The sequence below is a fragment of the Macrosteles quadrilineatus genome, unplaced genomic scaffold (assembly GCF_028750875.1).
Source record: "Macrosteles quadrilineatus isolate MER2022 unplaced genomic scaffold, UCM_ALF_1.0 Scaffold_4__1_contigs__length_99947679, whole genome shotgun sequence".
NCBI lineage: Eukaryota > Metazoa > Arthropoda > Insecta > Hemiptera > Cicadellidae > Macrosteles > Macrosteles quadrilineatus.
This window is the reverse complement of record NW_026542597.1, coordinates 72,014,228-72,158,406: the sequence shown is the minus strand read 5'-3', so window position 1 is coordinate 72,158,406 and position 144,179 is coordinate 72,014,228. Positions and strand designations below refer to the sequence as shown.

The 144,179-nt window shown below is 34.9% G+C and overlaps 6 protein-coding genes across 9 annotated transcripts; 4 read left to right on the top strand and 2 right to left on the bottom strand.

Moving 5' to 3' along the window:
* Window positions 1-38,244: 38,244 nt before the first annotated feature.
* LOC128992199 (toll-like receptor 3) lies at window positions 38,245-47,543 on the top strand. 3 transcript variants are annotated; one of them, XM_054415663.1, is made up of 6 exons: window positions 38,245-38,343; window positions 39,435-39,644; window positions 41,625-41,842; window positions 42,856-43,070; window positions 44,008-44,231; window positions 46,669-47,542. In XM_054415663.1, exons 2-6 carry the CDS (start codon window positions 39,435-39,437, stop codon window positions 46,942-46,944), a joined length of 1,143 nt encoding a protein of 380 aa, XP_054271638.1. In that variant the 5' UTR covers window positions 38,245-38,343; the 3' UTR covers window positions 46,945-47,542. The 3 variants fall into 3 exon arrangements, with proteins under 3 accessions (XP_054271638.1, XP_054271640.1, XP_054271639.1); XM_054415665.1 differs by having other exon boundaries at window positions 38,277-38,286; window positions 46,669-47,543; XM_054415664.1 differs by having other exon boundaries at window positions 38,282-38,300; window positions 46,669-47,543.
* Window positions 47,544-51,153: 3,610 nt separating this feature from the next.
* LOC128993449 (guanine nucleotide-binding protein subunit gamma-1-like) lies at window positions 51,154-53,269 on the bottom strand. Its single transcript, XM_054417351.1, has one exon. The coding sequence runs from the start codon at window positions 52,949-52,951 to the stop codon at window positions 52,739-52,741; it is 213 nt and encodes a 70-aa protein (XP_054273326.1). The 5' UTR covers window positions 52,952-53,269; the 3' UTR covers window positions 51,154-52,738.
* Window positions 53,270-56,052: 2,783 nt separating this feature from the next.
* On the top strand, window positions 56,053-67,321 carry LOC128992088 (sugar transporter SWEET1-like). 2 transcript variants are annotated; one of them, XM_054415495.1, is made up of 8 exons: window positions 56,053-56,208; window positions 58,506-58,600; window positions 59,815-59,920; window positions 61,032-61,109; window positions 61,625-61,748; window positions 62,976-63,134; window positions 64,384-64,503; window positions 65,578-67,321. In XM_054415495.1, exons 2-8 carry the CDS (start codon window positions 58,567-58,569, stop codon window positions 65,647-65,649), a joined length of 693 nt encoding a protein of 230 aa, XP_054271470.1. In that variant the 5' UTR covers window positions 56,053-56,208; window positions 58,506-58,566; the 3' UTR covers window positions 65,650-67,321. The 2 variants fall into 2 exon arrangements, with proteins under 2 accessions (XP_054271470.1, XP_054271471.1); XM_054415496.1 differs by having other exon boundaries at window positions 56,053-56,236.
* A 12,305-nt stretch (window positions 67,322-79,626) lies between these two features.
* LOC128993045 (trafficking protein particle complex subunit 10-like) lies at window positions 79,627-100,218 on the top strand. Its single transcript, XM_054416798.1, has 22 exons — window positions 79,627-79,843; window positions 80,282-80,493; window positions 80,973-81,166; window positions 81,782-81,977; window positions 82,556-82,667; window positions 83,189-83,376; window positions 83,634-83,747; window positions 84,436-84,528; window positions 84,647-84,820; window positions 85,813-86,045; window positions 86,195-86,301; window positions 86,742-86,979; window positions 87,391-87,519; window positions 88,201-88,327; window positions 88,943-89,155; window positions 91,179-91,361; window positions 94,575-94,805; window positions 95,338-95,505; window positions 96,429-96,606; window positions 97,485-97,622; window positions 98,428-98,541; window positions 99,120-100,218. The coding sequence occupies exons 1-21, from the start codon at window positions 79,627-79,629 to the stop codon at window positions 98,532-98,534; spliced, it is 3,552 nt and encodes a 1,183-aa protein (XP_054272773.1). The 3' UTR covers window positions 98,535-98,541; window positions 99,120-100,218.
* Window positions 100,219-111,142: 10,924 nt separating this feature from the next.
* LOC128992356 (CD9 antigen-like) lies at window positions 111,143-120,093 on the bottom strand. The gene is made up of 5 exons (XM_054415898.1): window positions 119,725-120,093; window positions 115,295-115,489; window positions 113,353-113,526; window positions 112,527-112,733; window positions 111,143-111,506 (listed from the first exon to the last, which is right to left on the bottom strand). The coding sequence occupies exons 1-5, from the start codon at window positions 119,788-119,790 to the stop codon at window positions 111,354-111,356; spliced, it is 795 nt and encodes a 264-aa protein (XP_054271873.1). The 5' UTR covers window positions 119,791-120,093; the 3' UTR covers window positions 111,143-111,353.
* A 2,410-nt stretch (window positions 120,094-122,503) lies between these two features.
* Window positions 122,504-142,000, top strand: LOC128992673 (TIMELESS-interacting protein-like). The gene is made up of 5 exons (XM_054416373.1): window positions 122,504-122,769; window positions 130,916-131,018; window positions 131,857-132,058; window positions 138,720-138,947; window positions 141,715-142,000. Exons 1-5 carry the CDS (start codon window positions 122,691-122,693, stop codon window positions 141,850-141,852), a joined length of 750 nt encoding a protein of 249 aa, XP_054272348.1. The 5' UTR covers window positions 122,504-122,690; the 3' UTR covers window positions 141,853-142,000.
* Window positions 142,001-144,179: the final 2,179 nt, after the last annotated feature.

The following is a 144,179-nucleotide window of genomic DNA, read 5'->3' as shown; positions in this document are numbered from 1 at the left end:
ATGATCAGAGTGTAATTATTTAACAAAGCAGATATGTAAAAGCGCATGCCGTTATTACTATTGTTGTCTTCTCCTTGTGGTGCCAGAGGCGTTAGAATAGTTTATAGTCTAACATAGTTGGCAGTTCATTGCTGTTTTTAACTTTTACAACAAACACGTGCGTATATAGATGCAGTATATCGTTTGATCAGTTTGGATGGTGATAACTATTTTATTAAAGCTAAGGTATGTTTAACTTTAATTGTTATACATTTACAATTATTTTAAGCTTCAAATAATTGTTCTATTTTGCTTTGTTTTGGGCTGTTTTGAAATGGACTTAAATTGCAGTGAACCTGGTTAGGCCTACTCAACAAATACTAGCTGTTAAGTAATTTAAAATTGGTCTAAATAGATTAAACACATGGTATGGTTAAACACTCAAAAAGAGTTACGAGTACTAAGAGTTTCTGTTGCAAATAAGAAACTAAAACTATTAATGTGTTTCATGATTTTTTTAAACTTGTTGTAAGGTAAATGAACTTCAATAGGTGATGTTAGGGTTAAAGTACTTTCCAACGGTTTGTTTCGTGACAGAACGGGAAGATAGAAGAAACAGTCTTTGTGATTGACATGATTGTGTTTCCATGGCAACGCTAGAGAACCTTTGACTTTTGTCTGTGTCAATGCTTGCATTAGGCCGGGGCCACACGACGCGGATCATCCGCGCGGTCGGTCCGCGCGGATGATCCGCGTGGTACGACAACACATTGAATCAAATGAGAGTGGCCACACGGGGCGATCCTAAGCCGCCTGGGCGGATTGTCCGCGCCATGTCGCGGATCGTCCGCGCGATCATAAGCCGCGTTGGAGGGGATGACACACGTAGTCTTATGAGAGTGGCCACACGATACGGATTGTCCGCGCGGTTGGAGCTCATTTTCAAGCATTTGTAGTTGTTTTTAGCGAATTTCCCATATAGGGAATAAGCTATTACCGTAGTACTCATGGTAAGACCTGGACCCTGGACCGATTTTATTTTTCGTTTTGAGGTCCCTAGAGGCCAAAAACACCATCCGTTCAAATTCATATATATATGTGTCCGTTAGCGCGATAACTCAAGCAAAAATGATCCGATTTTGATGAAATTTGGTACAAACGTGTAAACCTACGTGTCGTTTATTCGAACGAGTTCGCGAACCAGCATTCGTGCTTGTTCGTTTTGGTTTATAGGTGTAAAATGTTCGATACAGACAAATACATAGAACTTGTTAATACAAACCATGTCTGTGGGAATTCTCATGTTGTATTTCATGTTGTATATTTCTCATTAGAGTATCTTCCTTTTAGTTATATGCGGTCAAAGCAATTGAAGTAGCTCATCAAACGATGATATTTACATGCAATAGTAAAAAAAAGCTCCGAACTATGGTTTCGCATGTGCTCGTAAAAGGTTTGGGACACAAATGGTTTATCGGTTGTGAAAGGATGAACCCAATGATTTCGGTTAACCTTAGGCTCTAGCTCATCACACACTTCTAATTCACAAACTAACATAAGTGTTTCGTCCATGACTACAACAAGAACGAGTGAACTAAACAATGTTCTAATCTTACAGTACGTAGGCTGGGAAACCTCAACCGGAAGCGGTTCATCCGCCCCGTGTGGCCGGGACACCTTTGCGCGGCTTATGATCGCGCGATCATAAGCCACGCGGACGATCCGCCACGTGTGGCCCCGGCCTTAAAAGTCAGATAATGCTCAATCGACACGTATGATCACGTCGTAATATTGCTCAATGTATGTTGCAATGTCATGCCATAAAATGGTGTTGGGCATTCCCAAAATGTCCTATGGTGGGGGAATGTTATATTTCCTTGAGCTTAAACGGTTTTCCAATATAACGTTGGCAGATTTGACAAGCTGTTAACCCTGATATTTACATATCACGGGGTAAGCGTTCCTTCAATATTACTTCCTGTCCAACGAAAAAGTTGTCGTACCTTTATCACGACGGTTGGTAGATTACCATTACCTGCCGCTTAATGGTACAAGGTTGAAATAGGTGAATACCCCGTCACAGCAAACCTGCAAATTGAGTGAGTTGCTGGCTGTTTTATTGGGTTAAAGAAAATTAAACTATTTTCATAGTAAATGAATTTTTAAAGACATAACCTCATATTGGTCGTAAAATTTGCATGAAAAATAATTGCTCTACGGGAAACTAATCATTATTGCAATTTAATATTTATCCAAATTTTTTGGAAATATCCACAAGGATTAATTATTTTGTCGTCTATTGAGAAGGATTATCTATATATGTTTTGCTTAGATGAACATGGGAGATACCATCACTCATTTATTTACCACAGTAATACAGTTTCCATAACTAAACCTTGTGGAGTATACCTTTGTGTCAATAAGTTGATAATTATTTTACAAACTCAACGTGTATATTGAGTTAATCACAAGATTATGAATTTATTGGATTGGGTTTCTTTGTTTGATAAAATATATGAATCCTACATCAAAATTCGTCTCTACAAACAACCGCACAAACAACAATAGATATAATGTATAATGTATGATAAAATACTCGTTGAACTTATTGTACGAGTAGTTCTTTAATTTAAAATAGCCTTTAACATTTTACGAAGACAAAAAGGTTCGTCTTATAGTTAAGAATACAACACTGTTGCGGCAAGCAAAATAGTTTGTAGCAAGCGTACTTGGCAGCATTCGAGTTGTAACGCTAACGATTTTTAGAAGCCCCGGGGGACTTTGCAGCTCTGAAGTTGCGGTTTGTAAAAAGCTTTTACAACCAATAAGATTTTCATTAAACACGTATCTTTTTCTTGTCTAAAACCTTCATGAAATGTTTAGAATCGCAAAACTATTAATGTTAACCATGTATGTTTTATAATTAGTACATAGCTTATTAGCGTAACACGTTTAGCGTGGCAAATTCTCCTGGACATAGAAAGTTCTCCAATCATAGAAGTATTTATTTTTGTTTTGTATATTAAATAGACTGTGAAGAACCTAAAGAGGTTGGCTAAATATTATTTTCATGAAACATTAGCCTAAAAAAGGGTGTTTTTTATATTTTATTGTAATACCAGAAGACAAACAAAGTTTTACAAATAAGTAATTATTTTGTGGTAGCTATGATTTGAAAAATAGAAATATAAGGAGAATACATCCACGCAATTAACCCTATTACATAAATACAAAATACACATAAATATTTCCTTAAAATTGCCTTCAGCTTATCAATAATGACAAAAATATATAGGATTTTTTTATCCATGATAAAATTTTATCTATGGCTTTACGATTTACACAGGGTTCTTTAGAACATATTTCTCATTAAATTAGACCAGCCAAACCTGTTTATTTATAATCTGTGGCTATAGTAACACGTATAATGCTAGAACGTTAATTTCGTAACAAAAGGGGTTGTATAAATCATTCAAATAATGTGGACCCATAAAAAATATCACCAAAACTGATAACTTTCAGGTTAAAAATTTATGATGTTTACTGCACAATTAACTTATTAACATTTTTTGCTTGTTTGTTCCCCAAGTTTTTAAAGAACTAAACTTTGCTAAGTTTGGGTAAGTTTTAAAAGCTATAGTTCAAATAGCTAATTATTTCCTCGTCATACAAATACGGTAAAAGAATATAGTTTTCATTTAAACTCTGTTCTCCTTTAATTGGCATGATATTTGTATTAATATATATTAGTGAACAAGTTCCAAAGTATGTACAAGTACAACCCTACATGACAACATATGAGTGTATATAATTTATGAAAAAATTGTGTAACATAGAGTTTAATTCTTGGCTGAGGCAGATCTGAATAGCCTACTGACCTATATATTCAAGCTTGCTAATTACATCGTAGTCTGTATCCTAATACATTAACCCAAGGGGTTGCGTTTGTGGAATTAACTAGTTTGGATCCCGGGGTGCATAACTTTGACTAGTAAAATGTTTAGCTTGGCTAAAATAATGTCTAGTGAAACGATACATATTAAATCTTAAAGCTTAACTCGAAAACTGTTGGGTAAAACCATCATGGAAAGAAATTCTAGTTGTTTCAAAGGTTTATTTAAAAATTGAACAGAAATGAAGTTTATTCGTCTTGTATTTTAGGACGGTTTAAGGTATGGCATCAAAGATGTGAAAGCAAGAATATATTTTTGAAATATATACACACAAAACGCAAAAGTTAATGTATTGAAAAACATAATGGTTCTTTTTACAGAAATATTTGTAGGTGACTCATTAAAAACTAAGATCTTGTTTATTATGAATATTTAACTTATGTCTGAAATTTATAAGATATTAATTTATACATATTTATAAGAAAAGCATGTGAATGGAGTATCTCCTTTGTAGTAGTGTACAGTGGAAGACTTACGTTAAAAGTTGCATCAAGTTTTACAGAGCCCGAAATTACACCTTTGAACCTTTGAAATACCCATCACGGGAAAAGCATTTTATTTGAGCTAAACCCAATATTTAATCAACATACTGAATTGTTAGCCAACGTGCTAACTCAATTTCCCAAATAAACAATAACTTAAGGGACATTAAGATGTTAATTCAATTCTGGAAATTGATATTCTAAGCGTAAGATTTATAGACCATCACATTTCTTAATAACCCATTCCGAGATTTTCAATTTTCTCAAACTCCTATAAGCCTATAAAAAAGAGATAAAACATTTAAATTTTTCTTAGTTACCAAATCTTTATTTTCCAGGTTATAAATGCTACGAAACCTTTTTTATAAACTATTAGTAAATGATATATTGTTTAGTTAAGGTGTATAATAACAAAATAATAGTCTAAGAATATAAATTTATAAATTTAAATGAATTAGTTACTTGTCTAATTGATCTACAAAACAATCTTTGTAGCAGGTATTCGATCAATAAATACCTTCAATTTAACTTTTAACTATTGGAATAATGCACTGATCGAATAAACAAGTTTTCGGAGATTTCCCCAGCTAGGATCGACTTTGAAACTCTAATTGAATTAGTTGTATTGAGTCCTAACTAACATTTGCAAACTTTATTCTTGGGAGCAAAGTTACTTCGGTCGGTCAAATAAACTTGTAAACTGAACCTTTTAATTAACCAGAGCCTAGATAGTTTCGTGGATGGATTCCACTCAAACATTTTCATTTGATTAAATATATGACAACTATTGTTCATGTTGTTTGTTTTAAGGCATTTTCAACTATGGTTTTTTTATAGTTAACTGTCCTAAACATTTTTGTAATGTAAACAGGTATTTGTTTTATCTCGAAAAAATTGTTATAACTCTATTAAAATGCAAAATTCGCGCAACCTCGTAGTATTTATACTATCTATGAATTTGATTTGTAAGTCAGATTTTTTAAAAGGGAAGTTAGTAGGTAAAACGGTTGTTCCAGATAATTTGGATCTTACATGAAACATAGTTATAGAGAAAATATAAATACCCTCACCTCAGCAAACCTGCAGACTAACCGAATTTACATTTACCTGGCTGGATTTCTATTAAAATATTCCCCAAAAAATGACAGATGTATTTCCTATTTAATTAACATTTATTTTAGTGAGTACTTAGGTTTGCTGCTATAGGGAAGAAATTGAGTGTGTTTTTTTTTATTGCAATGTCGATAGCTTAGTATAAATAAACAAAATTTCCAAATTTGGTTTAAATATATCCATAAACAAGCAAACTACAACAATTTATTTATTCTCCATAAGAATAACATGGGGATTTTTAATTTACAATTTTTTTAATTATCTCCGTAACCGTTTTGCATACAACAACGCTTCAATATACAAAATTATTTCTTTTTTAAATCTCTAAGAAATCGTTTGGAGAGAAATTATGAAATGTTGTGTTTTTAGGGTCAAAAATGGGAAAAATCAAATTTTACCCCTTAAAACCCCCCATAAACCCCCGTTCCCATAGTCCGATTATGCTGGTTCGTGAACTCATTCGAATAAATGTAGGTTTACACGTTTGTACCAAATTTCATCAAAATCTGATCATTGTTTTGAGGTATCGCGTTCACGGATATATATGAGTTAGAAAGGATGGTGTTTTTGGCCTCTGGGGACCTTAAAACGAAAAAGTAAATCGGTCCCGGGTCTAGGTCTTACCATGAGACCTGCGGTAATAGGTTATTCCCTATATGAGAAATTCGCTAAAAATAACCAAATACAAATTCTATAAGTTTCTTCACGTAATTCTTGAACTTAACCCTTTGCAATCCTTCAGCCAGTTACATTTTCAAGAAAACCACAAATTAAATTACTTTTAAAATTGATTCAATTTAATTCATAGTTTACTAAATCAAATTCAATTATCTCAGAATCACTGGGGAGGACGTGCGGATCTTGGAACAGCGTCTCTCCCATGACAACTGTTTGTGGACCGTTAATTAAATTTCAGAACTGCTCTCAGATGATTTCACTGTGAAAAAACTACTGAACGAACAGCATAAAAATTATGTAAAATCTCTAATCTGACATTCGTTTTATTGGAACTGATTATTTATTATTACTTATGAATTTAGTTATAAAGTTTTCAATTTGTATTATTTTAGTTAAAAATTCTTCATGTTAAAACAGTAGCTACAGTTTCGTTAAATATGTGGAGTTTTTATTACTCTGTATTTATTTCATTTAACTATATATTTGAAAAGAAGATGAGATGGTTAAGTGGTTTAATCGCAACATCTCTGTCCTGGAGTTACGTGTTCAATCCCTCCTATTCTCAAATGTCTGCTCGCAATATGATAATACTGGGACTCAGTGGGTTATGTGATCGTTGGGTTAAGCCCATGTTAAGGTATAAGTCCACCTGTGTATGAAACAAATATATTACACAGTAGTTATATTGATTGAACTATCTCTTTCTATGTAGTAAAAAAACTCCCTCTGTTACAAATTGTATTTTAAGTAATTTATTTGGTTCCTAAAACATTCATTTAATTGTTTTTAACGATTAACAATATAAGACTCAAAGAACTTTTTTCACAGAAAATTTGTTTTAGTTCATTCCCATTTATTATGCATATATGCTACTATTTTGTTGAGATATAAATTTCCATTGGCCCTTTATTACTCTGTTTCCACATATGGGTTTTTTATATTTTTACTCTTGGTTGTTTATCCTTAGTATTGTTGGCTCAATCAATTTTATGTGTTTCAAGTTAAACTGTCTCTGATATGGTGCTGAAAGTTTTTCTTCTATATGTTAATCAAATTTTCATCTTATTTTTTGTATAGGTATTAAGGATTGAAAAATAACCTAACAAAATGAAAAGTGGTATAAATTAGCACAATCCACCAAATAATTTTGTAAATATCCTCAATATGAAATAACTTAAAATTTGACTTGTCACGTCAAGAAACAACGTTTTTGAGTCAATGAAACACATTTTGCGACCAAACACATAAGTTACACATAAGGTGTACTAGACGACCAAGGCATATTGCCAAGTCTGCAAAAGAACCATTAAGTTATTTCGATACGCAATCGCCTGGCAGAGGTCTAACCGGAAAATAAACTTAGACATTGTCAAAGACTCTTTGTCTTGGAACTTAATAGCTCACTGTGTGTTTTAGAAAATTAAAATAAACGTGCTTAATACGCACGTGTTGCGTAAATTTGTTTTCCTACCACTGCATGGAAATTATCACATTGCCACAGCTGTAAACAGTACGCAAAATAGTTTATTTACGCTCTAGAGCATAATCAGCTGATTTCATAGTTTAGTGTTTCTATACCAACTACAGTCGCGTTTCCGGTGACTGGTACGTTAACAACCAGTAAGTAAATAACATAACCTACAAAAGGAAACATAACCTAAATGACATTTTATATAGAGTTAAAAAGTTAATGTGTGTATATAGTTAATTATGGTGGTAGGAAAACGCTTGTGTGTATTACGAGCACAACCAGTAAATTAGTATCAGTTTAGAAATACTCTCATGAGTAAGACTAATTGTAATGATTTAACAATTTTGATGAGAAACATAGAGGTGTTAACAAATAAAGCTGGCCTGAATTAACTGTGAACCACGAAAAGGCAAACGACGATTTTAATAAAAATTTCTTTGTAGGTAAACAGAAGAAAGTAAACGTTTACTGTATAGACGAAGAAAGAAATAATTTTTATTAACCTCAGAGCACTATATCCAAGAATATCTTATACAAAAATTGTCATTTTCTCTACAGTCAAATAAAAAGTGTTTACATAATTCGTAAAAAATTAAAAAAATATATTATTTCATCCCTCACAGTGAATAGTTTTGTGAGTGAGAATTGTTATTACAACGAGAATACAGCGAGTTGAGCTCCGGAAAACCCGTTTAAGTAAACAATGATGGATTCTATAAAAACCATTTAATGTCTTCGTTTATATATTTTATATAGCTTTTTGGTTGGGTCAGTTTTAGTGGTTATTAAAAATTCACAACTACCATGTTGACGTACTATAAGACTTACTTTATAAGACATTATAGCTACTTTAGTATATTGATCAGTCTTAGACTGTATTTTAATACAGTTAACATTATTTGAATGATGTTTTGGCGTTGTAAGGTGCTACATGCAGACATAGCTCAATGGAAATGACAGACGATATGCCATGCAGCTGTGGTGTGAAGTGTCAGATATGAATCACATGGGCATTGATTACCTCTGTCACGGAACTTCCTACAACACAAGGTCATTGTGCTTTGCCATTATGTTAATGTTATAAAAATGTCAATTATTATATATTATCTCAACGTTATTGAATTAGTCATTTCGTAATTTCAATGCAGACACTACTTCGAAAGGAATAAACACCACCCTAAAACTGATTGGATTACACAAAACTTTACGTCAACCTCCGGTGTAAATGTGGTTTTTACAAGATCGCTGTAAATCTATGTTTACAGTTCCTAGGGGAAACCATAATTTCCGTTGAAACTCTGATAAGCCGTTTAGATCGTTTTAATAACAATCGTGTTCCTAGTTAGAAACTTTTGTTTGAAAATTATATATTGGAAACTCTGGTGGAAACACGGATTTATGAGTCAAAATAATTTAGGCTTGTTTAAAACTTAAGTTAATTGGCAATAAAATTATAAAAGAGGATGCAGGTAAAACTTGATGAGACTGATGAGTACTGTATTTCATACTTGTACAAGTAATAATGGCATACAATATTATTATGGATTTATTACAGTTTAATAACTTTCACAGCTTGCCTTCTTAAAAGTTACACTTGCCATTTAATTGACTTTCAACTCCACAAACTAAAAATTGCACCAATGAACACCAAGACTGTACGTCAGAAACTACTTGTGCATAATCAGGATCAATTTTACCGGATAGCCAACTCAATTTGGCAACGATACCGTGAAGATGGCACAAAAACCAATCCGTCGTATAATGTAGAGTAGAAAAGATTTTAAATCAGCATGCATCTAAGGACATATGAAACAGTTTGTTTCTACAGTTACCTGACAAGGCACTTTATTGCACTGATTATAACACGCAAAGTAGCTGATTCCTGCATTTATACTTACTTTCCCGCACTCATTTCCTGTTGTCACACTCATTTTAATTTTCCGCACTCCACTCCAGCATTTCAACCAAACTACACAAAATAGTGTGCTTGTATTAGGCACGTAATACGGATATGCTTGAAAACATGCTGGCAACACTGCTAAATCGATCAGCTGATGCAGTGTTTCTTGTCATTCCATTAGGCCATTGATACAACGACTTAACCTATTATAACCTGTTGTTGCGTGTTAGCTGAGATTTTGATTTATTATTTTTGTGAAATTTAACTCAGATTTCTTTAGCTTATTTGTGAAACAATTTCATTTAGGTTTGAATATGTTAATTTGAGAAATCTATATGTAAAGCCAAAAGTACCCATGAACTTTTGAGAAAACTACAAGTCATACCCCCATAAACCATATACTTAAAATGTTCGTCATGACGAGAAACCTTGCGCAAAACTATCCATTATTTCATAAATTGCCCTTTAAGGTCGTAATTCCTTTTTAAAGGGAACTTTCCATATACCTAATGTTAAAAATACCTCAGCTGTACTTATTTGTTTGTTATTCTTTCAATGTTACCTTAATTAAATCAGGTGTGATTATTTGTTTCTTTTACTGTATATTGTTTACTAGCTGTAACCCGCGGGCTTTGCCCCGTTTAACTTCTTAATTTTCAAGATTATCTCGTTAACATGGCTCAATCACGTCCTGGTTGAAGTTTGTTCGCTACGCTCACTCACCTTTAGGTTGGAGCTCGTTCGCTGCGCTCACTTGCCTTCAGGTTAGCTCGTTCGCTACGCTAACTCGCCTCCAGGTTGAAGTTCGTTCGCTACGCTCACTCACCTTTTTGTTGCAAATTAGCTGTTGTCATAAATGTAAAAGAAATAATAGTGCTGCACCCTGTTGGTAATTTTTGTAACTTTAATGCTATTGAACATCACAGAACAGAACCAACTTGTTTAATTGAAACAGCTGTTAAGATTCAATAATTTCATTTCTCATAAGGTTAACATGGGAAACTCCAGAGCCACTGGGGCGGAGCCCGAAAGGATTTTTGAAATAAGAATATGCCTATATGTTAATCGGGAATGTGAGCTATCATCATGCCAAATTTCAGCCCAATCCGACCAGTATTTTTCGCGTTCACTTGTCACAAACATACATCCATACATCCATACATCCAAACTTTCTCATTTATAATATTAGTAGGATTTCGGGTTAACTTAACAAATCAATAGTTTTATTAATACTTATGAAGTCAAACGGGGTGAAGCCCGTGGGTAACAGCTAGTTATACAGTAAAAGTTAATCTGTAGGACAAGTTTCATACATACAATTATCCATTATTTATGCTTTATAGAAACTGTTAAATATTATCTATTTAAATCAAAAAGCCTCAAAAAGTTCAGCTTTTACCTAATAAATTTAAAACTTATTCAATCTCGTAAACCCCGATGAATAAATACATTTTAAATCAAACACGTACTATATAATACGTTTAAAGAAAGTAAACTCATACTAGGCAAACGCAGCTGCTCTTGTTGGTAGGGAGGGAGTGATATCAAAGGCGTACTAAGGACACTCTACTGTTGTAAGGATCGATTTTCAAGTAGCTAACTCAGCTAATGTTAAGTTCTCACGGCATTATCAGTTGACCTATCCTTTAAGTTACACAAGAGTGCGGTCGTGTCTTATCTTAAGATTCTTGTCGCTTACTCTCCGCGCTAACGCGGTAAGCACCAGAGTAAAGAACCTAACAATATATTTTATTAGAAATAAGTTGTATGGCTTTCCAACGGAACCATCTGAGCTGAAATAGCACAAAAAGATAACTCAAAGATTACAGTAACCCTAATCCGGTTTCGATATTGGCCTATAGAGCTCGACCTCTGAGCTATGTTTTGGGGTGCATTTCTTGGAAATAAATATTAACTTGGAGACATGGCCACAAAAAATTGAAGTATTTACAATTAATTTCGCCATTCCAGTTTAATTCCATATTTTACTTTTCACGTGCAGAACATTCCATTCCCGTGACGCCAGTTGTAGAACGAAAATGCACGTATTGAATGATCCACTGACAGACAATTCTTAGTTTTTAACCAAGCTGATAGAACAGCTCTTGTAAGCTACAGTGTCATTATTTATGATTTATTAATTTATCAAAGCATTAACAAAAATGTAAAACAAGAAGACCCGTGCGCAAATTGGGCATTTTCATTAATTCAAAACTTGTTTTCAAATTAAAACGAATAATGCAATACCCAGAACCTAACATAACCTAACCTAACCATTGAAAAAATATGTTCGTTAAGACAGTTTATTAGTTGAACAAAACTACTTATTAACAATAAATTAAATTTGTTATTTGTGGATATACACCATGAAGAGTGATTAAACAGTTGAATATCCGTTTAAAAAACAAATAAATCAAGTACAGGTTTTCATACACAACCATACAGAGTAAGCTCACTGCTTACTCTGTATGGTAAACTTTGAACACTTCTAAAATAAGTAAAGACAATATCTGATTTCTTTTCCCGTTGACAATTTATAGCAGTCATGTATGCCAATAATAAATCCAAATAGGTTAAAGACCTATTGTATTTCAGGTAGCTGTTATTAGAGTTGTTTTTAGACTTGAACTGCACGATAAATCTTCGTTTGGATGAGGCTCTACCGTTCTTCTCCAGATTATCTTGAAGTTATAAACCTTATGAAGGGGACAAAGTCATATATATATATATATATATATATATATATATATTTGACATAGTATAAACACGCGGTGTCACAAAACCTAGACGTAAAATGATTTCTTTTAAGATGCAATTCAAAGATTCGTGTTAACACAAAATAAGCTCAAGATGAAACCTTAAAACTAGGTTTAAAATCTTCTATTTACCCATAGAAATGTATTAGAGTTGTAATATTTTAACAGCAAAAGGTCTACCACTTTATGGGAAAATAATGTCTACCTAATGGTGTATTTGTAGTCGATGCTATTGGTCTTGTTGGAGACATATTATGTTTCACAAACAGTAACCTACTTAGCTTTCGATCCTGTTAATGGTTATTTCAATTACATATACTAAAATCTAGATTAGTTATTATTTATTAAAAAGAATATTTTAAAAATCAAACTGTATACTTACTCATAATTAGAAATGATAACTCCACAACAATCACAAACACACTAACACCAAATTAAAACCGTTTGCCGATTTCACTAGAACTACCCGTTAAAAAACAAGTATTCGGTGTCCAAAACCATTATGAAGTTTACTACACGTTTATTGCAATATACATTGGTTTTCCTAAATGAATTACAAAGTAGCACGCCATTTATAACTGTTTATTTTAATGAAACCGATCGCGGAATCAATTTTTCCAATTTCATAGACCTTTGAAGATGAAGTGACCACGTTGTTTTGGGATGAAACGCCGCTCGTGTGGTCCCGACGAGATATGCCTGACGACTGGCACGATTCCCTCATTGTAGAGCCATTGTAGAGGCCAACGACTGTACTACTTTTTTATCGGTAGGCTATTTATTATTTAAAACGTGCAAAGTAACCCTGTAAATACGTTTTACCTTATTTTAAAGTTATATTGAAGAATGTGATGACAAACGTATCAATGTGTTTGAAACTAAGAAATGGCAAAGGTGTTTGGGTACGATAAACTCATGATAACATTCTTTAAAGAATTTTACAAGAATTTTCTGGTTTCAGTACAAGAAATTTATAAGGTTTTGGCTAAATGTAGTATTAAAACATTATACTCAGTATTACCATAGCTTAAACATACTCCCTTGTAGATTTGTTATTCATACATAGGCTACTGTGTGAAAATAGTCATTAAATAATATTATTATGTTGATTGCCGTTGAACTCATTACAGGCAATTGGCAAGCGTCAAACACAATACAAAATCAACATGTTACTTAGTTTTCTTTAAAACACAAATACACCCTTAACACTCTAAAAACAACTACAAATTATTAAAAGAACTCTTAAATTTACGATAGTCCATTTCATTCAAGAGATTATTTGGGAGGGCATTTAAAAAATGACAGTATTGCAAAACATCCAATTTAAAAAATATGAAGATTTGTACCTAGGAATGTTCAAAATACTCGTATTAGATCTCGTTTAATATTTTGAATTTGGTACAAGATGCTGATAAGTTGTTTCTGCAAAGTATAAAGTATGTTTCTCTTCAGCAAAAATAGGCAAAAGTATATTTGTTTACTGTTTATTTGCTATTAGTGCTTGTCCTCTGTTAATATTAAAGGTTATAATAAATATCAAAGTGCGCATTTTAATCGTGTCTGGACCTCTACTAAGCTTGCACTGCTTTTGGCACGAGTTAATGTTTTTATCCGTGTGCATTCTGGCAGAACAGTTTTCTTGTTTACTAACAAATTTTATTCTCTTGTGAACCTTAAATGCTCATAAACCATAAGTTAGCCCATAAAACTGCAAATAGACCATGATCGAACTAAAATAAAATTTTAAAATTTTACATTTTTTCAACTTGTTCGAATAAACACAGGTTTTCCAGTTTATACCAAACTAGCTGTACCTGCGGGCTTTGCCCCGCTTAACTTCATAAGTTAGTAACTTATTAATAAAACTATTGATTGCCGTACCGGGTTGGGTGGTATTTCGAGTGGCTTTTCGTGGTTACTTGAAAGAACAGCATTGGACTTAATTAGCTGTCAGGGAGTATTTGGGCCCTAGGAGAGTATTAAATAAAAATTGACTATCTCCACTAAGCCTGTGGTTATATTGGCTCTATTCATGAAAAAAATTTTCTCAATTGGTCAAGTCGTCGTCCTGTCCTAATGTGGTTTTATGTCGATGCTCGTTAATTTTCAAGATGAGCTCGTTCTCATGGCTCAATCACGTCCTGAATGAAGTTCGTTTGCTACGCTTACTCACCTTTAGGTTGGAGCTCGTTCGCTGCGCTTACTTGCCTTCAGGTTAGCTCGTTCGCTACGCTCACTCACCTTTTGGTTGCAAATTAGGTGTTGTCATAAATTAAAAAAAAAATAATAGTGCTGCACCCTGTTGGTAATCCTTGTAACTTTAATGCTATTGAGCATCATAGAACAGAACCAACTTGTTTAATTGAAACAGCTGTTAAGATTCATTAATTCCTTTTAAATATAAAATACCCCCGCCGCAGCAAACCTGCAGACTAAGCGAATTTCCATTTCCCTGAATAGATTTACACTAAAATGTCTCCTTAAAAATATCACATTTATTCCCTATTTAAATAGAATCAGTTTCACACATAGGTTTGCTGCAACAGGGAGGGTAAACGTGTTTTTTATGTAAAATGTTAATAGTTAGTAAGAAATAAAAACATTTTCCAATTTTGGGCAAAATATGTTTATAAACATGCAAACTACAACAGTTTACTTATTCTCCATAAGAATAGCATGGGAATTTTAAATTTACAATTTTTTGGAATTTTCTCCGTAACCATTAGGCACATTATAACGCTTCAATATACTAAATGATTTGTTTTTTTTAAGCTCTACAAAATAGTTTAGAAAGAAATTGCAAAATTTTATGTTTTTTAGGTCAAAAATGGGAAAACCCCATTTTTACCCCATAAAAGCCCCCATAAACCCCCGATCCAATGGTCCGATCATGCTGGTTTGCGAACTCGTTCGAATAAACGTAGGTTTACACGTTTGTACCAAATTTCGTCAAAATCGGATCAATTTTGCTCGAGTTATCGCGCTAACGGACACACATATATATATATATATATATATATATATATATATATATATATATATATATATATATATATATATATATGAATTTGAACGGATGCTATTTTTGGCCTCTAGGGACCTCAAAACGAAAAAAAGTCGGTCCCGGGTCCAGGTCTTACCGTGAGTACTACGGTAATAGCTTATTCCCTATATGGGAAATTCGCTAAAATCATAAGGTTAACATGGGCAACTCCAGAGCCACTTGGACGGAGCCCGAAAGCCCGATCAGAATAAAAACTACTTCGTTTTCCTATTTAATGCCCGAAGAATCGGTGTACCGAATTTAAGCCTCCTAGGTAAATGGGAAGTGGGAGAATTAGTGATGAGTGAGTGAGTGAGTGAGTGAGTGAGTCAGTGAGGGCTTTGTCTATTTCATCAAACTCAGATGATTATTGCTCGAGCTATCATGCTAACGGAAATCTCTGCTTGTTACATTTTTAGCATTGCCATGAAGAGTATACACATTTTTAATTTTAGAAGTATTAAAGTATGAATTAGTGGTCCTAGACTTTTCAATAATTCCATGGAATTATACAAAATATACTATATGTTTATGATTTCTTAGTTATTAGTCACTACTGTATGGAAAAATATGAACCTTCGGAAATTTTAGTGATACCGAAAAACGTAGTGTCTAAATTATTGCTCATCAAAACAAAATTAGTTGTAACTTTGTTACATAAAGGAAAATTTCAATATTTCAAAAAGGAAATAACTAAAATTGACGTTAGTAAATGACAGCAATTCTTCAGTGGTAAAATATATTTCCTGTTTCTGTTTTCATTGACAGTTCATTTATTACTGTTGAAATAGTTTCATAAAATAAATTGTTTTACAATGTTTATTGTGTGATTTGACCTATGCTTACTATTGCTAAAAATAAAATAGATATTTTTGAAAACAGTTAAGATATCATAAGCTATAGGTCATAATGTTTTGAGTAAGATTTTGTAGGTTAAAATCAGATCTAGCTACATACATTTATTTTTTATTTTTACGTGGGAGTAAATAGACAATACTGTACACTATTGGCTTATTTACAATAAAATAAGACTAACAGGTTATTCAATGTACATTTATTACGATACCTTAAAAGAAATCATAGTAAATTAATTGACTATTAAAAATCAAATTAAATAAATGTCACCCTGCATTAAGTTTTAAAATATTGTGGTTTAAAATGATAATTGTTCTTAAACAAGACTATTTATTATACTGCGGTGACGTAGCTTTTCATAGCCACGTTTTAAATATAACAACAATTATTTTATTGTTTTTAGATTCCAAAATATTCTGTTTTAAATATTCGTCTTTAAAATATTAAGAGATGTTTTATTAGACGCCTTCTCAAGTGCTCGCTGCAAGGGGTTGTTGTAGCGTCATTTCAACCACATTCCAACAGTAATAACATTCTACACTTCACTCCGCATTCTAACTTCTGAGTGAGAAATTGCATTGAAATATTCAGACATTTCGAATTAAATAAGACACCTTTTTGTGTATAGCACTATAATAATTATTACATATCCCCAAAAAATATACAAAAATGAGTCGCCATAATGTAGTATGCAGGTTGCTAGTCTATATATATACTGTATATATATATCTATATACAGGGTTAGTAACCCCTGTTATTTTTTTAACGGCCCATACTAGAAAAACTAAACTCGGCACACCTTTATGGCATGTTATGAAGTACTTTTTGGGCATAACCGTCACTTGGTGTACATCCCCAAAATGGGGGATTTTGGGGGAAACTCAAAAATTTCAAACACAAAGACCTATCGAGTGACCCCTCATTTTGAAGGTCATGGTAAAAGAAAACCAAAAACGCAAACTAGAGGTCTTTATCTCAATCCAGTAAAAAGTGGCAGCCAATTGAAATTCTCAGAAGTTGAATTTAACTTGCAGCTTTCCAAGTCTGGAAACCCCCTGTAAATTTTGTAGCGGCTCACACTAGGAAAACTAAACTCTACACACCTTTTTGGCATGTTATGAAGTACTTTTTAAGCCTAATAGCCACTTGCTTACCAAACCCAAAATGGGGGATTTTGTGGGAAACTCAAAAGATTTTAATGATAAGCCCCATCAAGTGACCCCTCATTTTGAAGGTCCTGGTAAAAGAAAACTAACAACGCAAACTAGAGGTTTCTATCTCAATCCAGTAAAAAATGGAAGGTGATTGAAATCTTTAAAATCGGAAATAACTTGCAATTTTATATTGAATTGGCTGCCATATTTTACTGTGTTAAGATAGAGACCTATAATTTGTGTTGTTAGTTTTCTTTTATTATGACCTTCAAAATGAGGGGTCACTCGACGGGGCTTATCATTAAAAGTTTTGAGTTTCCCCCAAAATCCCCCATTTTGGGTTTGGGAACTTATGAGAATTTCAATTGGCTGCCATTTTGTACTGAACTGAGATAGAGACCTTTAGTTTGCGTTGTTGGTTTTCTTTTACCAGGACCTTCAAAATGAGGGGTCACTCGATGGGTCTTATTTGAAATTTTTTAGTTTCCCCCAAAATCCCCCATTTTGGGGATGAACACCAAGTGGCGGTTATGTCCAAAAAGTACTTCATAACATGCCATAATGGTGTGCCGAGTTTAGTTTTTCTAGTATGGGCCGTTAAAAAAATAACAGGGGGTCTCCACACTTTTTACTAACCCTGTATATATAATCCAATGTATGTTTTTTTGTATGTTTGTCCTTTATGGACTCCGAAACCGCTCGACAGATTGTAATGAAGATTTCAGGCATTATTAAGCATTATTCAAGGATGGTTTGTGTGAAGTTTGGTGCAGATCCGTCAAAAGGGCTCCGCCCCAGTGGCTCTGGAGTTTCCCATGTTAACCTTATGAGTACTCATATTGAAATGGAATTAAAGAATCTTAACAGCTGGTTCAACTAATTAATTTGATTCTGTGATGTTCAATAGCATTAAAAAGTTAATAGGTTTACCAACAGGGTGCAGCAGACTTTTTTTATTTATGACAACAGCTAATTTGCAACCAAAAGATGAGTGAGCGTAGCGAACGATCTGCAACCTTCAACCTGGAGGCGAGGTAGCGTAGCGAACGAGCTCGAACCTAAAGGTGAGTGACGTTCAACCAGTACGTCATTGAGCCATTCAAACGAGCTCATCTTGAAAATGAATGAGCATTTGACGTAAAACCACATTAGGAAAGGACGGAGTCTGTCAGGCCAGCTAGTAAATTTATAATACTCAGTTGTGTTTATTCAAATTAAAAATGTCATATGGGTATTTTCAAATGTTATAGTTTCTTCTAACATAATTTTAAAGTATTTTGAAAAATATAATTAACATTGATCAGGTAGCAATGCAAACTATTAATTTTGGCCCGTAAAAATTCTTTAATTAATTCGTGAACTAAATATTATCTCAACTATATTGATTTATATTCACGTTTATAACGAAATTACTTGTTTGGTTTGATCGGATTTAGTAGATTTAATCAAGTAACGATATTTCAATACACTAAAATACTTACTTTGTTTCAAATTACAATAGATATTCGGCCAGCTGCCAAACAGCAATAAAGTTCGACATTGTCCGACATTGTTTTCCAGCCAACCTGATGCCAAAAATTGCGAATGCGTATCGAAATAGATTTAATTCACCATGACGTAAGCAGGGCGCTTTCTACCTTGCGCAGTTACTTCTATGGGGTTTTAATGGTCCTGTTTTGCCTGCAGCTATTATTGCAGTGCTTCGTAGTTTTTATTTAATAATGATAAAGATGGTTCAAGGTAGTTTTATCATGGATCTAGAAAAAAAAATTTTGGATGAGTAAGCTTAATTACAATGATCCTGTAATTGTTTGTGATCCAACAGATACGTTTACTTGTATATAATCAATTGTACAAATACTTTACAATACTTTTCAAATACTTGTACAAATAAAATTGTTAAATAAACAACCTACTTTTGATTGGTCAAACAACCGTATATAATCTCCAAATGGTTTAGTTTGGATTATAGTTACTTAGCCTATTCTATCGCAATAAAAATGTTCACCATGAAAGTTGCTTTGATATTAAAGGACTTTCAAAGTAAGTACTATTGGCAGAAATATAACACAAACCCGTTATATCCTAGTATATTCCAAAAGATATCAAATAAATTCAAAATAAATTGTATAATTTCAGTTATGAATTTATTCTATCAAATTCATCTTTGAAAAGAAAATAAAACATTGGATTATTACAAACTATCTGTTGATTACACAACTGCAAGTAGAAAAATTACTTAAATAGAACATTCTATTTACCATGGTTTGTATGATCATTTGTAAATCATAGGTGGCAAAAATGGCTCAGTCATAACTGGCTAGGTATCATATTGGTTATGGATATGCCTAATGCCATAGGCTACTGTGGGTAAGTATTTGTATCAACAGTTTTGTACTAACAGCTTTTAACATTTTATCCATAGTGTGCTTTTTTATTTAAGACCAAGCTGATTTTTATTTCAGAAAACAATTCAATAGTTCACCATTTCTAGCATCACGTTAAAATAAAAATTAAACAGTGGTATCATATTAGCCCTTCAAACTTCTCAAACAAAAACATATCCAACGAACCGCAAATAAATAATTACAATTGTAATAATTACAGTTGTGCTCTTTTGTTCAATCTTACCAACTGAATCTATATATGTTTCTAGTTTTGTATATAAAGTACCAACTATATTTTCAGTAACTCTTTTATCCCTGAATCTGTCTGAGCTTACTTTAGGATTTTGCTTTTCTTTCTACGGTCTCTCTCCATTTAGAACTACTTAAAAAGATTTGTCGTGTAAACTTAGTAAATGTAATACATAGTTTCTTTGTTTCCCGTAATCCCTTGAAGACTTTGACAGCAATTACTTTCAATAATCCTGCTCGAGATTTATATCGGGAAAGAAGCCAGGTATTTAAACTGACGGGGTTGCGTGAGATAGATTTTAGGGCTCTGAATTGTTTTCTTTTAACGTCTTGAAAAGCTAGTTTTGTCCAATTGAGATTTTTAAAATCAATTACTTGTTAAACTAAATATTTTTTGTAAAAACAATATTTTGTAAAACTAACGTCTTGTAAACCAAAACATCGTTGTGAAAACTTGTAAAACCATTACTTTTTGCAAAACTGAAGTCTTCTAAAATTAACATAAAGAAAATATAAACCGGTACTTCACCGTAAAGGCGTAAGGTTTCTTGATGTTTACAATTTGGTTTCTGTATCACTTAATAAACTTATACAATTTTATTTTTATTTTTAGATATTTTTGGTGCTATTTTGTCAATGTATCTTTAGTTTATCATTCTGCACTATTAAAACATGATACTTAAGTATTACGTTGGTTAATAAAGATCCTTACTGGTTTCATACTGTTTTGAAACTATAACACATATTTACAATATTCTGCAAGTTTGCAATATAATTATAGACTTTCAACTTATAAACCTGCAAGTGTATTACGAAGGAGAGCTAAAACAAAAAAAATTATAAAATTTAAAAAAGTAGCTTTAACCTGAATTTGGTAGGCCTAGTTAATCTTTGTTTACTGGTTCAATCTACAAGCGTAATCTGTGTTGTGTTTTAGACAAAAATGGAAACATTACACGATAATGTTTGGTAGCTGATTTGTATTAGACGAACTTTTAACATCGAATCAAGGTCAACCACGGAGAAAAAGGGGTCTAACTGACAGATTATAACACAAAATGTTATATATTTTGATTAAAGTTTCGCCTTTTGACCATGATGCGGGTAAAGAGTGGGCAGGGACGTGATATCGTATGAAGCAGTCGCCAGCTGTTTCCAACATGAATGCTTTAACTTACTGTTATGGCTTTGTCATATTCACTTGGACTGTAACATAAGTTATCTTGATAGTGCTTAAAATTAATTTTCTCTTTCCTCTAACATTTCATATAAATTACCCAACTTTTTTCGATTGTGTCTTTTAGTTTATAGTGTACTACAAATGAAGATTTTCCTAGTTTCAGAATAGGAACTGTATTATAGTATGTAACTTTAATCCTACTTAGTTTCTTAGAGTAACGTATTAGTACATGACTTAAAAGTCAGTTTAATGGCAAATACCAAAGTATTTATTGACGTAATAATTGACATAGCATTAATGTTTGTATATTATACAGTCAGGCAAAACGATGGCTTTGTAAATGGGTTACATCATGAAAATTAAAGCCTGTACACCTTTAAATAATATGGAAATATGCCATATGAAGGTGTGCAGGGTCTAGTTTACTTGGTTTAATTTGGTTCGAACTTAATATTTATCGACTTTTAATGAGGGAAGTAAGATTTCTTATTGCATTGTAAAATCAGAAACCGGGTTGATTGTTTCATGTTGGTGACTTTTGAATGCGCTGATGTCGACTACATTTTCTTCTCTTGTTTTCAGGCTGATTTTCCACCCAATGGGGTTTTTTATAGTACCAGAGGACAGTTAAATACTAATTTATTATCCAAAATATTTTAATAATAGTTAGATAACGAGTTATTTTTTTTACATATTCACTCTGTTGTAAACCAGAAAGTTAAGGCATTAAAACCGTCTCAAGATATTCCTTAAGTATGATTAATGTAAGGAAATCCATAAACATCGTAAAAAATGTAATATGAATAACAAAACTTAGCAAGTTAAAACTATGAGCGAGCTTTGTAAGGCGAAGAACATGAAACTCTATTTTACGCTGGAATAAATTCCATCACGCCTTTTCAAGCTGTATGCAAAGAAACCTCTACAACTAAAGCCAGACGTCGTACTTTATATTATACAACCCCTAGCTCAGCACACATTATCCAAAGCTTATACTTACTAGCTGTTACCCACGAGCTTCACCCCGTTTGACTTCATAAGTATTAATAAAACTATTGGTTGGTTTTAAGCTGAAATAAACCAAACAGAATACAGTAATACAAACAAATAATCACACCTGATTTTAATAAGGTAATTGAAAGAATGACATACAAATAAGTATAGCAATAAGTATAGTATGTAGTATTTTTAACATTAGGTATATGGACAGTTCCATTTAGGAAAGAAATTACGACGTAATAGGGCAATTTATGAAATAATGAATAGTTTTGCGCAAGGTTTCTCGTCATTTTAACTATATTAACGAAAATTTAAAGTATATAGTTTATGGAGGTATGGTGTGACTTGCAGATTTCTCAAAAGCTCATGGGTACTTTGGGCTTAATATATGGATAAAATATTGGGGTCAAACTATTTTTCTATGCCCTGAATTCACTAGAAATAATTGACATTGACCTTGAAGTAGGAACTGGCCTTCCTTGGCTATGGTCTGTTTTGTTAGCTTTTGTAATTTTATAAATACACTAGCTGTGTACCCGTTCTACGCACGGGGATCTTATAATATTCAGTTGAAACCTTCTTATATAAAGAACAGCAGTTGGTTTGCATATTTTAAGATATGCTGGCCAAACTATTATACATAGCTTCATTTTATGTTGTTTTTTGTTGTTCCGGATCGGTATGACAATCAATAAAAGGTTAAATTACCTCTGTGTCTGCCGGTCGATCCTATAACGGTAGGCTTACTTTTATTTTTACTATCTGATCTCGTTTGCATGGCTCAATCACGTCCTGGTTGAAGTTCGTTCGCTACGCTCACTCACCTGTATGTTGGAGCTCGTTCGCTGCGCTCACTTTCCTTCAGGTTAGCTCGTTCGCTACGCTCACTTGCCTTCAGGTTAGCTCGTTCGCTACGCTCACTCGCCTCCAGGTTGCAAATTAGCTGTTGTCATAAATGTAAAAGAAATAATAGTGCTAGTGCTGCACCCTGTTGGTAATCCTTGTAACTTTAATGCTATTGAACATCACAGAACAGAACCAACTTGTTTAATTGAAACAGCTGTTAAGATTCAATAATTTCATTTCTCATAAGGTTAACATGGGCTTCCAGAAATTCCACGTCAAAAATCGACAAAAACTTGATTTTCAAGGGTTTACTGTTAAATATCTAACTGTCTCATATTCGATGAAATACGTCTAAAACCATCTCATATATGTATAGTATTTGGAAAATAAGTTTCAGGCGGGACAGTGCTATAGTTATTGAGGAGTAGTTGTAATAAAGTGCGTATTTTAGCGTTACCAAGAGAATGACAGATAGACAGACAGACAGACAGACAGACAGACAGACAGAAATTGAGATAAGGTTTGATTCGGTTTCTCTGACCTATGAAATGTAAAAATAACCAAAAAGTTCATTATTCTAAGCAATGTACAGACAAAACTCTAATTTTATTTATATAGATTGTTGAAGTTCACAGAACCGTGTGGTACATTCTCACTGTACAATGTCTGATTAAATTGTTGTCACAATTATACGTAATAGTAAAGTTTCGATATACTTAGACTTAGACTACCATGTCCGAAAAGTCTTTTTAAGACTAAGTAAAACACTCAGAAAAATCCCCCCCCCCCCCCAATTCGGAAAGCCAATGTTAAACAAATGCAAGACGAGCACTGTCGTATGCCAACCAGTGTCATAGAAAATGTACAAATTGATGGTTTATTGTAGAAAATGTCGTAGTCGTATTTGTGGTTAAGCATCAAGTCAGCATGACTATGGAACATTTCTTTCATAAGCTAAATAAATATACATTGCGTTAAAATTGTTGTATGGTAAATATTATAACAGAAACGATGTACTATCCAAACACAATATATACCTACAACACACTTTCAATGTAAGAATAAAATAACCTCAGGGTTTGAACCATGTCCTTTTAAAAAGACGTGCACATGCCTACTTCACGTAGTCTAGTATAAATATAGAGAAAAAATATATACAAATAACTTTTCGTGTTGGTTTTTTAACTATAAAACTGTTAGTGTAATCATAGAAGATTTTCTTTTTATCAAAGAGGTCCGAAGAACGTGCATTGTGTGATAAGAAAAGTATAAGACAGTTGTACAGAGCCGGTGAAGCAATAACTAACTCGTACGTGATCACAACTAGCGAGTGGAACAGAAAACGTGACTCTTTAGTAAACACACTAGAATGTAATGCTGTTTTAGTTAGTATTGTTATTTTAGAATAGTTCGTTTACCTTTAGAAGAACATATTTTAATCATTTGCTAATTAAATATTTGTTTATCGTTTATATTTGGGATTGGGAGTTATTTAATCATTATTTAACCAGAATAAGGGAATAGAAAATAGTTTAACTTACCAAATAGCTTTGAAAATTATGCTATATCAATTTGTAAGATAGTGTAAAAGGCAGTTAAAAATGTTAACCAAGTGAAAATAAAAATTCTAACATTCCTACTTTTCTTGAGGAACAAACCAATAAAATAGTTTTCATAAGCTTATGATTGTAATATGAAAGCATTGGGAAAAGGCCTTAATTTTGTTGAGTTCAAGAATAACAAAACTGCATTTCCCGACATGTACAAATTTCCTAAAAGGTTCATAGTGGATGTACGGCAAAGCAATCCATGAAACACATACGTAGGCCTACAGATAGAAAGGAATTCGTTTTATAAATATAAAGCAATGATTATGATTACTAAAAAGTAAAATAAAATAAAATATATGTAGCTAAAAAGAAAATATAAACATAACTCGTAAGATCAAAGTATCTGTAAGCTTTGTTTCAGACTGGTCTTGATCCTTTAACCCTTAACCTTTAACCCAGAGACCATGATTCGTAATTCTCTTTTACGGCCTTATAGAAAACTATTTTTAGATACATTACTTATTTTAACGGGAAATGTTCAATGAAAATCAAGATTTTAATTCCCTTTTCTAATTAAATAGAGAATATGCAAATGATTCTAAGATTATTAGTTTTACGTTATTTATTTACATATTTTGTGTGTTTCACAAGAGATAAAAAATCTACGATGAAACAAACTATGTATTTTAACTAAACCATGTTCTTTGGTGTCTTGCAAGCCTAACTTTTGGAGAGTCTAAAGACAGGTTCCATCATACAGGGTATAGACGTGTATTCATTGGTATAGGTTAATAGCGAGGGATGGCAAACAATTAATTAATTGTTCAAATTCTTGTCTGGTATTACCAACCATTCTAAACCCGAACTTAAAACAATCATATTAAACTGTTTCATAACTTATACATTAATTTATATGAAAATAGATCTTTAGAGTTATTGTTATGGAATTCTTATTTTGTATTCAGAAGGGATGTGGTGTCCATCTGGCTAGGAAGAGCACATAGCGACACAAAGTGTAAAGAATTGCACTATGAGTTGCCGTACATCCCAATATTTGAGCTGAACAAGCCCTTGCACTCAGGTCTGGTTAACAGTTGTTTATCTTTGTTGAGAAACACATCATAAAGTTGAAAATCCGCGGACAGTAGTTAAACTCGAGGTTTTGAGTATACAATGTTGCCTTTAGTTTGCTTTTGGGTAGTATTTACATGTTTAAGTTGATTCTTGAGTAATTTTATAATTGAAAATGTAAGGTTTGTCTTTCATCTAAAAGGTGCTTTTTGTTAATGATCAAAACTGTTATGTTAGTTTTCAGTTTTTGGCAGATAATTTTAATAATTTTTTATTTTAAAAACGTGTCGAGGTAAATTTGGCAAACGCCTTAAATTGGCTTGATACATTTATTTTAGGTAATGAACTATACTTTTATTGCTAAGTATTAATTTGTTATATTTCCTCCTCTTCCAAAAACTATTTTGACCCAATAACACGATTTATTTGTAGAAGTTGACTTCTTGTTTTTAGATGTTATCCAGTGTAAGTTATTTAAAAATGCCCGACAGACTATAAAATGTGTTTAACTTCATGTATAAAACTACATTGTCTTACTTCCCATCTGAGCTAAACCTATCAACAAAAGCTAATATTTATTTTGAGTTGACATTTTCAAAGCTCTTTATCTCTTTGGTGGCAAAACTAACGTTATTGTGGTTTTAAGCTTCAGTGAATTAGTGTCAATTTACATACTGTACGAGGATAACATAACTTTTCCCTGTGCTTATTTTTGTAACAGAATGTAATATTACATTTTTATTATTTTTTGTGACATTGCACCAATCGTTTTCAGTTTGAAAAAATTGTAAAAATACCATTTTGCTGCTGATCAAGCTGTTTAGATAAGTGCACTGTTACCCAACCTATTATGATTAGGTGTTAAAATTTAGTTTCTTAAAAACTTGATAATGTTCTTTTTTCTGGTACCAATTTGACTTTAGCTACAAGTACTGTAAGCTAGACAAGGTAATTTAAAATATCGTTTATTGTTATCAGTACTGCTATCCCACATTTCATTTCGATAAAGCCGCCTCTAATAAATTCATCATGATGAATTAGATTGTTTTAGCAAATACGTATTAGCAATTACTGACTGATGTACTGTTTGTTTTGACTGCTATCTCTTCCCAACAATCGTACATTGTTGTCACTGTGTGTTGTCTTTGTGTGGATTGTGGATCTGTTAAATCAACAAGCAACAATATGCATCGGAATTTGTGTGCTGTGTTGGATAAATATCAGTTTGGTGTCTGACGTTTATCTACACAAAATTAAAAAGGTTAGCAATTATAATAAGATCAATAAATGAGGTTAATAATTGACGTTGGGCGTGGGTGCATTCGTAGACATCGCATATGTCCAGCCTTTTTTTGGTAAAGAGGACAAATTTAAATGAAACCTCGTTTAGTGTGATATTACTGAAGTTCTAAAGTGTTGAAGTGCATTTACGTCATGCTAGAGGTGTAAAGTGCATGTTGTAGTGCTATAGTGTTACCAAGGCCGGACGAAGCCTAATTGAGACGCTTGTCGTTAATTGCCCACTAATTGATGGATGATCGTCCCTACTTCTGAAACTACGCAGTTGTACGACACATGTTGCCTCACATACAACGTCCGACGAACCGTCCGAAATTAAATCTCACTCAAAACAACATTCGCGGCAAATAACGCAATTTAAAATTACTTTTCTTGATGTTGACGTATATTTTTCGCAAGGGTATACCAAATATTTGTTACTACACGTATGTATGCTAAAAAAATATATCCCTTAGCAGCTTTTATAGGAAGATATTAAGGCATTTTTTTTAACTAAGGAAATATTTAAAACTTGAAAATCAACAGGATAGTTAAAAAATAAAAATGCAAAAGAAAATCAACCAACACTTTACGAAGACAGCTTACTTTTTGATTGTATAAATTTATTTTTTTTAATCTGGTTTTATTGTAACAAAATCTAAAATCTTAAACTATATCGTAATTATTCATAAAATATTTCTCATTTATATGCAAAGTTGTACTAAATAAAATAAAGAATATTGACCAATTGCATTGCGATTGAATTTACCGAACAGTAATTTTCATGCCGACCAGTTTGCTCTAGATACCAATACATATAATTGACAATCCATCGGCATCTGTAGTTTGACAGATTCAATCTCCCCCCAAACCCCACCGAAACTGGGCCAGTGCAATGCTTGAAATCGACAGAGTCTCATTCGCAAAATCGTCAACTTTACGGCAGATCGTAAAACGTGTAGTTTATTCAGAACACCAAGATTTCATTTTCTACAAGTTGTTTACTAGGAACTTTCCTCTATCTGTAGATTGAATTCAGTCGATTTTGTTTTGATTTCGATGTTGTGCAAAAGACTGGTTGTTATTTCTTCAAGTGATTGTTTCATTTGAATTTGTATTGTAGCCTAAGCAAGAGTATGATCTATTCAGTTTCTTCAAAAATGTATGGTTTTCCGTTGAGATAGATATAGAGAACTTGAATGGAAACAAATATCTCACGAAAGGGGCTTATTTGTTAACTCCTGATAGGTAGACCTATTAATTGTCTGGGTTTAGAGTATTTGTTTACATTCAACCATAAAAAGAATAACATCCTGTTCTTATTAACATATAAGGTCGACCATTTGTTAGAAAGCTACAACAATCGGTAACCCAAAAACCAATTAATACACCAATGATATGTGGGGCTAGAATGATTTAGTCTCGATCAGGATCAACCCCCTAAAAAAAACGACGGCTTGGAAAGACACTAAAAAAATGATAGAAAACTAGAAAAAGAAAAAATATATTATTGAATCCATTAGATTATGGCGGCATTTGAACCCGGGGCTTCAAGACAAAAGTCCTCTTACCACATGATCAGTAGCATGTACGTGTAAGATGGTTGTGACCGAGTAGAAAACAGTTATACCTATGCCATAAAATGTAATTAACTATGTCAGTGAAGGAACAAACACATTATACTTATTATACGTTAGACTATTATGAACATGGAAGTACATTGTAGTAGTGTTAATGTAACTACACTTCTGCTCTTGACTGTACACCTTAAACGGTTATTTGAGCTCTACGTATTAAAAATATACAAAATTTCGAACTGTTTTAACCAAATAAAATTAGCTATCCGTAAATATATTTTTGTAACATAATAGTAAAAAAAAATATGGTACCGAGTTTGGAAAGGTGTAATGCAATTAATTTATCAAATTTTCATTATTACTACGATACAATTTAATAGGCTAATATTTTTATATGGCATAATATTATTTTACATTAGAATGTGCAGTCAATTTTAAAGGAAACTCTTTGATTTAAATTAGAAAGCAAACAGCCTTACACAGCAGAGATATCCTTATACATCGCCTGAAAACAATTTTAAGTTCATTTATCCTGTATATATTGAGATAATTGTACCTCTTTTGTTTGTTTCTTCTCAGAAATATTATTTAAAAACCTATAAACCATTGGGTTCTCCCTGATAATTGCCAAGGAATAAAGTACGTTCATAAAATTAAGCTTCCAATATGCTTGAAATAATAAGATTCAAACCACAAGCTCACTCAAATGTAACACACAAAGACAAACCAAACCGAACATGAAATGCACATGAACATATGAGAATGGGTTTTAAAGAGGTCTGGTCTACTTGCACTATCTAAAGTCAATGGATATACATACACACACGCACATAATCATGGCCTACCTTTATTAATTATTTAGAATTGTTTTTGTTACAAAAATAACTGCTCACATTAGCTAAATGAAAAGTGAGCAAATATACACATTTTCCATTAATATAACTGCCTCAGAAAATGCTTATAATTATATTCCATGCCATAAACAAATTTAGAAGCACTTGTTTGCACGCCCACCTTTCCTAATGGGACGACATTTAAAGTCCAAACACGATTTCCCTAAACACTTTTCATTTCCAGCTGAGCTTAATAATTACCGTTTCAACCAAATCACACCAAAATTGAGCTTTTTTACGAATTTTAAATTCGTTGAATACACGTCTAGTACTTACTTATTGCTCAAGTCGGTCATAATTTTACTGTTTTTCAACAGGGTTGATTAAATGACTTATATACCATACAAGTATGTTATTTGTGGTGATAATTTATTAACAAAAATTACAAACTTGGAGTAATTTTAATGAAAGGATTTTTCATTTCATTAATCACTTCAACTATCAATTATCAATTAATTGAGATTTGGACGCAACCTAGGTGCGTTTTGTAACCCAAATAGTGAAGAATGAGTGTAAAATGAAGTGTGACGATCTGTGTAGCTTTGAAACTGACTAAGATCAGCTGTTTCATTATCCAGGATCATTTATTTAAAGGCCAATAATCAAGAACAGCTGGGTCCACTTTCGAACCAGCGACCTTTTAGCGAATTTCCCATATGGGGAATAAGCTATTACCGTAGTACGCATGGTAAGATCTGGACCCAGGACCGATTTACTTTTTCGTTTTAAGGTCCCTAGAGACAAAAAACACCATCCGTTCAAATTTATTTATTTATATGTGTCCGTTAGCACGATTACTCGAGCAAAAAAATGATCCGATTTTGATTAAATTTGGTAGGTACTTAAACGTGTAAACCTGCATTTATTCGAACGAGTTCGCGAACCAGCATGAGACTAAGGGAACAGGGGTTTATGGGGTTTTTATGGGGTATAAATTTGTTTTCCCCATTTTTGACCCAAAAAACATAAAATTTAGCATTTTTTCCAAACCATTTTGTAGAGCTTAAAAACAAATATTTTAGTATAATACAGGGTGCGGCAAAAAACCGATCTATTTTCTGCAGAGCACTGTTCAGCGACAGGTCGTCCGAGAATGGTCGGAAATGGCTCGTTGGAAGTTCTACACAATGCAATTTTTTTGTCATAGAGCTGTGGTCACCTGAGCTAGTGTGGTTTAAGGGAGTCGTTTAAAAAAAATAGTGAATTCATTCATTGCTACTCAGCGGCAGTTTCATGCATTCTTTCAATTAGGCGATATGGAGAAGTTCCGACGCGTAGCACAATAACGCGGTGGGTTACTTACATTAGGACAACGGCTTCTGCGTTGAAAAGGAAGCTGACAGGCCTTCCAAAGTCAGATCGGACGCCAGACAACAAACATTCGGTAGAGTTCGTGCTGCTGTGGAAAACAGTCCTCGTAGGCCAGCCCGAAAACAAGCGGCTGCCTTGAAGATGTCTGACCGCTCAGTTTTACGAATTTTGAGGTTAATTTTCATCCCTATGGATTAGAATAATAATCTGTATAATTTGGTAATCATCCATACAGATAATCACGACGGAACCTTTCTATGTCGACATAATTGAATAAAAACACGGAACTGCCGCTGAGTTGCAATGACTAAATAATTACTTTTTAAAAACGACTCGATAACAACCGCACGTAGCTCATATGACCACTGCTCTATGACTACAAAAAATGGCATTGTATAGGCTTTCAAACGAGCCTACTCCCACCACCCTCAGACGAACTGACGCTGAACAGTGCGCTGCAGAAAATGGTTCGGTTTTTTGCCGCACCCTGTATATTGAAGCGTTGTTATGCGCCTAGTGGTTATGGAGAAAAAAAAATTTAATTTAAAATTTCCATGTTGTTTATAATGTTTTAAATACCTGCATTCAGTAATCCAAAATGTTGCTTGTGGCAACTATAGTTTCAATTCACAGGGAATCATCTTCAGGCCGTACAAGGCGTCGTTATTCATCTCCGTATATGAAGGTCGTCATTTAATAAATAAGTACATAGAACACGAACTCATACGAAAACGCACATTGATAGAGGGACATTTAACATTAAAAATACCGAGTACTCGGGGATACGAGACAGGTAACGTGACCGGGTGGAAGTTGTAGCTCGAACTCCATGTTATTCTTATGGAGAATAAGTAAACTGTTGTAGTTTGCTTGTTTATGAATATATTTGGATCAAATTTGGAAAATGCATTAATATCTTACCAAATTATTAAACTTTGACAAAAAACACTTTTTTACCTTCCCTGTTGCAGCAACCCTAAGTTTTCGTTAAACTTATTATATTTTAATAGGAAATAAATGTGATATTTTTAAGGAGATATTTTAGTGTAAATCCAATCGGGCAAATGGAAATTTGCTTAGTCTGCAGGTTTGCTGCGGCAGGCGAGCACTATTATCACTCAGCTACCCAGCTAGTTAATAAGTGCTCCTCTGTGCTTGTGTACATTCTTCCCTTAGTTATTAATATACTAGCTGTAACCCGCGGGCTTTGCCCCGTTTAACTTCTTAATTTTCAAGATTATCTCGTTCGCATGGCTCAATCACGCCCTGGTTGAAGTTTGTTCGCTACGCTCACTCACCTTTAGGTTGGAGCTCGTTCGCTACGCTCACTCACCTTTGGGTTGGAGCTCGTTCGCTGCGCTCACTTGCCTTCAGGTTAGCTCGTTCGCTACGCTAAATCGCCTCCAGGTTTAAGTTCGTTCGCTACGCTCACTCACCTTTTGGTTGCAAATTAGCTGTTGTCATAAATGTAAAAGAAATATAAGTGCTGCACCCTGTTGGTAATCCTTGTAACTTTAATGCTATTGAACATCATAGAACAGAACCAACTTGTTTAATTGAAACAGCTGTTAAGATTCAATAATTCCATTTCTCATAAGGTTAACATGGGAAACTCCAGAGCCACTGGGGCGGAGCCCGAAAGGATTTTTGAAATAAGAATATGCCTATATGTTAATCGGGAATGTGAGCTATCATCATGCCAAATTTCAGCCCAATCCGACCAGTATTTTTCGCGTTCACTTGTCACAAACATACATCCACACATCCATACATCTATACATCCAAACTTTCTCATTTATAATATTAGTAGGATTGCAAAGTCGTTAGAATTGTTTGTTAATCTGTTTGACAGGAAATTTCATATTCATCTACGAAACGGAAATTCATATTTTTAAAATTTTCCAATCCAAACTAATGTTTTTTGAAAAGGTGGAATGATCCAGTTTTCTTTCCTCAGCTTTTTATAGATAAACTGGTGACAACTTATAATTTATATGGATAGCCATAATATTACAAGAGTCTATAAATGTATGACATACAAATTACTAACAAACCATGATTCCTTAAAAACGTGGACAGTACTCAAATGTTTAATTACTCAATAAAAGCCAGCGAATTATAAACAAAACATTTTCAAAAGTCAAAAAAGCAAAAACTCATTGGATATTATCCCTCTTTTAAAAGACTTTATCGGTTTTATTTTGAGAATTTCGTTTTAATGATTTACTATTTTTAAAGTGGTAAAAAGTAAAAAAATATTTAAAAACGTAAAACAAGTAATACCTCTATACAATGTAGTCTAATCCGTTCTAATTGGAAGATTTTTCAAACCAAACCTAAGATTTTTTTGTTCAACACACCATTATGCTATATCGCATTTAATGTCGTCAATAGGACCACCATTCAAAAATTGTCATTAGATATGCTTTGTAATCTTTCTTTATGAATAGTTCTTTTTAGAACAGACTATAAGGAGTTCAAAATATCACATGATGTAGAGATGTGTGGAAGGAAATAGTTCGCAAACTTAAGTGACTTACCAGGTGTGTAACTGATGTACAAAGAAAATCATCCACTTTTAACTAGCTCAACTAAACGTGTAGGGGAAAATATTTTAACGCACAATCTTTTCATACTATTCACCAGTCTAATTGGTAAAAAAAATCGCAAATAAAACTGAGAAAAGCCTTTTTAATGAGGCTAAATGGCCAATTATATTTAATTTAAAATCATTATAATTTTTAAAAATTGTAAATATTGTAACGGGAATTGTATTTACAGAAGCCTCTATTTACGTATCAAATAATTATTACTGTACAACTGTTTATGTTTTTAAATTACGTTTATTACTTTTCAAATCTATAAATCATCCTACTACGCTTGGTAATTTATGCATTAATATACCCGCTTGCATTATTCAATATTTCCCACCAACTTAAATAAAAATACGACTACAATGAAATGTAAGTCTGACTAAACGCGTGGTTTCTATACACGTTATCACGAATACAATTTTTTATAATATTCTTGATACGCTTCGACTCAATAATCTTCCACTTGACTTATATAAATCACATTTTAATTTGTTAATTTCATAAAATATTAGTGATTACAATTAACTACACCTTTCTTTCCTCTGAGATTTGGCGAAGTCATGTTTATGCACGATCTCAAATTGATAAATTTATAATCTGGTACATTTTACAGTTAAATAAAAATATTTAAAAACATATCCACTGTATAAAAAATTGTTAATAATCAATATGAATCTTTTAAACAAAGTGTCCTTAAATGCATCCTTTACTCCTTCAATATTGATGACACTAGGTGTTATACTTTATCATTTACAAACCTTTAAGTCGCTGATTTTTTTGAATATATTAAAAACATGTCAGAAAATTTAAATACCATCAACACCCTAACAACCCCTTACTTCAACAATCGTATGTTTACTCCACGTCGATTATAAAACCACACACGTGGTCAACCAACAATGCCGCCAGCTGTGATTGACAGGTGATGTCATCTGTTTCTGACAATGTGATCAGCTGATTGTCACTTACCATGGGCATGGTGGCGTCCATTGCGATGCATGTCTCGTGTGTATGTATCGCGGCGACCATGTCCCGGCCAACACTGAGTACACGGTGACGTCTTGACGCCGGCGCCGCACCGCCGCGCACACTCCTGCGCCTCCCATTCATCAATACTGTACTGTGTGAGGCGGCTCACGTAGGCCCGCCAAAACCGCCGAACCGCCGCGACGCACGTACTGGCTCTAGGCCACGGTTTGTTGGGGCTGGCTAGGTTATTAGGTTATGTTTGTAATTTTATGGAGATGTTCCCATTTATTAATACTCTACAGTGTGATGAAAAGGGTAGGGAATGTAAGTAAACTGAGATATCCTTTTGGTGGCCGTGCATACTTATGATTTAAAAAAAAATTTAGTGTCCCCCAAAATTGGGGAATTTTGGGGCAGCTCAAAGTTAATAAATAATGTACACCCCCTTCAAGTGACAACTCATTTTGAAGTGTTTACATTTACAAAAACATAAAGAAGAAACCATGTTTACAGGAACCATTTTTGGAGGACACTCAACATTTTCAAAATTATAAAATGGAAATTCCTGCCAAGGCTGCATGAGATGTCTTGACTTTGTATTCACCTGTGTATGAGATGCACAGTATTACCTATTCAAACCCGCTACAACGTAGGCCTACGTGCATGGCAATACTTACTAGATACTTGATACTTGTCTTAAGCGGGCAGCAGATTTTGCGGCCCTAGGGATGTAAAAACCTGCTCGGTCACAAAATAACGATGACAGCTGGCATGGGCAGCAAAACGTAACTTTCAGCCACCAATAAACGTATGTAAAACAGCTAAAAACATAATGGTTTGGTGAAAAAATATTTTGATCTGTTATTGAGTAACGTAACTAATCAAACAATCGTGCTTATGAATCTAGCGATTGCTCAAGCAATCAAATGCCTGCAAAATTTTGATTTTACCCTGGAAAACTTAAGTATGGAAACAAGCACACACATTTTTATACCAGTGAATGACTCTCCAGCTGTAGATAAACCAGGCGGTTGTAGCTCCCATTGGAGCTTATTGCTTATTGATGAGGATAAAAAAAGCTCACAGGAGAAAAAAAGGTTTTGTACCTGGACTCAGTAGGATCATACAATTATATACATACACAGAAGAAATAGAAATATGTGATGTGATAATACCAAGACAATTAAATACCCACGACTGTGGTATTTACATGCAGATATTCACAGAACTTATCATTCAACCAATCGTACAGAATGTGTCTCATGATCAATGGAGACTGACAATCGCTTCAATGATGTTTAAGCCAATAATAAGTCATAGCACAACACATAAAGTCATTGATGTCAACAAACGTTCGTCATCAGTCAGTTGCACTAATGTAAACTCGACCTACCAGAGCAACAAAAATGCGAATGAAAATGATAGTAACCAATGTGGATGGGTTTCTGTTACTATGAGAAGTGGTTTAGCTGCTTCTAAACAACAACAGTCAACAAATAACATCCTAGCCCTGTCAAATAAGTATGAACATTTGCGTCATGTTGTAGAAGATGTAAAAGAATCTCCAATTAACCAATCCACAAAAAGTAATGCTGTAAAAGAAAATTACGTACTAAGAAAAATAAATAACTCACTCGATGGTCAAAATAATACACTCAGTATAACTTTTTGCTCGGACAGCCAAGGAAGAAATGTGCAAGCAAAAATTGAAAGTTTTAAGCAACAACAGGATAAAGGCCTTTGGATATGTCAGACCTAATGTGAGACTACTCTTCCAATAATTAAATCCTCAGTCTTTGAAACACAGAATCCACTTGTTATTATGGGAGGAACAAATAAGTATTTGGACAACAAATTAAATTCTATTCATGAAAGCTTGGAGAGAGTATAAGTTATCTCACGTTATTAAAACAAGACCTACTTTCATCACAATTCTGTTCTCAAACATTTTGATGTACCAATTACGCAAGATGATGCTCAAAGGTTTGCAGCAGTGAATAACCACATCAGGGGCCCATTTCATAATCAACTACAAGTTACAACTTGTAACTTCCATTAGATTTGATCAGCTGATTTACTAATAATATTAGTTTGTACTATATTATGAAATGGGCCCCAGGTCATTGGTAGCAACAACCCAGAATTTACACCTCATAAATCTTGACGGATGTAGAAGACAGCATTTTACCAGACATGAACAATATTGGAAAAAATAAACTCACCCACCTCATTATGCAGTAAATTGTAAATATTTGAGTACAGATCAAAGACAAACCAAATCAGCCTAAGGAAAAGAAAATTAAAATTCAGCTGAGTTGAATCACTTTTTTACTAACTTAAATTTAAACCAGAGAGGAACATTGTTTTCAGTACCAACTGGTGAGCCAATTCAGAATTTCTTAAGACCAGATGGTTGCATTTAGGGTTTTGATGTGGTTTTACTAATTGTGAAGAGCTTTAAGGGTATAGCAGCCTTCAAAATGTTGGTTGTGGTGAGCGGCATGATTAAAGATTGGTATTATTTTGTCTTCATGTACCACATCAAAACGATGGCCTGTCCTGTCATTCGAACTCTTAAAGAGTTTGAAGTCTGGCCAATGTATTCTTTTGGACATTGTGAGTTTCACAAGTTGATCAACCAACTATCGGATGGACCTTGTTTGTAACTTTGCTATCAAATTCAGTTGTACTACTCATAATTTTACAAATACTGTACCACATCAGGGCTTGTGACATGGTTCACAGCCGTGTTTAAAATTGTTTGAAGGCCGGGAATTTTGAATTTTGGGTCTCACCAACATATTTTTTTTATTTTGTGGCATTTTAAAAATAACACGTGGTTCTCTGGAAAAATATATATACAAAACACTTTGATTGACGTCCGTGTCTTTATGAAAGGGTTTATCGAAGCCCTGATATCTAGGGAAAGTTTCTTATCGAGACCTTTCATTCAGGTATGCAGTTAATTATGTGTGGTTACGAATTACAGTTTTCTGTGAAGTTCGTGATCCTTATTATATATGTCTAAAGATGTAATGGGGATACAACAAAACTTGAACAATGTAAGACCAGGTTACTGTCAATACCATTAAGGTCCCAAAACTATGGTCCCGAGGCTTTAAAAATTGTGCCCTTAGGGGTAGCGTGGGTAGGGGGTAGCCCAAAATTATCAAATGGCAAGTATAATCGAGTTTGATATGATTTTACAGGTCTTGATGAAACATAACAATTGACATAAAGAAAACCAAAATCGGACCACTAATAACAAAATAGTAAAATAGTAAAACGTTTCAAATACAAATAACCAATAGCTTATTCCCTATATGAGAAATTCGCTAAAACGAAGAAATTGTATTACGGTAGTTCCGTGATCCGTTAGGATGCAAGACATACTGTTCAGGAATTAATGGCTTGGTTCTCTGTTGTGGCTCTAAGAAGTTTTAGTGCGTGTTAACATAGATAAAACATACTCCCTTAGGTGTTAGTCCATGACACCATGTATCCCTTTTGGTTCTTAAATTATGCACTTCACCTAAGAAATATATAGTTTATTAAATAAAAAGTTGAGTAAATTAAAAATGGCTACACACATTTTGTGTATACATTATTTAAAATAGATCTACATTATTATAATGTCTCTTTGCATTTTACATTCAAACTGAAATATGTATGCAAAGTTTGCATACATATTTCAGTTTAAATGTAAAATGTATGATCTATGATAAGCTTTTATTATAGTTTTTATTTTGGTAAAAATTGCTACACACGTAAAATTTAATCAAAGGGCCAAACTACGAAAAAGCCACGAAATCTTCATTTCATGATCATTGCTTTCGGTCTTTACTTGAAGTTTTATTTTGTTGTCTGCTTTTACTCCTGCATTCTTCAGGGCACATCACCGCACACCTGTTGTTGTGTTCGTGTTGTAATGTTTTGTTTCTTTTTCTTATTGTCATAAGTAGGTGTTGGTGTTGGTGTAATTGTTTATTTTTATTTGGGTGGGGGTTAGTCTGTTAGTCATCAGCCAGTAATTATTAGAGTATAATATTTATTTGGTTAGTATTAATAGATTAAAAACTTAAGATATAATATCCCATTCTTGGTCACTGCAGATTTTTTTAATTAAAAAGTTATTATTAGGCCTATTTCATTTTTTGAGGTTAGAAGTTATAAAAGTTACAATTAGACAAAGCAATGAATAACTTAAACTTAGGCCTTAGGGGTTCGGCCTGATAAAAAAAGTTTTAGGTTTTATATCTTGTCTTTTAGATAGAGTTTTAAGTCAGCTACAATATCTCATGACAAAGGACTACAAACGATTCAGAAAAGAGTTTATGACAGTGTTTAAGCTACATAGAACACTAAGATACTGACCTACTTAAAAAAATCATTAGTCAGGGAATGCTTAGTTTATGATTGTTGGTTCTATTAGAGCCTAGGGAATAATCGTTGGTTTTATTAGGTTTGACCTATTTATTATTAGGCCTACTAATCAATATTTACTGGTGTAGTGATCGAAGATAATTTGAGAAGTGAGAACTTTTTAGTTCAACTAATAACTCCCATTAATGATTAGTTCAACTGAGTTAATAACAAGCTTACTTTACTTAGATTCATTGTTTGATTTTCATAGTTAAATATCTTATTTCTTGTGAAAATGAGATTTTGCTCACCCATTTAAATTCAAAACTATAGATGTGCTTGTAAGTAGCCTCACTTAGGCCAACTTGATTTTTCCATTGAGTCTAATCCTAGATTTATACAGGTAGTCCCTATTTTAGGTGATCCTGATATGGTTCCGCATAGGCCTAAACTTAACCTATATGTAATTCAGTGACACAAAATATATTTTGATCAGCTACATGCTGAGAAAAGTTGCCTATCTCCTTACCCCTGTCACTTGATCATATTCTCTGCTATAACTTAAGTTACTTGGATTCATTCAGCAAAGCGATCACGCAGAATGTATCCATCACGTTGAACGGAGACTCAAGTAGACTTCCGTATCTGTTGTCAAAAACAACCGAATGAAAATCTCGATCGATATATCGAATAATTGTTTAACTTATTCGGTTTTTTTTACAACAGATACGGAAGTGTACCTACAATTGATAAAGTACGGTACTGTATTTATAATATTTTACAGATGATGGACTGGCCAATTTTCAGTATTTTCCTCTATGTCTCTGTCATCCTGCCAGTAAAATCTTTGGTTGTCCCATGTAATGATTCTTTTACATCAAAATGTTTATGTGGTGATATTGACTACATGGGTAAAAGACAGTTTGTAGTGAATTGTACCAACACAAATTTTCAAAATGCATCAGTATTACAGAATCTACCTTCAAAAACACAAGTGAGTATTAGAAGACAGTTTGTAATTATTATGGATGTTTATAGGATTAGATTCACTTTTTTCCCTTTTTCATTTGTTCCCAGGAACGTTTTTCTTCAGCCAAGAAATCAATAGCGATATTATATTTTTAGCATGGGTAATATTAGGCTAAGTGATTCTTGTCCATTTATGTTTAAGGTTATCTGATCTGCTAACAGGTACACTGGTGATTGTATAGACTGAATGAAAATTTACAGTAGCTTTGCACCAAATCATTGGTTGGATTGTGATCCAAGCCTTTAACACGCTATTTTCTGTAAAATCCAGACAAAAGTTTAGATTAGTACTAGGATAGTAAGGGTTGTTATTGCCTATATCTCTGCAGTATGTGTGTACGCCGAAACGAGGCTCATCCCTGCTTGCTTGCATAATCTGTGAACCGTAACACTATTTGCAGCTCTATAGTAGCTGATGTGTACAGTTTGCTGTGTGTTTTTAAAACCATTAAATCTCCTGCTGGGTGAGACGTAAGGTCAGTGATACTTTTTTGATTACAAGAAACATATTCTATGCCGACATTCATCGCCAGATGGCAAAAATTTATGGCCCTAATGCAATGAATGAGAGTAAAGTGTGAAAATGGGTTAATTAGGAGTGTAAAAATGGCTGTGAAAAATCTTTTTCTCTTATGGGCTACTTTGAGTAGTCTGAAAACCCACCAAAAACAAAATTCATTCTGAAATAAATATTTTCACGGCCAATTTAAAACTCCCCAGCCCATTCCACATTTGCAACAACAATAATTGCATAATTTGATACACTATCATTTTATCAACTACTAGCTGGCCCGACAGACGTCGTCCTGTCCTAATGTGGTTTTATGTCAAATGCTCGTTCATTTTCAAGATGAGCTCGTTCGCATGGCTCAATCACGTCCTGGTTGAAGTTCGTTCGCTACGCTCACTCACCTTTAGGTTGGAGCTCGTTTGCTGCGCTCACTTGCCTTCAGGTTAGCTCGTTCGCTACGCTAACTCGCCTCCAGATTGAAGTTTGTTCGCTACGCTCACTCACCTTTTGGTTGCAAATTAGATGTTATTACAAATTTTAAAAAATATTGCTGCGCCCTGTTGGTAAACCTATTAACTGTTTAATGCTATTGAACATCACAGAATCAAATTGTTCAGTTGAACCAGCTGTTAAGATTCTTTAATTCCATTTAAATATGAGTAATCATAAGGTTAACATGGGAAACTCCAGAGCCACTGGGACGGAGCCCTTTTGACGGATCTGCACCAAACTTCACACAAACCATCCTCGAATAATGCTTAATAATGCCTGAAAGTTTCATTACAATCTGTGAAGCAGATTCTGAGTCCATAAAGGACAAACAAACAAACATTCATACATTGGATTTTATATATATAGATCAAATAATTCATTCAGATGTGGCGCCACCTAGGTGCGTATATTTTCCCAAGTATAAGTGAAGCGTGAATGTAGAGTGACGTGAGATGATCTGTGTAGCTTTGTTAGGCCTACGTTCTGACTAAGCATTGCGGCCATAAACTTCAGTCATCTGGCAATGAATGTCAGCATCATATATGAGTTTCTTATCGTCAAAAATGTATCACTGACCTAAGCTCACACACCGTGAGATTTATTATTTTTTTTTTAAAGGAACAGCCAAGTGTAGGCTGCATATCAGCTAGCTAGGGAGCTGTAAATGGTGTCATTCTGTTCACAAAAATGATGCTAGCGGAAAGGTGCCTCGCTGCGGTGTTAATGCGATTCATAGAGCTAATTTGTAAAACTACCCTAAATGATGAAATTTGATATGCTAGACAAACTAGCGTAGGAAACGTCTAATTTATTCTATTTAATAGAATTTACTATTGTGTGAAAACACAATAAGTGCTTAAGACACACTCGACTAAAAGATAGAAACTATTTCAGACTGGCTGTTTATTCAAGATATCAATTATCCAGTAATCTTGTTTGCAGGTTCTGATTTTCACTGGCAACAACATCAACGAGCTTCCAATGAATGTGTTTGGTTCTATGAACAGTTTCTTGGATTTGAAAGTAGTGGACATGTCAAACAACAACATTCAAGACATCCGCGGTAAAACATACCACAGAGTGTCGAATGTCGAGAGACTGATCCTGAACCACAATCAAATATCAATCTCTTCAAAGGAACCGAGCCATCACCATCCACGGTAAACAATGAAATTATATCCTAAATCAGGAAGTCTCCCAAGATTCGGGAAATCACTAACATTTCCTCGTTTACTAACTCAAACCTAGGCCTAAATCTACTTTTGGTGGTGGTAAGTTATATTTTCTTCTAAATATATGCTATAATCTATAAATTCATCATTTAAAAAAAATTTAATGTTAAATTCATATTGAAAATAACTTTGCAAGCTACAAAAGGGTATTAAAGAAGCTTAAGTAGTGAGAATGCTAAAATATTGTACATGTCATTGTGTGTTGCTAAGTTGTACAGCTCGCTGATTTACCTTGCTTGATTACGGTTTGCATTGTTATGCCAATAGATTTATGGGTGCTTGTTTCACCAGTATTTTAGTTAATGTCACAAAATTAATGATTATTGGCATCCATTATTATTATGCTTAAAAATTCTCAAGATTCCCACCTTACCACAGAACTTACCTTCTCCTCCGCTTGAGATTGCGTTGAAATCAGTAGCGTCATAGTTGAAATACTTCTAGATAAATATGTAAAACATAGTATGCATGTACAAGTTTCTCTATGGATGGAAATACTGGTCTAATATATTATTTATTAAGCCTAATCAATTTGTTTAAATTATTTGAATGTAAGCTATGCCTATAGCCTACAGATTTTATTACTGAATTATTAATGTTTTTGTATGTTTTCAAATTTATGCTTGTCAATATTATCCATTGACTAGCATTATCAAGTTATGGCTTTGTTGTTTTTATGTCACATCACCTTCCTGATTTCTTGTTAACTTTCTCTTATCTTTCTTTTTAATTGAAAATCACTGTAAACTGTTGAATCTTTATTCACTTATATTCATTTATATTTGTAACCTACATTTTAGAAATTATACAACTTGTATGTAAAGACGGTTGCTGCCAATAAATAAAATATGGAACACTAATGAAACAAAACAGAACAGTAAACAACAAGTCCAAAATTAGTAATGGTTGCGTTACTTTCTAATCTGTTAAACAACTTTCAGCATTTTTTCCAATTTTGAGAACTTGGTTGAACTCCACTTGACGGATGCATTTGCGGACAACAATCCGGAAGATCTCGCCTCCGATCTGCACGACATTTTCATCAACAGTGAGCTCACTTCTCTGCGCAAACTGCATTTGGAGCAGAACGAGATATCTCAGTTCAAAGACCCAAAAGTCTTCTGTGATCTACCAAACTTACAAGACCTTCATCTGGGTAAGTTAGGAGCTATTATGTTTGTTTATCTTTGTTTTGTCTTAGTAGGTTATAACCAAAATAATTAATGTTTTAAGTAAATATATTTATTTGGCTAATCGTCTTAGTTATAAAACTAGGATTCAATTGGTTGTCGGTTGAAAATATGTTTCATACTCAGTTACTGATATAGGATTTTAAAGCTTCATCGACCATCTCCCTATTCCCCTTGCCACATGGACAAACGAGGCAAACATTTCAAAACAAAAGGCAGGGCAACAAATGCAGCATCAGCAGGCCTACCTTTTTGTTTCAAACTGTTTATTAAGTGTATTTTTGTAAGTTTTCTCCTCAGAATCCTTTTTCTCATCCCAGAAGCTCTTACCGATGGAGCATCCACTGTTTTATAGTCATTCTGCCTCAAACAAACTATTAGGAATATTATACTGACTGTATGGTATTAAAAAGTAATAGATACAGTAGAACCCCTGTTAACCGAAATAAAGGGGGGAAAGCCGTTTCGGATAACGAATTTTTGGGTTAACCCATCATATGCTAAAATAGCCAATGCATCACCACAGTATGTAGGAAAAATGAATTTAAGAGAATGTCTATATAATTCAGTGTTTTATTTCAGCTACAAAAATGTTCCAATGGGATAGAAAATACTTTAAACCAGACAACTGAAGTTATTAAAGCATTTTACAGCCCTATATTCCTATATTATTTTATAGAACCATTTCGATTAACCCAAATTCGGTTAACAGGGGTTCTACTGTACTGCATATGCTAATCACTCAAAACAGAACTTGGTATTTATATAGGGCTGTAGGGACAAGGCTCATCCTCTATAGTGTTTTGAAGTATACAAATTAATTTTGCAAAATTGTTTAGGATTTGTGGGGCTTAACACTAGACATATTTTTTCTCTGTTTGATGGAGATGATTGTTTTTCCAGGTCAAAACCACTTGACGGGTTTACACTTTGACATTGACTGTCTCCCCCACCTGAGGTTCCTGGACCTGGAGTACAACAACATCCGACAGCTGGCTCCGGACGATCGCTCGGCTCTAGACAGCTACACCAAGACTCACACGGACCATGGCCTAACCATCGACCTCTCGGACAACTCCCTCACTGGGGGCTGTAGCAGCCTCTATGCATGGATGCAGGCAACCAAGGTACAGTAATACAGTGGTCTTGATTATCTGTCCTAAACTGGCCACAGCTTAGTCTGGGTAGCCGAGTGGTTATAGTGCTCGCTTTCAAATCTGAAGGTCGCTGGTTCGATCCCAAGCTAGATCGTTTTCAGTCCTAGATGCCATTTGTAATTGGGCTATCAATGATGCTGTCTGTTTGGATTGTTCTCTTAAAAAAATAAACTCCAAAGGCAGATAAACATGAAGAAAATAACAAAGAAGTGTTGTACAACAAATCCATTTAAAAATCAGTTAAGTCTCTATTGTCAACGCTATTTGAGTTAAATTTTGTTTGTTTATCGAAAATTAATTTACACACTGTTTTCAACTTGACTGAGATGTCGGATACAGTAAACCTTCAATAGTTCGACACTCGTTGTAGTGTTGAAGTTTAACACTGGCTGAGCTATTTTGTCAAGTGATATTTAATGGTTACTATTGTGATGTAAGCTGACTTGAACATTAACACGTTCGCTGCTACGGACGTTCCGGAACGTCAAACGGGCCACGGCCCCAGGAGCTAGGAACGTACCGGAACGTCGCCGTTCATTGTTGTTTAACGTTACCATGGATCAGCCAGCTTGTCACGAGCGTCCTATTATTTATTTGCAGCTCGTGGTGACGTACTTTTCTGACAATAAAAAATATTGTTTCCCAAAATCACCACCAGGGTCGTTTAGAACAAGGCTTTGTCCCACCTCTTTCCTGCTAGATAGCGACAGTACTTTACCGACTGCAACCTGGGTAGTGCTGCTACCTATCAGAATCACTTAGTACTATGTCCAAAGCCAGTTTTATTGCAGAACATTGCCATCCAATATAGCTACTGTTGTTTTTACTGTAATTCAGTGTATCGGCAGCAATGTTTACGCAGCGGCGAGCGTTAGTTCAGCTCCTGGCGCCGTCCCGGCATCTAGCGGTCAGCAGCGAACGTGTTAAATTGTCATGTATTGTTGACTTGAGATTTAACTAATGAACAGTGAAATTTTTAGGCTTTTTAGTACCTATTTAATAACTTTTGGTGATTTATATATAAGACTTGTGTTTTTACTTTCCTGTATATTAAACTCCATTTACTTCCTATAGTTCGACATTTCGACATCCCTTAAGTCCACAAAGTGTCGAACTATCGAGATTCTACTGTATCAGAAATGTACAGGGGTGTGACTACGTTAAAAATATATTAATATTAAATTACCAAAATATATTTAAAAAATATTTAGTATGATATTAAAATAAATTCAATGACACAAACATAAAAGTGTTATTGAACTTAGTCCATTTCCATTTTTAGCGTAACAAAACTACTGTAAACGGATATATTATGTACAGTTACAATTTATATATAGTATACAGTATATTAATTTATATAACTTATCGTAAGGGCAGATAAAATTGTTTATTCTAAGTTGAAAAAACAAAACATATTTGTTTATTGTCTCTAAAAAAAGGAAAGTTTGTTTTAAATGCCTTACTACCTGTACTCTAAAAACATTTTCATGACAAAAAATAAAAATTAAAGACTAAATTAATCCCAGCAAAATCCTGGGCACGCCACTGGAGAAGTATGCAGATATGAGGAATTGACAAACTATTTGGTATACAGTAGTGATTTGTCAACAATGAATCTCAAAACTTAGATAACGTTTTTTGTTTTGAATGTATGCTGCATTATCGTATGTAGCTTTTATATTTGCTCAATTACTGTATAAACTGTTCTTGAAAAATCTGTTTTTTTACTAACTTGTACCTAAAAACATAAGTTAAACAAAAATGAACTTCGGCGTTTGGGCTATTTCAAGAAAAATATAATAATTTTTAACTAGGTATTTTCTTTGACCGGTTGTCGAAAATATGCGACATTACAAAAGGTTATCAAAAATATAAAAAAGCAAGAATATATTGTTAAAAAAGTTTAAGTTTAAGTTAAAAAAAAAACACAATTGCAGCCTATAATGCAAACGATTGCTGTTTCACAGGTGTTTCACCAAGTGACACTGGTCTATGTGTAAGATTAAATTGTATACCTCGGTCCGGGGCAATGACGCATATATGCAACGCTCGGTAGCAAACGTGTTAAACAATTAGAAAATCTGTCAAGTTCAGTCAAAAATCTCATCTTCTAGTGACAAGCCAGACACTGCGGGTTCAGAATATTTTTCTACAACTACGGTAACCATTAACCCATTATGTAAACACCACTGACTAACTCGTCAAAACAGTACTTCACTTTTTTCTGACAAACACCATTGCCACTCACATCTCTCAGCTATTCAGACTGACTTTATATTTTATATCGCAGTACAGATCAGATAATAGTTTAGTCAGTTACAGAAATGTCCACCTTCAAATCAGAGGTTTTACTCTTAGATTAAAACCAGCTAGCCTAATATCTCCCTCACTTCTTCTATTTCACCAGGTTGTTGTCCGCAACAAAAACATTCTCCACTGTCATGAGCTCCACCCATCTGATGGCTGTCCAGCATTATTGGCCTCCCAGGTGCCGGCCGCGCCATCCTCTCACACCGGAACGGAGCTATTTCTACTGGTCGCCCTGTGCGCAACCCTCGGGCTGCTGGCCTACACCAACTGGCATCCGATTGAGAAACAGATGCGGCCTTTGGTGGACGCCCTCTCTCACAAAGTTCATTACACCAACATCGGCCGACATGAGGAGCAGGAGATGAACGTGTGAAGAGGATTTTACCGTAGGTTAACTGTAGCCGTCCTGTACAACGGTTAGGTTAGATTCCTACAACTCCTAACCAGTGTCGAAGTACCTAGTCTGTAAATACCTAACGGATATAGAAGAGGTGGATTTATAGTTTTAATGTGATTGGATGTTAAAAAAAGTTAAACGTAGACGTCCTCTGTTTTATCAGAGTAAATAATAGTTTGTGGCACATTCATAGTATGCACCAAAATATTTAGTAAGGTAATGGACATTTTGGCATAATTTATTTTTTGTGAAGATTTTGCAGCTGTGCCTTAGGCTAGGCGCACACGAGCGATTATTTTGAGGCGACTATTTCATCGGCCGATCTGTGCATAATGTATTTGAATGGAAGCGCGCACACAGGCGATCGAGAATTGCGCCGATTTTAAAATCTGGGTTTTGCCACAGATTCGTAGGCGAGGCGATTGTCGCCCGAAAATCTGTAACGTACAGGTTGTTATCAGTCCGCGCACACGGTCGACTAAAAAATCGGCCAGTCGCTTGTTGTTCTCCACAGGAGTCAGTGAACTTCAGTACTTCAGTGTGAGCTGTTTTGTTTTCTTTGCTAAAAAAAGGCCACAGCTGTTATATTAAAAATTGAAACTTTCAACAGACATTCTTAAAGAACTTTTTACTGTCATCACGTAAAGTGTATAGTTTATAAAACTGCCGATTTAAAAGTCTCTGACTTACTATCGGATGAACCCAATATTTAAGTTGTCTTCTTTTTTTCTTTGATCTAATTAGAAGAGCACAAACACAGGTTAATTCAACAAAGTCAACATTTTATTATAGCTTAAACGCACTAAAAAAAATCCATTCCTCGACTAAAAAATCGCCACGTGTGCGCCTAGACATAAATCAAGGACGATTTACTTTTGGCCGATTTTTTTATCGGCCAATCGAAAAATCGAGCGTGTGCGCCAGGCCTTAAATTAACTTAAAAATACCTCTTAGCTTTTGAAGAACAAATTTGACAATTAATTAGGCTACCACAGCAGAAATAAAAGATAACTAGTTTAATTTATTCAATATGTTATCTGCCTCTTCTTAGTATTCCACATCCATTTAGCATTTAGTAACCTAAGAGTATTACAATTTGGTTTTGAAATGTTCTATGTGTAGTATTATTTAGGTTTAAATAATAACTAGACAACTATAAGACTAACCAATTACTGAACAATATGTGATATAGCATTGAATAATGTACTTATTTAAATTTTAAGGACATTATCTCTATTAGCATTCTATACACTGCCTTATTAACAATTTTATATTTAAGTATCATCTTTGACTATTATTACAACGTATCATTCATGCAGTATTGATTATTAAAGTATTATCCTATCTTTACTCTGGTCTTAATATCTATAGTTTAAGACTTATATTGTTTATCAATTAATTTAAAGTTCTTAGAATGACATTGTATTTTATTAGGAATTGAGTATGAACAAAATTATTTTTGAAGGACATAAACAATTAATTTCCATACAAATTTTCTTCCACATTTTAGCACCTAACTTGTTATTTAAATAAAGTCCGTCCTGTTTTGGGATCACCAAGCTATAAACTGATCTCCTGGTTCAAATCCCTACAGTCAGTCATACTTTTAAACTTGCGAGGAAATGCTTTTACTCTGTGATTCGAATCAAAGGAGATACCGTTAGTACTTTTTTACAAATCATGCTTTTAGTACTTGTCTCACTTCATTCTGCACTCATATCAGCAGAAATAAAGAATATATTCATTAATAGATATTAGAAAAGTGCCTTAAAAATTTACAATGTTTTTAAACTAATAAGATCGTCAAAACAATCTTAAATTAGGACATCGCCTTAAAAATGTCAATATTAGTTTGTATGTTTACAAATGTTTTAATACCTAATATTCTAAATTTTTAGATAAAATTGTATTATTTTTATCTTTAAAAGACTTACAGTTATGCTAAGTTGTTGCATTTACACAACTTGATGTCCCCAGACAGTAAAATAAAAATGCTTGTTTATCTATGGTAATAATCTTATTGATTGAATTATAATGATTTTGACTATGAAGTTTTTTATTTCCCCTCTTGATATTGTTACGTTTAGAACAGATGATATCCTGTGATATATGTTCACTGCTTGATACCCATTATTAGTTGGAATAATTTTATCCAAGAACTTTTCAGAACCGTTTGCAGACAAACTGATGATGATGGGAGGCAGCCAGGTTCTGACATTACATGTAGTTATTTGCGTTGTGCTCTATTTAAAACTGTTCAAATTCAACCTAATACAGTTCCAAACTGTCTCTGAACGGTGGGTGAACTTCTCAAAGCACATTAGACCTGACCATGAAGGATTTGAACACTCGTTCTAGGGTGTCTCCCTCCTGGCCAGAGAGACGCCTTAAGACTGCTCGGTCATTGATCATACCCTATAGTCTATCACACTACTAGCATTTGTCAACCAAAAGCATAGGCAGTAGTGCTAAAACTTGACTCCTAAGACACATCAAGCTCAGTATAGAACTGCAACTATGCGAATCAATTGGGATTTAGGACAGTACCACATTCGGACTGTAAACAATTTGGATAATTGGATTTGGACTGAAATTTGGGGTATTTTACAGAAAATAGGGCAAGTTGAGCAGAGCTTTTACTATAGTGATCACAGAATGCGTCAGCCAAGATCGATCGAAAAATTCAAGCTCACGGAGGGGCGATTTTGATTTTCCTTGACCGTAGGAGACGGATGATAATATCTACAAGGCCACGGAAGCTGTGCAAGATTTTTCCGCAGTTTTGAAAATGATGATGATATTTCATTAACCTCAAGAGAAGATGTGATAAGCCAAGAAGACCGCAGGACCGGTTTTGGATTTTGCCGCGATCACAGCTTCTATCATCTTTAATAACCATTCTCGCTAATTATGGTTTTAAGTTTTATGAATTCTCTCTGTAAGCGATTTGGAAAGTTGGAGTTCAGATATTTGATTGTATTTAACTTTTCAGCTGTTTTTGTTTAGTTATATTAAGCATAGATAGTTGGTAGCAGTTAAGTAGTTCTTTCTTGCACCTGAGCTGCTTTGTAACAGTCAGTTGCATCAATAAATAAAAATAGCATAGGCTTGCTCCATGACAAGAAATATACTCTCCCTCTTCTGCTTATAAAATGAACTTACCACTATTCTCGCCAGTGTTGTCTGGAAATTTAATGAATAAGTGGGGTTTTAAAGGCCTTTTTACACCGGCGTACTGGACGTTATGTATGTCCGGTACGATTTGTTTCAAGAAATCACTGCCCATGTTATCAAATGAGCTCTTTCACACCGCGTGTTCAGGACGTCCTGAACGTCCGCGGCTGGTCTTGGGTGAATTGCTCGGAGAGCGATTTTTCTGAAACGTTCACGGCGTCCATGGGCTAGCGCATGCGCAGTACACTTCAAAACCACGTGCTCAGCTGCCGCGTGGTCTTACACTCCAAAACTCTTTCGTTTTTTGTTGTAGGATGAACCCAATTGCTCCTTTTCGTAACCCAGTATAACAAAACTAGATCATCATCACTATTGCTATCACTCTGTTCATTAATCGATGGCACGGAAATCCCAGGCTCACACCAAGGAACTTGCGGATGAGACATACTGTATATGCACAGGTAACAAATGCACTTAACAATAACACTACAAATGAGTGGCATTACTTGTCTGACTGCAAATGAACATGTGGACGCTTTGGAAGTTTCTGTGCGGTTTGAAAGGACCAAGTACTGGACGCCCGTGGACGTCCAGTATGTCGGTGTGAAAAAGCCTTAACATTAAATTAATACTGATAAAGTTAGATTCAAATGAATCCTAATTGTAGTTTTTCATACAGACTGTATAATTTTCTTAGTTAATTGGCCACAAATTCTTAAAAGTTCCCAACTTGATATGGTGTCAATTTTAATTTGACTAAGCTTAACTTAGCTTAGCCGATGCACAATAAGCTTTGGTTGACGTGCTTGGACCATGAGTCCACCCTCTTACAATCATCAATCAAGCTTAGCTTGTATAAATTTCAACCAAGAAATTAGAAAAATCTTACCAAACGGTTTTGTCTTAGTAAATATTCACCCGTGCAGCAACTGAACAAGTTGAAACCAAACCACATAGTCTATTAAGACAGAAAAAAATATTTCAAGTGAGGTCTAATAAAAATCTTTAAGAGTTGTAGAAATATCTTTATTTAACTTACATCGATACATTTATGGTACAGAACACATTTTTAGGTACACAGATCATTATTATTTTTTTAACAATGGAACAGTTAATTTACAATTCAACAAGTTACAAATTAGTGCGCTAATGTACTTTGAAAAAATAGTAGGCCTTATAACAGGTTTTTTGTCATTTAAACAGTTTAATAAAAATAAATATAGTTACCGGTAAGCATATAAACCTCTTAAGCTTAAAAAAATTCTTCAAAAATACTTAATTGTTAGTTAGTAGGCTACAAAGTTTTCACATTAAAATACAGTAGGAGTAAAATGTAAAATCTGGTATCTGTGGTTAGCCTACTGGCATTGTAATGGGATACATTTACTACCCTACACCTTATATACAAACACATTTCATTTTCTATCCTACCGTACATTTGTGATTTGTAATTGTGTTGAATGGATTACTTTTGAACAGTGAAAGATTCACGGTTAAAATTTTGTAAAATAAAATCGGCAATATTAATTGTGGTTTGGTGTTAACTTAGGGCAACATAGCTTAGTTGGTTCTGTGTTAAATACATGAACTAGGTCTACTGCAAGAAAGGAGTTAGATCAAAAAATAACAAGATAGCTAGGTGTGAGTGAATGTGAAGTTGTATCACAATCAATCCACGTCATTCAACTATTAAATTTGGTAAGGTAAAAAATACAACAGTAAGCCATTACCAGAAATTTCAACCTTTTAAAATGTATATGACTTTAAATTGGTCTTAAAAGTTCAATTGGATTTATGACTGGACAGATGGATGCACCTCCTAAGTTTCTATCAAAACATCCAAGAGACAACACATTTGATAATATCCAGATCAAGCTAAGTACAGCTTGTTACACGTAGGCCCTAAGCTGGCAATTGGGCCTAGCGCAGGCAGTGTTGGTGGAAGGGGGGTGGAGGTTTAAGGAAAATACCAGATTCACCTGAGTCGGGAGGAATGTTGACACAACCCAAATGACAGCACATAATGTTTTAGAAGCCTAGTAGGCCTATTGTTCAGGTGCCAGCTTACATGTAACGAGCTGTACCCAGCATAGAAATCTTACTAAATTGCAGCCTTAAATGGAATAGGCTAAGTTATTGACATTCTTAAATTTCAAAATTGGCGTGTCAGTGAAACAAAATAGCCTAATTAAGTTATGTAAGTTAACATGTAAGCTTTTCATAGCTTACCAAGTGTTTCTTTAGCAATCATAATAATACAAAATATCTTAGGGATAATTTTCCTTTACTAAACTTAAACTATGATAAATTTAGCATGGTTTTGTCAGGTTTAAAAGTTTAGTTTACTCCAAGGTTTCAAATCATGCATAGCCTATCATTTCCTGTAGACAACTTTGTAGACAACAAATATGAAATAACACTAGGCTTATAACTTAATGTCGGAAAATCTCAATAAAGTTCTTTGAAATTTTAAAAATCAGGCCTTGTGAATCAAAATCCATAATGTTACCCATATCCTCCAGTAATTTAGTGTATTGGTCCCAAATAAGAGTAATGATAACTAATAAAGATGAAAAATAAAGGATGACAACCACTTCTAGAGTAAATTACAACTACTTTTCTCCCTAAAGGGGTTAGCTTTTTGAGAGCTAAAGCCTACCAGAAGGCAATCTTCTTGCTCATGTTCTGAGATGTATTTTATGATGTCTTGGACTGCTTGAGATACGCTAATGCGCTTAATTGCAGCTTCTCTTCTAAGCTGTTCTGTTACTTGCCTCTGTTGTTGCAAGTTGGAGATCATCATATCCATAACAGCAGTATCTGATAGGCCTATTTTAGGGCGTGGTATGGAACTTGCAGGACGAAATCAAGGCCACAAAAGGCAGAATCACTTATTACAGTAGGTTTCCAACGAAAAACTATCGCTTAACACCAGCAACACAAATCTCTTAGATAAATATTACACAACAAATACCGAAGTGGTTTGTTTTGGTGAATTAAGACGTAATATAAGCTGATAAAGGTTTAGTACGAAGGAAGGAAATTCGGATTCAACAACATTCAACAGTTGGAGTTGAGTTAATGGACCTACTGTTCTATTTCTATCGTTCGTCGTTCCGTGTTCCTCTCGTTCCAGTTGACAGAACAGAACTGACTGAACAACGAATTTGACAGTTGGTGAACCGAGCCGATTAATAGTTGACAATCAGTGTTGCCATACCATTACCATTAGAACAGTTTTCTAACATGGTAAAATTTTGTATTTTCCTTCCACCATATTGTGTATTATCATAGTCATAATACTCAATGGTCATATCAAGAATTTATTGACCATTCAACAATTAGATGCTATCAGTCTCGTCACAAAAAAAAATACAAAATGTTGTAAAAATACAACATAATATATTATATTAATAAAAGTTAAGTAACATACAACAAATAAAAATTATGTCTGCATCATGTATCACATTACCTCTGTTGCGTTATCTAACGACCCCAGGGCTGGCGAGAGCTGTCACGGGTCCCTTATATTCCCGATTTAGTGTCTAGCCACCTCCGTGCTTGTTTTGTTAAACATTTAACAATATATCTAATGTGAGGGATTTTTACCCTTAACGATAAATTTTAATTTCTACAACTTTCACAGATAGTTCAGGGTGTAGGTGTCTAACTATCCAGGGTCTAAAATTAGCCTAAATCTCGATTTCCCAATATATCTCGAGGTTAAAGCTCAGTCCGCGGCAACCAAGTACACCTACAATGGACTCATCATCGCCCACCTCGAGATATCGAATCGAATTTGGACTTTGGCCATATGGCCTTTACTATCGAATTTTCGCGGTAACTAATGTTAACCGTGACCCTACCGACCTATTTGTAGGTTAAGGTAACTATCCGTTACTCTACCTTTTGTGTCGCGACTTATTCGGTTACGAGCTGGCACTTACCTCGTCCCTTAGTCTAAATCCGCTCGAACACAATTCACTATGTGTACCCGGTACCCCCTCCAATCAGCTGAGCTTCGCCGCGAGGTATTCCCTCACGGTAATGTACAATACTTACTTCTTAGCCAACCCGTCGAGTGTTCTGCCCAAGTTATAACGCTTGGGTAGAACTAACTATACTAAGATTGGGTTGCTTAGTATGCCTAACAACCCCGAGCTTATACTTACCGACACTATCCACCTCGGGCCTAAGACTGACTTACTTCAAGAAGAACACTTATATTTGTTTATAAACATGACTTACTACGTCACACTTATGGCTATAGTCGCGGTATATTCAACCACGACGGTGCATACCTTGAGAGCTGTCCTACGTCCAACATCAACTGCCTAGTGCCCCAAATGCTTCTGCTTATATAGGACCTTCCAGTGGCAGGGGGTGTAGGGGTCAGGTATGGGAGGTAGGCTCGGTAGTCCAGATGTGTTGCCGCACGACTTTTAAGCTCGGCCGCTACCTCAATGTTTACTTCTAACTCTACTCTCTCTCTCACTCTCTCTCTCTCCCTAATCCTGACACTATTGTCATTCAAACTATTCAACTACACTTCCATTGTTATATTTGTGTACCAATAATACCAGAATAATTTTAATAAATTAATAATTCTATTTCTAACTAAACAATTGGGCTTATTATGGCCTTAGGAATAATTAAAGACAAGAAACAAAATAAAACGTGTATTCTTTCACAAAATAAATATTACTTCTTACAACTAAAATAAACTGTAAGGGAAAATTAACCCTTACACTAAAATGCATGATAGTTTGATTAATTCTCTTGCTCATAGTTGCAACTTTATTCCACTCAAAAATTACTATGTGACCTGGAAAACCATGCTAAAATGCAAATGCGATATTTTACAAAGAGTGGTTTGCAGTGCTCCACAGGGCCCACCCCGGCAATAGTGCGGATGATATGTGTAATGAGTGACCCCATAAAATATGACCGTATTGCAAATGAGATTGAAACAAGCCAAAATTTGTTGATCTCAGGTACTCTATGCTGATAAGAGGTTCAAAGAATTTTAAATTCATCTTTTTCCTTCTTTTGTTATGTATTCAGGCAACGCTGGTAACCTCTTACTTTTCCAAACACTTTTTCATCAACAGTAAAATAATTTATTTTAATACTAAATTTACTTTAGTACAGTAGTGTTTTTCAATAACAACATGGACAAGGCTGGTAGCACTGAGTTCACTTTGTCTGTCAAGATCAGAAAAAACAGCAGCAGAAGCAGAGCAGAAAAACAGGTATTTACTCAGGGGAGGTATAGAAGAGGCTACGATGACAGCTGTGGGCTTCTTATTAGCTGAGGGAACGCCATTACCGCAACAAAACGATCTGGAGTCATCGGCCTCGGTGGTCTAATGGTTAGCGTGCCAGGCTGATATGCTAATGGTCCCGGGTTCAAATCCCGCTCGTGGCATTAACTTTTTGTCCAAGATTTTTTTATTATCAGCAAGTTTGGTTCGGTTATGACAGTTTAATTGTATTATTAAGTCATTATAGAATTTTAGTAGAGCAATTTCTAGTTTTATTTAATAAACAGAATTATTTTTTCTATTAATAAACTTTTGTTATATTATTTCATTATCAGCAAGTTTGGTTAGTTCGGTTAGGTTATGATAGTTTAATTTTATAATTTTAAAAATGATAAAATTGAATTTGAGGCAATTATAATTTTATTTTATGAACAGAACTATTTTTGCGATTAGTAAACCTTCTTTGCCAAAGTACTCTCTACTACAGCGCTGTTCACGAAGGAATTTTGAACTAATGCCTCATTCGTACCTCCCCTAAGTCAGACCCAGAAAAACAAACGTTGGCTGATCTGATGGCTCTTGGCTGCTAACTCGCTAACTCAACTGTCTGCATAGTGCATAACATAACAACACGACTTTTCTTTTCAGTTAGTTCTGTTCTTGTAGAATGTAGACTAGTTGTTTAAACAAACCTATCGATTTCATAGTGTCATAAGTTAACAGATTTGAATTTTATATTTAATAACTGAATTCAAAGTAGGCTACTTGTTATTTCTCTACTTATGAAAACATGAGAATTCAGGTTGGTTCTAGCCTAAATGGGGTTTCAGGTAAAAATATTGAAATAGGCTATTTCCACCAGTATGCCTAAGTATTATGATGTAGGAGTAGAATAGGCCTAGCCTAGTACTTGTGTGAACCTGGCAATAACTTGGCAATAAGTAGTGCGCGCGCCTTATAAAATCTATTGCTGGACGTTTTGCAGAAAAATACGGCCGCGTTGGTTATTACCGATAGTGACACCTGACAGAGGACACATTGACACATTAAACGGACACGTCAGTATCAATATCATGTACCTGGGGGGTAAGTTGGGGGGGGGGGGTAAAGTCAGCAATAAGTCGATAAAATCTATTGCTGGCCGTTTAGCGGAAAAATACGGCCGAAAAGGTTATTACCGAGAGTGTCAGCTGATAGAGAACACATTAACGGATACGACAGTATCAATATCATGTACCTGGGGGTAAGTTAAGGGGGGTTAAGTTAAGTCAGCAATAAGAAGTGCTTGCGCCCGAAAAAAATCTATTGCTGGCCATTTTACGGAAAAATACGGCCGCGTACGTTAAATTTATTACCGAGAGTGTCACCAGATAGAGGACGGACACGACACTATCAATATCATGTACCGTACCTGGGGGTTAGGTTAGGGGGGGTGAAGTCGGCAAAAAGTAGTGGTCTTGCCTGGAAAAATCTATTGCTAGCCATTTTGCGGTAAAATAAGGCCACATAACATATTACCGAGAGTGTCACCACTCACCAGATAGAGGGCACTTTAACGGACACGACAGTATCAATATAATGTACCTGGGGGGTAAATGCAGCAATAAGTAGTGCGCGACCCTTCAAAAATCTATTGCCAGCCGTTTTGTGGAAATATACGGAAAAATAGGCCTACTTTAATGCTACTGCGATCATCAGAAGTGTGAGTTGTGAGTTATTATTAAAAATTGTAGTTCTTACCATTATTTAAATTGTAAATTTACAGACTAATATATGTTTGTAGACTGATAGTTTTGTTTGAGCAGACCAATGCCTGTTAGTTTTGAATTATTTACTATTTCAATAACATGTTTAGTAGACGAGTAGAGTAGACAACAGAAAGACTAGACCTACTAAGTAAAATACCGTACTTGAAATAGTCTACTGAATTAATAGAATTATTTATACTTTCAGCAAAATATTAGTTAGGCCTATAAGTTATTTTAATATTAACAACACACAGCTGTGATGATTGAAACACGGTTAAAGTGTCCTCTATCAGGTGACACTATCGGTAATAACCTATTCGGCCGTATTTTTCCACAAAACGGCTGGCAATAGATTTTTTAAGGATCGCGCACTTCTTATTGCTGCATTAACCCCCCCTAACTTACCCCCCAGGTACATTATATTGATACTGTCGTGTCCGTTAAAGTATCCTCTATCTGGCGACATTATCGGTAATATGTAATGTGGCCGTATTTTTCCGCAAAATGGCCAGCAATAGATTTTTCTGGGCGCGAGCACTTTTTGCTGACTTAACCCTCTTATCTTACCCACTAACTTACCACCCGGGTACATAATATTAATACTGTCGTGTCCATAAAAGTGTCCTCTATCTGGTGACATTATCGGTAATATATTATGTGGCCGTATTATTCCCCAAAATGGCCACTAAAAGAATGAACTCCAATAAAACTAATGCAAAACTTAAATCCATCCAAGCTGTGCAACGGAACCAGATTGACGATTTAAAAAAAATTACACCAAACTTGATCAAAGCAACAATTATCAGTGGTAAGTTTAGAAGAAATATCCCTTACTGAAGAATACCGTACCAATGATTTCATCGGAATTACCCTTTGAATTCAAGCGACTACAATTTCCTTTGCGACTTGCTTTCGATCGTAATCACCATTATAAGGAACAAGGGCAATCCCTGACTTGCCGGTTTAAATTTAGAAAATGCATGCTTTTCACACGGACAGCTTATATGTTGCGGGCTCAGGTGGTGCTAGGTACGCCTAAAGACTTACCATATTTAATACACCTAATGAAAAAACAAAAACATTGTTTATCCACTGGCAATTAATTAAAATAAATATTTTCTGTTTGTTTTGGTAGGTATACATTTTTATTATTTGTCGTAAAGAACAAATTACCATTTAAAATAATAGTTCTTAGCGCGGCAACGCATGCCGGGTAACCGCTAGTTAATAATATCAGTAGGATATATAGGCTAACTTAGCTTACTAATTTATTCATGTAGGTAGGTACTCATTATTTTACCATAGTTTTAAATTGTACAGCCTCAAATAAGTTACTTGATCAAATTTTCAGTTTGGTGATGATTCCTTGTGCTGATATAAAAGTATTGTGCTGATATATCTGAGTTTGAAGCATGTCTCTGGACTTCATTGATATCCCTGATGCAGGTCAGTTTTAGTGGTAAAAATTACAAAAATATTTGGTAGGCCTCATACTTATTTAGATGTTCACTAGTCTTAAACTATTTCACCGGTTATATAAGTTTAACAAAGGGTTTTATTTTTATGCCTTGGAGGAAGTATTTTGTTGCAGTCTGGTATAAATCAAACACAAAGTTTAGGTAACACTAACACACCATTTTATTAATCTTAACATACCATGATCACATTTCAGACCGGAAACCTCCGTTCCTCGCTCTCAGGTCCACATACCTAGTACCATGATCACATAATAATGTACCATATAAAATTTGAAAGAAGTTTTAATGGCAAATCTATCTGGGTCTTCTTACAAACAATTAACTGTTTAGAAATGCTTTGCTAAAGCCGGGTCTACACGATGTCATTAGGCGAGACAATCGTCAGAAGACAAACTGACTGGTATGAAATTATTAGCTTCGTGTAAACTCTTCATGCCAACTGCCTTGCCAAATACCCTCACAATCGTGGTAAAATTCAGTGGTCTCCAGGGATAGACTGAGGACAACTACCGGTAGCCATCAACAATCATGTGATGACAATTGGCGAAGACAACAGTCTCACCAACTGGTATAGTGTTAACCCGGCTTAAAAGCCTGTTTTTCCGATTGGCACCAACAAACTGGTAACAATTCGAGTGCTAAACAATTATTGAACTAACTTATTACTCCACCTGTTTCTTTGACATAATTCAGGTAAGATATTATTGAAGAGAGCATACATGACATAGTTTGATGTTATCAGTTAACGATTTCTGTTATATACACTAACTTTTAATCAAACCTGAAAAGACAACTTATTGTTAACAATAGTGACTCTAACCTCATATTATCTGTCACAGATTAATTTAATTAGTTGCGCCCGCTATTAGGGCACATCACAGCCGGCAGCCACCATTTTGGTGAAGATTAAGGAAAAATACTGGCTTCACGTCGTGGCCAACGTGCTCCATCTAGGTCTTATGTGATCGTTGTATCTTGGAAATGATCGAGCTCCCGTTCGTGTTGCTCTCGCTAGTCTTTCTACCCTAATACAACTAAAAGAGATCGTACAGTTATGACAATAGCTCAATCACAGTCATCACAGTGGTTCATTTAACTTTAAAAAAATTAAAGTCTAACGGTCAATGCTACTAATAATGTCCCGATGTAAGTAACTAGGCTAACTATTTTTTTCCTTATCAGGTCCTGGTCCAGGGAACTTGAGCCAAGGGTTCCAGTTATCTGATCATAAAGAAATGATTGCAACTACTGCTTCAATCAGCACAATTCTACAGTTCTTGTCTGGCGCGTAAGTTACAATGCTAGCTTGTGATGTGTCAATTCTTGATACTGTACCACCAATACCTGGAAATCGGTATTGAGAATCGATCGTAAAAAATGTATTCCGATACCGATACCCAAAACGTCTGCGAAGATAGGGCAACCTGAAAATTACCGCTATTAGGTACCACAATCATGCAACTAGTTTAAATGCAATTTTATTATGAACAAACATTAAACAATTACAACCTAAAAAATTACAGTTCTGTATTACTCTTGCATATAATTATTTAAATATAAATATGTATTTACAACTAAATAACTGTTTTTTCTGTGTGTATTTACAACACTTGTACTGGGACTAATTTCTTCCAAAACCTATTGAATCATCTTACTGTAATAGGTTTATAACATTGATATCTGTTATCTACCTATTCGCTTATCTGCCAGGCCCGAGGGTCAATAGAGGTTCTACTGTATTGATTTCTCTTTAATCTAACCTCTGATGAAGGCAAAAGGACAAAATATCTGTGTTAGGTCCTTTTTTTGTGTACAGATGAAGAACCTGAGCCCTCATATCTTAGGTACCTAATCGTGTTGAACTATCTTTGCCGCTTTTCCTTAAAATCATACCTATATTTTTCTGTCACATGCCTGATTCATTAACTGATGATTGTTGCATTAACTTTTTCTTTAATTGAAAAACACATTGGCCTACCTTAAAAATACTATATGGGAGGACATAAAGAAATAGTAGTCAAGAATGGAAGGATATTTTAAAAGAAGTAGTATAACTAATCCATTCAGAAAATAAAACTATTTAAAAAAATTGTATTGGTATCAGCCATCACTTATGCCAACCCTTAAAAAAATCGCAGACGGCTTATCATGATTTTGTAAATGTGACCAAGAAGTAATTGTGTGTATTAAATTTTGTTACCTATTACTTTTTGTAACAACCAGTGGATAAATCTGTTGCGCGTTGCGTGGTGTTTTTTTATGATCATTGTTTTAAGTGATTTTTTAAACTGCCAGTTAACTGAAGTGTACTTAGAAGTCTCATTGCTTTGCAATTAATACTCTCAAGATGTTATATCATAAAAAATTAGTATACAGTAATATTGCATTGATTTTTTCAGGTTGGTGTGCAATAAGTTCGTCCAGAAAGGAACAACTAGTGATGTATCTTGTCTGCAATTTGTCGCCGGATTTTTGTCGTACGTACATTTTATTTTTCAGAAAAGATTTCAAAGGTTTTTTTGAAAACGTTAAAAAAAACTTTTTTTTGAAAATTTAAGTTTTTTTTAGGTGGGAAGTTAATAACGAAAACTGAAAATTGTCGTTAAAACTATGTACAAAGTTCATGACAATCGTCAAAAGTCAAAACATTTAAAACTTTTTTTTTAATTTAAAAAATTTGGTCTTTCCAAAAGCAAGATTTTTTTTATTTCACAATATATATAATACTTTTGATTTCATCTAAAAAAAAAAACAATAATTGATAGGGTAAAAATAAAAGCAACACTTTTTCACTTTTTATATAATGAATAATGTAGGTACAAAAATATAGCCTATGTTTGTGTATTATCTTTGACCATTGGTAGACTTCCCTACCCAAACATCAATGCCATAATGCAACCTTAATATTCAAATAAATACTGAATATTACAATTATAGTCCTATGTAACTAATCTAATACCATATCTTTTACAATTGTAATTGTATTGCCTAGGTGTGGCCTCTGGTTAAGTTACGGACTGTTGATTGATGACTCCAGTATTGTCCTAGTCAACAGCGTTGGAACGATACTATTTATGTGCTACATATTTATTTTCTACACCTACACTTTGCGTAAGGTTAGTATGAATTTTAGCATGTATAATTTTTTTAACGCCTATTTTTAATGACAACCTGAACCTGAGCTTACTCTTAACTTCAACGATGGGACCAGTACTCTTGGTTAACTGAGCGTAACAAGTTTATTAAATATAGTGTAGAAATATTAAAATTATTTTCTGTGTAGCTTTTAAGCCGTAAACCTCTTCTCAGAAGTCAGTACTGAGAGGTATTTTGTACAGCTCACAAATGCGTAGTTTAGTTGCAAGCACTAGTCCCTGCGACTTGGATGCTCTCACAGCCTATCTGTATGTTTATATTGAACTGTGGTTACGAGTACTCAGTTTAGATTGCGCTAGTACAGTAGGCTTGCCTGACCTTTAAATAGTAATTGATAATTTTCAATGTGTTTAGTACAGTACAATGGGCTAATTGTAATATTTAGTCAAAAACCAATTTTTTCTACGGATAAAAAATTTCCATTGATTTTACCATAGAGAAAAAAATTAAATTTAGACAGTAGTGCTGCGGTGAGCATATGTTGTAGCGTCCACCGCTAGGAGGGCCATGTAGTTACGGCGCACACCACTGCAGCGTCTGCTGGTTGCATGTGGCGAGGAGCCGACGACGGCAGTGAATCAAACACTGAGCACGCTCTAGCGGCACATCGAGGAACCTTCCTTTGACAGTCTATTTTTATTCTATTTGTCTATAATTTTACTAACATTTATATTTTTATATAATCAAACGAGACTTAAACACTACTTTTGACTAAATTTATCGATTACAGTTTATTAGGGATAAACTATGGTTTTTTAAATGGCTGGTTTGCACCTAAATTGTTATCTGGCCAGGGCTCAGTCCCATGGTGGCCAGATATGAAGGGTTCCACTGTACCCAAACCTGTGACAAAGTTGTTACACAATTGCACAATTCAAACGGCATCGATTTAAGAAATTTTGTTTCAGAACCTTGGTTAAAATTTTTAATTTGTTACATTCAAATGCTTACATTGGTTATTTTTTTCCAGTGCAAATTTGTGAAAGAAAAAGAAACTCATTGTTTGGTCATGATAGGATTAAGCCCGTCCTATTCACACAATAACTCTCATACACTAACCACCAGGCTAGCAACACACCACAAGTTTACAAGTTTTACACAATATGTTGCCGTCTAAGAGTTGTAAACTACAGTAAATATGTTACACATTATAGATGAACAACAGTTGTCATTCTTGTATGTTTCAGAATGCAGTTGTTAAGCAGGTGATGGCAGTGCTGATGGTAATGGTGTCGGTGAGGCTCTATGCCTACTGGGTGTCAGATATAACTGTGGCCAGGACACATCTAGGTCTGGTAGCGTGCAGCACCACCATAATGTTCTTCAGCGCTCCACTCACAAATCTGGTATGAGAATGTAATAACCAACCATTTACAGTTTTGATTTGGGTTTTGAAATCTGATCGTTCTTTGTTCCCTTTACTACGTCAAAAACCCTGTAGCCATGGTAACTTTTTACCCTTTACCCCCTTCCTATAATTTATTACATTTTACACATTGCTTCAGGCTAGATCAGTGGCGTAAGTACATTGAGCAGCACCCCCCCCCCTTTGCAGTACATGTGTATGGTGCACCTCCCCCCATCAAAACTTTACCATTTATGTTTTATTTGTTTATCTCCACAAAAGCCGTGATCACTGCCAAATCCAAAAAATCTCGCAGACGTGTTGATTGCGTCTCCCTTAGTCATGGATAAATCATCATCAAGTTTCATGATCGCGGCATGAACTTTTACATCATCGGCGGTCTTAAAAATATCATCTTCGTCACTGGCGGTAACGGAAACATTGTAATTCTTTCCCCTGATTGCGGCAAAATCATGAACACCTTCTTTGGTCTTGTAGACATCATCTTCGTCTCCCACGGTCACGAAAACAAAGTAATCTTTTTTCTGCGATTGCAGTGAGCGATCACACCTTTTTTCTGCGATTGCAGTGAGCGATCACACCTTTTTTCTGCGATTGCAGTGAGCGATCACAATCGTATCTCAGAGCCCCCTAGTCCTCGGTGCCCCTTCCCCTCACTGCGGGGGTGTTATTTACTGGCCTAAATGGCTTTACTTTAATACTTCCTTATGACATTTCGCCATTGCGACCATACAGGTATTTTAAGCCAGGTATGAATGGAGATGAGATAAGTGTAGGATGAGTGGCGCGATCGTGTAGTCTTGTTAGTGACTAAGGCAAACATGTTCCTTAGACACAGATGTGAATTAATAGCCCATACAGCCAATGGCAACTATGAGACCTACAGTTTATAGTGGAATCCGAACCACATTTTTGCCTAGTAATTAACGAATTGGTCTAATTATCAGGATAGCACTGCGGAACTCGTTGTACATATTAGTGCAGACGTTAATCCACACAAGGGAGTATCACATCTACAGTGCGTGCCTATAAATATCCACAATTCGTGACCTCCTAGTAGCTGGACAACAGGACGACGCCTCCGTCCCAGGCTTGCCATACAGTCAGTAAACTCGACGTAGAAAACCTAAGTGTGAAAGGAGCATAAGGAAGGGCGTAGGCCTGGATTCATCCGACTACTTAAGCCTACTGGTTATGCTGAAGGACTAATGACATTTTTCTGTTACCAGGCATATGTACTGAGGGTTAAAAGCGCTGAGAGTTTACCATTCCCAATGATCTTGATGACTTTCCTCGTTTCTTTTCAATGGTTCCTGTATGGCATTATATTGGAAAATCCGATCATCCAGGTAATTTATTAGTTTTATTTAGCCTACCATTATTTTTCTTGGATCACTGAAAAAAATTTAAGCAAAGTAACTAAAAATGTCATGACATTCATTCGCCTAACGGGTCTCATGATGATTGGAGTGTCTAATCACAATCGATCACCACTACCATGTCTTGTAAGTTAACAGCATAGGCGTAAATAATATAGGTTTGAAGTGTTATTAGACGTATTTTTATTTAATCTCCGTAAATTTAATAACAGGTACTAGTACTATGCTGATCAAGAATTTATTTTTAAAAATGTGTCCTCACACGTTTATTTAAAGAGACAACTGAGTTTAATATTTCCCATTTGCCTGTGTGTGGCAATAAATTGGTACCGTATGTTATTACATAAATTATACATTTCAATCTTTACAATAATATTCCTCTTAATCCCCTTGTTAATAAATGAATTAGCCTACATAAATGACTACTGTTAGACTTGCTAGTTCCAATTGCAATAGTTATCGGGTCTGAAACTATTTAAAGCTAGATTTATCAATTTTCTACAATATAAATATCAAAAAGATTTTTATGATACAGTAATATAAAATGTCTTAATTGATATTGGTTTTGGTTATTTTTGAAACAATTTAGGTATTAAACGTGTGATACAAATTCAAAATTGGTTTGAGTTTGGAATCAATTTAATTTAAACATTGGAATGTCAATACAAACCTAATCTTTTATACAGAAAATATGAAATTTTGTAGGTTAACTTATAGGCCTATCCAAATTTAAAACACAAAGGTTTACTGATGCTTGTGATTCCTAAAATAAATTTAAAATTGTCTTAATGTAGTTAATCCAACTGAAACCATTATTCTATTGTTATTGTTACATTTGTTCCATCGCCTTGACTTTTGGTTATCCTTCATTACTTTATTGTTAGAGGATTTCTCCATTTTACTACGCATAGAGAGAGTTTTAAATTATTCAGTTAAAGAAAAGTCAAAGGTAAGCAAACGAGTCTAACAATAGAGCAAATATTCTCAAACCAAGTGTTTATAGTTATAATCTTCCAAAGATTAACCGTGTTGTGTCATTTTCAGTACCCCAACATCGTAGGCTGTCTGTTGAGCCTGTTTCAGTTGTCGTTGTTTGTCATATACCCGGCTCGGTGACATTAGCACACCTCCACCATCCTCAGGGTGTTCCCTGGACGCGTGTTCAACACTCAAACTAGCCAGAACAGGTTGGAAAAGTGATGTTTGTGTGTTTTTGCCCAAGAGTGTACTATATTATTCTCGTTTTTTAAATTGTGTTAATGGAATCAGGCATGTGACAAAAGTAAAAGTAAGATTTTAAGGGAAAGTGGCATGGCTGATTGAAGATTTTTAAATGAGAGTTAATCTGTACACAAAAAGGTCACACGATGTAACACAGATATTTTGTCCTTTTGCCTTCTTCAGAGTTAGATTTAAGAGAAATCAATATACAGTAGAACCTCTATTGACCCTTGGGACCGGGAGCGTGACGGATAAGCAAATAGACAGATAACAGAAATCCTGTTATAAACCTGAACAGTAAGTTGATTTAATAGGTTTTGATACATGTACAAGTGAATAATACATTAATAGATTTAAATTACTTGTATACAATAGTAATAAAGAACTGTTATTTTGTATGTTGTGCTTGTTTGATGTTCGTACAGTGGAATAAAATCACATTTAAAAATAATCTATGTACTGTAGCGGAGTGACGGATAACAGAGAGTGACGATTAAAAGGGTGACAGTTAATGGAGGTTCTACATACTCATCATGAGATTGATCTATCATAAATCTATTTGAAGAAATACTATTAAATATTATTATATTTTCAGTACATTACTGCAGTTTGTTTCTTGAAAAAATATATAGAGTTTATACTACGGAAACGAACAAAACACTGACTGGCTCGGTGCATTCACTCATTTCCCCACCGGGCGCTGACTGCATGGCCCGAAAAATTGTAAAACATCTGATGTCTCTGTGCTAGTTCAATATTTTAACTAGGAGCGGTTAGGATTTTTTACGTTCGGATTTTCGACGCTTTACTGTACTATTGGTTTTGTTAACCCTGTAATCCCAGGCCCTAAAAGTAAGCCGTTACATAAAAACTGACTGGCATCCCAGGATTGAGACCCATTTGTAATTGAACACAAGTCTCTGCTGTTTTTAGTGGTCGACCTTTTTAAAGCAAAATTTGCTTTAATTTCAATATACATTTAACTTAAGTTGAAGTTCAACATTTTGGATTTGATTAATTTGTTATTTGTGTACCTATTTTAAGCCCTTGTAATGTGATTTCTCAAGTAAGATCACTGAACTGTATTAATTTAGTAAACAATTTCTTAATCAGCCAAGTCTCATCCATAAAGCAAATCAAAAGAATAAATAAGTATTACTAAGTTGTGAAAACAACAGTATTATTTTATAGATTCTTTCACACTATTTGTTTGTGAGGTATACAATAAATAAAAAAAAATCTTTGGTTTATTGAAATGTTAAATTCACTGATTTTTTGAAATGTCCCTATGTTATTATTTTGATTTTCCTTTCGCGTGTATTTTTAGTATTCACCAGTTAGTTTTTGAATAGGTATAAAATATGGTGAATTTTGTTTGATGATTTTAAGCACTGATTTTACGTTATCCAATAATGTTTGTTCATTTACAGGATGTTGCACGTCTTGCATATTTCTTGTGTGTGTGATTATTTTCTGAGTCTACTGTTTTCTATCTTAACAAAAATCCATCCATCACATTTTACAACTATTTTATAACTGTTTTGTCAATTAGTTTATTTTTTTAAGAGTGATGATTGTTATTTAATATTATTCAACTGTTGATCTTTATCTTTGCATTTTTCATATGTTTTACTACGATGCTTATTTTAGAATAAATAATCTGCAGTTATTAGTATGATTTTCTGTTTTTTTCCGAATCTAATATATATTTAAAGGATGGTTGTAGTTTTGTGCATTAATTGTTCAATTAAATATTTTGTTTAGTTAAAGTCAAATAAATACATGCAAGTTTTAAAATCCGTGATAAAATATATTGTGATATTAGTTAATAAAAATTTAGAAACTTTAGGTAGACTGCTAATACGCTGTACAATAACCCCTCTTTAAAATTATATTAATTTTCCTCATATTTTAGGATGTACTCGTAGATTAATTTACTGTGTAAGTGGAAAAAATAAGGATGTTTACTTTCAGCAATAATTTCTAAAAACTGCTTATTCAAAACTAAAATGCATTGTTTAGTTTGTTAAATAGTATTATTATAATGTTAACTGTATATAATAATTGTTAAGATTTGTCTTCCTTTTTTATATTTCAAAGATGTTTTAATAAAATAGCTACCACAATTTGAATATGTGTTTTTATTTAGCAATACTTTTGTTTTTCCCACCCTGAATAACAAAAAAGTGGTTTAGGCAAATCCAGCTTAATCTGGTTTTAATATTTTAGAATGTTCTTGCTGATGTAATTATAGTTTTTCTCATGCGCTGTGTGACTTAAGGGACTTCATCTCCTTGGGGCAAAAAGAACTAACTGGAGTAGAGGAAAAGTATTATTGCATCATGATGAAAACTTTTTTGTGTTTATCTACACACAATATGTTGTATGTCTGGTAATATATACCCCATTATTGAAATATTAAGACAACTCATGAAATGCATAATTGTATTCGTAACCTAACTCCTTTAACAGCATTGGTGGTTTTTAGATTAAATTAAATGTAAAAAACTCTAGTGATAATGTTAAAAACATGTTAGCAGGGTAATAATACATATTCCATCTAAATAAATGTAAGGCTGATTGTATAAAAAAAGGCAAACCATTTTAGGAGCTAGTTTGTAAAGGTTTGCTGCGGTGGGGGTATTTATTTTGTGAACAATTTGGATCGAAGAAAAGTTGCAGTATGACGATAAGTATAGGCCATCAATCACTCAGGCCGAAACAGTTTTTGTCAAGGTCTCAAGACAAGAAAATTAATGTTTGGCAAAAAGTCTGCAGATGTGCTGATGTGTTTTGTCAGTTTCATCATTCAGTTCAGGTACATCGAATATATACAGACAGTCTTGGACGTCTTCTTGGTGTTCTTAATGTGACGTCATCAGAAGGCTTTAATCTTTTCTTGCATGGAGTCTTCTACCCCATTGATGTAGTTTTGGTAGCAAACCTCAGTGAGCTCTTTCCGTACAAGACAGAAATCCATTATATTTGTAAGTTAAAAGTCCTTTTGTCTTTTGTAATCTCGATATGAAGTAGGTTTTTTTCTAAAATTGGTCTATTCCAAGTCTTGAGAAAACCGACAAGGAAATGTAGATTAACCAAGACATTTTAGTGAAGTGAATGATTTTATTAGGGAGTTTAGCTCAGAACAAAAAGCCGTAAATGACGATTCCATGTCGTCAGCACAACTCAGTAGTGGATACTCCGCCAATTTTGTAGATTATTGAATATTTTTTCCTTGTTGCTCTTGTAAAAATATATTATGTATATACTAGTCTACATACAAGTAGACTAGTATGTCTACTGTCTACAACTGTACTACATACAAGTCTATAGCTTGTATGTTATGTTTCTTGACCTTGATCTACCCGGGAATCGGGGCATTTAATTTTGATGTTAAGGGAAGGGAGATGTGATTCAACGGGGACCAAAGGATCCAAAGCCTGAGTAACCTCAACATGCTCCAATGTTGAAAAAAACCATATCCAGTAGAACTGCAGGTCATTGTTTGTGACATTTAATTGCTGAAGTTCAAAAAGGTAAGCTAAATTGAGAATTGGAAGATATGTTGGATCAAACGTAGTTATCAGTGTCAGTACATCTATTATCAGGTAAGTTGGAATCCCCAACCAGAAGAATGTTAGGGTGGGCGTTGGTATGTAAAATTTTTAAGTCCAAAGGTTTATCTATAAAAAAAAAAAAAACACACTTGCACACCTTTATTGGTTTTAACCTTAAGCGCGCGCTCTCGTTTTAAGTAAAAAAAAACTTTTTGATATTTAATCCTTTGAGGTTGAACTTTAGACGTAATATAATACATATATTCATTTTCTCATATTGTTACATAAATTTTATGATCCTACCATATTCTTTAACTGATCTGAAAATATTAGTTTGAACTCTTAATTAATTTATTCATGAGGAAATGTAATAATGGTGTTAAAGAGGGGAAAATCGTAGTTAAACAAGTTTTAATTGCAAACAAATATTATTTTTAACTTTACAAAAGTATAATACTTGTAAAAAACCGTAGAAGCAGTAAAAATATTTCATGAATTAATACATTTCCCGGTTTATAGAAAATACTGTACAAAATATATACAAAAAAACTTTCTTTGATAATGTGTGTTTTTCTTAAAAACATTGTCGTCCAGTGGTTGGTTTAGAAGTCCTTATAAACACATTTCCATTTCACAAATATTTTGCATTTGTCCCTGGATGCTGGGACATTGGTTTTTTTTTTTAAGGTTTTACACTTAAATTTGATCTTGGTGTCTTTTTGTCCAAGGCAGACAGTGCATCACGCCTTTGCACTGTGAGGCTAGATCAGTGCCTTCAGTGGACTCTATATGGTTGGACATTTCCATCCAATTGGTTTACAGATGCTAATTTTTTTTGCAAACTTTCAAAGTTATAATTAAAAAAGTTATAAAGTTATTAAAACTAATTGTAAATAAAACTGAGACACTTTACTGCGAACTGGGGTACACTACAGTACCCCAATCTGTACAACATTTATAAGCATGTAATAAGCATCTTGTCGCATGTATCACAATTAAAACTATTGTAAAAAATGGTGTTTGCCGTAAAAATAAATAAATAAACTAGACCCCCCAATGAACACAGTACTGGTAACACAAGCATGCGCGTGGGGGTATGCCAGACCCAGAGTGGTGATAACAGGTCAATGACTCTATCAAGACTAAAAACCCTGCTAGGCTGCGGCTAGATGATAGCATATAATTATATGCTATTTTAGAGGCAGCTAACTGTTATGCTCCCTAGGGTTGCCACCATACTTGTAAAATTATTACAAAATTATTGTACGCAGGGATATGTCATACCCCCGCGCGCGCGGTTAAGGGTTGAAGATTAACTTATACACAGTATCCAACATGTTCATTGTTTATGAAAATTGAATTTTGAATGAAACCAATAAAGGCATACCTAATAATAAACTATTCTAATAATGGTAATTATTGAATTTGAAACTTTCTAAATATGTTGTTACTATAATCGATAGTTTTACCGTTTTACTATGAAGTAGGCCTAATTATTTATATTTATTTTTTATACTCTATGTGGCACTTAGTTGGATGTTTGTGAAAAAAATGTGATATTTTGTGTTTTTTCATGTTTTTTTCGTGAGACTGTCAAGTGTCAATTCCAAATTTCCGATTGTCTGTCAAGTCAAGTCAGTCGAATTGAAGTGAGTGAATGCGAATTGTGAGGCTGAACAAGAGATAAATAAGTGGTTTGCTGGTTTGTGTACGTAAAGTTATGTGAAAATGCATTGATTTAACGTAATAAAGCTATACCATATCATTTACTTAGGAGATAACAGTGTTTTGTTTGTGATGTAAATATCTTTCTTCGGTTCTGACTTTGGCTGTTATATTATACAAGCTGATAGCTGAGCTTTAGTATGATAATGGGGTGTTTGAGGTTATAGTTAAAGTGTCAATAGACAAATATTCCTTTTACCTTCAGACAGTTGGCCTTAATCATTATGACTCAAAGGACAAGTTTGGTACTAAATGGCTTAACTGAAGAAACTGGAGTGGTTTCAATTATGGACAAAAAGCCCATAGTTACCTGTAAGTATGCAAACAACAGTAGACTAGATTGGAGTGGCTATCCAATAAGTTACCTTCACTATTTCCTTGGCCTACGTCATGGTTAAATTAATATCAAGAATTTATAGTCAATCAATACGGGTACGCGTCTAATTGGCACCGCGTCAGATTGGCACCGCGACAGATTGGCACCGCTCCTAGAGGTGCCAATCAGTCGTAACAGTACACGACAGATTGGAACCTGGAGAAAGGGGTGGTCCCAATCTGTCGTGGTGCCAAGCTGACGGCTGCCGCAGAGGTGCCAATCAGTCGTAACAGTACACGACAGATTGGAACCTCGAGAAATGAGTGGTGCCAATCTGTCGTGGTGACAAGCTGACGGCGACCGCAGAGGTGCCAATCAGTCGTAACAGTACACGACAGATTGGCACCGCTGCCCTCAATAGGCCCACCTTTTCGTTTTACTTACTAGTCTGATGTTTGAAAGCAGAAACGTGTCAATACTTGATGCATGTCAATTAATGTATACACATTGATAATAACATTAACTTTAACAGCACAAACCGCTTCGTAAATGGTCCATCTAATCAAAGTTACAGTTCCTCAAGGCTTTTAATATTATGCCATTAAATTTAAGTTTATAATTTGGAAAACGTCTGATACCTACTAAAGTATTTGGCACAATTGAATGAAACCTTGCAGTCATTTTTCGGAAGGGGGGTGTGCGTTAACCTGGTTAAAAAGGGTTTTTTCATTCAGAAGTTACAGCTTGTCAAAGATATGACAATTTATCATTCAGTTAACTAATATTATTTCAATGAAATGATATTTTTTATGCATTATAGAGTGATAAATTATGTTATATTTGAGATGCTGTAATTTATTACTTAATTTACCTTTTTGTAAACAAGATGCGGTTGCACGCAAGTAGGCCTTCCCTATAAAATAATTACCGGTACTTCCTTCTTGGACCAAAACTCTAAAATCAGGTAATGTATAACTCGAGGTATGGTTAAAGTGAATACTGTATGCAAATCTTCTGAAATGGGGTTATTTAGGCGTGAAATTTACGTGAATTAAAATATATAAAGCTATGGAAATTGAAAGTGGTCGCCATGATGGATTTTCTACCTCATATCAGGACTTTGAGAAAAAAATACTTTTAAACACTTTCTTAGTATGCATCTAGATATAGGCTACATGCCACGATGTCGTGTTAGTTAAGCAGTTTGTAACTCGAGACCGGCTGGATCTTTTTAATGATTTATGATTTGTTGGATTCGTCTTTAACCCGATTAACACATGTATCTTCAGTTCAGTATTTAAATTTAGGGCTAAGCCCCACATATGTATGTTATGCGTATGAAGAAAAATATGATGGATTTTGACCATATGCATACATTAATTTAAATATTTTCGAAACAGCTGATTAAACATTTGACAGGTAATGTAATTGAAAGTCATTTTCAGCTGTTTTATGTTGTCTGTGATTGTTTTTTAAAAGGCTTATAAAGGTGGCCGGTTGATTTGGTTTTTTTTTTACTTTTATGGGGTACAAAGTTCGCCGGGTCATCTATTTTGTAATGTACAGTTCGCTCAATGTTTCTGTACATAACAATAAAATACGTTTTATATTAATCATTTTTCGTGTTAACATTAACAATTTGCATGTGTTTTCCTAGTAGGCCAACGCTTTATTTAAGGAATCTTGATCTTGATCAACAGTAATAACAAAAACTAGTCGAAATCAAAATACTACTGAGCAAGGCTTGGTCCTAACAGTAGGCCTACTTTACAAATATTAGGATTGAGAAACAGATGGTGTGGTGTAGTTAACTGAACTGTCATTAATAAAAAACGACCCCTAAATGCCTCAAGGGTCACAGCATTGACGCTAGTTTTTATTTATGGCCTTGTCCTATTTCAAAAAAGGATCATCTTATAAAAGGTGCTTGAAAAAATATTCGAAACCCTCCCAGCGTGGAGTTTTCCGGCTTCCTCAAATTCTCTGTACGTCCGCTCGTTTGTTAATGTCAACGTTGATGTTGAAGACCAAATTGACAGTTGGAAATGCCACATAACTTGCAGACTCAAATATAGAAATCTCCGTAATTTGAATAGCGTGAGGATGCCAGCAGTCCCTGGTGGTCGCCCGTAACAAAGACACTGTTGTTTGTCAACAAGGAATTAGGATTGCCCGTCTACCTGTTATGGGGGGGAGGACGCCCCGACTTTAAAGCCAGGTTATTGAACCACGAGGAAAATAATAGCTAAGGTAAACCAGGCCAGATTTAGATTAAATTTGCCGCACATATTATGTCAGTAGTGAATTGATATACGGTACTCGTATTAAGTGTACTGTACACTGTACTGTCAATAAAGGGGTTTCAATGATTTTAATTAACTTTAATATGGAAATCATTTTTTTTTGTAAGTAAGACACTGAGTTAATATGAGTAAACATGGTATGGTACATGTAATAATGACTTTTCTAACATTAAATTTGAACATGAGGTTAGGTTTCCCCAATACAGCATATGCAGACTCACGATAATCTGAGCCCCAATTGATCAAGCCTCCGTAGATAACCGAGCTCATCGGAAAAGTATAACAACAATAAAGCTATTAAACCCGTGAAAATTAACGTGAAAAGTGAAGTTTCTTTCTTTTAGTGCAGTAGTAAGTAGCAACCAGGTAGCAGCATTATTCTTACAAACAGTTGTTCGCTCAAGCTGTTGATTATCACAAATAGTACGTTCGTCTTACGCAAAAATCTTTAGTAGCAATTGTTACATATTTTACTGTGGGCCCTGACTGTGATATTTTGTATATTCCACGAAGCACGAAATGGAAGAATCCTTATTCACTAACTAATGCCACATCTGATTCAAACTACAATGCTTAATCAGTTTAAAAAAATCATTCTATAAACATGCTATCTGGTAGCAAAAGCGTAATGAAAAAATCACTCTAAAAGGGCCATTACACATTTGGCGAGTTTCTTGCAGACGTTTGGCGGTTTTTGCACTCAAGAAGTAGTTGTGGTTTCTTCCTTACGAAAAGGGATTTGTTTGAATTTTTACGAGCAGGAATAAAATAGTTTTGCCACCTGTTTCAACTACACAAGTTGTTTCTATGATATTAAATAACATTAAAAAGATATAAGGTTTACCAACAGGGTGCAGTACTATTAATTGTTTAAATTGATGACAACGGCTAATTTTCAAAACTAAACCCAAAAATTTTTAGTTGCCTAGGTTGCAAAAAAAGCCGGTACCTTTAATTAAAATATTTACGATGTAATCGAACTGAAAGAAATTGACTCCTGACTATATCAACGTGAACTAGAAAGTCATGAAAGGTTTTTCATAAAATTGAAACTTCTGAGAAATATATTAGAAAGGTTATTCGCTTGTACGAAGAACATGTGTCATTCGTGTAGACATACAAACTCTTTAGAAAATTAGAATACTTTCATAAACCCATCAACAACAATCCTAGGAAGAACGGAAATGCCATCAGGTCCGTTTCGGAATACCTAGGGTTGAAACTATTTGAACACCTGCTGCCTCCCGGGAAATGTTACATAGTAGGTAAAGAAATTGTAATTCGGTCTTCCAGCATTTCGCGTTGAACTTTTAATTATCATCCATACTGATCATTGAACTGATCATTCAGGTTTATAAAAAAATACACATATTACAGTACATATGACATATTACAATATGCATAAACTTAAACCACATGCATAAGTCCCTAAAGCGCTCAAATGTAAAACAAATTTTTGTAAGAATTATATTTTCTATGTGTCAGAATAAATATCCCTGTACACGATATCTTTTGTGTAAACAAGTTTTTTGTTTATCATCGTTTGCTTCTGTTGACGTTATTTTCAATAAATAATTTATTCACTCCAGAGGTTTAACTCTGTAATGCAGCAAACATATAATTGTTTGTGAATAAATACTGGTTTACTAAGGTAGCTTTGGTGTTTGGTCTTGTGGTTAATGGTCATAAATAGGCTTCGCTGATTAAAATTTTGAAATTGTCTTCGTCAAATATGAAAAGGCAAATGAAGGTGTGTTGAGGTAAGCTCAGTTCTTGGTAAAAACCACTAAACCATCCCGACCCGGTTATTATTTCTAAGTGTATACTCCTTTTGTAAAGGTTTAACAAAATTAGTGTAAACTAAAGGCATCCAATTGACCAAACTTAACCCTAGATTTGTTTCTGATCAACATAAAAAATACAATTAATGTAAGTTTATGTGGTGGTATTCCACCTAAAGGTGCGATTGACCCTATGGACACATATTCTATCAAAATAGGCCTAATAATAGGCTGATTCCTAAATATTTTGCGACTGTCTAGGTTTCCATTAAACAGTTATCGAAACTATTTATTATTAGTTATTTATTCAACTATGCATTTATTTATCGTTACTTTTAGTTTGTTCTTTGTCCATGTTTTTCACATGTATACTTTATTCTTATTATTGTTACAATTGACATTCCTTTCATTGTTATTATATATAGATAGGCTATCTAGTCATAATGAGCAAAAGTCCGTTGGCAAGTAGATAAAATAAAAATAAAATTCAACTACTTATTATACGCTTAAAAATTCGCAAATTTGAAAGGTTTCACAGTAAAATAATTCATTTCAACTTTCTAATATATAACTAAAAAGTCTTAATTATTATAGGTAACGTTATCCCTGGTTTTAAATAGTACTAGCAGTGTACCCGTCCTTCGTACGGGGTTAGCAAATAAGCATAAAGTGCTTATTGCAGTTATCCTCAAGCTTTGCTTTTGTAATAGGGAAGGACACGATTTGGTAAAATTAAATTTGTTTCTTTAAATTTACGCTATGCTATAGTACTTTATAACACATCTACCATAGCCATAATGTTTTACCACTGCACATAAATAATAGAAAAAAAAATCAAATCACACAATATCACAAATGATTTATTAACTTGAAAACATAACCATAACTGTAAACAATCCTACTTTGACAGTTCACATGGAGTAGCACAGCATTTTGTTGCTGCTTAGTTCAAATTAGCTGTTGTCATAAATGCAAAAAAAATATAGTACTGCACCCTGTTGGTAAATGCTATAACTTTTAATGCTTTTGCATATCATAGAAATCTTTTTTTCAAGTTTGATATAAAAACTTTGATATATAAAATGTCAAAGAAAACATGACCAAAAACGTAATGATATTTGTTTTTGTAGATCATAAAAAGTTGCACAAGCTACATATTTATACTGAACATATTAATTATGAGTCAGTATCTCTTGTTTCCGTGGATGTACGTACGCCCCAACAATAGGAGTCGGACCCGGAAAACAAGACGATTAGTGATAATTGACAGACTCTCTGCCTCACTCTGACCGTTCCAAAACTTGAATCAACTTAAAATTTGATTAATGTTTCGGGAAGTCGTAACAGTTTGATACGTCTGCCCTTTGCAGTATTATTAATATGGTTTACACAAGAATCTATAGAATGACTGTTGAAGTGATTGACTTTAAATTAAAGAACTATATTTTAACGTTTAACGTTTTAACGTAATTTATAATGTACGTTATTTAGATGGAAAGTAAATAAAAGAAACGTCTTATAACATTAAAAACATATATTTACGCTTATACTGTTACAAGATGGTAAATACACAAAAAAATATGGTAAATGGTTACCACTTACCATCTTTTTTGTACATTTACCGTCTCTACTTGAATACTGCAAGTAGTTAAATCTCATTCACGAGGAACAGGTGTAGTATTGATTGACTTTAGAGAAGGATTGGATTAATATTCCAGCTCCACTCAATATTGCACGCAGAAAACTGCGTTGAAGAAAGGGGTGGTGCCAATCTGCGTGGTGACAAGCTGACGGCGGCCGCAGAGGTGCCAATCAGTCGTAACAGTACACGACATATTGGAACCTCGAGAAAGGGGTGGTGCCAATCTGTCGCGGTGCCAAGCTGACGGCGGCCGCAGAGGTGCCAATCAGTCGTAACAGTACACGACAGATTGGAACCTCTAGAAAAGGGTGGTGCCAATCTGTCGTGGTGCCAAGCTGACGTGGGGTGATATTTCATGGCCTCATGTCAACGAGGTTCCAATGTGACGCCGGGTGCTAAAACACCATGGTGCCAATCTGTCGTGGTGCCAATCTGACTGCGACTCATCAATACTATCAAGCATACTCCCAGTAATTGTGTAAACTTATAGGTAGGCTTAGGCCTATTTCTTGTTTGCAGTTTCAATGTTCTTAGATTTAAGTTCTAGGCTCAAACTAGGGGTTATTTTGGACAAGAATGTGTTTGTTAGGCCGGCCACACACAGAACCAGGCGGGGCGGGGTGCGACATTGACATAACTGGCACAGTTTAAACATTCCTGGCTGTTCAGTCTGTAAAATAGAAAATTTCAACTCTTACATGACTTTCAACAGTGGGAGTTTTCCTCGCAATACCTACAACCTTTTTTTAGATAGGTTGCCTTACTGCTTGGGGTGAGCTTTGGACCTTTCTCGGACAAAAATCAAGTTTCTTAGGAAAGAAGTGCCAACATCTTCTGCAGTGACAGAAAAATCATAAACATCTGCACATGTATACAAACTTGAACGAATAGTGGTTTTGGCATCTGGGGGAAATCAAAATGAAAAAGTAAACCAGACCCAAGTCTAGATCTCCCCATGCCATCTACAGTAATAACGTCTTACCTATATTAGAAATTTGTTAAAAATAAATATATAAGTTTGTTTACCAGGTTCTCATGACTAAAAGCTCAGGAATAACCGTGACCTCTAAAAAAAAATAAGTTAATTTGTTCAAATCAATTCATTGTCCAAAACATTTTTTTCTTTTAAAATAGGCCTAAGGTAGGCCTACAAGTCAGTATGTTAAAATGAATTGTCGCGAGATAAATACTTAGTAATTATGAAATTCATACCGGTACTCCCAACTTACAATTCCTACCAGAGCAATTTCTTGGTGAAAAATCTCCAAAAAAGCTTAGGTAGGTAGTGAGATAAAACGAGAGTGGATCTTACCTTTGCTCTCAGAACTATCTCATTCTTCCCAGGTTTCAAGGTGACATTTGTAGTTTTCAAGGAATGAGTGTAATCGGCTCTGGCTATGGTGACTATTTTGGTAGGCCTCAGTTGACTGTCTTGCCGCCTGTAAAATTATATTCAGTATTAAAAATATGATTGCAAGAAACAAGTTTTCTATATCAAGCATATTAAGACTGTGTGAAATTTCACCTTTAGCTTATTGAGGGCATTTTACATATAGTAGAGGAAATGCATAATGCATGAACCCAGATGGGACTCGAGTACTAAATCCCATAAAGAGCCATGGGGAACGAGGCTGGAACTTTTATAAGATGACTTAACTTTTATAAAACGTCATGTCTTGTGTCCCAACAAATCACGGTACTTATGATGATATATCACTTCAAAATGTGGTTCACAAAAGCACCCCTTGTCTAGCTTTGAATAAACAGATAAGATGAGTGAAGGACGTATCACACGGCCTAAATAGTATTGTTTAAGCTACTAAAGGTTCAGACAAATCATTTTTAACAGTTTAGATTCAAGGGTCAAGGGTCGAGTCTTGAGGTTTGCAATGAGCCTACTGTAATTGTATTATACTACAAGATTTAAAAAGATGGAAAATGTACTAGTTTCTATTAATGTCCTAGTTTAAATTTTTACCCTCTTTTCCAATATTGGGATTTGTTTTGTCCCACTTCATGGAAATAGTAAGAGTTTCAACTTAACCTGCACTACTTACAATTCTGTGTGTGTAAGCTAGCAACAAACCTTAAACAAGCTGATTTCTGGAAGCGTGTCGTAACATTGGCTGTCCTGCTGCTGTCACACACAGAATGAGGCGTGACACGTCAAGTAAAAAGTTTAGCCCCTTAAACCTGAAAATTAATATAGGATTTTTGATTTCTGAGCCTTGAGCCGATTTAGCAAACTTTTAAATTGGACTTTATACTTGGGAGCAGAATAGAAAACAAAATTCAAACAGCCATACCTCCAGAAGAGTGTTTTTTGAAACCCTTTAGATATGAACGTTGGCCCTGTATTTCCTCAGTTATCAATACCAAGATAAATTATTATTTATCCAACCACTGTAGTAATATCACTACTTCACTACGACTTGTATCTAGTCGTATCAAAGGGTGTGTATAAATTGTTACTGTACAGTCTTATATGTAAATTTTATCGGTTGTAAAATAATCCTTATCAAAATTTGCCCGAAAAGGAATAAATCACATGACCGCGCATGCGCAGAAAGTTCTGCCCGGCATCGACTTGCCTCGGGGCATAATTTTGGAGAGCTTCGCATTTTGCCCTGCGGGCGCCCAGGGGCGTCTTTTTGACTTGCCCTGCCTCGCCCGGTCCTGTGTGTGGTGCTCCATAAGAGCCTGTGCAATTCCCGTCGCACAAGACGCCCTGGGGCAAAATGCCCTGTCGCGCCCCGCCCCACCCGGTTCTGTGTGTAGCCGGCCTTAAGTTATGCCTAATTGTTCCCTCACATGATCTGGTCAATACTGGTTTAATTTGACTAGGTTCTTGAAGAAATCTCAAGAAATTGCTCATATTACTATAGGCCTACTCTTTCAAACAATAATTTAATGTTTGTTTCATTAAGGTTTAATACTTTTGTGGCCTATGTTTAAATGTGCACAAATTATGCTTTAGTTAATAGCCAGCGACTTCATAAGTCGGCAAACGAAGCACACAAATTCACATTCATATCTCAAGACAGATTAAAATCCTTTTCCACCCATTTGTCCTTCTCACATTACCTAACTCTGAGGCCTATAAATTTAAGTGACTAAGAACAGTAGGCTGTCACTCGAGAAATAAATCCATGAGAAATCGTTATCAAAGTATAAGTTAGGTTAAATTTCTCTTTTAGTTTCAGGAGACAAAGATCTATTTAAAAATTTGGAACCACTTCTAACTTCAGCTCTGCCTCAAGAGCCAACTGAATGGAGACGTTCCTATGGTCGGATAATCAAATCTGTACATGTTCCTGCAACATTTGTGCCATTCAGCAAAGATATCCTGCCAAAAGAGGGAGATTATCGTCTTATTCACCAGCCAATCTTCCATACCTATTGGACACAATGTCCTGTAAGTAGCCTAGGCATTAGCATACCGGTATTTTTAAAAATTACTTAGAATGGAAAGTGTAAATCTATGTGTAAAAAACTTAGGTTTGATTAAACAATAGGCCTACCTATTGGTTCAGTAACCAAGTTAAAACAATTCACTTTAAAATTACTGAACCTATGCTTTGTGTATAGTCAATGGCTTAACTAAATAATAAAACTATTTGTTTGAAAACTATTCAGATCTTAAAATTGATTGCTAAGAATATTGTTTTTGATTTGCCGCCATATGGAATTTACATGTATAAAATGTAGGTCCTACCTACTCTCTTCCTACCAAGAACGACCTCTAAAAGATCCACTTTACTGCACCTGTAGATTCTTCAGATCATTGATATCTTGCTAAGATTTTAAAAATAACTCATAAAAGCATTTCCACCCAGAAAAAATAGACCTAGGTCTAATCACTTTAAGTAGGTATTATTATGTTAATTTGTACAGGATGTTGAAACATACAAATCAACTGGCAAGGAGGGCATTGAGTCTTGGATGAAGATACTGAATCAAAATAACATTAGTGATTGGATGATTGTGCTTGTGGAGACTTATGATTTCCGGCGAAGCAATAAACTGATTCCAAGAACTACTGTATTAGACAAGATAAGAAGCGATTTTGGCTCAAAACATGCAGACAGGTGGGAATCACAATTTATAGTATTCTCTTGTTTATTTGTTATCACCTGTTTCCCCTAACTTACCAGAGAGTCGATGATGAAGGCCAATTACTATATGAATTTATCTGGATGCAACGTCCAACCTTCTTCCTTTTTGTCTTGAATCACATAAAAAAACATAAAAACAAATATAAATATAATATGTTTTTAAAACATAAAAATATCGTGGACTACATAATTGACAGGTCCATCAATTTTGTTTGGAAGGTAGGCCTAACAAATTAAATCCCAAAATTACAAAGTGCTCCGGCTGCAAATTTTTTCCTTTTTAAAAATTTTTATTGATAATATTGTAGTAAACCTCTGATCACATCTGAAATAGGTAGGTAATTGACAGCTAAACCATTATACTCGGATGTTTAACTCCCAGGAGAAACATTTTTGTGCTATATATGATCATGCAGACAATTTCTTTTCCATATCAACAAATTTAGTGTTTTAATAAATTTTTAGTGTCCTTGATTCATACAAGTCAAGTTCTGCCAGTTTTAAAACATGTGACAAATCAAACTTGTAATTTGTTGATAGTGAATGAATCAATTTGATGTCTGATTAATTTATAAAACTATGTTGCAGGTGTTTATCAGTAATCAACCCGTTAAAGTCAGAGTCGAGATCCGCAGGGTCATGGAGAGGGTTGCTAGTAAACTTCAGGTTACTCTTGTTGTTTGCGTACGATAGAGCATTGCTGCGGTTTGAAGAGATTGTGCGAGAACAGCGGGAGAAGAGAAACCAACCTGGGTGGAGTTTTTGCCAGTATTTTCTCTTACAGGTATTGGCATAAAAAATTGAAATGCATATTATGACATAACTATTACTGTTTATGAAAGTTTAGACTATTTAGAAAAAAAAAATTACTGCCACTTAAACAATCAACCTTAAGTCGCTGGTGCTGTATTGGCCTCATGTATTAAAATATCAAACAGCACTCTTCCCCCCTCACCTAAGCCTAGACTCTGTTGTATTGTAAATTGTAAATTTGCTCTGTCATGATAGATATTTATATATATTTCATTTTATTTTGTGTTTTTCTGCGCCTGGAGGGCAATTAATTTAAGTTTTCTGAAAGGAAACTGTCTAATCCTTGGTCTTGTTAACTATCTAATGTAAACCTTAAGTTAGAAATAGATAGTCCAATGAAAAGGCATTTGGGTCCAAAATAAGTCTTGCCTGAGATCAAACCAAGACCCTCAGATTTGAAGGTAGATAACGACTCCGCTATCCTGACAATATTATTGGCTGGCTATAAGGGTTTTTCTGACATATTTGAGAACAACATCTACTCTGTAGATTAGTTAGGCCTATTATTAATTTATTCCATAATTAATCAATCATTACATTTCATTACAGGAAGAACTTGCATTTGTGCTGGAGATGCTTGGAGTATATGAAGAAGCTCTTGTTCAATACGATGAGTTGGATGCACTTTTCACTCAGTTTGTTTTAAACTCTAATTTGGGAGGTTCGTATAAAAACTGTAGGCCTACTAATTTTATTTTTGTACGATAGTGTTGTTTTGGAATTTTAATTTTTGAAACCTAGTTTTTACAAAAAAAGAAGGATATATCTACAAAGGCTTAATTGAGTCTACTTTTTGTTGTATTTTAGTCAGATTTGTTTACACAAGCTTATATACATTATTTAAAAGACAAAGATTCTAGCCTAATGCTCAATTATTTGAGAAATCTACTTTAGAGCACGGTACATGATTTAACTTAAATTTAACCTTAAATAATCTAAAATATAAAATATCTGGGAATGCATTTCGCTAGAAGCTTTTAAAATAGGAACCAATTTTTAGTTTTGAATAGTTACTCTTATAAATACCACTTATAAACACACCTTAGATTCCTCCATTTTCTCAAAGCAATGTTTTTTATTGGTCCAATGAAAGGTCAGTCAATTTACTCTCAATATATTTTATCCAACCACAACTTGTTACCATCCTCTAACATTTTAATAACGGAAATGTTATCATCACAGACACACCGAAGTGGCTGAGTGGGTTTCAAGCAGCAATAGACCAATGGCCTGGCCTCAGCTTGTCAAAGACAATAGACGTGGAAGCGAGAAAGAAGATTCAACAGAGCGACATCTCGTTGTTGCAGTTCCGAAGTTATCTTTTCTCTCGGCAGTGCTCAATACTCATGGCTACTTGTAAACCTTGGGAGGCAAGTGTATTACAAATCTGTTTATGTATATTTTAAACACAGCTGACTCTCGATTGTCTTGCACTTAAAGGGGTTTGTTAAATTAGCCTACCAAAAATAATACTAAACTTAGCCTAACCGATAAGCAAAAAATAACTCCTTATTCTGAACTCTTTAACTATTAGGTGTTAAAATTAAACGGTGTGCAAAAACACTCCTTAGTAGCCTATGTGATTTTTTTAAAAGTTTTCTAACACTTAACATTATTTGCATCACAGATAGCCCAGCGATGTTTACCGTTCCTTCACAACTGCATCAACGAGCTACGCATTCTCGAGGTGGATAGTCCAGAGGGCGCCGTCGCCTCTTGGATCTTCCTTTGTTGTCTTGAGGTATTTCAATTCTTACTGAAATATAATGTTATTGTCTACTTAATAGGTTATTTTTACGAGTTGAAACTTTTTACTCTAGACTATACAGTATGATTGTTATACTAGAGAATGTAATAAAAAACATATTCGTTTACCTAAGCTAATTTTCAAATAGCCACATATATCAGCAGATAAAGGTTGTTTAAATAAATGCCTGTTAATGTCTGCCAAAGTGATACATTGCTTTGATTGGTTACATAATTTTAAACTTACAATGACTATGGATTGTTTTGTTCAAGGAAAGGCTTTAGGCCAGTATTTTGAATTATAGAATAATGAAGATTCAGCTAGCTTACATGAAGAAGTGTAGGTAGGCCATAGAGACACTGAACAGACAATATTTTGTCTCTTGGGGGACTTTATCAAGTGTAGAGTAAGTGATAGAGAATTGACCATGTATATTCTATGGCCTACCTACATTTCTCCATGTAAGCTAGCTGCTATCCTCCTTTTCTACAATGACTCAGGTTTGTAAGACTGATTAAATGTTAAATGAGAAAACAGGGAATGTTATCTTTGCTGAGAAACATATTTATTTATATTAGGGAATATATGTTACTGTATATTGTCATCATAGTTTGTTTAATATTCTCTTGTTTACTGTTTATTACCATGAGATTAATATAAGTCAAATATCATTGTAATATAGGTGCTGGATACTTGTGCCAGGTTCAACGACACAAGTCAAGTCGCCGCTTATTCTCTCTTCACAGCCACACTCTGGGCCTACGCTAGGGACAAGGTCAGTATCAGTTTAGTTTTCAAACTTTATCACAATTTCAATACATCAGAGCCTGAACTACTAGCTCCTTTAGTTAAAGAGTTTGTTGTTGATGTAATGTCATTTTTTGTTGTAACAGCTGACAGAGCTGGGTCAGCTGTGTGGACTGATGCCAGGTGTTGAGATCACAGGAGAACACTTGCACACTGTGGTGCTGCTGTCCGCTGGCATCGGGGACACTCCAACCAACACCGCGGCTGCAAGACTACGGCAAGCTCTCTCCTCCAAGGAAGCCTTCAAGAAGCAGTACCTGGTACGAACATTGTGTTATACCATAACAAACATATAACTTATACAATTTAGTAGTAGACTGTTGGTTTGTGGTATCATCCCATAATCTGTGTTATTTGGTTTCCAAGTATAGTATATACAACTTTGATTAACCGTCAAGGTCAATATTGTTGTTCGTTATATAAAAAAATGTGTATATTTCTTTATTTTTACTGTGGGTACATTAATAAGTACATTAATACTGTATATGGAATTATGAATTTTCATATAGGCCTATTGTTTTTCTATTTCAGGCTAAATCTAGTTGTTCAAAGGTTCATTGCGGACATTTTCCATCACGATGGTAAAAAACAATACACAATGTTTCGGGATCTGGTTTTAGTTGTAATGTGTTGGATAAGTTTTTCACCTTAGGACGGGATCAGATTCCAGATCCTGAAACGTTGTGTATTGTATTTACCATCGTGATGGAAAATGTCAGCAATAAACCTTTGAACAACATTAACTCACCATCACCAAAAATGAATTTAAAACAAAGAATAAATCTAGTTGTCATCAGATTTTTATTTTTATTTAAGGCTTGTTGTAAAATAGTAGGCTGAAATATCTCTAAACATATCCTCTTTTACTTAAAATGGTTAACAATACCTGCATATGGTAGCCTAATCCTTTGTTGCTGTTTTGGCAACTAGTTTCAGTTCCTCTGAACCATCATCAGGCCTCAAGGTATTCACTTCAAATATTCTAATGTCGTTAACAGAGTTCAATAAATAAAACATATACGACACAGGATAACATAGAACGGACACTTGTTTACAAAAAACACGAAACACACGAAGGGACATTGACAGAAATTATTGTGACCGGGCTGAAGTAAAGTCTGGACTAACTAACTAATTGCCAAAACAGCAACAAAGTATTACTATATGCAGGTATTGTAAACCACTTTAAGTATAATACAGTAATCCGGAGGCTAAACAACTATTAGAAAATATCCTCTTTTCTGTATTTCAGGAACTATCAGAGCTAGCGATCAGCACATACAAGCTCATTGGTCGGGCCCGTTGTGCCCATGACATCGGTAAAAATCTTTCAAGTTTCTACAAAAAGTTAGGTGACTTGAACTCGGCCTCAATGTTTCTGAGGAACTCTTTACACTGTTATGTTGAGGACGGTTGGCATCAACTGGCTGCTCAAACTAGGATCGAACTGGCTTCCTGCTACCGAGAACTGAAAGACTGTAAAAGGTATTGTTGACATGCTTAAACTTTTGTCCTATTTCATAAATCTAAACTTATGTAAGAGTTAGTGTCCTATGTTAATATCTTATTTTTACTAAGAAAAAAATAATTGGTCAAATATCTCTTTGAGTCTAATAATGTGTAACTTTTTGTAGGTATTGCAAGACATGTGCTTCCATTGCTTCAACGACTCATTTAGATTTAGAAACAAGAATGTTTTATTTTGATGAAATGAAACGGTTATTAGAAGATCACAAGTCAGGTAAATGTGGTATTTAATATCGTACTACAACTAAGGTGAATTGTCTTTAGGAGTACATACTGCCATAACAGCCACAGAGCATGTGCATTTTAAATTAAGAAACACAGTGAATGTTTTTAGATATCAGACTTTATGGAACTTTAGAAGTCGCTACTCATATACTTCTACTAGATGTACCATAAGCCCTGAATCATTGGTTTGTTTACAGAGTTTGTAAAGAACCTAGGGGCATGTGCTAATACTACTAGAGAAACAAAAACGATAACATATCTAAACCTACCTGGACTATACAACCATCCACATCTACATTGTAAATGAAATATTCCCAATATATCCATTTGAATGAATGAATGAATCCTTTATTATTTCATTACTGTACATCAGTTACAATGGTACAAACAACGATTTCTGAAATATTTACAACTGTATTTTTTTCACAGAGCCACAATGGACGTGCAGATTCTCCGAGAGTTTTGCACTGTCGAGCATCAGAGTGCAAGTCCTGGAGATGGAGGATGTGGTGGAGGCGACTGTGGTGTTACGAAGTAACTTACCAGGTGACATCGCCTGTCCGTACATTCAGATAGCCACTGAGCCTTCCAAGAAAGAGCCCAACATTACCAAGAAAACAGCCAAGGAAGATACTGGGGAGAGTAAACCGGATAAACTGGTTTCTTGGTAAACATTTATTTGGATTTTATGTAATGTTTGTTGTTTAAACCCCAAGATTGCTTAATTAACTCTAACTGGGTTTGGTACCCAACGTGGAAACATTGAATCTGGAAACATGAATGGAAAATTTTCAACCATAAAAACACATGGATTTATTTTTAATTTTTGCAGTTTGAGTGTCTCTATCTCCTGCGTTTTGGGACTCTTTCAAAACAATTATGGCCAAACCTTTTAAAAATATCTGTAGCCTTAGTATATTACTAAAATATTGGCCAAACTCCATAAATCCAGTATTGCAAAATGTTTAAACTACTATATAATATTATTAAAAAGATTAAATAGGCCTATCAAAAATAAGTAAGTATATATTTTAATTTTACTATAAAGCTTAAGTAAAAATGTATTCAATCGTTTAAGGGTGGATTTTGAAGAACTTAAGTCGACATCGCAGAAAGCACCCTTGGTGGAGAAATTTGATTACAAGCAAGACAAGAGCTTAGCTCAAGCCAATGTTGCGACACGCTTCCAGAAATCAGCTTGTTTAAGGTTTGTTGCTAGCTTACACACTCAGAAGTTGTAAGTTATGTAGGAATTCTTACTATTTCCATGAACTGTGACAAGAGTTGATACAGTCCCACAAATTCAGCGTAATGCAGACCTCAGAAGAGAGCCGAGTTTGAAAATTCAAATATTGGAAAAGATGGTAAAAAATTAAAACTGAGACCTAAATAGAAACTAGTACATTTTCCATTTCTTTTTCAAATCTTGTAGTACAATAGTAGGCTCATTGCAAACCTCGAGACTCGACCCTCGTCTAAACTGTTAAAAATGATTGTCTTAACCTTTAGTAGCTTAAACAATACTTTTTAGGGAGTGATACGTCCTTCATTCATCCCATCTGATTTATTCAAAGCTAGACAAGGGGTGCTTTTGTGAACCACATTTTGAAGTGATATGTGATCATAAGTACCGTGATTTGTTGGGACACAAGACATGTGGTATTATAAAAGTTAAGTCATCTTATAAATGTTCCAGCCTCTTTCCCCATGGCTCTTTATGGGATTTAGTACTCGAGTCCCATCTGGGTTCAAGCATTATGCATTTCCTCTACTATATGTAAAAAGCCCTCAATAAGCTAAAGGTGAAATTTCACACAATCTTGATATGATTGATATAGAAAACTTGTTTCTTGCAATCATATTTTTAATACTGTATATAATTTAACAGGCGGCAAGACAGTCAACTGAGGCCTACCAAAATAGTCACCATAGCGAGAGCCGATTACACTCATTCCTTGAAAACTACAAGTGTTACCTTGAAACCTGGGAAGAATGAAATAGTTCTGAGAGCAAAGGTAAGATCCACTCTCTTTTTATCTCACCACCTAAGCTTTTTGCTTTTTCACCAAGAAATTGCTCTGGCAGGAATTGTAAGTTGGGAGTATGAATTTTATAATTACTAAGTATTTATCTCGCGGCAATTCATTTTAACATACTGACTTGTACCTTATTTTAAAATAAAAAAATGTTTTGGACAATGAATTGATCTGAACAAATTTACTTATTTTTTTTAGAGGTCACGGTTATTCCTGAGCTTTTAGTTATGAGAACCTGGTAAACAAACTTATATTTTTATTTTTAACAAATTTCTCCTATAGGTAAGAAGTTATTACTGTAGATGGCATGGGGAGATCTAGACTTGGGTCTGGTTTACTTTTTTATTTTGATTTCCCCCAGATGCCAAAACCACTATTCGTTCAAGTTTGTATACATATGCAGATGTTTATGATTTTTCTGTCACTGCAGAAGATGTTGGCACTTCTTTCCTAAGAAACTTGATTTTTGTCCGAGAAAGGTCCACAGCTCACTCCAAGCAGTATGGCAAGCTATCTAAAAAAAGGTTGTAGGTATTGCGAGGAAAACTCCCTCTGTTGAAAGTCATGTAAGAGTTGAAATTTTCTATTTTACAGACTGAACAGCCAGGAATGTTTAAACTGTGCCAGTTATGTGTGGGCTTGCCTGGGTTGGAGTTTTTATCAGATTGCATCAAGCCAAGGTTAAAATACGAGGTAGTCGACATGCCAATAACCACAAGACTGATCAAAGGAGAAAAGGATCTCTTGGCAGGACTTCCTCAAACACTAGTCGTCAACATACACACAGGCAGCAGACACATACCTCATGTAAGTATTAAGGCTTGTAGTTAAAAGTATAGATGAATCCCAAGAATCTGGTGAATTAAATTGAATGAGTGACTTGTTCTGTTCAATTCAAATTGTCTTTAGTCATTGAGTAGGCTTTACATTGAACAGTGTCAAATATAATTCTTGTTTTAAAAGAATCCCTACTGATAGGTACAGTAGACTCTTGATAATTCGAAATTGGTGGGCCAAGCATATAAATTTGAATTATCAAGAGTTTTGAATTATCAAGAGTTCGATTTATCGGGAGAAAAATAAACCATTCGAATTACAGAGAGTTCATTTGTTTAATACATACAAAGGTACAGCACGTTACAACGAATAAAACATCATACCGTATTTTAGTACACTTTTAACAATCAACAGCTTATTTTTCAGTTACTGTAGTTGCAAAGAAATCTGTTATTTAGCGCTATATATTTCGACGTTTGTGCTCAAGGAGATGTCGCGCAATATAGAGATCGGATTGCCAACTTAGAAAAACAAGTCAGCGAACTAACTCTGACTACTGCTCTAACTAAACAAACATCAAAACGTCCAACACTAGCCTACCATGGGAACAGGATGTACTGTACTGTATAGTTTCCTGTTATAACAGGAAGAGATCACTTCGAATTATAGAGTGTTTTGCCGACTAAACTTCGAATTACTGTGTGACTTTGATTTATAGAGTGTTTTTTCGACAAAACTTCAAATTACAGCATGACTTCGAATTATAGAGTGTTAACCGACGAAACTTCGAATTACTGAGTAACTTTGAATTATAGAGTGTTTTTCCGACGAAACTTCGAATTACTGCGTGTTACAAATTGACCTGCCCTCTATTTGGACTTTGAAATACCGAGTGTATCAAAATGCATGGTAAAAATTTGAAATATTGAGAGATTCTCTATGGACTGAGCCTTCATTTTGAATTATCGAAAGTTTTGAATTATCAAGTGTTTGAATTACCAAGAGTGGACTGTATAAACATAAACAACAATACCCCCGCCGCAGCAAACCTGCAGACTAAGCAAATTTCCATTTGCCTGAATTGATATACAATTAAATCTATTTAAATAACATTAAGTTAAACGAGTACCTAGGTTTGTTGCTACAGGGAGGCTAATAAAAAGTGTGTTTTTTAGTAAAATATTAATAGCTTAGTATAAAATAAATAAATTTGCCAAGTTTGATCAAAATAAATCCATAAACAAGCAAAATATAACATTTTACAATATTCTCCATAAGAATAACATGGGAATTTTAAATTTGAAAATTGTTGAATTATTTCCGTAACCAATAACCACACAAAAACACTTCAATATACTAAATTATTTGTCTTTTTAAGCTCTTTAAAATGGTCTAGAGAGAAATTGGGTAATTTTGTGTTTTGATGGTCAAAAATGAGAAAACCCAATTTTTACCCCATAAAACCCCCCGTAAAAACCTGTTACCATCGTCCGATCACGCTAGTTCACGAATTCATTCAAGTTTATCTTGCCTTACCCTTCAAACTAAATTTCATCAAAATCAAACAAAAATTACTCAAGTTCCTCAAGTTGAATGCGATGTTCACAGACACACACATCACTGATCAACAATTAATTATTGTTTTAGCAATTCCCCATTCCTTTACCTTACATCAAAGAACGCTAAGTAAAAATGTAACCATTTATTAGAAAAAGAGGATAGCGTAACTAGCTTAGACTCCTGGGGCTAATTTTTCCCTTATTTGTCTCTCCTTCAACCTACTCTTTAGAGAATTACTATATTAGGACGAATGCTTTGTTTTATGACTTGTTTTGTTATTATGTCTCTATTAGCCCCTGGACTCTTAACTTTCTCAGGTAACCTAACTGAACTTTATCACCTTTAAAAATCCTAATCAGCCACTTGGTTTATCTTTTAAAAAGTAGGCCCTAACAACCTAAGTTAGCACTATATCGGTTGTTATAGGTTTTTTTACTTCGCAAGATAAATTGTTTTCCCCAGGATTTTGTTGATGTTTGCAATGTGTTCGTAGAGCTCCGTTCTTCGTTTGCACACCACGGCAGGCTTGACACTGCAGCTGACAGAGACTGATACGCCAAGTAGACAACTGGACATTGCTTTACCTGCGGCACCTCCGTTCAAGACGCTAGAGTTGCCTATCATAGTTTTTGCTGAGTTGGCGCCGCAGCGGGACAGCTCGCCTATAGACCATGTGGTCAGTATTAAAGTTTTTTGGTTAACCTCCAAGGCTAATTTATAGCCTATCCAACAAATCGCACAGTGGACTAATATTGTGAGTTTTCATACACTGCTCTATGGACCAAGGTCCCAGACATATTGTACTGTAGGAATTTCATATTTTTTAAAATTATTATTTCTGTAAATAGACAGGAGTTTTGATTGCAGATTTGTTGAATTATAGGACGTATGATGTGTAAGATAAATATGTCCAAACTATACTTCATAGGAAGATCTTTGAAGAAAATTCACTAGGGGTCTGCGGTGCACCGAAAAAGTCGGTACGGTACAAGTTTAATTACCGTCATCGGTTCGGTACAGCATTTTACACGGTACAAATTCGGTTCGGTACAGCCTATTATAATAATAAATTACTTTCAGTTTACTATCGTAGTCAACGGCAGTTGGTTCCGAGCACATAAAAGTCTTATCAGATGTTTGTTTACGATCTTCATACTTTATTACTAGCGTGATGATGCAATAAAAAACCCATTAGCAGTCCCAAATCCATTAACATTTTATCACGACAATAATTGTTGTATTGAAGTACTTCCAAGAACTGTTGAGTTTTATCACTTTTATTTCTTTACGACTTTCCCCAATTCTGTTTTATCATAAAAATAATAGTTTTATGATGACTGTGTAATGTTATCTCTAACTTAATCAGTATTTTTGTGAATATTGAATTTGCCGCTGGCCATTGCCTACTGCCATAAAACTGTTTATGGCTACATATTAAACTTGTAACAAATCTACAATCTTATTTTATAAATTAAATATTTGTTATGGATATTTTATCTTTCTATTGACGACCATGGATATATACAAACTTTTGTCGTAATTTTAATTTCAACATCAAAATACAATATTGCACAATCGTGATATTTTAGGCCATTGACCTTTATTATGCATCCGGTATTGCTGATTCAGAAGAGAAGCACGTTGATAAATTATAAATTGATATTCCCGTAGTTAAAAAGAATTATTTTATAAACCTATAAAACAAAATCATAAAATCTTACATAAAGATAACAATAACGGAAATTGTAAAAAGGGTATAAAGATAACAACGTCATTCTTTCTCTTTGTTCTTCTATTTCTTGGGTTTCCCTTCATCACGCATTCAACAAGTTGCCATGGTTACTAATCACCCATGTCGTTATCAGCTTTTGTGACATAGCGCACAGCAGGGGGTAAAACTTGACGAAAATCGGTAAATTTTTACCTATTATTTAATTACCAATGAATGTACGGTACTACTTTATTGGTATTTGGTATTGTATAAATAATCGGTCCAAATGGCAGATTTTTGTCAAATTTTACACCAAATTTATTGAAATTTCAAGGTGAATATTAATAAAACAATTATTACCAAATATTTGTATTCATTTAAAAGATTGATTTGTGGTATTGGGTTCCCCACTGAGTGCAGCCGAGCAGCACTAATGAGGGTCGGACCTTCTTGGGGCTGAACAATAGACGGCTTATCAGACCCTCCCCTCCCCCGTGGTCTGGAGAAAGCATGTAAACAAACTATTGCACAAGCAAGCGTGCGTGACTTGACATTGAGCTGCTTCAACTATAATTTTGTCAAATGAACTGTGATGTTTCAAAATCAAAAACAATAATTTAGGACCATACTGCTTAACAATAATGGACTGCAATTATTGTTGAACATACAATCCATTTTTAACAAACTAAGATTATACGATTCAAATACAATTATAAAAATTATCTTGGTATGTTACTTGGGGTAATGAAGTTATGTAGGCTAGTGTAATTCTCGGTTCATCAAGGTTCTACTGAATTATGTTTGGCAGTGAATAAGTGTGGAATCCAATTTATAAATTCAGGGATACACACCTTTTACACAGTTATAAAGTCTAATTGCCCAACATCAAATCTTACTCTGTGATAATCCAAATTTTAGTTTCAGAAAAAAACTTTGCAAGAATTGTATCCATCTTATAACTTAACTAGTTTTGAAGCTGATAAAAAAAATGGTCTTTGCCATTACTTCATCATAACCTCCAGTTTTTCATTGTCATCTGCTGTGAACAGCTGGCAAAACTACACTGTCTTCTACTGAATGCTTTTATATGTTTTTAAAATAAAAAAAAAACAACTAGACATTGTGTTGGTTGGAAATAATTTATCAGTTTTGTGAAATTATCTTGTCAATAAAATTTGTTTCAAACATGTTTGTTCATAAAAACTCTCATCCTATTTTTAAACTACTTTATCATGGCTATTCAAAGTATCTCAGAGTAAAATAGGTAAAGCCTTTATCTCAACTGTGATTTTTCTTGACACAATCCTCGTAGTAGTAAAAGGTTTTGTTTTAATAATATGTGGTACAGTAATTGTTGTTAGAAAACCATGAATGTAGGATACTATTCATTTTCATAGTAATGTCTATGTATTAAAGTTAAAAATAATGGTTTGGATACAGTTCTGAGAAGAAAACCGCAAAAATACGGGTAGCCGCGTACCGTACCGATTTTGTACCGTGAAACGAACCGTACCGACCTTAAATTTTCTGTACCGCAGACCCCTAAAATTCACCAATTACAGAAAGTTTTTTTTTAATGGGCACCATTCAATAATTTACCTACATAAAATATTTAAACAGGTACTGGTATATAAAATTGATAAAAATCTTCAGTCTTTCCTCTTTATATTATTGCCTTCCCATTTGGACTATGGACAGCAGGTTTATAATATGAATAAGTTCAATCACATATACCGTAAGGCACTTGCTCTAGAAAAGCAACTTAAAAAAAAGTATCTACTGTTCATTGGAAGTTGTCTTTTTATATACCTCCTTTTCTGAAGAGCTAAATCAAGACCATTCAACTGCGCGATCTTCTCATACGTTTTCTGTCTAGCTAGGAGCGCTAGTAACGGAAACCAAAAATGAATGCAACTAAAATTTAATATTGGACCGGCACAACAGGTTGACATAGTTTAGTCGATCTCTATCAATGCAGAGTTTACAGTAGATCAATCTTTATAAAGCTGTACTGTCACTCTGACCGGAGTCATACAGAACCTCTGCCAGTATGGCATGACTCCAATCGGAGTTGTCGGCAGCAAATATTTTAAATATGCATTCTTTATCTGTCTCAACTTGAGCCGTAGTATAAATCAATGCTGATTGTGAAACATTATTTAAATGATTTATTTACAGATCACCCTGAGGTGTCCATGGGTAGAGGATGAGAAACCTCTCCTGCTACAGTTTCAACCTCCGTTCCTCACAGTGTCTAGGCTCCATACTGCCTACCTACACAAGTTCATACACGTGTCTGTGGTGGGGTTGAGTGACCGACTGTTACAACTGTCTCAACCTCAGTTGGTCGCTACTTCCACCTGCCCCGTCCAACTTGTCTCTCACAACCCCACGGAAGGCCAACGGCTGGTAAGTTAAGCACCTGGCTTTGACAAATGTTAGTTTGTAAAATCTCTTAGGATTGAATGGTTTTTTGTTGGTCAAATTGAATCTATAACACAGAACAACAAGAAATTTTGATTATAATAAGTTACACAAATAAAAAAGTTACATCACATAAGGAAATAAGCACAGCATTACCTAAGCAAGGAATGCGCCTGGTCTAAGCGTGTACTCAAATGCCTTCAATATGAGAGGCGCAACTATTCCTATTTTTGAACCCTCTAAACTTAAAAGCTACTAAATCATATATTTTTGACTTTCTTAAATTCACTAGTTTCACTGGGTCCAAAGGATAGTCTCTTTAAAAAATTGAAATAATATTTTCAGACCTAGCGAACTGAAATATAAAATTTTGATTGAGCTTCTAAAGATGATCCATCAAGAGAGGGCCATGAATAAATTATAATTATACAAGTGATATGTACATTTTTATGTAATTTATTAAACCCCAACTTTGGTATTGATCGTAAGTTGTCAGTTTGACTGATTGTTTTGACAGTTTGTTAGCTCTGACAAGCGAGTAGCGTTTATGTGGGAGCTACAGCCTGACGACTCTCCGAGTACTCCTCCGATACGCACTGAGTTTACTGTACAGTACAAACCTCTCACACCTGACAACTCCCCCCACATCACCTACAAGTGCCCTTTTGACATCATTAACTACAAGGTAAGAAAACACATTAACTAAGAAGGAATGGATCTAGATGCACAACTAACTCACCATATAAATTAGTACCAGGCAATTGTTAGCACAGAAAAAGGTCACACAATACAATCTTTTTGTGAGGATGCCACGCTTGCCCAAATGGAAAAGAGTCCAATCTGGCACAAGAGACACACAACTTTACACTGTACACAAACATTAGAACATTGCACTGTCCTGACAGTATTTTCAATCATTATGGGTTTAAGTTGTAGAAAGAATAGTATTCTAATATGAACATATAATTTGATATAAATGGTATAGTATGAATTAGGCCTGAAGACAACTCTACCACTAACTCAAACCTTCCTTAGTTGAAAAGTTGAAATTGAAATTGCTGTCAATATACTAATTTTTTTGTAAAATGTAAAATTTTGCGTTTCTTGTGCCAGATGGATTTACTTTGCCATCCAGGTAAGCTTGTTATTCTGACACAATCGTAATAACCTAGACCCTTGTGTTTTTTGCTAGATCTTTCACAAGACAATTAATTTGATGTTTTCCCTCCAAGAAAAATATGAACAGTCTGACAGGTCTTACAGTCTGAGCGGTAAGTTCAGAAAGAGTTCGTAAAATTTTTAAAACACTTGTTAAAACAAAACAAAATGTATACATTCTACAGTTACTAACCAGCTAGGTGAGTTAGTTACAACGAAAACAAAAACCCAAATATGAACTACTGATTTTCTCTGATAAACCAGCAAAATTATGAGTAAAAGATGAATTATTACTATAACCATTTTAGCTATTATTACCACTCACCAATTTTCAAGCAGGTTCAAACAAAGATAATAGTTTTTTTTTAATTAAAAACAAATCCATAACTCAATACAATATCAGCTCCTATGTTCATAAACTTGGTCAGCAAGCAGTGATGTATTTCGCAGACGCTGTTCATCGTGGAAGCTCGAGTGGAACCGACTAAGGACAGTGAGTTTTGTCGCGCCAGCACCGTCTGTCACCTGCACATCAGTGTACAGAGAGTGTGCGCCAGCAGTGATACTAGTCTGATGTACGAGGTGCTCGCTGACCAGACCATGTGGGCCATCTGCGCCAACACCGCAGGTGTGTACGGCGTCTAGTTAGTGGTATTGACTACGCTAGTGGCATTTCCAAAGGTATGACAAACCCTTAAGGAAACCATTTACTCCATTTAATTTTTTTGGATTTGATTGGGAAGGAACTCCTTTCTTTCGCGTAGAAGTCAGAGACGCTAACTACCAAGTGTCTTCTTAGTATGTTATTGTAAGTAAGTGTTTGATAATTTTGCACCAGTAGGCTAAAAGTGTTGTAAAAATAAATTTGCCCTGATCTACATCACATCAATATTTTATGGTCTGTTTGAACTGGGGACTGGGGGTCAGCTAGATGAACTAATTTGTGGTTTGGGACAGAATACCGTTGCTTGGGCCTAATATAGTGTCGTAAAAGGATAAAGGTGATCTACAAATGCTTGTGTTTTATGGCCACATTGTGTGTAAAGCATCTGTAAAACCGGAATTGGAAATAATTTTTATACCTATTTCTAAAATCTTTCCAATTGCAATAACTCTATGCACAGTTGTTTATTTTTAAAATGTTACCAGAACTTAATCCTATAAGAATTCCTAGCCTCTACTCTCTACACCTGTACACTTGTCCTCCATAATTCTCTAATTTCCTTATTCTCTCTCCTCTATTTTCGCTACAATCCAAGCAAAAGCAGTAGAGCAAAATTTATGCAGCAACAGATAATTTTGATATTTTCTTTAAAACATAGTTCCACATTTTAACAATTTCTCTTGAAGAAGAAGAAGAAAGAAAAACTTGGTGTTCCATCTCAAACCAAGCCATGCATAACCTCTGTTTACCATGATTGAAACACCATCTTAAGCTGCATAGATCGCTATTCAAGCATCGGTCTTTAGTCTTACATAGCTTTATATTTTATATTTCTGTTCCAGGTGTTATCAACGTAGAAGCGGGAGAGAGACAGTCTGTAACGTTGGATGTGATGCCCCTCATCAACGGATACCTCCCCCTCCCCCTGGTGCGGCTCTCCAAGTACATCCCTGCCGATGTCAAACTTTCCTCAGGCAGAGGTAAACTTCTTGTATGTTGAAAGTAGAAAACTAATTAACACCTTCTAAGAACATGCTACAGTGACTTTCTCATAGCATTGTACAGCAAAAAATGTTTAACAGATCGCTGGTTGAAGTACACAATTTTTCATGGAACTCGATGAGAGGAAAAGTAACCGCCTTTTTGGAAGAAGGTTTTTTTACTGTTATGAATTTCTCAATGACACAACATGGGTTCATAACACCCATGTCTTGTTTGCAGGATGAGATTTTCAAATATTATTGTATCAAATATTTTACGTCATTATGGTAAGTATACCTCTGCATGAGATTAAGAAGTAATGCAAGATCACTCCAGATAAAGGACTCAACAATTTCTGTTTGGTGATATACTGATACGAATGACTTAGTCACTCACTAACTGATTGGTGATTATTTACTAAGAAGTTATAGGTGATTTTACTATACTTTCTTCTGAAGAAGCCTCCTTGAAGGGCTGAAATATAAGGTTAATGCTGTTGTACACCTTTGTGCTATAAAGCCTGTGCCTGGAACTCTCATCATGGGCAAGTTATCTACATACCCATTCCTTATTATTTAAGAATAAGGAAGTAACATTGAGCACAAGGGCCTTGATTTTACAGTTTGTTTTAAGGATAGCAGGTTTAACTGAATTGGAAAGACTCCATCTGATGCAAGAAACACAAAGCTTAACACGTAAAAAAATTTCAGGGACACTGATCGCAGTTTCAACCAAGAAAGGTTTGAGTTGCAGAGAGGACACAATATATTGATGTTGAATATTGAGTGATTGTGTTTGTTATAGTGTTACACGCAGACTCGCACCCCAGGTCAGAGCCGTTCTCTCCTGGCCAAGTGTACAACTGCAGTAAGGGTAGTCAGGTCCATGTCATTGCCGCTGCCACCACATAGCAGTCAGGTGGGTGTACTCAGTCAAGTTAATACTACTGTATGCTGTCTTATTCATTTATATACTGTAGCGCACCTATTGTGGCGTAAAATTAGGCTACCAGGAATATTGATAATTGAGGAAATATTGACAAGAAATGTTAAGTCATATCACCCAGAATTTATTAATTCCAGGGAATTTTTTGGTTCACACCAATTATCTGCAATAGGATTAAAATACCCCTTTATACTTTGGTCTAATAAATTTAGGCCTTACTCAATTAATTAATTTGTTCATGTGTAAACTTATAGTTATTGTTATTTGAATTTGCCCTTTGTAATTGTTTATTTTTCAAGTTTTGAATGAATAAAAAGTGAATTATGATTGCTGAAGTCACTGTAATGCTACTGATATTAATATTATTTTTTCATCGATTACAATTAAAAGGGCAACAATGAGTTTACTTATTGCTGGAATTATGTCTCAAATTCAAGGAGTTGTAACTATATCAGAAAAACCACACACTGGCACCAAGTCCAAAACTTTTTAAGGGAACTTGTAGACAACTTAATTTATTTTACATAGTTGACTCTAACTATATGTTACAGAAAAGAAATGAGGAAACAGTTCGGGCAGGGGCAGTGGGGGTGTTGGCAATACTGGCAGTGCTAGTGGCAATGTTGGTAGCTCTGTTACCAGTGGATTCGTCAGTTTCAAGTCCTGGTTCCAACTGTAGCTAACTTCATCTTCTTCCCTCGTACCAACACAATCCAACACCAAGCACAAACTGTCAACGCTGCCTTCCGTTTTCTCATCACTATAGTAATGAAACAGTTGATTTCATACAGCTTTTTACACTTTTATATTCGTATAAAATTCTTGTACAAGCGACTATTATGAAAACCAAAGCAGACTTGAATCTTACAACGAACTTTAATGGTTTGAAATTGTATTTTAAATATATGTCATTGTATTTCAATATGTAGTTTAGGAACGTTCTTACCTTTTGTATGCTTTAACAGCGTTCAAATTATGTTTAAATTATTGAAATTAGTATTTACGTAAAGTTGAGTCTCTAAAATTTAGTTGTACGGTTGAAAATTAGGTTTGTATTATTTAGTCAGCCTTACTACAATGTAAAATAATCCAAAATAAATTTACAAACCTGAATTGTTCAAATTAGTTATGTAATTTTTTTCCAAAACAATAAATGATAGAGAACAGATGCTCCAAAATCAGCAATTTTATATTTTTAGCTTTGGAAATTATGAAGTAACCTGCTCCAACTAAAGGTCATCTAACTCGTTTTTTCACCTAAGCGATATCTAGTTTAGTTTGGGTGACAAAGGGTTAAAAATTACTAAATTTTCATAATCATTTTTAATCTTTATCATAAACTATGAATCACTGAGCTATAAAGCATACACAAGGTAATAAATACAAAAACTTTGTCATATCATAATCTAAACGTTTAACAGACACGCAATATTAGAGCAATCTTAATATTAAGCACCAATTTTTATTAGAACCCATTTGCTCCTGGTCTAGTTAACGGTCCCATGAAATGTAGTTTTTAATTACACATTTTAGATTTTTGTATGGGTTTTAGACAGCTAAGATGCTGGAGCAAATGATATGTGCAAATTTGTGATAAATTGTAAATTTGTAGCAATAATTCAATGTTAACTTGTACACTTGCTTCTGTTCATATTTGATGCATCGGCAGTTTTATAAATAAATAATCCTGTATTTTTTTGTTTGGAGATTATAATGGATTTAGAATCAAAATAATTATCAATTGATTATGAGTTTTAGAATAATGGCAAGCATGTTTTCAACATGTAAGGGAATATATGTACGTCCTTAACTTCATTTGTTAAATAAAAATACCTTTATTCAGCATGTACAAATGCAGTAAAAAAAACTTTATTTTATTGCATGCTTATTTTTTAGTATCAGAATGAGAATGTGTAAACAAAGAGATTAACAAAATTAACCGTAATTAATTTAACAAACTTTTAAGGGTTGAACCAATACAGATTTTAATTTCCCTAAAATTGTTACCAACTTTGGTTTGGTGCTCTTTCTGTCAGAATTAGTGTTTTAGAAATATGTTTTATCAACAACCACTCTTAAAACGTTTAGGACGCATAAAACGTCTTAAAGCATACAATTGCCTATTTGGTCAATCTTTGCCATTTTTACTTTATTTATAGCCTACCTGTAACTCTTGATTGTTTATTTATTATGTTTAGAGGTTAGGTTAAGTCATTATAAATTTAACTAACTAGTCCACATTTATAGGACAGTGCCAAACTGTATTATGTAAATAGTCTAATTTGGGAATCAATTTTAGAGGGCACTTGTTAAGGTGGTCAAAGAAATGTGTTTTAGGTGGTTAAGATATGAGTTTAATTTATCATTTTCTGGTTCGATTTTCCTCAGGAATATTCTTTGTAAAGACAAAATAGACAATTTAATTATATCTCTCTTAGTTTGTTTTTATTAGTTTGGTTTGTTGTAGCACATAAATTATTTTCTCAGGTAAAACAATCACAATAATGTTATGGCTTTGCTTAGTTGCACAATTATTGTCCCATAAAATATAGTAGAATACTATTTCCAATTTTGAAATAATTAACTCGTTTAAAAAGCCAATACTATTAATAATCTTGGTAACAAGTAAAGATGTATCATTCCTATGAGCACAAAACAAATGGGTGCCAAAACTATATTTGCTTACAATATATTGTTCAAAAAACTAATGGCATGCAATCAATGTTTTAATCAAAACCCAAATTGAGTATCTTTGAGTCTTTTGGAATCAGGTTGATGGATGATTTAAAGACTACACAACATTGTTGAATTTTCTGATTCTCAGATAACTTATGATTGCAATATTTCTGTTAATGCTTGAGTGTGTGTGTTATTTCTTTATTGTTATAGGTTATTTTAATACTTTTAAAATTACTTACCATTATGAACGATATATTTATTAATAACTGCTTGTTCTCTGATACCACAGACCAAATGCACCTTATTAAACTTATCGTCATATAAAAGCGGCACATTTACTCATCAATACACTTCACACTCAGGCATTACCCAACGTGAAACCCACTAAACCTAGCTTTAAATTTTACCATGGGACAAGAAGTTAGTACCTATCTAAAGTGGTGTTTCTTTTAATCACAATGTACAGTACTATTTCTTGCTGTAAATGGTTAGTATCTGTTGTAGTATTGTTATTCATTTATAATTATAATTTATTTTAAGTGATTTTATTATACTCTTGAGTTATGTTTATAAAAGTGCTTTATGAATGTTGGCATTTTGCACACGACTGTAAATAACGGAGCAAAGATGACAAATCTCAGTTTGTTTGTATGTACATTTTGTAAACTTGTATATTCTGTTATGTTGTTGACTGTATATAATGTTCACTGCTATGTGTTATTGAATATTTGTTTTGTAGTATTGTTATGATCACAACAATGTTTATCTTTATATGTACTCCAGCCTCTTGCTTAGGTATAGGTGAAATTATTCTAATTATAAAATGAAATTGGTTTGTGTTTGTGGTAGGATGAGGCAGGAAATTATTTGATTTATACCTAATATGGAAAATGGGCTCTACTCAACAAACTTTATTGGTTTTTATTTTACAAGCCCTTTTATATAGCAATGATTTTCAAAGTTTTTCAGGAAATCTCCTAATTTCTTACTAAATTAGTTAATTACAATAACATTTATTTGTTCTATATATTATCAAGTTTTCTCGGTAACTAATACATTTTTTGGCCCTGATTTTTTTTATTTCTTAGACAGATGGCACTAGACATTCAATCCCCATGTGAAAGTAGTTGCCAGTTTTTAAAATTAAATAGAACATTTAGTTTTTTTAAATGTTTAATTTTGTCCCAATCTCACATTCTAGGACGCTAGGTTCTAGCCCAGAATTGTTTTACGCATTACTTCAGGCTAGTCCTGGTATTTGAACCGCCTTAAACACCTAAGTCTAATGCTCATGAAATCAGCTGTGGCTCTACCACTAACAAGTTGGAAGCGAACTGGTCTAGTAGTAGAGCTTGGGGTTTCAGAGCCCGAGTTTATATTCCACCAATTACTAATATTATCTTAAATGATAATGCTGCAACCCTCTATGACTAGCCTGAAGTGACATGTTAAAAGGTTCCATGGTAGAACTAGTGTCCTATAATGTCAAGGTAGGACAAAAAGCACCAACAAAGGCAACGTGTAATTTGTACCTGAGCCTTAATGCAGCATGATTCTTTACAATAATAGAGTGAAAGTTTTACTTAATTCCATATTTGTAAAATATCCTGCATGACCAAAATAGATTGAACTTAACACTGATACCGAAACCCCGGTCTGACAGGCCCACGGGAATTTTCAAAAACGCATGTTGGCAACACTGTTTACTTGGGAGATTCCATTCCCCCCTTTTCCTCCCTACCTATTGATACTGGGTGGCGCATAAAGAACGCATGGATTTGAGTTGAGTGGTGAGAGCAATAAAATCGTCCGTGGAGGGACAGGGCCTGGTTGTTTTGTAGGTTAGGGCGTCCAGTTTTAGTAGCAATGGTGCAATCGACCTGGCGCATCGCGTTTTTGCTGTAGAACATTTATTAAAAATAATGAATCTGATATAACTGTTCAATGGCTTCTCCGTGCACAGTTCAATGGTTCAAAACAAAACCCGATCGCAACACAATACTTTGTTGGGTAGACTCTTTTCGCACAACTGAATCAGTTATGAAGCAGGAGTGGTTTGGTTGTCCTTGCACGGCGCGAACTCCACAAAATGTCGACAGAGTAAGGGCGTCTGTTACACTAGGCGATGCGCTCCAACTGTGTGCTTGTCTTGACGCTCGTTGCAGGGCAACCTGAAAGATGAGTTAAAATTTCATCCTTACAAAATTATGATCGTACAGAAGATTTATGAACGTGATTACGAAAATGGAAACTGTTTTGAGAGAATGGTTGATGTTTTTGCCATTGATGGTGTTTTGTGTATGATGTTAGTGATGGAGCGCAGTTTCATTTGGATAGTTATGTCAATAAGCAAAACTGGCACTATTTGGCAGCAGAAGACCCAAAAGAATTGCATCAAAAACCACTGCACGATTTGAAACTTAACTTTTGGTGTAACTTTTGTTATTTTTGGGCCTTACCGTACTTTTTTCAGGACTCGCGGAACATTGAACTTTGTGCAGAAAAGCCGTTGAACAGTTTTAACAGATTTAATTACTTTTGAATAAATGTTCTACCGCAAAAATGTGATGTACCACGGACCACTGCACCATTGCTACTAAAACTGGACACCCTAACCTACAAAACAACCAGGCCCAGTCCCTCCACTACGCTCCTATCGCTCTCACCACTCAACTCAAATCCATGCGTTCTTTATGCGCCACCCAGTATATTGTTTGTTCATTTTGCATGGGTGCCATGACCTTGACAGGTTGTCTGTTCACAAAATGTCCCAGAAGCCCTGCGTTAGTGTATTTTAAAGCGGGGTCTCACAGGCCGAGGGATTCGGTTTGTGTGTTTCTAAGCGGGGTCCATTATTTTTCAAATGGGGTCTCACAGACCGGGGGTTTCGGTTAACGTCAGCCGGAGTAGGGTTTCGGTATTAGTGTTAAAAGAGTATCTCAAGTGGATGATAGAACACAAAATTAAAGTATTCCCATAATTTACAAACATTTTGTACATTAATAAAAATAATAAATCCTACACATTTAACCAATAATCTATTTTCCTGCCTCAAAGTCATTTAGGTAATGTATTGATTCATCCAATAGTGCTATGTTATGAGAGAACCTAGGGTAGTGTTAGCACATTATATTTTTGTATTTGCTCAATGCCCAGACCAGACAATATTAGTGTAGTCTTGAGCCATTAAGATATGCCTGGTGGAAGCTCTTGAAAATGAGAGATTAATAAAAGGCTGTGAGTCAATTGTTGTATTTCTTCTTACCTTTTGCATAACATTTTATTCATTCAGTGGATTTTTTACACTAAATACATCTAGGTCCACACTAAAGGGGACTAGGGAGCCCAATGACAATTAATTTTCTGTAATATAATTATGAATCAAACAAAGCAATATTGCAATTTATCCAAAAATTTCTGTTAATTTGATATTATATTACAAGGAAATCGGTCTATGTATACATATTTTAACGACAAAATATCAATAATTATCCATCATTGAGATATGAGATGTGAACGTCACCTAGGTGCGCGTATTTTAACCCAAATATGAGTGCAGGATGAGTGTTGTAAAATGGTGTGACTTTTCTAATTGATCAGTGTGTTCTTTTTGGGGATTCTACTTGGAACAAAAATCAGCCGTTTCATTAGCCAGGATCTTTTAGCCATGATAATAAATGGCTGGGCCCAGTTTCGAACCATCAAAAAGCTACCAATTTTCTCAAGATCGAAATGGTGACCTTTTGATTTCTAGGCGAGCATTATAATCATTCGGCTACCCAGCCAGTCATAAAGGACTGGCCGCCGCACCAGTGAACAATATATGGCGGACATGGACCCAACCCTTGGCTTGCCATAACTGTCTACATTAATTATATTTGCAACTTACAGTACATCCCAAAACCAAGTAGGAAGTAATTCTGGTTGGGAAGAAGCTGAGAGTGAGACTTGTTATTTAACTGAGTTATAACATACTTAAGTCTCATGCTCAGCATGGGAAGAGTAAAAAACCAATTAACACACACAACATATATATTTAAACATCTAAATATATACAAAAAGATTGTTAGAAACATAAAAAAAGAAAATAGGCCTAAGATTAAATACATGTCATTACGCATAAGTAAAAAATATATTCTTAGTACAGGCTAAATATTATAAGACAAAAATAAATAATTAGGTTTATGAGAAAAAAAGTCTTACATTAATGAAATAAATATTGGGATTACAAAGTCCCAAGTGAAACTTAAAGATTTTTTGGAAACCCACACAAATAAGATCCAAATATTACCTAGTTATCTAAATCCATTCTACAGGATTTTTCACATGCTAGTTTTTGTTGATAAAGTAAGAATAAAGATTGTATGTATTGATAAGTATACTATACAGTAGATACAATCTAAAGTCTTGCTATATTTGTTACAAAAAAACTAACTGAAAAATGACTGTATTGAATGATCCGTTGCAAGATTAAACTGAATTTATGAATCAGAAACACTTCAAATTTAAATACAAGTATAGAACTATAATAGTAATTTAATTAATGCACAAAGTTTTCATTTACTAATCTTTGGTTCCAAATTCTTATCACCGATTAAACATTTCATTCAATAAAAACTTATTTATTACATTGAATTATTGAAATCTTTTATATTATTATTTTTCAATCAGTTGTAGTCAACATACAACAACTATCCTTATCAAGTTTTTGACAGTCAAAGAATTATTTCCCAACGTTTAATTAAACCATGGCACTTCACTGAGTTTGATTTGAGATTTGAGCCTAATACTGTATGTAATTTAAGTCGTCAAGAACTTTTTTTCTTTTTTATTTATTTGATACAATTTTAGTGGAACTACTGTTTTAACAAAAACTGTTGATAAAAAAAAATAAATTGGTAGATAGATTTTTTAGTGAGAAAGGTTATGAACATTCAAATAATCTTCCACAATATTTGAATTTCACAGATTTAAACTTCAAAATAAATAACATTAGGCTTATATAAAAGTAAATAAAATTTGGCCTACAGTACAGAAAAGGTAATACATTTTTGCAATTTAATGAAGATCTTGCACAAGTGTTTCAAATAAAATCTTCATTAATTCAAGTAAAAAATACATTTGTAGCGATCTGCAGTTTGATTTCATACAGTCAAAATTGGTACCGAAACATGACATGAATGAGAAAGTTTTTGATTCCATTGTGCGTACAAATGTAAGGCACAATGTTCAAACTCATTTTGATAAAACTCTTTGTAAATGTTATAATAAAAGAAGTTTAAAGTATTGTGGCACGGGCGAAGTATATACAAATATATAAATAAGATAATAAAAATATACAGTATAGCATTAAATTGACCATATTAATAATTGGTATAGCCTACTTAACAAACATGAGTTAGGTTAGTTATTATAGAAAACTACAAAAGTCAGTTTTATTGGATAGTTGGTAATTGTATAGATTCAAGAAAAAAGCAGTTGGTTTTTATTTATTTTGTTTGTTGTTTTTGTTTTGTGATGGTTTGACAGCTATTAATAGTTGGTAACCATATAAGACACTGTTATGGCTTTTAATACAATAACTAACCTTTATGTTTTCACGAGTCTTTGATTTGTGCAATTTGATTAAATCTCAAAAACTACAATACTAGATAAAAGTTTTGATTACAAAATTGTCATTTCTATTTGAACACATTCAAAGGTAGAGTATTCTTTTGATTAAAACATCTATAAGTCTAGAGTAATTTTTCAATCACACATAAAAAAACATTGAAATCAATAGAGAGCTGGAAAGAGCGGTTTTGAATCGAAGTACAAAATTGCCTAAGGTATACCATTCAACTAACAATGTTTTTGTATAATAAACTGCCATTACATCCTAATAAAGGTTGCAGATATTTTTGATTCCTCGAGAAATGAGAGATTTTGATAGGATGTCAACTCAACTATTAATACACAGCAATGGCTTATAGCCTACAGTAGCACCCCTCATATTCGACCTTGGAATAACCTACTCCTCGGGATATCCGACCTAGTGTCTGACTTTGATTTGAACTACATTTTTCCTATCTGGGGCGATAACGTATGTAAACGTAGGTAAACCGAAAGGCTGATCGTTGATGTTGCCGTAATCGCAGCAGACAATCACAACTGTCGTCAATAACGGGTGTTGCTGCAGTGGCGAGAGACGATTATCGAAGTTGCGGAGACTCCAAGTTACGCTCACGGATGTTGCCGCGGGAGATGATTACCGATGTCGCGGAGACTGCAGGTTATGCTCCTCCCGATATCCGACCTTAAGGCCGTTCCGACCGTGCCCCATGGTTGGATATGAGGGGTTCTACTGTAGATGAGGTCTTTATGACGCTGACAAGGGTTTGGATTTCAAGGCAAATATTAACAGTGTTGAATAAATGAAATTGCATGATGGGAAATTGGATCAGATCATGTCTACTGTTTAATATTATCAAATTAACCATCAATTAATTTGTATAAAAGCTTCATATTTATAAAAGTATATAACAATTAGTTGCCAAAGATATACCACAAAGTATACTGACTACAACAACAGTTTTAATTAATCTTTTAGTTTACTACCAAACACACACTAAATCTTACAATGAAAAACATACAAATACTTGATAACATAAATATTTTGGATCCAATGCAAAATACTGATTCAAATTTAATAAAAAAAGAGATTATATTTATTTTAAAACTACATATGTGAGAATAAAAACCGTTCAGCTCATGACTAGTCCAACTTTTAAACTCCAGGCTATACAATAATAGTAGGAACAAGACGAAAATAAAATATAAAACTTTCAAAAATAATAATAAGCTTTGGATGAAACTGATAGGAATTTCGTTCCTGTCCTATACAACAGACATTATCAGCTATAACTAGGGGTGTGCGAATAGTGATTTTCAACCTCGAGCCGAGCCGAGCCGAGCTTTTTAAAAAATTTTCGAGCTCGAGCTTTTTCGAGCCGAGCTTTTCCTAGCGTAGGCCTAACCTTATCTTAATTATTAAACTTTTTTTTCTTAAAAAAGTGCATAATAATAATAATGTTCAGTCAATTTTTAAATAAACACAATGTTATTTTAATATGTTTAAAAACATTGAGAATTGTCAAGACATCAAATAGTAGATAATCACGATAAGAACTGAACTGAACTAAATGAAGATGCAAGAAATAAAATGATATCGATTGAAGGCCTGAAGAGATATGCAGTGCAGACTGAGACAATCAGATTGTATTTCATGACAGAACAGTAACGCGACCTTGAATGACGACAAAACAACTAGCAAGTCGATTACATATGTATATTGTAACTACTATGAATATTTAATTCTATTTTGTATAAATAAATACAAAATAAATTTAAAAACACGTGATTATTCTTGTTGTTTTCCATGCACAAAATATTTTTGTTTAATGTAAAAATGGATTGTATGTTTAACAATAATTGCAGTCCATTATTGTTAAGCAGTATGGTCCCAAATTATTGTTTTTGATTTTAAAACATCACAGTTCATTTGACAAAATTATAGTTGAAGCAGCCCAATGGCTTGTGCAATAGTTTGTTTACAAGCTTTCTCCAGACCACGGGGGAGGGGTGGGTCTGATAAGCCGTCTATTGTTCACCCGCAGGAAGGTCCGACCCTCATTAGTGCCGCTCGGCTGCACTCAGTGGGGAACCCAATACAACAAATCAATCTTTTAAATGAATACAAATATTTGGTAATAATTGTTTTATTAATATTCACCTTGAAATTTCAATAAATTTGGTGTAAAATTTGACAAAAATCGGCCATTTTGACCGATTATTAATACAGTACCAAATACCAATAAAGTAGTACTTAATTGGTAGGTAAAAATTAACCGATTTTCTTCAAGTTTTACCCCATGCTGTGCGCTATGTCACAAAAGCTGATAACGACATGGGTGATTAGTAACCATGACAACATGTTGAATGCGTGATGAAGGGAAACCCAAGAAATAGAAGAACAAAGAGAAAGAATGACGTTGTTATCTTTACAGTACTGTAACAGTACTGTAAATAAACTATTACAGCGCCCCTAGTATCAGGAGCGAGACAAGCACGAGTTGACTTTCATTTGACCATGGTAGTTCTTTTTTGCTTTATGCCTGTTCATTCCAGACGAATCTAATCGTAAAGCAAAACAGCCGATAACGACTAAACTAGTTATCAGTATTGCATCATACGGCTTCTTTGCCGTTTGCTGTTAGGTCGTTGGAAACGTATTGCTGTAATTTTGTCCTGGGAAACTAATGGTAGCTATGGAGATTTAGTTTTCTGTCCAAAACGTCAAAATATATTGTATATCCGAAAAAGTCGGATAAATAACGGATAGTGTCGGATATCGAATTTGGGCCCGGTTTGGATACGGATATCCGAACCGAATCCGACCCGATTTTTCGGATATCCGCACACCTCTAAATGAATCCTATTAATCAAAAAAGAACATGGTTGGTTTGGATCCAAAAAGGTGGAGAGACAAGTTTTACTTATATATTAAAAAATATATAATTGACATATAGAGGAAATAGACCAAAGCACTAGAATTAATAGAATAACACACAAAGTAAACAAGAAATGAAATGCAGAACACGATGATTTAACACTGTCACTCAATTTTGTCATCTAGAAGGGTCGGCGAACTAATCAATAAGTAGCCAAAACCAGTTTCCTCCCCTTCACACAGTCTCAACGCCCCCTCCCCCCCCATCCGGGTGGCCCAACACTTTGTCCTTGAAACACCCTTGCGTCTGAAACAATAAAACCCTAAAACCCTCGTTGCTGTTTTGACAACAGGTTTATGAATGCGATCACTATTTTTCATTTTCAGAATTAACTATCAATTATTATTATTTGCAAGATACAAATAGGAAACTACATCACATTATGGTATTTAATGACCCGTACTATCAAAAATTAATAACTCATTACTTATTTTGAAAATAAAAAGCACTCATTACAGCACGCGCCACTTATTGATATATATATAATCCTCAAAGTAACTGTTACTTTTATACAAAATAAAATAGGTACAAAATTGTGTGGCCAGTCAAACTTTATAAACAAACATTTTATTCTATAAAATACAGATGGTAAATAGGGGTTGGTTTAAAGGAAATAAAATACAAAACATATTAATTAATTATTTTGATAAACATTAGAAAGGTTATGGGATTGATTGAACTAAAATAACCGCAGGGAAACTTATAAGTAGAAAAGTCGTCAACCACAATCTTGTTTAATCAGTACATTGTTAGAGAGAGAGAGAGAAAGAGAGATAACAGATAGGGGCGTTTGATAAGGAATCTTAAAAAATAAACAAACAAGGAACAACGACACGACGATACTCGTTTACAGCCTTATTGTGTCGCCCACTACATTTGCACACGTGACCACCTTTGTTTCTTCCTTATCTTTCATCCGTCCCAAAATAGAATTCCTGAAATAGTTTGTTGGTATAATCTCCCCTCCCACACAAGGCGCAGTGCTCAGTGCGCAATGTAGGTTGCCGTGGCAACCGTGTGTCGTCATAGCGACTTAGCCAATCACGCACTCGCACTGCGTTGTATATTACGATACGAATAGTTGTGTTGGAAAGACAACGCGATAGGTGGTAGTTTCCTCAAAATTACGATCGATAATCATTGCATCTTGACTGAGCTGAGGTTCTTGCTTATCAAGACAGAATTATGAAACGGAGAGTAAATTTAAATGAAAGTTAGTTCCTTATTTATTAATTTAATTTTTATTTGCTAGTTCAATAAGTATTCGGCTCGAACATTTTGAACTTTTTGAAAATCACGAGCCGAGCCGAATAGGACGCTATTCGGCTCGAAAAAGCTCGATGTTCGAATACTCGCACACCCCTAGCTATAACAAAACTCGTTACTAACTGCCTGACTTTTTTACAAACTTCAACAGCATCGGCAGTTACACTAAATGCTTACTACTTTATTAGTAGAGGTTAAGTAATTAATCGTAAGTTAATAGATGAACTCACGTCGCAGCTGGTTGGCGGAGTCGGTGGAGGTGAGGTGGCTGACACTACAATGCGGTGTGTCCTATGCTTTGTAGCGGTCGCGTTGTTGGATCGCGCAGCACAGCACGAGAGCGAAAGACAGTCCGAGACATTGTGCGATCGCAACTGCGACTCCGATACCAACAACAGTGCTCATGTATTCCCTCAGCTTATCTTGCAGCTTCTTTGTGCATCCCTGGAAATAAACAATTGGTGATTCACATCCTTAATTGAATTGAAAGAATATAATTTAAGTTACTAAAGTTCACCTGTGTAGGTATTAGTGATTTAACAACAGGGAAAATTACAGCGTTGACTCACAACGACCAATATCAGATTGTCTTGTTGCAACAAGCTCAATGATATTAATAGAACCATTGCTACATCACAAGCCCAAAGGATAGCACATTTATTTCTGTAGTCTGGGCAATACTAATTTCAAAAGTAAGTTGATTTGTTTTTAAGATCTTTTCTCACCAAGTTAAAGAGGAGATGCAGGCCATCTCCCTGATACACCCGTTTTGTAGGTACTTTCAAAAATTGTTGTCTATTCTTTATTTACTTTCATTTTAGGCTACAAAGATATTTAGAAGCGGTTTTTAGCTGTTTTAGTCAAATAAGCTTCCATAAAAGTTTTAAAAGATTAAAATTTGTTGTGTTTCATAATTTACAACAGCCAATCATTGGATTAAAACTAGGCCTACGGTATATGAACAATTAATAATCAATCTACTCAGCAACTATGACCTTATTTCAAAGCATTCCTGCTCCAAAAACAGCTTTGTACTAATAGAATCTTTATTTTCAGATTTATTGGATTTCTGATTTCTCGTGTTATCCACTCCATCCAGCACTCCCAGCAAACGATCGCATGCAGTGGGAGGGCAAGAAGTTTCTTGATAAAATGAGTCTTGATAATTTCTGTGTTCACCCCTGTCAGCACCCAGAAAATAAATGTCAGGCATTTGGTATCTATATTTGACTATATTATCTGATTGTTTTAGCGAGCTGAGTTTCAAACAGTTTGTCAACTAGACACACAACTATTACAAATACAGTAGGCTACATTACTTTGAGAAATTTATTTGTTGTTGACATCTCTCTGCAACCTCTCACCTCGTAGTTACAGAGTGAACGGAAAAAACGGTTCCAACGGCCGAAAGTACAAGCATAGATTTATCTGAAATTGTACAGTTACAGCAAAGAATACACTCACTTCCTGATAGACGTGCTCGTTGTTTGGGACGATAGGGGTCTTGAGATCCTTACACTGCTCACTGCCTTCCGGCAACGCGCAGCAACTGGCCGGCAATTTGTACAACTTCATGGGAGATAAGATGGACAGGTTGATGCCTTGTTTGCCTCCGTTGTTGAACCTGCTGCTCACCCAGTCACTAGGGCTGTTAGCTCCACAGCATCCCAACTGGAACACAAGGAAAATTATTCATTAAAAACCCATAATCGAATAGATCAACAAAGTAGCCACAATTATCCCAGGGTGTCTGGCATTCCATAAAAAGGACAATGAACTAACCATGTTTTTCAGGTTAAAAATTTTGTTTTGTTTTTAGAATAAATGTAGACTTTTTACAACAAAATTTCAGAATATTAAAGCAATTGCGGAAGTTATCTGTAAAGTCTGATTAATAAAAAATCCACAACGTTGCCGAGGTCCCATAACATGATCACAATTAAGCTGTGATTGCAGAAGATTCTGGAATTTACATTAAATCACAAAGTTTTGAAAATTGATGGTAGGCATACATTTTGAGGAATCAAGACTCGGAATTTTATTTTACAAAATGTATGATTTAGGTTTTTATCAGTATGGTTAATCACTGGGATAACCCTGGGTAGGATAATCCGATCCGCCTGGCTTGACATTCCAAAACCAAATTTATTTTGGCAAAAAAAAAAATTCAAATTGCATTAAACCATAAGCAGGCTTATTCAAGAAACCTAGTACTAGGCTATCACAAAAGATAGTCTCTTAATTAAATAAAGATTTATTTGTAGAAAAAAAAAACCACAACAAAACTTACGCCTTGCTGTATGGCGTCGAAAGTCTGTGTACGACTGTCCACTACGCTATACTCCTCTTGCACTGTTGTCTCCACACTGTCCCTGACCAACTCTTCCAACTGATGACTGTTGCTGTAGGCCCAGGCGCCTGCCGATATCTCAGCCACCAAGATGATCAGGAGAAGGCAGAAAAACTGTAATTCCAGACAAATATATATCATCACTGGGTCGACAGTTCGAGCCTGAATAACAACTAGTGTACATGTTGCTCGAATTCGAGCAATTGCAAAGTATTACAGGAGTTATTTCAATGAGTTTAAAAGAGTCAACTCAAAGATTACCGGTGTGTAACCCAGACCATGTTTATCTTCGTTATTGATAATCCTAAAGCATTCCGGCCGGTTTTCTCCTTCTCAAAATGCCTCGCTACAGGCAACACAGGTCATTGATAGAGGACCAATTGAGAACGAAAAGTTGTTTTGAGGTAGTGTTAGGGCGCATTCGTAACCTAATAGTTAAGATTGTCCAGGGTCAGGTGATGATTTTAATGAGTTAAGCCTACTACGCGCCACTGTTCTGTAGCTGCGGTTGTTATCACAATTACGCCTCCTGTCTATGTTTTGTTGTCATGTCGGAGGCATTTAAAAGAAAAAAACAACAAATAAACAAATTATAGCTACACAAAACAACGATAAATGCACACATTTAAGTTACAATCATGCTAACACGATCCGTCATAGCGACACAAAACAACAATAAATACACAAGTTTAAGATACAACCATACTAACACGATCCGTCTTGGGCGTTATGTTTACACAAACTCAAATAGTAAATAAATGTAGCCTACCCAATGTGTTTCATTGATTTGAAAAATAAATAACAGCAATTAAATTATACAGCTGATCAAAATGTAAACAATTATGTTCTTCATAAGGATAACATGGGCACTTTTAAAGCCACTGGGGCAGAGCCCAAGGGACATTTTAATAAATCTAAGGCCAGTTTGCAAATCTACAAGACACGCCTTTCCAATGAGACGTCAATGTATAAAATCGGTTAAGAAATGGCGGAGGAGTTCAACCAACAAAGTTTCATGTAGCGTATCTTACTAATATTATAAATCTGAAAGTTTGTGAGTTTGTGTGTATGTTTGTGTGTGTGTGTGTTGCTCAATCACGCATAAACTACTGGACGGATTGGGCTGAAATTTGGCATGATGATAGCTCACATTCCCGATTAACATTAAAGCATATTCTTATCTCAAAAACCCTTTCGGGCTCCGCCCCAGTGGCTCTGTAGTTCCCCATGTTAATCTTATGATTTTTCATTTAAAAGTAATTAATGAATCTTAACAGCTGTTTCAATTAAACAAGTTGGTTCTGTTCTATGATGTTCAATAGCATAAAAGTTACAAGGATTACCAACAGGGTGCAGCACTATTATTTTTTTTTTAAATTTATGACAACAGCTAATTTCCAACCAAAAGGTGAGTGAGCGTAGCGAACGAACTTCAACCTGGAGGCGAGTTAGCGTAGCGAACGAGCTAACCTGAAGGCAAGTGAGCGCAGCGAACGAGCTCCAACCTAAAGGTGAGTGAGCGTAGCGAACGAACTTCAACCAGGACGTGAATGAGCCATGCGAATACTTATGAAGAAGCCCCGGGTACAGCTAGTTAATTATATAGATAAGCTTTTGATTCTTTAAAACTGGCCCCAGCTGTAGGCCTAATTAATTGGGTTGTAGTGTTTGAACTCCCGAATTGTGTTAAATTTTGTTTAGACCAATATGTAGGCTCATTTTTTTAAACCTTACTCTTGTTTTTATCAGGAAATAATTTAGGTTTGTGTGACTTCAAAATGTGAAAAAATAAACAATGTGGTCAACAGAAAACAATCTGTGATGTTAAGAACATATAGGCCTAGGTAAGAAATAATAAATAAATTATTAGTCAATTACTTACCAAAACAAGCATACACTGAGATTCTTTTATTGCTCCGCAGCACCCGAGAAACCCTACAATGAACATTAAAGTCCCAACGATCAGGAAGAGGTAGATTCCAGTGTAGTAGCTTGACTCATCTTGAGCCATGCTCATGTAGAATGTGGGGTCAGTGAGCATCCACACCGATAGAACAATAATGGTCAAACCAGTTATCTGCAAAACAATTCAAATTAATTACAGTAATAACTTATGCATAGGCTATTTGACAATAAGGAATTCCATAAGTAGGCTACTTAGAACTAAAATATTAAATAAATTAGGTAGGCTAGTACACAAATAGGCAATGATCTAAGCAATTTTTTCTACTTCAACCAACGGCAGTTTTAAATATTTTTTTTAAGAGTCACTCTTCTAAATAGCTTTTTTGAACAGATTCTTGAGGCTGCCATAAAATGGGCATTTATGATTTTGAACAGGGATATTTGGATAGTGGAATAAGAATCATTCTTTTATGTTCCTGAGGAATCTAAGTAAGTAGGTCATGACTCATCCCTTTATGTTCAGTATGAGCAAATTTGGCAGAACGATTCCACTGGTTGAATCGGGACCAGAATTTAATTTTCCACTTTGATCAACCTTAAGTGATATTTACAATTTATTTGTGTTGTGTAATACGTTGAGTGCGGGCACGAAACTTGTGCCCAGGCCGGCCCGGTCACCGGTGCTTGGCCAGGTCCCGCAGAAATGAATCAATCATTGTGGCGCGGTCTTGAGGAGTAGACGGGAGTTAGCCTATTGCATGTGCGTTACTAGCATAACCTTTTAACCTCTATTGTATGTGTTTTGCCCGCCGTTCCCGCAGACCGGCACCAGTCACCTGTGACCTGTAAATTTCTACTTACAAATTTAAAAAGTGCACATTTATTGAAGTACTTCTTTTGTGTTTTTATATTGTTAACTTAGGCTATAGTAAATAAAAATATCGTTCATTGTTTATTAGTAGACTACCTATGTTTCTTTTTTATGACAAGACAATCCAGGATTAACTTAAGTTAAGTTATGCTATGCATAAGGAATTTTTTCAAACAGTTCAATACGCAGTTTGAGTGAAAAAAAAAACAATGAATGGGAGGGAGGAAGGGACTGTAAATAATTGGAAATAATAAATATTAACTAGTGCAATTTAACATTTTTAGGGTGTTTTATTACATTTTAACTTGCACGGGCCGGCCCAGTCACCGCCGACTGGAGATTTTGGGCACCATTTTTGTACAGTATTTAGAAAAAAGGCTCAAAACACAATTTCCTACCTGGATCCTCACTTTTGAAAACAAAAAATAAGATTCTAAACTTAATGAAAAGAAAAATTTCAGACCCTGGGGGAGCACACTTATTTTCACCGCACTCAATGTGTTAACACCATAAATAGGCCAGGGGCCTAGGGCTTAGATTGCCTAGAATATATCATGTCTTTTTATTTGGCCTACAGTAACTCTAAGGGGGGGCGGTTCACGAGCTCGGGACTATCGTATTACGAGCCCAGAATCCGGAAATAACCGGTATTTGGGCCGCGACTTGAAAAATCGGGTTCATGAGCTCGAGCTAAAATCTACTACTTTTTGCCGGTTTTACCCCCCTTATCCTACTCCCCAGGTACATAATGTGGCGCGCGCACTACTTTTTGCCGATTTTACCCTCCTTATCCTACTCCCCAGGTACATAATGTTGATACTGTCGTGTCCGTTAAAGTGTCCTCTATCTGTTGGCATAATCGGTAATATGCATCGCGGACGTATTTTGCCGCAAAACGGCCAGCAATAGATTTTTTGTGGCGCGCGCACTACATTTTGCCGATTTTACCCCCCTTATCCTACTCCCCAGGTACATAATGTTGATACTGTCGTGTCCGTTAAAGTGTCCTCTATCTGTTGGCATAATCGGTAATATGCATCGCGGACGTATTTTGCCGCAAAACGGCCAGCAATAGATTTTTTGTGGCGCGCACACTACTTTTTACCGATTTTACCCCCCTTATCCTACTCCCCAGGTACATAATGTTGATACTGTCGTGTCCGTTAAAGTGTCCTCTATCTGTTGGCATAATCGGTAATATGCATCGCGGACGTATTTTGCCGCAAAACGGCCAGCAATAGATTTTTTGTGGCGCGCGCACTACTTTTTACCGATTTTACCCCCCTTATCCTACTCCCCAGGTACATAATGTTGATACTGTCGTGTCCGTTAAAGTGTCCTCTATCTGTTGGCATAATCGGTAATATGCATCGTGGACGTATTTTGCCGCAAAACGGCCATCAATAGATTTTTTGTGGCGCGCGCACTACTTATTGCCAAGTTATTGCCAGGTTCACTCAAGTGGTTCACGAGTCAAGTCCGAGCCCAGATGAGAGAGTTCGGGCCCAAAAGAACAATGGTGTTTGGTCTCTAACTCAGACCTGGTAGGAGGCAGGTTTAAGGTGACATCATGCGGGTTTTATCTAATTAGGCTAGCTTCTTTATTTTTATTAATTTTTAAAAACTAATGTTTAAATATGGTTCCTCATTAAATTCCGAACAATTTCATTACCCACAACGCCATATTAAAAAAATATGTAAAAATGGTAAAAAGGCTCATAAAACATGAAAAAAATCATCAAACAACTTAAAACGCCAGATAAATTATGCACGGAACAAAGTAGTATCATAACAAAGATATTTTTACTGATAAACCCCATGTTATTACAATTTTAACGATACAATTATGCGTAGAATATAAATATAACTAATCAGCCACATTTAAACCACCGTTATCTAACATAATTAGAAATAGTTTTTTTTTGCTGTGGGAAACATCAAGCAAACCGTCAGTGGTTGAGTACGATTCGCGATGAAATTAACGTCTTGTGTTGTACCACAGAAAACGTTGTACTCACTGGTCGCCGTGTGTATTGAATATGACTATGAAATATCTATACTGTATTATGTTAACAATTATGTACCATCACTCCACTACCTCGCATAGGACCAGCTCCTTATCATGACTAAAACCCTTATATGACTTGATGAATTTAAAGATAGATTTAGATTGTCCAAAGATGCCGTCAATGAGCCATTTGAGGCGTTAACTCCAAGGCACGGATTTCCCGACAGCAAAATCCATTACAGTATTCTAAATTGAAAAAAAAAAAATTAGTAGCACTAATATTTTTGGCTGATGGCACTTTTCATCGAGAAACTGGTGATTTATTGGATGTTAGTAAAGCTTGGGTGGTACCTATTTGTTTGGTAATGAAAGCAGATCAAATCAAATTTTCAGTTCGAAACTATGCTGAAAGAAAAAAATACAATATTTTCTTAAATATTAACTCATTGTAATACCTATGAAACTGATATAAAAATCACAACAACACAAAATGTAAATAAAAAACCATAGCTGTTTACATAAATAATATTACGAGCGAACCACAGAATATTATTTCAACATTTTACAGCTAGATTTATTAAAGAGTGTAAGAATAACGGAAAGAATATTCTTAGATTACAACCACGATTAAAGACCAGCACACACATACGATTTTTATATCTAAATAGTCAGTACCTCTAAATAGCCTACATTTTAGTTTCAATAATTGTACAATTTAAAAGAGTTTAGTTAAAATTAGCCTATCCAAAAATCTCCATCCTAAATGATCGGGCATTTATGCAAAATAGACATTCATCCGGTTATAAATACCCGGTTATTTTATGCCATGCATCTTAATTGATTTACAATAATGTACACAGAAAAATATATTTCGCTAAAGACTTCCATTATCTGATTTCGTACAAATGTGGCTTGTTGTGTTTATAAATCAATAAACTTTGATATACGAGTATTATATTATTATAGGCGAGCTTTGAGACAATAAAATACAAGAAAAATAACAGTTTTGGACGTTTCGGTTCAGTCTTTTTTCAAGATCATGTTATTGTACGGAATTTGAATGAAAGTGCGTATGTCAGCAGCAGTGGCTTGACATGTGTTTCCAGGCTGTTTTACCAACGTCTCAACAAAAATTCCCTGCGAATCCCTGTCATTAGGCTCCGCTATGGATTTGGTCTCGACCTACACTGGGCCCGGCTTTCACATCATTAGGCTCTAACTCGTGAACCCATTTTTTGGTCGTCGCTTATATAGTCCGGGACCAACGTCTGGTCGCGGACTATGAAGTCCCGAGCTCGTGAACCGCCCCTAAGGGTGTGGTTTTTGTCTCTAAGGATAGTTCCTAGACAGAAAACCAGGCTCACATTGCACGAAATGGGCTTAGAGGATGAAATATTAGATCTCTATAGGGCCTAAGATTAGTTACGGTATCTACCTAGATCCAAACCGTATTTTCCACTAACAACGAGTAAAGGCCAGCCCACGACACACTAGGCTTAATGCTAAATGCAAAAGTAAGAAAACTTACCCAAAACACAAGGTTCACGAAAAACACAAGGTATTTCAGTATTCCGTAGCACCCTGTTAGACCCATTTTAAAGCTTAAAATGTAATATTAAGATTATTAGTAAAGATGATTGTATATATTTAAAATTATTATGATAGGCCTACTGCCTACTATATTTCTGGTCCCTATGAACTTTGGGAGATCGTTTCCAACAAGATGGTCAAATTTGTACGCATTGGTAATGTATGTCAGACTTTAGGTGGAAGACACGAGTGATGCTTCACCAAAATAATTATAAAATTCAACTACAGAACACAAAAATTATCTCAAATCATAACAATTCCTTAGTTTCCAGTCTTTAGCCAACACCAGCAAGAAGGGCACCAAAAAACAACACAGAACACAAACACCGAAACACCGTCGTCGTCGTCCCCTCGGCCTCGGATCAAACAAAATCTCCTTTTTTGGTCATTCTAACTCAAGGGGCTTATGGGAAATGCAATGACAAAAACAGCTGCAGAATACAGATAGACTAGTAGAGATTATTCATATTATGTATATGATTAATAGTATATTTCATTACTAGGACCGAAAGTGGCATTTTCCGTCGCGCGCCCAAGTTTTTGTGTGAGGCGAAGCCGAACATAGGGAACTCCAATTTCACGTGCGAGGCGAAGCCGAGTATGTGAGAGCTATTTTCACGTACGAGGTGAAGCCGAGGACGGGAATAATGGAGCAAGTGCCGGATAATAACTTTCGGTACGAGTTATGAACGATACTTTTCATCACGACGCAAAAATACACAAACACAGAATAGCAGACCTCAGTATATTAAAACAATTTGATTTCTCAATTAATTTGATTGAACATAAAAATAAAATAAAATCTTCTAAAAAGAAACCTATGTATATTTCTCAATAAATTTTGTTTAAACATCAAAATAAAAGAATAACACAACTTTTAAAAATACATACAGCTGATTAAAATCATTAAATTAAACCGTAACAAAACACTGGCACGCGTAGTGAATAAATGGAGAACTAATTGAGAGCGAGGGAAAGTAAATTTAGAGCGAGGGAAAATCAGCTGATCGATTTTCCCTCGCCCTAAATTAGAGCTTGGGAAACGACTACTTTCATTGATATCAGCTGTTATCGAAAATAGTTACTTTCGTTAAGGAGTGATGAAAAATCAATTTTAACACAGCTTTGCAAAATGCGTTGACTTTTCATGATAGTATACATCATATTAGAACAGCATACAAATATAACAATATTCCATTGAGAGATGAAGCTATTTTGAAAGGAGCCATTGAATATCATGAAGTGCAACAACTAGAACCATTGTATCCATTTTGTAAACAGTTGTAAACTTTTGGGAAATATTAATACACCAAGTGAGGGCTGGAGTGGATTAAGTGGAGTTTAAACTTGCATTTCGGTTCGGGGTAGTCTAGACGTATACCTTACCTGCAGCGGCGTCGTCCATCCAAGAATTTCTGGATGGACTGATAGAGACTGCGTCAAGGACAAAAAAATCTAAAAATACTATCAACTATGTACACACTATTTACAATATTTTAGGCTAGATGTTATTGAGCCTATACTCGGTGCAAAACATAAAAATAATATTCATTAACTAAGGATACAGTGGTCGGTGACTAGCCAGGGGCTTTGACTGTTCTTTGAAAAGCGGGCGGTTCACAAGAGTCTTAAATATTTGGGGGAGATCTGTGTACATCTTCAGAGCCCTAATCCAGAAACAGCTTTGTTTTTTTGGAGAGCCAGTAGGGTGTGTGAAGCTATCCTTTGTTACGAATGTTGTGGGATTGGCGGAATTCCCTTGTTGTGAGCTGGTGAAGATTATCCCTCACATAACAAATAGTAACAAATAGGCTTAACAGTACATACTGGTTGAGTTGAAGATGGTAAGAATTTTTAGATTTATGAACATTGGCCAACAGTATTCACTGTAACTCATCGATGCAATGATCCGAACCGGCTTTTTGTTTTGGAGGAGAAGAATATCTTCACACCTTGCAGCGTGTAACCTTGAGCATGAGGTGGGAATGAAATACAGTAAGCCATGATAGACAGCGGTCAGCCTCGTCAACAGGGGGTAAACTTGTTTTCGAAACAGGGGGTGGTGTTTCGGAGTAGTGTAAAGCATAGCGTAACGTATGGTAATTCAGATAATCCAAGTCAACTTCTTTTATTTTTGCTGCAGCACCATATAGCCGCTCGGAAACAAAATGTTGTCGACACTAGTGATCAGTTCAGTTTCACAAGACATGGACTACTTAGCAGACACGAAAAGCGAGCTTCAAAATTTACAATGGGATGAGACATGATGAGAAGTCTTCTTGTGTTGGTTAGTGTATGGTATTACTATTCTGATAGAGACGCAGTGAAGCTAAGGGAGTATGATTTATCTACGATTGAAGTTTGAGTTTCTTACTTCATAAGAAACCCTGATACTAGAAGAAACTACTTCAACTACTTTTTTCCCATTTTGTTTCGTTTTTATGTAATGAGATTAGACGTTATGGATTTAGATGCTATGGTACACACCCATGATATGTTATTAATTCTTTAACTTTAGGTTGGAAACACAGTCAAGCCTAGCTCTTCACACACTAGGACAAACTAAAAAAAAAGTAAGATTTGGAGGGAAATTATTGTGAAGAAGAAGAAGATTTAATAGTTAGTAGTTTTTATAATATTGTTTGATTGAAGGCGAAGGCAATGGTGTGTTGTGTTTTGTGTTTGTAACTTAAACTTAGTGTTGAATCTTGCTTGAATCAGAAGTAGGAATGTACTAACTCATCAATTTTGTGTTTGTAATGTTACTTCATGTTCTTTTTGAGTTTTTCACTTTCCACTCCATTCCATCTAGTACCTAACTTATATTCCGCCTCTTTCCATCCCTCCAAGGACATACTTTTGCTAATTTCTTTACGATAAATTTAAATTACATTTTGAAACGTCATGAGTGATGATGAAATTGGAAGGATTCACGACCCTAATGCAGAAGCAGGAATCTCAGGAGAGGAAGAATTCCCTCACGGTAAGTTCGAGTTGGAATCTTAGGCTTAATATGTTAGTAAGACCTACTTAGATGCATTTTGGAGATATGTCAAGCTTTACAGTACTACTGAACAACATGGCAAGCTATTTGATTATAGGCCTAGCCTATAGGCCTACAGGCCTATGTTTTTGTACCATATTCTGATAATTCGTGCCACAATGTTACCATAGTTTGACACTCATATCATCATGTTAAGTTACCACAATCTCTGTTTATGTTGGTAATATATAAAATCAGGTGATGTTTCTTCAAATTAAGGAGCTCATGGCTCCCATCATGACACTTTTCCAAACACAGCCTAAGTTAAATACAACCTAGGTTAGCCTAGTCAGGTTGCCTAGGTTAGAGTGTCTAGGCAGCCACCAGCCAGTGCAACTCCGAGGATCGTGGATCAGAACACCCCCACCACCGCACCATGTTGTACGCTTCCGAATCATACCGGCGCATCAGCATAGCCTAACTGTTCACGGAAAATTGTTATCTCTATCACTGTCGCTGACAAAACGTATCGTTTGTTTAGGTAAAATTTAATTACAAAAAATTAAACTGTCATAACTTTAAAATACTTGAAGTAATATTAGGTAATTAGTATAGAATAAATTATTTTAACATGGTGTTGTAATAAGTCTTGTATTTCAGAACAATGTTTTCATAATCACAATAGTAAAAATATCAGGAATAATAAATATTTAAATTAACATATGATTGTTGAGGAATGCAAATAAAAAATATATAACAGATTCTTCCGCACTGAGGAAGTGTTCAAGGCGTGTATCGTGTCGGTCGTTTGATCTGTCTTGATGTATGTCGTCGTGAAGGTGTTTGTCCATAATATACAGATGTGTCTGGTTGATGACTGGTTGATGCATGACTGGTGGACGAATAACTGGTAGTATTGAACGGAGGAAAAAATGTAAAGTCTGCATTTTCAATCTTTTCATTAAATGAAACTTTCTTTTTAGTAGAAGACGTTTCCCATTTCATTTTCCCTGACATACGGGTCTTCTGTGGATGACTGTGATCCTTTCCTGATATCTTCTTCGTGGAATCAATTTCTGGCACTTCGGTCCGCCTCAGTTGATTTATGTGTTTTTTTAACACATAACCGCTATCAAGTTGAATTGTATAATGGAGAGCTCCGAGCCGGGTCACAACTTTGCCAAATTTCCACTCTTCTCCCATGCGTACCAGTATCCTGTCCCCATCTTTGAAGGACCGAGGCACTGAATGGTGATCTTTGCGAATAGTCGATTTTAATATTGGTTTCAGAATGTCCAATTTTGTCCTTAACTTTCGGTGTAAGTACAATTCTGCAGGTGATTTTCCACATTGGAGAGGTGTAGCTCGGTAACGGAATAAGATATCCCTTATGTGTCGCACCAGAGAGGTATGTGAAGATTGGTCTTCGATATTTCTTTTTAAGGCCGATTTGATCGTTTGTACGTATCGTTCCGCCAACCCATTAGTCGCAGGATGCCCTGGTGCTGAGAACTTTTGAACTATACCTGTTTGGTTGCAAAATTCTTGAAATTCCTTACTAGTGAAAATAGATGCATTGTCAGAAACTATTGACGATGGATATCCATGCATTGAAAAGATGTCTTGGAGTAACTCAATCGTGATTGTAGTGGTCGGTGCAGAACGAATAATCCTAACCTCTGGCCATTTCGACTTAGCATCAACAAGGACAAGAAAATGATGTCCATGGAATGGACCCGCATAGTCAACGTGGACTCGTTCAAAGTTTTCATTGGGTGTGTCCCATACATGTGATATTTTGGCTGGTTGTTTTTGATTTTCAGAACATGGCACACAAGAGCGGACATTGTGTTCGATGTCTCTATCAATTCCAGGCCAGTAGCAGTATCTGCGTGCGAGCCTTTTCATTCTTACGATTCCAACATGGGTAGCATGTAGCTCTTTAAGAACTTTCAATCTGAGGGATTGTGGAATATAGACCCTGTCACCCCTGAAAATGACGCCTTGATTAAGAGAATACAACGGATCATTCTTACCATCTTTAAGTTGTTGAAGAATGTCATGCATCGTGGCATCTTTGAGAGTTTCTTGAGCGATAGAGCTGCTAGATATATCAACTGAAGATAATTGAAAAATTGACATTTGTTCTATCTGTTCCACTTCCTTATTGAGAGTTGTATCAATTCCTTTGTATTGTTCTGTGACGGATGATGATCTTGAAAAGTAGTCAACATTTACGTGATCAGAAGCCTTTCGATGTTTGATGGTGTAGTCAAAACCTCGAAGGAAAACAGCGTAGCGAAGAAGTCGACCTGCTGACATGGGTGGGACGTTCTTTGGATTAAAAATTCTGGTGAGTGGTTGATTATCTGTTATTAGATCAAATGTTCTCCCGTAAAGATATGGGAAAAATCTATTTACTGCAAAAACTATTGCAAGTGCTTCCCTGTCTAGTTGGCTATAGTGACTTTCAGCCTTTGTCAGTGAACGAGATGCGAACGCAATAGGGCGTTCAGTTCCATCGATGGTGTGAGACAGAACCCCAGCGACGCCAAATGGGCTAGCATCACAGGCTAGAGAGATTGGAAGACTGGGATCGTAAGGTACCAATACACGGTCAGAGGCAATCTCTTTCTTGATTTTGTTGAAAGCGTCTTCACAGTCCTTTGTCCAACAAAACTTTTGGTTTTTTATAAGTAGTTTACGGAGAGGGTAAGTGAGAGTAGAAGCTGAAGGAATGAACTTTGAATAATATGTTACCAGTCCCAAAAACTTCCGTACATCATCAACAGATTTTGGAGGTGCAGCATTGAGGATAGAGGTTACCTTTTCTGGAGACTTAGAAATTTTGTTATGCTCAACAACAAAGCCTAGGTATGTAATGCTTTTTTGAAAGAACAGACATTTCTTACGATTGATGTGGAGATTGTTTTCTTGGAGCCGGTGAAGACAAGAACAGAGATTGTTGTAACATTCCTGAAGAGTGGAACCGTAAATAATAATATCATCAAAGTAAGTACTTATTCCGGGTAAGTCACCCAACAACTGCTCAATGATTTGGTTGAATATGCTGGGGGCAGTCTTGATGCCAAAAGACAAGCGATTAACCTTGTACGTACCTTTGTGCGTTGAGATAGCTTGAATGTGTGCGCTTTCATCATCAACAGGAACATGAAGATATGCCTTGAATAAATCTAAGGTACAGAAGTAATTGGCATTTCTAAGCTTATGGAGGTTTTCATCTATTTTGGGTATTGGGTAGTGTGCATCATACAGTTGAGGATTCACTGTGGGTTTGTAATCGGCACATAGTCTTAATGAGCCATCAGGTTTGGGAACAACTACTAAAGGAGACCCCCAGTCGCTGAAATCTATCTTAGTAATGATATTATCCTTTTCTAATCGATCTAATTCTAGCCCTACTTGATCTCGAAGTGCAAAAGGTAGAGGCCTAGGTTTTAGGAAAACTGGGTTTGCTTGAGGCCTCAATCTAAGATTGGTACAAATATTTGGAATACAACCAATGGTAGGCTTAAGAATGGCTGAATAAGTAGATTCTAGTTTACGTATGAGCTCTTCAATATTGTCATTGACAGAATTGATACTATTGCCCCTCTGAGATATTTGATCGATATTACTTAGGTTGATTTGCAAGTGTCGTATCCATGTTCGACCCAAAAGAGGACTGTATCCGTCAGGAACAACAAATAACTGTTCGACGGTTGATGTCCCATTGCTATTCACTCGTACCGAGGCAATGCCCAGCGGAGAAAGTAGCTCCCCTGTGTATGAGCGAAATTTGACAGATGTTGGTGTTAGCGCGTCCATTGAAATGTTTAAACGGTGTAAGTCTCCTCTAGGAAGTAGAGTGTGTGCGCAACCTGAATCAACCTCGAACTTTTGGGGGCGGTCATTAATAAGAACTGTCGTTATAAACTTATCAGTGTCTGACAGGTGAATGTCATAAATGTTTCCAATTTGACCCACGCCATAAATATCATCATCGTCTGACTCAACGGACTGGTTATCATTATCTTGATTTAAGTGTTTGATTGATTTTGAGCCACTTTGTTTAGATAGTAGGGACTTGATACATACCTTCGAAATATGGCCCTTTTTGTTGCAGTCATTACAGCGGACTCGAGACCTGTGTAGCCTGCATTGAGGTGACAAGTGATTTTTCTTGCCACACCGAAGACAAACGCCATCCAAGCCAAGAGCAGTCAAGTTGACTTGTCCTTTGCACCGATAATCTCTTCGTTGAGTCGCAGAAGATATGGAGCTGCTGTTGGCTGACGAACGACTGTTGCTCTCACCTGAGGAATGATGGCTGAATCTAGCTGATGATCGATGCCTTTTCGAATGTCCTGCCATCTTGTTGACACTTACGTTGCTGTAAGACGGTTGTGACTGCTGTGAAAACTCGTCTATGGCGTTGGAATTCAGCTTTGAAGCTTCAATTGCTAAAGCTCGTGTTACAGCAGAGTCAAAAGTAAGATCCTTCTGTTGAAGAAGGTTCTCCCTTATGGAAGAATCCCTAATTCCTCGTATGAATTGTGCCCTGAGGAATAGGTCAGAAACAGAAGTGTTACAAGCAGAACAGGCCACATTACAAGTCGAAATTTGCTTTTTGAGGGACGTGACATAACTGGAAATTGACTCATCAAGGTTTTGTACCCGAGAAAAGAATTTGTGTTGTTCGACTATTTCATTTTGAGCGGGAAAGTGATTGGTCATTAAGGCAGTAAGCTCTTCATACTTCAGCTCGGTTACCTTCTTTGGCAACGATAAGGTAGATAACAAGTCGTAGCCAGAAGAGCCTAGACTGTTAATAAATATCTGGGCACAGAGATCTTTGTCTGAGAAAACGTTTTTCAACTTTAAGTAGTTTTCAAATCTCTCTTTATATTGAGAAAACGTTTCTTGAGTATTTTCAAACTGGTCAAAATTCGATATCAGTGTCAAATTCTTTGATGATTGTGACTGAGACATACCTTGAATAGCTGTGGTAAAGGTTTGTAGGAATATTTGAAACTGTTCCTGGTCCATTTTGCTTTTTTTTATCTCGTCGCCACTTTAAAATACTTGAAGTAATATTAGGTAATTAGTATAGAATAAATTATTTTAACATGGTGTTGTAATAAGTCTTGTATTTCAGAACAATGTTTTCATAATCACAATAGTAAAAATATCAGGAATAATAAATATTTAAATTAACATATGATTGTTGAGGTATGCAAATAAAAAATATATAACAATAACCTAACCAAACTTGCCGATAATGAAAGACTCGAATGAAGGTTTACTAATCAAAAAAATAGTTCTGTTCTAAAAATAAAATTATAAATGTCTCAAATTTAATTTTATAATTTTTTTATTATAAAATAAACTGTCAAACTTAACCCTCCAAGTGTCCATAGTAATGGTATTAATGTCCGCCCATTTATTGCGCAATTGCAGGGTTTTATTAAAATGTATCTTAGAAACTTAAAAAACAATGTAAGTTAAAGTATACTTTTTACAGTATATAGGCTATCATTTTGTTTGGGAAATTATGGGCTTCAATATAATATTTAAAACATTACAAACAAAATTTCCAACAATTTTTGTGGGGTTATCATTTCTAAAAAATTATAAAATAAAAGAAAAAAATGTATATGTTTTTTGCGCTCAATAAATTTTTATAATTTATAAGTCTACAAATATTTTAAAATAGCCACTTTGTTCTAAATTTTATAAGGATAAGGACAAAAATATAATAATATAAGGAATTAAATTTGCAAATAAATATGTTATGGGTGAAAAACAGATTTTGTACATTTAGCGTTAGCTAAGAATGCATAGCCTAACCATAGCTAGGAATCTGGCCGACAATGTACATCAATATCACTACCTACTTCTTCAGGATCATCAACCAGCCCTTCAAAATCACTTAAATCTTCTTATAATGCACCACTTATATCACTACTTTTTATTTTTAACACTAAAACAATGATTAACGTAATAAAACACATCAGTCATCGGTGCGAGGTTAACCAAGTTGAGACGCCACTATGTGCGTTTTGATTGACTAAGTTAAATTTTAACTATAAGTAAGTTCTGCTTTGCCTGTTTTAAAGACTTACAGTGAGTGTCAGTTACTGTTTTAGTAAACAAAATAACATGTGTCCGTAGGCTAGGAGTAAAATTAATGGGTAAAAATGTCTAAGTTACTTAGTGGAGATAGGCGGAGTTATGTGTTATGGTACTCTTCAAATAAGGCAACACCGTCAATATTCCTCAGTCTAGCATTGTGGTTATGGGGTTATAGAGCTTGATATGACAAAATAATTGGTTTTTAAAATGATTTAAAAACTTAGATGAGTCAGTCTGAGGATTGAAAGTTTTTATAGGCCTAAGTTACATGTAAATTAATTCTTTGGGTATGTCAGGGTGGTCGGTCGAGCATTAAGCTATACGAATTCTGGGCTATATTTACTTGTGTTTAATTATAACTTAACATGTAAGCACGCACGCTCCAATGGACAAATAAAACGGGTTTTAACTCTTAAACTTTATTGCTACCGTACTAATATCTATTTTCATTTCTCACATTGTTAGGTAAATTTTATGATCCTACCATGTCCTTTTATTAATTTGAAAATAATAGTTAGAACCCTTAAGTTAAATAGTTCATGATGAAATGTAATTAAATGGTGTTAAAAAGGGGGATGGATATTTTAGTTAAACAAGTTTTTATTACACACATGTAGACTAGGTCTATTATTTTTAATTTTACAAGAGTAATAGGTATTTGTAAAAAAACCAAGGAAGCATTAAATATGTTATGAATCAATACATTTCCCAGTTTATAAAAAATACTACCTATACAAAAGTAAAAAAAAAAATAAAAACTTTCTTTGGTAATTTAAGTTATATTTTCTTAAACATCTTCATCCTGTGGTTGGTTTAGAAGTCCTTTTGTCCCTGGCACATTTGTTTTTTTCAAGTTTTACACTTAAATTTGGTCTTGAACTCTTTTTGTGGTAGGCAGACGGTGCACTGCGCCTTTGTATTGGTAGGCTAGATCAGTGGATTCTATTCTATGGTTGGACATTTCCATCTAATTGGTTTACAGATACTAAGTTTTTTTGGCAAACTTTCAATACTATAAAATTATAAATAATAAAGTTATTAATACTATTATAGGCCTAATGATAATAAAACTAAGACACTACTACGCGCACAGGGTACACTAGACCCCCTAATGCCAAACCCAGGGTGGTGTTAACAGGTCAATGACTCGGTCAAGATTAACAACCCTGCGGCCAGATGATAGCATATAGCCTATGCTATTTTTAGGCAGCTACTGTTATGCTCACCAGGTTAGCCACCATAACTTTCTTGTAAAATTATGTAAACCCCTGCGTGCGCGTTTGAGGGTTAAAACTCTGAGAAAAACACTTCAAAACTCTATTTCAAAAATGATTGCAAGCTGAACTGAGAGATTTAGAATGACTATTAATGTTACTTACAACTGAACAATATGATAACTGCTAAAGTTAAGTACCGGTACCGTACCTAAAATGATGCAACATGTAAAAGCAACTCCGTTCAAACAGCGGTGGCACCTGACGGATTAGGAGACCCCATGGAAACCCTTGGGGCCTCCTAATCCCTCAGGTGCCACGGCTGTTTGAACGGAGTATAATTATCAACAGTTTGTGACACCTAAGCTGGCACTTGACCGATCGCTAAGCATCTAGTTCAAAAACATCATATGCCGTCATTCGGGTTGCATCAACTGTCCTCCCTCACAACCCTCCTGAAGGCGCTCAGTACGTGAAACGCAGGGAGTCAACCCAGTAGAGTCAGTAGAATGTGTTTGCAGTCCTGTCTTTTCCTTACTTCTACCCATCCCCCACCTAAACTGCCTAGGCGCTAGGCCAAGTGCCAGCTTATTTGTCACGAGCTGTAATAATATTGGACCTAGATTTCTTTTTTTGTCTAATTGCGTGATGAATTAACTACAGGTTGCTATCTAAATAAAGTCAACATTAAACTTAGATAGTGACAAGGGTTGGACACTTCCCCTACAAAAAGTAGTAAGATATAAATTTTTGTAATCAAATTAATATTTATTTTTTATTGTTACTTTTGTTACCAGACGAAGGGAGTGGGGCTGAGAATGCTGATAAGACGAAACAAAATGAAAAACCAAAAGTAGTAAGGAAGAAAAAGGGTCATCGACCTGTATTGAATGCTGAGAGGTAAGCCCAAACTGCAGACTGAAACTAATTCTTATATGGATGGGCTACACTTATATGTACAATAAAAAAATATTAATAAAATTAATAAAAAATACAGTTAACACGTAAGCTAAGCACTTAGAGAGTTAATCACCAAATAAATTCCAAACTAACATGAAAGTAATAAATATAAGTGTAGTGAATATTGGAGTTTAAGCGAGAATGCTGCAGTAGGTCTAGTGTTGCAGTACTGTTTATGACAGATTATCACATTAATTGCTTCAGTGGATTGCTATGTTTTGTCATTACTTTTTTTCATGGGAATAAATTATTATATTTTGATTAGATTGATTCCAATGCATTTTGGAATCGTTCACTTCGTTGTCAGCCAACTGCCTGTCTATTCAGTTAGTTTAACCAGTTATCCCATTTATAAAACATTTTAACTGCTGTCGAGATGCCAAATTAGGTATTAAATGGATATGTTTAAAAACCTTTATACCAAAACAAGCATTTGTTTATTTAGCATATTTAAAAACTGGCCAAAGGAAATAAATCATTATCCTAGTAATGTTTTAACATTTTAAAAGACAAATCTTTGTCGTTAAATTTTTAGCATAAAAAATAGTGTTTAGGTGAATTCCTAGTATAAGATGATTTTGGTCAGATGAATTGTAGCTTCAGATGTACCAAACATAGCTGTATTGAGGCAGATCTGCATCCTGCAGCTACCATTTCCTTGCCCATGGGACTCGTATTGAAAAAATGCTTCAGTGTCTGGACCAGTACGGTACATCAGTATTTAGCAGTTGGAATCAATTTTGAAATATTAAAAACTAATAGTTTCCTAATTTTCCAGACTTGTGGGTCCCCGTGGTCTGGCCCATATGGATAAACATTTCTTTACCATGAGACTGTATGGAAGGACCCGCACTGTCAAGCGAGACTACGACAAAGTTTTAAGAGGTCTGGAAATGTGGAGCCATCAACTTTACCCAGCTGGCAATTTTGATGACATCCTGAAGAAAATCGAGCACCTGGGTAACAATAGACGTGTCAAGGCAAGTATATAATATTAGTCTTTAATTTAGAGTACATTGTAGCCAATTTCATTTTTATTGTAGTAGATAATTCCTACAATAATAGTAAAAAAATGTGTCGTGATTAACCGATGAGTGGTCAAATCAATTTCCATATTGTAACCTTTCAAATACCTACTTAGTTTTTATTTACCATCATAAAGTTACAGTAGAAAATAAAGTTGATTAAAAGCCTTAGAAGACATAGTTTATTGTATTTTCTTAAAATAAACTCTCAAGTGTAAACTGTAAATCACAATAATGTTTTGATCAAAATAAAACTGTAATGAGGCCTTAAAACATTATTTTCGTAGGATTTACTCTAATGTTCAACCTATGCACAATGTGGGCTAATTATTGCACCAAATGTTAGTGTGTAAATGACTGCAACATTACGTCTGCCTCCTTTTGCACTTGCCGTTATTAGTAAGTTTATGTTAACTCTATCTGCCAACAACAGAATTTTTTCCTAACTTTCAATCAAAATTCAATAAGAACTACCATCCAAATTATTTTACACCACACTACAATGTTTAAACAAACTTCCCGTGCAAGGATTAATCCAGAAAACAGCTGTTTGCCGGCAGCTTAATGAAATGTGGTTCAAATGAGTTTTTACCGGATCCAGCTGATTACTTTAGGCAATTAGTGGTTATAAACAAAAACATAACCTCTCTTAGATGTTATGAGTAGTGATTGTTAGTCCTTTAGTCGGTGGGTATATATAAGGATTTTTTTTGTTAAGTTAGCTTAGAAAGGTATGGCGCAAAATATCGTACGTCACTCGTCCAAAATGTGTTTACCGGACTCGTATGGTAATCCCGCACTCGGCTTAGTTTTGCACGGGAACGATCACACTCGTCTGGTAAACACCTATTTTCAGGACTAGTAATACACTAATATTCAAAGTAGGAGTTAAGGAAAGGCCAATTGGCTGATTAGGATTATTATGTACAAGGATAGGGATCAGCTAGCTTACTTGGTAGATAGAGTCCAGATTAGCCTTGATTACACATAAAACAAATGACACAACACAGAAAAACCTAATTAATACTTCGTCCCAGTTAGGGACTTCATCAGAAGGGAGAAGAAAGAAAACTGGCAGTTACAGTTCAAATTCAAAAGTTCCACTAAAGTGTTGCCAACTGTTGTTTAAAATGAAATGAAAATTCCTGTTGTTGAGCGGAGCGAGCGAAGCTCTTTGGGATCAACTTCAATGCAACAAATAGAGAAACATCACTCAATAACGGCTGAACGCATTTCAGCCAAACTTAACAAAATTACTTAGACTAATAGTGAGATGGTTTTTAAACAAACAAATTTCAATTAGATAATGCTAATGCAATTTAAAACAAACTTAAAATTTCCAATTTTTAACATTAGGCTTATGGGACTAAAGTAGCCATATGACAGTTTTTTGTTTACAACAAAAATGTAAACAAGAGAATCATAAGGTATTTTTGAAATTTCTAGACTTTTCTTTTAAACGTTTTTAAATCATTCCTATGATCTTAATAAACAAGAAAATACCGTTAAAACATTTTTTAAGGCTCGGAATTCACTACAAATTGCGAAAATAGACGGAACTACTTTCTCAATGCGCGGAGCATATCGCAGTGACTACTTACTCTTGGGCACCTATTTGTGTTGCCAGCTGATTAGAAACAGTCAATGTTAGAAATAAGGATTTAATAAGCGATATATTGAACCGCATCGAATCGAAATCGATATTTAATCCGATAATACCTCACAGGTTATATTATGTTGAATTACATCGACGATACAGTAAGTTATTGCACTTATTAATAAAACGCAGATTGAACACTGATCTAATTTAGGTATGTGGGGAAGGTAGGTCGGGGTTTATGAGTATTCGTGACTACATTAAGTGTTTTGAAGTAAGGTTAGATTAGGAAGGTAAAGTGTAGGTTATTGGTAGGTGATCGGTTTATTTATGTGTTGCACCATATTATTTTTTTATTTTTTGGAATAGTTGGTTAAACGGGGAAACGATTTCAAAAATGCTTGCATATTATGGTCTTAACAAACCATCTACAGTATTCTAGCATTGACTTTATAAAAAGTCAATGATACTAGCAAATTACTACATACAGACCAAAAGAAAAGAACATTTGGATTTGGACCTTTGACCATAGCAAAACTAACATATAATTTATCCAGTCCAGTTACAGCCGTAATAATAAGTAAATAATTAATTACCTGGGCTTATAGAAGTACACTTTTAATCACGGTATGGATAATTGTCAAGGGCTGTCCAATGATTTTATTAAGGCCAGTATTAAAATGCCGTCTCTAAATCGTCCCAAGGTAGAAGACCTACATTCCAGTTACATTACAATCATATCCTCCATCAAGAATACTTTTCCAGCAAAGAAAGCTGAGTTTAACCGATTGCAATGGTTGAAATGAAGACCAATGTTTATGTTGCACAGTTGAATTTAAATGTCAATTTTCCCCTCTGATGTTATACTTTAATACTCGTTTTTTAAACAGTTACTGTTTTTTTATACTTAAATACTTTAACCGATTGTAAGGGTGAAAAATGAAGTCCGATGTTTTTGTTGTAGGCTACAGTTGAATTTGAATGTTAAATTTCCTTTGTCTTTTTTGTACTTGAATGCCCTTTTTGGATGTTAATATCAGATTCCAACTACAGTACTGTAATATTTTTCTGGTCAAAACTACCATAATGCACTTCTGGAACAAGATGTAGTTAAAACAAATTTAAATTATTATAATTTTTATCAATAAAACAAGCATTAGTTTATCTATTGACTTTTTTACATTTAGTTACTTATACAAATATAAAATCACGTTTGTTCCGCTCAACTGGCTTTCACCTCTCTGAAAGCAACCCTAGTTATGTACATCTATATACACATACACTCCTATTTAGACACATGGTAGGTTGATTATAAAAAAAATGTGAAGCTAGCTGAGGGAAGGGTTGGGTGAATTATCTGATGTTAAGGTTAGGAGGGTTTCTGGAATCAGTGATGTATTGGTAGGCTAGTTCCCACCTTCTGAGTAGGGAGCTGTTACATTGGTCTTTGGGGAGGGATTTGATGGCTTATGTGGTAAAACATGTATCAAAATCTAAGTTGTGGTTTGCTGCATGTATTGCAATGGGTTTGGATTTGTTTGTTTTAACATCCTTTTCCTAAGTGTTCGGGTGGTTAGGTCTATATATTGAGCTTGACAGAGTTTGCATTGTAGCTGGTAGATCAGGTTTTCACTATTGCATGTTATGTGGTCTTTTATTTTGTACTCTTTGTTGTAGGATGTGCTGGTGAAGGTTTCCGCAGGAATGTTGATGCCACAGGTCTTGCATTTAGTTTCATTGCATGGGTAGGAACCTGGGGGCAGTCTTGGAGGTGGTTCAACAGACGGGTCGGGTAACTTGGGATGGACTAGGGTGGTTTTTAGATTGGCAGGTTGTCTGTAGACTATGGTGGGGGGGTTTTGGAAGAGATCTTTGGTCTGGATGGAGCTTCGAAGCATGTTGTAGCCGGTTCTCAAAAGGTTATTGAGCCTGTTGAGACCTGGGTGGTAAGTAGTCACCAGGCTGACATCGTAGGTGGTTTTGGTTTTCTTTGGTGGATTGTCAGTAGCATTTTGGGCCGCTTTTATCTGCGAAGAGACTGTTTGTGTCGGGTATCCTCTATTTTAAAAAGCAGTTTGGAGTTGTTTGTTGTAAGTTATCAGATTCTTCTTGTCGGAGTTTATTCGTTTCCCTCTTTAGGCAAGACTGTAGGGTAGGGAGCGTTTGGTGTTGTTGGGATGGCAGTTGTCGTAGTGTACAACAAAGAGTAGCCTACAAAATAAAAGACCACATAACATGCAATAGTGAAAACCTGATCTCTTAGCTACAATGCAAACTCTGTCAAGCTCAATATATAGGCCTAACCACCCAAACTCTTAGGAAAAGGATGAATGGACATAGAGAGGATGTTAAATAAATAAAATAAATAAATAAATAAATACTTTATTGTCTTGACAATATAGATTGTATCGACAGTACAATTAGGTATGGTATTAAATAAAACTCTTTAAATTTTTATGCATTTTTTGTTGAAGTCTTCAATAGAGTAAATTGGATTTTCAGTAAGGATTTGTTTTAATTTTCTTTTGTATTCTTTTAATTTTAAGTTTTGAATAATAGTTGGTAATTTATTGAATAATTTTCTTCCGTTGTAATAAACATGTTTTTCATAAAATTTTGTTTGGTGGAAAGTAGAAGAAAATGTTTGTAATTTTCTCAAATCATAATTCTTCTCACATAATTCATCATTTTTCAAGAATTTCTCAAAATTGTTCTTTAAAAATAGTAATGTTTCATAAATATAAATTGAGTAAAAGGTCATAAATTGGTAATTTTTAAATAATTTTTTACAGGATTGGCGTGGTTTTAATTTGAAAATAATTCTTAATGCAGACTTTTGCAATTTAAATATTTGTTTGGTTTTTGATGAAGTTGAACCCCATATAGGTATTGCATATCTAATATTGGAAATAATTAGCGAATGATATACAGCGAGTAATGCGTCTTCACTACAGAACATAGACACTCTTCTTAGTATAAAAATAATTTGGGAAAGTTTTTTACATAAGTGTTCAATATGCGAGTTGAAATTTAAATTTTGGTCTATAATTAGTCCTAGGAATTTGATTGTTTTTACTTCATCTATATGTTGTTCATCAATTAAAATATTTAAGTTGAAATCTTTTTTAATTTTATCTCTGATTGAAAATTCCATAAATTTTGTTTTATTTACATTAATTTCTAAATGGTTTTCCATGATGCATTGTGCTAGTTCATTTGCTTCTTCATAACATTTAATTTCCAATTCTTCTCTATATTGGCTGGATGTCAATAAGGTCGTGTCATCAGCAAATAATATTACTTCAGATAATTTTCTTGAATATGTCACATCATTTATGTATATTATGAATAAAATTGGACCTAGTACAGAACCTTGTGGGACACCTGATTTTGTTTCAAGTTTTTCTGAACTATAATATTTTACATTATTGTTATTATCAATAAATGGAATTTGGACTGACTGTTGCCTGTTACTAAGGTAAGATTCAAACCATTGTAGTGCAATTCCTCTTATTCCTATATTGTTTAATTTTTCTAAAAGTTTTTTATGACATACCATATCGAAGGCTTTTTTTAAATCCAGAAATAGTGCCATCACATTATTATTTCCATGAAGATGAAAGGTAATGTATTTAATTACTTCAAATATAGCGTTTGTGGTTGATATTTTCTTTTGAAATCCAAATTGATTTTTTGATAATATTTTATTTTTTTCTAGAAATGATAAAAGTCTATTCAGAATTATTTTTTCAAATATTTTACTGAATGAAGAAAGGATAGATATTGGTCTGTAATTGCTGGTATTTTGAGAATCACCAGCTTTAAAAATTGGTATAACTTTGGCAATTTTTAACAAGTGTGGAAACTTACCACTAGTTATGGACTGATTTATTAAATACGTCACAGGAGTAGATAGTTCTGAAGAGCAAAATTTTAAAATTTTAGAAGAGATGTCATCAAAGCCATAAGAGGTAGAGGATTTCATATCGTTAATAGTTTTTATAACCTCTTCTTCATTTGTATTGCGTAAAAATATAGAATTATAATTGTATGTAGTTTCAAGAGATGATTTGTTAACATTGTTTACTTGTCCAATATTTATGAAAAATTTATTGAATTCTTCAGCAATCAAATCTGGATCAGTAAGCTTGTTTCCATTTGAATTTCTGATTTCATAATTGGTTTGTAATTTTGATTTGGTCTTTTTTCTATTTTCATTAACAGTTTTCCATAATTCTCTCATGGGGTTCTTGGAATTAACTACTTTGTTCTTGATGTCTGCCGATTTAATTTCTCTAATGGCATTTCTGTATTCTTTCTTTTTTTCTCGGTATGTTCTTCTCAAGGCATGGGTGGAATCTAAATTTTTTGTTATTGAATATAGTTTTTTAACATCATTTCTAAGTTCTTTTGTCTCAGGAGGTAATTTAATTTTATTCATTGAATGACATAGATTAATTTTCTTTAGAGGAAATGAATTTGTAAAATGATTTGATAAAATTGAGTTGAATGATTCTAAAACAATAAAACTAAAACAAACAAATACAAACCCATTGCAATACATGCAGCAAACCGCAACTTAGATTTTGATTTTGATACATGTTTTACCACAAAAGCCATCAAATCCCTCCTCAAAGGCCAATGTAACAGCTCCCTACTCAGAAGGTGGGAACTAGCCTACCAATACATCTCTGATTCCAGAAATATATAGGAGCTGAGTTAGAGGATACACCACTTTTTGCCAACCCGTCGCCATTATAAGTTTTTATTATTCTTTTATTAGTAATAAGTTTGACGCAATCTATTCCGACATTGTCGGTCACCGATGCAGTATTCTTTAGGCTCCTTCACTATGTGCCTGCTATTTTTAGCATCATTCAATCACTACACATTTACCAATTGAATTTTTACAATCCACCTATACTGTTATGGAGACAGTTAATAGAGGTTTTACTGTGTTTTTTTTTTTTTTTTTATATAATCTATTAATATTGTATATATCTGCCTGGATTTTTTCAGAACTACGTAAACCGGATAAAATTGGGGCTTGAAGACACTGATGAAGATTCAGGATTGGCCAGTGAAGATCCTCTCTCTTCTCCTCCTCAGGCATCACCAGACACTGATGATAATGCATCACCAAACACTGATGATAATGCATCACCAAACACTGATGATGCGCTTGATGCCATATTTTCATCCCAACCAATGCGACCCTCACCCCCAGCTGCATCATCATCAAGACAGGTAGGCCTATTGTGATAGATCTGAATTCTATGCTTTTCAAGACCCATGACAATTTTATTCCAGGTCTGAAAGTTAAAGCATTGGCTGTACACAGAATGTACTTGCCCATGTAATGTAAAAATTTGAAGAGAAAAAAACTTGGTGCTATCTGTTGAGATGGTCACTAACTAATAACAATATTCTGTGTTAAGTGATAAATCAATCAGCTGTTCGATATGATACTGCATTGGTTTTAATTAATATTCAACACTAGTTAGTTCGGCCGCTTAGAAAACGACCTGCGCGCTAATGCTAAACCAATGCTGGAGGAGGTCACTTTGTAAGCGGCCGAACTATAGTCATAGGTATTAGGTATTAGTATCAGCAGGTTCAAATGTTACTCTTAGACAGCATAGAGCCTCAGTATGGCAATCCTAATGTTCGCAAATTTAAAAACTGATTCATAATAATCAACATTCTAATGGATTTTGGGAATCCCTGTAAACACCCCATATGAGGTTGAGCCCATCTGACACATCTGTAATTCCTACATTTCCCTAATTCAGAATTGCCATTTTGAACATGATCTACTTATGATTATTCTTGTGGTGTAGTGTCTGTGGTAGTTATGATAAAAACAAAAGGTTTTATGTTTCCCTGATCACTCCTTTACACTTATCCACCGACCTGATGATGATCCTCTACCCGATCATGAATCTCTCTCTCTCTCTTCATGTGTAGTAACACTAACTAGCTGATTATTAATAATTGTGCTCTAACAAATATCCTATGTTCTTCAGCCACCTGTCCCACTTGGTGGCAGAAGTAAAATGTGAATTCGAAAAATGTGAAGTTTAATTTTGTTTTAAAATGTGGATAGTGCCATGGACAAAAGAATAAGCTAACTGCACCACTGCTGACGGACTACATATATGTATATAGGCTATATATGTTTTTTTTAGGGAGAGGAAGTAAATGCATTTACGCACACAGATGGCCACCCTGTAGTTTGAGACTCCTGAGAGGATAAGGCTACTCATTAAAAACTCCCACTTCTCTGTTGGACACAGACCAAGGATTGTTTGTCACATTTCATCAAGTCGGCCAACATATGATGACCTAAGCCCTAGGACTCCCACTGTTTCTGGCATTCTGGCAATCTGGGTCTTTTTATTACCCAGACCGCATCTCGATCAAGGTCTGGCGCGGACCTTGGTAATCTTGGTGCGGATAATACCCTGGACGAAAAATGTGACACACAGGTCCAATCGTCCTCACCCCTCACCCTCTGCCAAAAGGGATGACCGTGTCCACCTACAGCAATCCTACGTTGTATTGAGCCTTCAGACGGGGCATTTCCCAACACGGACAGCGGAAAAAGTATGTTCCGCGTTGTCGGGAGTGCCTGGGCAGTAAATACAATCGGGTGACAAAGCTTTGCCCATCCTGAATATACCGGAAAAATCCATAAAATCAACCTCGCCGTGCCGCCGATTTATCCAAGGTTGTACTTGCTGAATCAGTCTCCTGTTCCCAGCTCTCCTGCCAGAGCTGGTTGGTGCGGGTGCGCTCCTCACTTCTTGTCTGGTCCTCTCCACTCCGCTTGTCGGTCTATATTTACATCATACTAGCTGGCCCGACAGACGTCGTCCTGTCCTAATGTGGTTTTATATCAAATGCTCATTCATTTTCAAGATGAGCTCGTTCGCATCGCTCAATCCCCTCCAGGTTGAAGTGAGTGAGCTAATGTAAAACAAAAAAAATTAAAATCAAATTACTAAATAACGGTTGGATGGATTATAAATTTCCTTCCCATACACATAAAAACCTTCCCCTGGCACTAAGGAACACAACAAAAAAAAGAATCATCCAATTCGGTGCACTCGTTCATTGAATTAAATATGTCAGTCTAAATTTAATTCTTTTGTCTATGATAGTGAGTTCAAAGTTTTTAAGTATAGTTCCAAGGTGACCCAAGCTCAGTTCAGGCTATAGTTGATAGGTTGTCATGTACCACTAGGTGAAGTCTGGAGATTTTTTATTTTGTTGATGTATATTTATCAACATGCTAATTTTAGATTAGATTAAGTAGTTTATTGATTGTCATGATAACATTTAAAATTGTATAGGTTTTGGATGGCGTATTGTTTTGAATTGTGGAGACAGAAAATATTTGGTAATTTATAAATACAAGTTTTTGATTTTTGACATACAGTAAATCACAGCAAGTTACTTGGAAGATAGCATTCAGGTTGTACAGTATGTGAAAGACGGTTGTGTCGACCAAGTCGGTCTGGAATTCTCAACCCACTGCAGACATGTCTGACTGTTTGTGGACCCGGTCTGTTTTAACCACACACGGTCTGGCGGGGTCAGAGTCGGATGAGTGCGGGGGCTTAAAAGGTGGACAGTGCTAGTATGAGAGAGACTGTCTGTGCTATGTCATCTCATCACTGTAGTAACCATGGTTTGGCAGAGTGTATATCCTAACATTAGTAGGCCTACTCTTTCACTGTACCAGAAGGTTATGAGATGGTAATGAGCAGCTGAGGTTAAAAGAAAAAATATCATACGTTCAGGCTAGAATAGTAGGTTAGCTGTTTCCTATCTATCAGCGGTAATGCCGGTAATCCATGGATTTACAGCCTACTCGTGAGAGTCAAGTAAGTGTAAGTGTGTCAACGGAAACAAAGGTTATTGGTTCATAAACTAACATACAGTATATTTCTTTCATATAATAAAACGTTTTATAAGTTTAAATTGTTATTAACTACTTATATACTTACAGACCTTAACAGAACAGCAGCAAGAGAGGATGCTTCAAAATCGTAAGATTGCTGAAGAAAGAAAAGCAAAACGGCTGAAACAACTCCAAGAAATGAACGCATCTCAAAAGACTCAGACTTCTGATGAGTCAACTTCTTAAACGTACAGTTCCTAATCTTGTTAGGTATTTTTAGGGTTACTTTCGAATATTGATTTTTTTTACCAAGTGTGTCCTTATGTATGTATGGATTAGACATAGTTAATTTTGTTAATTAATTGACTTACCATTAAAAATACTTGTTTTTTTATTTCCTCATTTTTAATCTTCCTGTAAAACTATTTTTACTCCATCCAGGTGAAGGAAATCCACTGAACTAGCAATAATAGATTTAGTGAATGGATGTATTGGCGCAATGAAGGTGGTGAGTCAGTTCACTGCTACTTTGTTAACCTGACCAAACCTTTGATCGTGTCAATATACCTATTCTCTTTCTTAAAACCAATAATATTGCTATTAAAAACCTTGCACTCTATTGATTTAACAGACTATTAACAAACAGATAAGAAACAACATACATTAATTTACAAAAAGTTCCTTGTGAAATCTAGAGAAAACCAAGTCATCACCGTTTTTCCTCAAGGTTCAGAATTGGGACCTATTGTCTTCCTAATTTATATAAACTAGAGGTCGCCCAGTAATCAAAAACTCGACCAAAAATATCTGATGTACAGACTTCTCCATTTTCACCCCACGCTGTAAACAAAACATGTGATTGGAATTTCTTCCATTTGTTTTGCTTTTCCGTTTATATTTTGTTGTTATTTCGTACCCAGCATGGCAACCTATAAGGCCATGTTAATTTTTTTTTATTCATTTGTTGTTTTTATTTTAGTTTATAAAGGGGTTCTTCACACCTACAGGAAAATATCTTCTAACAGTATGCGTAGATTGGTAGATGAGCTGAGAAAAAAGGTTTTAAAGAAACATACTTGCCTATTAATATATAGATATCATAAATCATAGCCTTCTCTAATACAAGGCTACAGCTTGGTGTGTGGCAAGCACTGGCACCTGTTGCCATAGTGATATCAGTAACAAAAAATCTGTAAACAAACAATGTGCAGACTCTCCATTATAATATAGTGCAACAGCTGTTACTCACCACGGCCTGATATTGGAGGAGGCTGCATAAACGGAATAGTTTCTGATTCATAAATTTGCTGATGACACAATTATTTAGCAAACACAAAGAGCAAAATCTTGAATCCAACTCCACAGAAACAGTAAATTAACTTTTACAGTATCTCAAATAACAACTTAAATTCTCATCCTAACCAATACTAATTTAGTACTCATTATTCAAACCAGTCAGAAAAAACACCTCTTTTGAACTATACTTAGAAAATTAGAAATCCAATAGCTCTGCAACCACTGCTACAAAGTTCCACAAACTCCATAACTCTCAAATTTAGCCAGAACTTTGTCAGATGCCTTTTGAGTAATCAATAATGCAATCAACTTGGCGATCATCTGTAAAGCGTAAAGGCAGAGGATAACAAATTTACTAAAGCTATTATGGCAGAGGAAACAAAGACCTAAGCATGAGACTAGTTACTCTAGTTGTGCTTAAATCTGTACCGTTTTTCAAAAAAATGTGAGGGCTCAGAACTACTATATAGGCCAGGGCTTCTAAAATAATGCTCTTTATTTATATTAAGGATTTAGGGAAACACACCCACCACTTAACAATTGCTTTAACCTTTTAATATGATTGTCAAGTGTGTTCCAAGTACGGGAGTGTCATACTTTAACACAGCTACAGACGGTATGTAATCTGGTACTGGGTTCTCCTGTTTACCCAAAGCCAGGTGTTGGGAAAGCTACTTTAAAATGTAGGTAGCTACAACTACAGCTATATTTCCAAAAAAAGTAGCTAGCTACAATTTTTGCTACCTTTCCAAAAATATGGTATGTTACTTTCATCCCACGCAAACTAGCTAATTGTACAATTAATTGATCATTGCAATTGTGTAAATTGTGGTACCCCTAATTATTCCCATCTCCTCAAACATTTTAAAACACAGGCCAAACCGGTTAGGCCTAATACATTTATGTTTTACTGGTTTTACTCTAAGAAAGTATTCAGTAATGACATCCAAATTCCAAATAGAAATTTAAAAGTATATAGGCTTGTGATGAATCACAATCAACAGCTAAAGCAGAGGTTGATGGGCCAGCATTCTCATCATTTAAAGGTTTTGTGTATGTTTCCATAAAACAATAAGGAAAAAATTAACTATCGATTTTCTTCAAACATTTAATTGCTTCTTTAACTCATCACGGTTGAATGGCAAAAAATACTGTCCTTTTATAGAGTTTGGTTTTTATTTGATTTTGATATTAAAATACTCCAGTAGACGCCAAAGACAATTTCTAATAAGACTGAAGAAACTTGTACAGAGTGTACATTAAGTATTGAAACAAAT

Bases quoted from the DNA above. Each gene is read 5' to 3' on its own strand.
- LOC128993045 (XM_054416798.1), top strand. From the start codon at position 79,627: ATGACCGCGCATGCGCAGAAAGTTCTGCCCGGCATCGACTTGCCTCGG. The intron at 79,844-80,281 runs GTTCTGTGTGTA...TTTTAGTTTCAG, and splicing joins GTCGCGCCCCGCCCCACCCG to GAGACAAAGATCTATTTAAA. The intron at 86,980-87,390 runs GTAAACATTTAT...CAATCGTTTAAG, and splicing joins CCGGATAAACTGGTTTCTTG to GGTGGATTTTGAAGAACTTA.
- LOC128992088 (XM_054415495.1), top strand. From the start codon at position 58,567: ATGTCTCTGGACTTCATTGATATCCCTGATGCAG. The intron at 58,601-59,814 runs GTCAGTTTTAGT...TTTCCTTATCAG, and splicing joins CATTGATATCCCTGATGCAG to GTCCTGGTCCAGGGAACTTG. The intron at 64,504-65,577 runs GTAATTTATTAG...TGTCATTTTCAG, and splicing joins TGGAAAATCCGATCATCCAG to TACCCCAACATCGTAGGCTG.
- LOC128992673 (XM_054416373.1), top strand. From the start codon at position 122,691: ATGAGTGATGATGAAATTGGAAGGATTCACGACCCTAATGCAGAAGCA. The intron at 122,770-130,915 runs GTAAGTTCGAGT...TTTTGTTACCAG, and splicing joins AGAGGAAGAATTCCCTCACG to ACGAAGGGAGTGGGGCTGAG. The intron at 138,948-141,714 runs GTAGGCCTATTG...ATATACTTACAG, and splicing joins CTGCATCATCATCAAGACAG to ACCTTAACAGAACAGCAGCA.
- LOC128992356 (XM_054415898.1), bottom strand. From the start codon at position 119,790: ATGGGTCTAACAGGGTGCTACGGAATACTGAAATACCTTGTGTTTTTC. The intron at 115,490-119,724 runs GTAAGTTTTCTT...ATTGTTTTGCAG, and splicing joins TCGTGAACCTTGTGTTTTGG to ATAACTGGTTTGACCATTAT. The intron at 111,507-112,526 runs GTGAGTGTATTC...GTTTATTTCCAG, and splicing joins ACGAGCACGTCTATCAGGAA to GGATGCACAAAGAAGCTGCA.
- LOC128992199 (XM_054415665.1), top strand. From the start codon at position 39,435: ATGATGGACTGGCCAATTTTCAGTATTTTCCTCTATGTCTCTGTCATC. The intron at 43,071-44,007 runs GTAAGTTAGGAG...TTGTTTTTCCAG, and splicing joins CTTACAAGACCTTCATCTGG to GTCAAAACCACTTGACGGGT. The intron at 44,232-46,668 runs GTACAGTAATAC...CTATTTCACCAG, and splicing joins CATGGATGCAGGCAACCAAG to GTTGTTGTCCGCAACAAAAA.
- LOC128993449 (XM_054417351.1), bottom strand. From the start codon at position 52,951: ATGGATATGATGATCTCCAACTTGCAACAACAGAGGCAAGTAACAGAA.